Source organism: Balaenoptera ricei, chromosome 5, assembly GCF_028023285.1.
Source record: "Balaenoptera ricei isolate mBalRic1 chromosome 5, mBalRic1.hap2, whole genome shotgun sequence".
Taxonomy (NCBI): domain Eukaryota; kingdom Metazoa; phylum Chordata; class Mammalia; order Artiodactyla; family Balaenopteridae; genus Balaenoptera; species Balaenoptera ricei.
In genome coordinates, this window is record NC_082643.1 from 55,783,821 (window position 1) to 55,927,999 (window position 144,179).

At 36.0% G+C, this 144,179-nt stretch overlaps 3 protein-coding genes across 6 annotated transcripts; 2 read left to right on the plus strand and 1 right to left on the minus strand.

Moving 5' to 3' along the window:
- The first annotated feature begins 33,986 nt into the window (after nucleotides 1-33,986).
- On the plus strand, nucleotides 33,987-43,217 carry LOC132366474 (UDP-glucuronosyltransferase 2B17-like). The gene is given in 3 exon segments (XM_059924069.1): nucleotides 33,987-34,701; nucleotides 39,330-39,478; nucleotides 43,080-43,217. Coding segments are annotated over 3 exon segments (1,002 nt in total).
- A 10,093-nt stretch (nucleotides 43,218-53,310) lies between these two features.
- Nucleotides 53,311-81,083, plus strand: LOC132366230 (UDP-glucuronosyltransferase 2B4-like). The gene is given in 3 exon segments (XM_059923829.1): nucleotides 53,311-54,040; nucleotides 54,656-54,803; nucleotides 80,948-81,083. Coding segments are annotated over 3 exon segments (1,014 nt in total).
- Nucleotides 81,084-83,460: 2,377 nt separating this feature from the next.
- Nucleotides 83,461-118,098, minus strand: YTHDC1 (YTH N6-methyladenosine RNA binding protein C1). Of its 4 annotated transcripts, none has more exons than XM_059922899.1 (17): nucleotides 117,710-118,098; nucleotides 107,840-107,941; nucleotides 107,142-107,470; nucleotides 106,590-107,022; nucleotides 102,122-102,211; nucleotides 101,603-101,656; nucleotides 100,936-101,030; nucleotides 99,314-99,422; nucleotides 99,115-99,232; nucleotides 93,091-93,175; nucleotides 91,931-92,097; nucleotides 89,330-89,412; nucleotides 88,045-88,081; nucleotides 87,909-87,948; nucleotides 87,740-87,802; nucleotides 86,092-86,226; nucleotides 83,461-84,462 (listed from the first exon to the last, which is right to left on the minus strand). In XM_059922899.1, the coding sequence occupies exons 1-17, from the start codon at nucleotides 117,735-117,737 to the stop codon at nucleotides 84,238-84,240; spliced, it is 2,193 nt and encodes a 730-aa protein (XP_059778882.1). In that variant the 5' UTR covers nucleotides 117,738-118,098; the 3' UTR covers nucleotides 83,461-84,237. The 4 variants fall into 4 exon arrangements, with proteins under 4 accessions (XP_059778882.1, XP_059778881.1, XP_059778884.1 ...); XM_059922898.1 differs by having other exon boundaries at nucleotides 87,909-87,972; XM_059922901.1 differs by lacking the exon at nucleotides 101,603-101,656.
- Nucleotides 118,099-144,179: the final 26,081 nt, after the last annotated feature.

The window sequence follows — 144,179 nt, forward strand, 5'->3', positions numbered from 1 at the left end:
TCTGTGTCATGACTTATTTGAAAATGATAATAGGTATATGCAGGTATTTTGTACATGTGCACATGTATATATGTGTGAACACAAAGTCAAGCTCTATCTGTTATAAATAAAAAGTGATTCATATGGTTGTATGTTTTGATTGTCAAACTTGCTTCCCTTTTCTGATGAGGGAAGTGTTTGTTACTGTAATGTTCTACATATTTTACCAAAAATAATGATTAACCTACAGCCTCAGATCTACCATACTCCCCAAATTTATGGGAATATCAACGGTGATATTTTAAAAGGCAATACAGTTGGGACTTAGAAGAGTTTGCTGCTTATGGAACAAGGAACCATCAGTCCCACAATGCACATTGAATCATTACCTACACTTGGCTTCTCAATTTCATTTCCTCTGCAGGTTCTTTGCTTCTGAATCCCACTCCAATTCTACCATGGTTCTAGATTCTGCCACTAATGTCTCACTCTCAATTCCTCCATTAATTTCCCACAGAGATGACCTTTTTATATCTTCAGATGTAAACCACTCCTATATTATATCAGAAGTCAACATGATACCATGAACTGCAGGCACCTATTTTTCACCCTTAAAGCATTTGTCAGGTGGTAAAATCATGATTCTTCTACAGAGGGAAACCTCCCCACATCTTAGATCATTTGCCCTGGTTAACATGCTTCATTTTAGATCCTGTCTCCTTTCCAGGACTCCTAGACATAAAATCTCATCATGCAGGTAGCGATAGTGATGATCCTAAAACTCATGGAGAGTTTGGAACAAATTAGACCTTTCTTCCTTTATTGATATAAAACTGCTATTTCATCATGCTCACTGAGAATGAAGAAATGCCCCAAGGTCCATATAAATGGTTAAATGAGAAACTGATTTCTAAAGATGACAAATTCTTCCATACTAAGTATGGAAGTGCAGCATAAAGAATTTGCATCACTCACATGTGTCTCAATTTGGTCTCCAATTGCACTAGTCAGCCACCAGAGAATAAACAGGTTACACATGAGAAGGTGAATTTCCTTTTGGAGTGTAAAGAAAGGCAAGCAGAGAAGCCCCAGTGGCTTAAGAGCCCACCCTAATGATGCAGATCTCACCAGGAATCAACAAGTCTTCCCTACCATAGTGAAAAGACTCATCCTTCTATGTATATTTTATAGAATAAAGGTTATTGCAGGACTAAATTCCTGGTTAATCCATGATCAGTAAGGTGAGTGATGAATGAGATGCACTAAATGAAATGATGTCTTTCACCTCCATCTCCATGTCATTTATATTCTTCTTCCTAGGTAAGTTGGAACTTCCTGAAATGTATTGATTATTGCAATTTAATATAAGTAAAAGGTTGCTTGATAACTGCCTGGAAAGAACAAGTCCATGAAGAAGTATAGCATGATTTAATCTATCAAATGTTTTCCCATATCTAAATTTGTGTCTCTGGTTTCAAGAAAAAATATAAGTATTAAACAAACTGAAAAATATTACTAAGCAAGCAGGAATGGGTAAAAGGGAGATTCAACAGCAAAAAGCTAAAAATTAGCACTTGTATATATTATAGCTTGGTCAAAATATCTCCTTTGTCAGTTTCTATCCATAGACTAAATCAACAATGCTGTGATGGGTGCCTGTTCAAGGAATGACATAAAAAATCTGGAAAGTTAGGCTGGAGAACTGACTTGGTTGTAAAAGCCTATTGGCAGTAACCGTACAATCAGAAAATAGATACTTGATAATAATAATCCTAATGTTAATCCCCAAAGTTTTAGTTTTCCTTAACAAATGAATTTTAATCCATTGAGAAGGAAGGAGTAATAACAGACAATGCCCAGAGACAACTCATCCATAACTAAGCAATCTTCCTTCCTAATAGAGAAATAGCACAGATACAATAATAGAAAAACTTGAATTTGGAGAAGAGATATCATTCTGAAAGCTGCAGGAACATCAGGTGTGAGCCCATAGAAATGTTTGATTTGTAAGGCAAACAAACATAAAGTTTACATAAAGTAGTCATACTTTCTTATGTTTAAAGTAGATTTTTTACTAAAACCATGTTTGAAAGATGTACTTCCTCATGACTTTATTTATATTTTAATGAAGTTTCTTACTGCACTATAATATAAATGGTTACATTTGCTTTGTAACTCCTCCCGTCAAGAGGTGAAGCTACTTCTCCAGCCTTGAATTTGGTACTGCCTCATGACCCGTTTTAAAACCCAATAGAAGGTAGCAGTGTTTGTGATATATCATGTATTTGATAAATATGGAAAAAGCAGAAATTATGAGGAAAATGAAGGTACATGTTTGTTTCTGCAGAATTAGTGCTTTGAAAAATATGATAGAATGAGAACTTTAGACCATCGTATTAAGACTAAGTGAGAAAGCCAGAGGAGCCTCCTTGTCAGAATATAAAGCGATTCTCATCTCTTGTAAAAGGCAAAAAAAAGAAAGAAAAATCAGTTTTATTTTAAAATAAAACATTTCCAGTTCTACTTAAATTCCCAACCTAGTTTGAACTTTTTTGAAGAGCAGGACCATGGTTGAGAAAGAAAAGAATGCCAAGACATCAGAGAAATAGTTAATGTATGTGAAAATCTTGCATTCCTAGATTCCCCTGAGCCCACTCCTCTCTGTGAAGGGGTAGCACTTCTCCATTGTTTGAGGATGATATAGGGTCCTCTACCCTACAGAACATCTTACGTCCCTCTCAGTATCTGCTCTTATCTCCCCTCTTGGCCACAGGCCAATGACTAGGGTTAAGTCACACTGTATAAAGCCAGGTATAAGAAGGATCAACCAAGGGAGGAAACATAGTATAACCCAAAAGAACTGGAGGACCTATCCAATATTTACCAGCAGGAACTGAGAGATTATATATGGAACTGTATGCTGAAGAATAGGATTAAGGAAAGTAAAACATAAAGTTGTATAAGGAAGCATCATTTAAAATTTTGGAGCACTCTCTCAGGACATAGGATTTAATACCTGGGTTCAGACTCCAGGAGATGGTGGTAACAGAGTACTAAGATGCCTGTAGAAACTTGGAAAAAGTGATGGCCCTTAGGAAGTAAAACTGATATGCTGGAAGTGCCATGATAAACAGTGAAAGAAGGAATCCAAAGGCTTAGAAGAGTGGATATATTAAGATCTATATGCTTGTAAGTCTGGAAAATCTACCACATGATTGTTTACTGAAGTTATAAATTGTTCAGTGTGGCCATATTCTGAGGGCCAGGTGTTTGGCAGTAACAAAACTGAGCTCAATGATGTTAATTGTAATCAAATCCAAAAATAAGAGAGACTAGTGATGGTACTCAATCATCAGAAGTCAGACAGTCACAGTGGTCACAGTGAACAGTGAGGTTAGAGTGGCAGCTGGGCAGTCTTAACCCATGAAAAGCTATCAATATGGCGATAGAGATAAACAGGCCACCAAAAAGGGCATTGTCCTGTCTATATTACCAGAAGAGCTCGAGGATGAGTATCCGAAGGATGAGGACCATCGCTTCCCTCAAATCATAATCACTTGCCAAGACTTTAGACCTGAGAGTGTTTAGATAGACCTGATCCATTGACTAATGAAGAGACTGGGTCCTTTAGAGGAAGAACGCTGTAGCATCACAGTAAGTGTACGTGCTAATAACTTCCTCAATTCTTTCCCAAGAGGACGACAGCATCCTGGGACAGCTGATGATTTTTTCAGTCCTTCAAATATATAATTGGGTAGAAATACATTGTCAGTGACACAAATCCAAACTGTATCCTTGACATGTGGGATAAAAGGTGTGATAGTGGGAAAGGTCGGGTAGAAGCACTCTGTATTAGATTCCTAGGGCTGCTATAACAAATTACCACAAACTTAGTAGTTTATAACAACTGAAATTTATTCTTTCACAGTTATGGAAGCCAGAAGTCCGAAATCAAGGGGGTGTTATGGTCCATTACTTTTTGAGATTTCTTGAAAAATCCATTCGATGGCTCGCTACAAGATTCTGTTGGCTTCTGACAATGCATGCTGTTCCTTGGCTGTGGTTTCTCTCAAATTGCTCTCTCTCTCTTCACGTCACCTTTTCCTTTGTGTGTCTATAAACCCCTTCCATCCTTCTTGTCATAAGAATATCTGTCATTGGATTTAGAGCCCATCCTAAATCCAGTATGAACTTACCTCGATATCTTTAACTTAATTACAGGCATACATCAGAGGTATAGCAGGTTGGATTCCAGACCACCACAACAAAGCAAAAAACACAGTGAAGTGAGTCACAAATTTATTTGTTTCTCAGTGGATGTAAAAGTTATATTTGCACTATAATGTAATCTATTAAGTGTGTAAAAAAAGTACCTTCCTTAATTAAAAAATATTTTATTGCTAATCAATGTTAATCATCATCTGAACCTTCAGTGGGTCATAATCTTTTTGCTGGTGGAGGTCTTGCCTTTTTGATGACTGTTAATGAATCAGGGTGGTGGTTGCTTAAGACAAGGGTGGCTGTGGCAATTTCTTAAAATAAGACAACAATGAAGTCTGCACATCAATTGACTCTTTCTTTCGTTTCTCTGTAACATACAATGCTATTTGAAAACATTTTGTGCTCAGTAGAACTTCATTTGAAATTGGAGTCAATCCTCTCAAACCTTGCTGCCCCTTTATCAACTAAGTATATGCAATATTCTAAATCATTTGTTTTCATTTCAACAATCTTCGTAGCATCTGCACCAGCACTACTTTCCATCTCAAGAAGTCACTTTCTTTACTAATCCATAAGAAGCAACTCCTCACCCATTAGTTCTATCATGAGATTGCAGCAATTCAGTCACATCTTTAGGCTCCACTTCTTTTTTTTTTTTGGCTGCTTCGGGTCTTAGTTGTAGCACGTGGGCTTCTCTTTAGTTATGAAGGGCGGGTTTTCTTTTCTCTAGTTGTGGTGTGGGCTCCAGAGTGCATGGGCTCTGTAGTTTGCGGCACACAGGCTCTCTCACTGAGGTGCGCAAGCTCAGTAGTTGTGGCGCGCAGACTTAATTGCCCCGCGGCATGTGGGATCTTAGTTCCCCGACCAGGAATTGAACCCATGTCCCCTGCATTGGAAGGCGGATTCTTTATCACTGGACCACCAGGGAAGTCCCTAGGCTCCACTTCTTTTTTTTTTTTTTTAACATTAAAATAGGAACTATAATTATGGATAGCAAAGGAGATAATAACTTTTAAATGTTTATTAAAAGATTTCAGTTCCTGATAGGATATAGTTAGTTGTGGCGGCACACTCCCAAACACCAGAAGAAAAAAAAAAAAGATGGATCAATTACAAAAGCTGATTTTTAAAGATATCAAATTCTTTTGGAGCAATGAGGATGAGATAAATTGGAATTTCAGAAGAGGAGGAGACTCTACCATAGTAGGCTGGGATCACTGGCTGAGTTTCTTGTTTATTGCTCGGAGCACGTGCTGATTCTGAGCTTGGAGTGGGGCTCAGGCTTAGCTCAAGCAGAAAGAGTCTGTTGGCAGAGAGAAAGCAGCAGGCTTTTGACTTTGTTCCATACTTTTTTTTTTTTTTTTTTTTAATGTGGAGAAAACTTTTTTTTTTTTAAACATCTTTATTGAAGTATAATTGCCTTACAATGGTGTGTTAGCTTCTGCTTTATAACAAAGTGAATCAGTTATACATATACAATATGTTCCCATTTCTCTTCCCTCTTGCATCTCCCTCCCTCCCACCCTCCCCATCCCACCCCTCTAGGTGGTCACAAAGCACCGAGCTGATCTTCCTGTGCTATGCGGCTGCTTCCCACTAGCTATCTATTTTACATTTGGTAGTGTATATATGTCCATGACACTCTCTCACCCTGTCACATCTCACCCCTTCCCCTCCCCATATCCTCAAGTCCATTCTCTAGTAGGTCTGTGTCTTTATTCCCCTCTTGCCACTAGGTTCTTCATGGCCTTTTTTTTTTTTTCCTTAGATTCCGTATATATGTGTTAGCATACTGTATTTGTTTTTCTCTTTCTGACTTACTTCACTCTGTATGACAGACTCTAACTCCATCCACCTCATTACAAATACCTCCATTTCGTTTCTTTGTATGGCTGAGTAATATTCCATTGTATATATGTGCCACATCTTCTTTATCCATTCATCTGTCGATGGACATTTATGTTGCTTCCATGTCCTGGCTATTGTAAATAGAGCTGCAATGAACATTGTGGTACATGACACTTTTTGACCTATGGTTTTCTCAGGGTATATGCCCAGTAGTGGGATTGCTGGGTCGTATGGTAGTTCTATTTTTAGTTTTTTAAGGAACCTCCATACTGTTCTCCATAGTGGCTGTATCAATTTACATTCCCACCAACAGTGCAAGAGGGTTCCCTTTCCTCCACACCCTCTCCAGCATTTATTGTTTCTAGATTTTTTGATGATGGCCATTCTGACCGGTGTGAGATGATATCTCATTGTAGTTTTGATTTGCATTTCTCTAATGATTAATGATGTTGAGCATTCTTTCATGTGTCTGTAGGCCATCTGTATATCTTCTTTGGAGAAATGTCTATTTAGGTCTTCTGCCCATTTTTGGATTGGGTTGTTCGTTTTTTTGTTATTGAGCTGCATGAGCTGCTTGTAAATCTTGGAGATTAATCCTTTGTCAGTTGCTTCATTTGCAAATATTTTCTCCCATTCTGATGGTTGTCTTTTGGTCTTGTTTATGGTTTCCTTTGCTGTGCAAAAGCTTTTAAGTTTCATTAGGTCCCATTTGTTTATTTGTGTTCTTATTTCCATTTCTCTGGGAGCTGGGTCAAAAAGAATCTTGCTGTGATGTATGTCATAGAGTGGTCTGCCTATGTTTTCCTCTAAGAGTTTGATAGTGTCTGCCCTTACACTTAGGTCTTTAATCCATTTTGAGTTTATTTTTGTGCATGGTGTCAGGGAGTGTTCTAATTTCATACTTTTACATGTACCTGTCCAATTTTCCCAGCACCACTTATTGAAGAGGCTGTCTTTTCTCCACTGTATATGCTTGCTCCTTTATCAAAGATAAGGTGACCATATGTGTGTGGGTTTATCTCTGGGCTTTCTATCCTGTTCCATTGATCTATATTTCTGTTTTTGTGCCAGTACCAAACTGTCTTGATTACTGAAGCTTTGTAATATAGTCTGAAGTCAGGGAGCCTGATTCCCCCAGCTCCATTTTTCGTTCTCAAGATTGCTTTGGCTATTCGGTGTCTTTTGTGTTTCCATACAAATTGTGAAATTTTTTGTTCTAGTTCTGTGAAAAATGCCAGTGGTAGTTTGATAGGGATTGCATTGAATCTGTAGATTGCTTTGGGTAGTAGAGTCATTTTCACAATGTTGATTCTTCCAATCCAGGAACATGGTATATCTCTCCATCTATTTGTATCATACTTAAATCTGTGTTTGATTCTTCATAATCTCACTATTGTGTACTCTTGTGAGGAAAAGGCAAGAGTTACATGGGACCAATACTGGTTCTTTAAAGATTTTTCTTAGAAAATTTGATGGTAAAACATTTCCCATCTCATATATCAGTTTGTTTTCCCTCTATCATTCTGTATTTTTATTCAGGAAAACCTACCACATTATGTGAGATTATGGGGAAAGCTGAAATGTGGTTGATTCGAACTTACCGAGATTTTGAATTTCTTCGCCCTTATTACCTAATCTTGAATTCGTTGGAGGACTGCACTGCAAGCCTGCAAAGCCCCTGCTAAAGGTAATTAAATGTACTTATTATTGCCTCTTTGAGTGTTTACCTCTTGGAATGATTTCTAGTTTATTATTTTTAGTATTTGATCTTCAATCTGAAAACTTGGACATAGGAATTAATGGGAATTATCCACTTGGAGTATTATAATACCATAGGATTAATAACATTATCATGGTAATCATTAATGATGTTCATCAACTATGCCAGATATTTGACAACAATAAAAATCCCTAGCCCCTGAGTTTAGCGCAATTGTTCAATACTCTCCAGGCAATGAGTATGAGCTGAAGTGTCATGTATCACTTCCAGGTCCAACACTTAACTGTCAGGAGCACTTACTCCAGAGTTCTCTTTTCTGTGATGTCAATGGGCTGTGTTCCAGAGTGGCTACTCTGTCAACCTGAGTCCTGGTTAAAGAATATATGTAACAGTTGCAACTCACTAGATGGACATATGGCATGGGAAAGAAATAAGCTGTTGTTTGAAGCCACTGAGATTTTGGAATTGCATGTTATTTAGCATAATCTTGTCTAAGACATGGACAATAGTGGGGAAATTATAATACTTTGAGAAAAGATCTAATAGAAATGAGATGGCCCAGTAAAATTCTGGCAGAAATTCAGTAATGATGACCTGTTTGATTTGAATAGAGGAGAGAAATTAGACTGGAGACATGATTGGAGGATAGGTTGTGAAAAAACAAAGGGGCAATGCTAAGTATTCTTCACTTCAAATTTGAGGTCAATGAGGATCAACATATAATTTTTAAGCAGTAATGTGATATAGCATTCCCTTTCGTAAATTTTGACTATTGAATTGTTTGGAATGGAGCAAGATTTAAAGCAGGGAAATGGGCTGAGATACAGTTGCAATAGTTCCTGAAAGTCATTATAAAGATCCAAACTTCAATATGATAGCAATTTGAATATAAATGGAGAGATTTAGGAAGTATTTACAAAGAAAGTCAATAGGGTTTTCTGATAGGCTGAAGGTGGAGATTAAAAGAGATAGTGCCAGAATTAATCCTTGGCTTTTGTTTCTTTGTATATGTCAGCCCTTTACTTATTTTCTTTTTTGGTATGGGCAATTTAGTAGTGAATATTGTCATTTACTAAGGTGAAGTAAATGGGAGCAGTTGTGAGGGAAAATGATCGTTTCATATATGGGTATGTTGAATAAGATACAATGCAGTGTCTAGCAAGCAGCTATAAAATACATTGTTTCAATCTCAGAGGGCAGGACTATGCAGTATTTGTGGGGTTTTTTAAAATTAATTGACTATTTTTAGAGGCATTTATATTCACAGCAAAGCTGAGCACAAAATACAGAAGGTCCCCACCTATTTCTAGCCCCCTCCCATACACAGCTTCCCTCACCATCAATATCCCACACTCCTGCAGCACATTTGTTACACTTTATGAACCAACATCCACGTGAATATCAACAAATGTCCATGGTTTACAGTAAGGTTTACTCTGTGTGTTGTACATTCCATCTTTTGATAAATGTATAATGACATGTTATCTACCCTTATACTCTCATACAGAATCTCCACTCTCCTAAAAATCCTCTGTGCTCCACTTCTTCATCCTTCCCTGCCCTTAAATCTTTAGAAATCACTATTTTTACTTCCTCCACAGTTTTGCCTTTTCCATAAGAAGTGGTTTTAAATTAGGGATGTCAATGAATAAGAAGACATGACTTTGTATTGGCTGTTTATTGTAAACATTAAAAAAGAAATTGGGGTGGAACAGGAGACTATAATCCAAATGTCTAAGGCTTTTGTGAACAGGTGTTGCTCCTGACAGCCTGACAGTTGGCATTAGAGAACATGAGTAGTTGACGGTACAGAGTAAAGACATAAAGATAAGGATATTTTTTAAAAGCAGAGAAAATGAAACGGTTGGAAATGGCAGTCAGAAGAAAGCAGGACACACATTAAGACTCTGTCTGGACCCTGTTTGATGTAGGTAGGGTAGAATGATTGGGTATACTTAAAGGATTATAGGGCAAGACCTGAGTTTCAGGTAAGGTCAGGAAATATATGGAATACTCATTGAAGAGGTTGAGAATTTGGAGGAATTTTTAAATCATGAAACAGAAATTTTTACTTTATCCTGTTATATGAATATGTACATTAATATTTTGACAAGTTAAATGATATTGGATATCCATTCTACATTGTTCTAAGCCATTGTTTCTGCTCAGAAAGCAATCACTTAAATATTCTGAGCCTTTTTTATTTTATTTCATAATTTTTGATAAAAGGTCTATGCCCTGTGGGGATAGTGTGAGACTTACTTATAAGTATATTTGTTATATTTAATAATTCAAAAATATTCAGAATTCTCCTATTGCCTTATTATTGACCCAGTAACACACATACATGTATATATAATGTGTGTTTGTGTGAATTTGTGCATTTATTTATTTTACCAACTATATGTCACCAAGGATCTAACTGATTTTTTTTGTATGAACTTTAAGGATGTCCAGAAAGTGTAAGAACTTTGAAGTATTTCCAGTGGATCTTATTTCCCCTGTCTCCACCCATCAGCGAACACTAGGACCCTGGGGACACTACAAAAGCACAATCACATCTCTGCAGTCCAATAATGACATGCTCTCACACTCATGGAAAGAAAAAAACGATTCCTAAGTTTATGACAGCTGTAAGGGGGTTCTTTAATATAGCAAGCATTTTCACAACATTAATTGTTTGAATAATTCACATGATTAATTGTGGTATTAGAATATTTCCAGAAGATTTTCAATAATATCCCTAACTATAAAAAGCAGATACTAGGGACCTCCCTCGTGGTCCAGTGGTAAAGAATCCGCCTTAACGGTGCAGGGGACACGGGTTTGATCCTGGTCAGGGAACTAAGATCCCACATGCCGCAGGGCAACTAAACCTGCGCACCACAACTACTGAGCTCGCGCGCCTCAACTAGAGAGCCTGCCGTGCCGCAAACTACAGAGCCCACGCACTCTGGAGCCCACGTGCCATAACTAGAGAGAGAAAACCCGCACACCATAACTAGAGAGAAGCCCACATGCCCCAATGAAGAACCCGCACACCGCAAGGAAAGATCCTGCATGCCTCAATGAAGATCCCATGTGCTGCCACTAAGACCTAATGCAACCAAAAATAAAATAAAATAAATAAATCTTTTTCAAAAAAGCAGATACTAAAGTACACTGTATCTACATTTACATACAAATACGAGTCGATGTGAATGTGCAAAGTAACACATAAAGAGAGTGACAAGTAAAGTAATCGTGAGGTTTGAGGCTCTAATAGAAAGGAATATGATGGGAGAAAGTGTAAAACTTGAACCTTTCCACAAACAGTAACCACATTTGTGTTCTGTTTCTGAGTTAGAGTATGTACAATGACAGATGATATATAAGTGCGAGCCCTTTGTTAACTACATTTGTGCCTTAATCCCTCTGCAGAGCTCTCTGGTAAATTAGCCTGGATCATTTTGTTAAACTCAAAATGTACACAGCTGCTTCTTCCCTTGAGCCAAAATCTTATCAATGTCAGGCAGCTATGTCAAATTAATGAGATCAATGTAAACATTAAAAGGAAAAAGCAGCATTGAAGACCCATCTTTGGAACAGGGTCTTTTCTTCTTAAACTTTTAGCCCCATCTACTGAAGAAGTAGAGGGAGAATCACAGTTAATCATGTATGTGTGTTCTTATAACACTCAGCACAGCAGTCCTCTAAGGAATGTGACCCAACTAGGAACCTGCAGTAAGACTCAGACTTTCATCTTTTCCCTGCAAGGAAGATGTAGGAAAAGGTTGGAGAGAGGAGTGAAAAATTTCCCTCCAAATAAAAGTAATAAACTTATTTACCTCCTTCACACTAGTCACACTATTCATATTAACAATTCCAATTATAATAACATTTACACTTATAAACTCCAGCATTTACAAAATATATATCCATCCTACGTAAAACAACAATCTTATATGCTTTTATCGCCAGCCTAATTCCAGCAATAATATTTATTCACACAGGACAAGAAATACTTATCTCAAACTGACATTGAATCACAATCTAAACCTTAAAATTATCACTTCAAAATAGATTATTGGGCTTCCCTGGCGCAGTGGTTGAGAGTCTGCCTGCTAATGCAGGGGACACGGGTTCGAGCCCTGGTCTGGGAAGATCCCACATGCCGCGGAGCAACTGGGCCCGTGAGCCACAACTACTGAGCCTGCGCGTCTGGAGCGTGTGCTCCGCAACAGGAGAGGCCGCGATAGTGAGAGGCCCGCGCACCGCGATGAAGAGTGGCCCCCGCTTGTCGCAACTAGAGAAACCCCTCGCACAGAAACGAAGACCCAACACAGCCAAAAATAAATAAATAAATAAGTAAATAAATGTATGTTAAAAAAAAAAAAACACTTTGAAATATTCTAAAAAAAAAAAAAATAGATTATTACTCAGTAATGTTTGTGCCAGTACCACTATTTGTCACATGATCTATTATAGAATTTTCAATATGATACATGTATTCAGATTCCACTACAACATGAAAAAGATGTCAATTTGATTTTGAACGCCAAAACGTAGGTTTGTGGAATTATGGAATTTGGGTTTTCTTTTTTTAATTTCAGAGCCTCAGAATGTATTAATCATTCTCTCAATTCATGCCATACAATAATCAGCCCATAGCTGACATCTCTTTTGATTTATTTTCTTACATTTTTTTCTTTATCTTCTTTTTTTTAATTACCCCATAACCAGTAGGCACCCAGTCAAATGCATTTAATATTTATCATCTCACTTCAATTTACACAGATACTGTGGATCTTCAAACTATATGTAGTATTGATTTGAGTTTTATAATTATGTAAATTGTTTTATACTATAATTCACATTTTCTTTTTATTATTACTCTATGATTTTTTTCAAATATATCCAAGTTTCTATTTGTAAATCCATTTCATTCATTGTGAGAGTTGCAGAGTTTTGGTTTATGTATTTATCACATTTTATTTATTCCTCACAAAGGGTAATTAGGTGTCCCCATCTCCATCCTACAACAGAGAATATTAGGAGGAAAAATTGCAAAGCTAGGCATATATTTGAGATTTATATACAATAGTGTGATTAAATTATAGTATCATGGGTTATTGGCATATTTAATTGTGTTGTACATTTAATTTCACTGAATATCTGTACAAATGTGTTGTTTCATCAGGAGTGCATAGGTGGTCACATCTTCCACATTTTATCTACACCTTGATACTATTCTATTTGTCAGTTTCAAAGAGGTAAAGTGATATTACATTGCTGAATTTTATTTGTATTCTCTGTAATAGCAAAGCTGACCATCTTTTCAGAAACTTATTAGTTATTCTTATTTTCCCTCTTTGAAATTCATATACTTAGTACATTATTTTGGATATTCTAACTTTTTTTGCAAGAAATACAAATTCTTTCCATAGCATAGAATATCTAAGTATTAATCCTTGATCTAGCCATTGCAAATATCTTCTCCTATGACTTCATATATTTGTTAATATTACCTCTAATTTCCTTTTTAAACATAAACTGCCAAATTTGATGTAATCAAATCCATCCTTTAATACCTTATGATTTGTACTTTTCAAAGTCTCATTTAAAATATTTGTATCTTTTCTGAGGTTAAAGAGACATTCTCTTATATTTTATTTTTAAATGTATAGCATTATAGTTTAACATGGTATATTTAATGCATTCAGATTTTTTTATTAATACATGCTAGGAGGTAAATATTCACCTCCCTGCTTTGTCTGAATAATGAATATATTGTTATACCACTACCTGATAAAGAATCCACTCAGTATGGATTTTTCTCACTGATTGTCCCAGTGAATTGTGATACCATTTTTAGCATAAATGGGGCTTTCACATACTCATGGCTCTCTTTCTATCCTAAGTACATTATTCTATGGTTCACTTAGTCTGTTAGTAACTCAGTAGCCTTCATTTTGTATTCTGCATTATTATCTGATGAAGTAGTCTCCAGTATTTCCTTTTCTTTTTCAAAATTCATTCATTATTCATGAAAATGTAATTTTTATATAAATTTTAAAATATTTGCCAATTTGTCAAGAAAAGTGCCATAAATGAAAAGAAATTTAAAGAGATTGATAGCTTTACATATTAAGTCAATCCATATAAAATATAATGTGATGTTTAATTTCATGTGTCAACTTGCCTGGGCCAGGCACCCAGCTATTTAGCCAAACATCATTCTGGAAGTTTCTGTGAGGGTATTTTTGGATGACATTAACATTTAAATATGTGGACTTTGAGTAAACAAATTGCTCTCCATTATGTGGGTGAGCCTCACCCAATTAGTTGAAGACCTGAATAGAACAAAAGACTGAATGCTCCCAAGCAAAAAAGAATTCTGCCAGTAGACAGCCTTCAGACTTGAACTAGAGCAATGGTTCTTCTCTGAGTCTTCAGCCTCATGGCCTATTCTGCAGATTAAACTTTCCAAACTCCATAATCGTGTGAGTCAATTTCTTAATATAAATCTCTTCCCTGTCTTTCCCTTTCAAGACTCACACATGTTTTTCCTTCTCTTATTTAGTTGACTTAGTTTTAGTTTTGTTAGTAGTTAAACATAGGATGAAAGGATCATTTTTTACTTCAGCAATGATTAAATACAATATTTTTATTTTTAATGGAAAGCCATATATTTCTATTATATTACTGTCAGCCTCAGAGTATTCATTATAGTTCTTTCTGCATGTCTTATCTGGTCAGGAATTTATATGACTACCTTATTTCTAAATGTGTTTATGGAAGCTTATACAAAGAGAAAATGTAACCAAAATAAAAGAAAACTGAAATTTAGAAAACATAATAAAGTAAATATACCAAAATTATGTCATTATACTGACTGTGATTCAGCAGAAAAATGAATGATAATCTTATTAGCATCCAAAACTAAATATAAAGTGAAGCACCAGAACTATTTAACTTAAAGCAGGAATCAAATGTTCTTCATTTGGAACATTGTGGAGAGGGTTTTGGAAGGCAATAGAGAGTACTGAATATAGTCATTGGCTTTACAATCAACAAGCTTAACTTAGAAATTTGGCTCTGCCAGATACTGCTGTGTAGACTTGGACAAATTACTTAACCTTACTGAGATAGCTTTCTCATTTGCAAATGTATAAATATCTCTTAGGATTCCCATATATCTAAGTTAAATGATACATGCAAAGAGCTCTGCACATGGCAGAAGATAACATGTAGTCAATAATTTGTAAACACACACACACACACCGCTCTATCATGCTGAAGGGAACATCCAATTTAAGTCATTTTCAATTTGTCTAATAACCAGTGATTTCAGGTCATATTTTGTACACTGAAATGGTTAACATATGAAAAAACAGAAGTGTTCTAATAATTCAGACACCTTGAGAAACGTGTATGACTTATTGTTGGAACTATCAACTTTCATATAACAAAGACTGTTTCCCTCACAGGAGTTAGAAGAGTTTGTGCAAAGCTCTGAAAAACTGGAGTTGTGCATAGTTTCGGAAGTTTTAGCCACAGCAATCAGAGAAGAAAAAGAAATAAAAGGAATCCAAATCAGAAAAGAAGAAGTAAAGATGTCACTGTTGCAGATGACATGATACTTTCACATAGAGAGTCCAAAAGATGCTACAGAAAACTACTAGAGCCAATCAATGAATTTGGTAAAGTAGCAGGATACAAAATTAATGCACAGAAATCTCTTGCATTGCTATACACTGATGAAAAATCTGAAAGTGAAATTAAGAAAACACTCCCATTTACCATTGCAACAAAAAGGATAAAATATCTAGGAATAAACCTACCTAAGGAGACAAAAGACCTGTATGCAGAAAACTATAAGACACTGATGAAAGAAATTAAAGATGATACAAACAGATGGAAAAATATACCATGTTCTTGGATTGGAAGAATCAACATTGTGAAAATGACTATACTACCCAAAGCAATCTACAGAGTCAATGCAATCCCTATCAAACTACCACTGGCATTTTTCAGAGAACTAGAACAAAAAATTTCACAATTTGTATGGAGACACAAAAGACCCTGAATAGCCAAAGCAATCTTGAGAAAGAAAAACGGAACTGGAGGAATCAGGCTCCCTGACTTCAGATTATACTACAAAGCTACAGTAATCAAGACAGTATGGTACTGGCACAAAAACAGAAATATAGATCAATGGAACAGGATAGAAAGCCCAGAGATAAACCCACGCACCTATGGTCAACTAATCTATGACAAAAGAGGCAAGTATATACAATATATATAAGACAGTCTCTTCAATAAGCAGTGCTGGGAAAACCAGACAGCTACTTGTAAAAGAATGAAATTAGAACACTCCCTAACACCATACACAAAAATAAACTCAAAATGGATTAAAGACCTAAATGTAAGACTGGACACTATAAAACTCTTAAAGGAAAACATAGGAAGAATGTTCCTTGACATAAATCACAGCAAGATCTTTTTTGACACACCTCCTAGAGTAATGGAAATAAAAACAAAAATAAATAAATGAAACAATTCATTTGGACCTAATGAAACTTAAAAGCTTTTGCACAACAAAGGAAACTATGAACAAGATGAAAAGACAACACTCAGAATGGGAGAAAATATTTGCAAATGAATCAACAGACAAAGGATTAATCTCCAAAATATATAAACAGCTCATTCAGCTCAATATTAAAAAAACAAACAACCCAGTCCAAAAATGGGCAGAAGACCTAAATAGACATTTCTCCAAAGAAGACATACAGATGGCCAAGAGGCACATGAAAATCTGCTCAACATCACTAATTATTAGAGAAATGCAAATCAAAACTACAATGAGGTGTCACCTCACACCAGTTAGAATGGGCATCATTAGAAAATCTACAAACAGCAAATGCTGGAGAGGGTGTGGAGAAAAGGGAACCCTCTTGCACTGTTGGTGGGAATGTAAATTGATTCAGCCACTATGGAGAACAGTATGGAGGTTCCTTAAAAAACTAAAAATAGAAGTACCATACTACCCAGCAATCCCACTACTGGGCATATACCCAGAGAAAACCATAATTCAAAAAGACACATGCACTCCAAAGTTCATTGCAGCACTATTTACAATAGCCAGGTCATGGAAGCAACCTAAATGCCCACTTACAGATGAATGGATAAAGAAGATGTGGTACATATATACAGTGGAATATTACTCAGCCATAAAAAAGAATGAAATTGGGTCATATGTAGGTACGTGGATGGACCTCGAGACTGTCATACAAAGTGAAGTAAGTCAGAAAGAGAAAAACAAATATCATATATTAACGCATATATGTGGAATCTAGAAAAATGGTACAGATGATCTGGTTTGCAGGGCATAAATGGAGACACAGATGTAGAGAACAAACATATGGACATGGGGGCGAGGGGTGGTGGGATGAATTGGGAGATTAGGATTGACATATATACACTAATATGTATAAAATAGATAACTAATAAGAACCTGCTGTATAAAAAAAATAAATTAAATAAAATTCAAGAATAAATAAGAACCTTAAAAAAAAAAAAACAAGTGTACCATACTAATGTTAGATGCTAGTAATAGCAGAAATTGGGTGTGGGTGTGGGGTTTATGGAAATTCTGCAATTTTTCTGTAAATGTAAATGTATTCTAAAACATAAACTTAAAAAAAATCTGGAAAAAAATTGTAATTGGAAAATATTTTTTTTAATGAATGAAAACACAACAGTCCAAATCAATAGATGTGGAGAAGCAGGACTCAGAGAGGAATTTATAGGTGCAAGTGCCTACATTAAATAAGAAAAAAGATCTAAAAATCAATAAACTAATATTATACTTTAAAGAACTATAAAAAGAAGGCAAACTAAACCAAAAGATAGCAGAAGGAAAAAAATAATGGAGTTAGAGCAGAGATAAACAAAATGAACAACAACAAAAAAAAAAAACAGAGAAAATCAATAATACCTACACCTGGTTCTTTGGAAAGGTCAGCAAAATTATCAAACTTTTAGCTAAACTGCCAGAGAGAAAAAAAAAGTAGATGCAAATAATTTTAAATTGAGAAATGAATCTAGGGAGATTACTAATGGCTTTTCAAAGATAAAAATTTTATAAGAGAATATGAAGGAGGTGTAGCCAAGATGGGAGAGTAAGAATACCCCAGCTTACCTCTTCCCACAGTGAGACAGATAAGGGGGATGAAGAAGTGGTATAGTCAAGACTCATACCACCAAGTGAGCAAATTAGCAAAGGTTGTCCCCAAGGAGTGCATAGTTCAAGCCCAACAAACATTAGGCTCCCCAGACCAGGGCTCTGGCACCAGGAAGCCATGCCCCCAAAACAATGGCCTTAAAGGCCAGTGGAGAGTACTTTCAGAAGAGCTAAGGGCTCATAGTAATCAATCTGCCACAACAAGAGGACACAGGTAGCCCAAATACAGGAACCCCTAGAGCATCTAAGTCTGGTGACCGGATGAGGGTGCACTGCTTGGATGGATAGGATGTCTAATACAAAAGGCCACTTTTCCAAGGTCAGGAAATGTAACCAACCTTCAGATACATAAAAATAAAAACAGCAAGTTGGGTGAAATAAGGCAACAGAGGAATATGTTGCAAATGAAGCAACAACATAAAACCCCAGAAAAAGAACTAAGTGAAGTGGACATAGGCAATCTACCCCATAGAGAGTTCAAGGTAATGATTGTAAAGATGTTCAGAAAAACTGGGGAGAAGATTAAATAAACAGAGTGAGACGGTAGAAGTTTTTAGCAAAAAATTAGAAAATATAAATAAGAACAAAACAAAGATGAACAATACAATAACTGAAATGATAAATACACCAGAAAGAATCAACAGTAGATTAGATGATACAGAGACATCGGTCAGCGAGATGAAAGACAAAGTAGTGGAAATCATTGAAGTTGAACAGAAAAAAGAATAAAAAGAAAGGAAGACAGTTTAAGAGACTTCTGTGACAACATCAAGCACATTAACATTTGCATTATAGGTCTCCCAGAAGGAGAAGAGAGGCAGAAAGGGGCAGAGAACATATTTGAAGACGTAATAGCTATAATTCCCTAATTTGGGAAAGGAAACAGTCATCTAGTCGTAGGAAGCAGAGACAATCCCAAACAGGATCAACCCAAAGAAGACCACACCAAGACACATTGCAATTAAAATGGCAAAAATTAAGAGAAAATTTTAAAAGCAGCAAGGGAAAAGGAACAAGTTACTTACAAGGAAACTCCCATAAGCCTATTGGCTAAATTTTCAGCAGAAACACTGCAGACCTGAAGGGAGTGGCACAATATATAATATTTAAAATGATGAAAGGGGAAAACCTACTACCAGGAATACTCTCACCAGCAAGGCTCTCATTCATGTTTGATGGAGAGATCAAAAGTTTTACAAGCAAGCAAAAGTTAGAGTTCAGCACCACTAAACCAGGTGTACAAGAAATGTTAAGGGGACTTTTCTAAGTGAGAGAGAAAAGGTCACAACTAGAAACATGAAAATCACAAAAGGAAAAATTGGTAAAGGCAAATATATAGTAAAGTTAGTAAATCAGCCAGGTATAAAGCTAGAAGGAAGGTTAAAACACAAAAGTAATACAATCATGTATACTCATAATAAGTAGTTAAGAGATACATGAAACTAAAAGGTTTAAAATATGATGTCAAAAATAGCAAGTGTGGTGAGGGAAGTAAAAACGCAAGGTTGTTAAAATGCACTTGAACTTAAGAGATCAGCAACTTAAAATAATCATGTATTTTCACATATATATGTTTGTATTTTGCTAAATACAGTGTGGGGAATAAGACAATAACTATGCAATAGCTTTACATGTTGTAACTAGACTTATCGTGATAATCATTTTGAGAGGTATAGAAATACCAAATAGCTGTATTGTGTAACAGGAACTAACATAGTGTTGTAGGTTAGTTATACTTCAAAACAGAAAAGAAAAAACAACCTCATGGAAAAACAGATCAGATTTGTGGTTACCAGAGGCAGGGGATTGGGGAAGGGACAATTGGAGGAAGGTGGTTAAAAGTTTCAAACTTCCAGTTATACGATAAATGAGTACTAGGAATGCAATATACATCATAAATAAACACTGCTGTATGATATATATGAAAATTGTTGAGAGTAAATCTTGAGTTCTCATGTCAAGAAATTTTTTTTTCTATTTCTTTAATTTTGTACCTACATAAGATGATGGATATTCACTTATTCACTTATCACTTATTGTGATAATCATTTCATAATGTATGTAAGTAAAATTATAATGCTATACCACTTAAACTTAGTGCTGTATGTCAATTATATATCAACAAAACTGGAAGAAAATAGGATATTATCAAAAATTGCACAACAAAGTTAGACAACCTGGAAGACGTGGATAAATACCTTGAAAAACTCAATTTACTTACACTGACTAAGCAAGAAATAGAGTATTTCAACAGACCTATATCAAATTAAGAGACTGAGATAGTAATCAAAACCTACCAAAAAGGAAAAGTCTTGGAGAGATAGCATCACTGGCAAGTTCTATCAAACATTTATATAATTAAATAATTAAGTAATCCATTTCAAATATTCCAAAAAAAGTGAAAAGAAGGAAACATTAAATAATGCTGTGAGGCTAGATTTACCTGATATGAAAGCGTGTGTATTGCCGAAACCTGCTTTCAGTTTCAAGGTTCGTTGGACTCACCGGCAAAATAACCACTCGTCTCACACAACTGAACAGATTTAATTAATTTCTTTAAAAGAAGATGATTTAACTTAATTTCAATATACAGTCATTAGAAGGGGATGAATAAAATTATTAGAAAGACATAACAAAGTATACATCACCAGATTGGGCCGACACCTTCATCCAGATTCAAACAGCAGCTGGGAAAGCCCGAGTAACAGTAATCTGGAGTCCCAGCTGGGAAGGGTCCCAGGCGGTGCGTCCACCTCAGGGGTGAAACTTCAGATTGTAGTTCTGGGGGCTTCCGTTTATAATTCCAGGCCACAAACTGATGTCATCAGTTTGCATGCAAAAATGCAGCTCTGCTTCAACTGTAACAATGCTGTTGATTTCACCATAAGAGTCACAAGATTTTCTAGACCCCAGGGGACTAGCCAGGTCCCCAGGGCTCAAGAAATTCCAAGACCCACTCCCTTTCTTATTGTACTTGCTGCTTGACTTGTTAGTAACAATTGTTAGGTGTGCAAGCAGGCACGCAGTCCAGGCAGGGTCACAAGTCGGTCAGAGGCCTTCTTTTGCCTCTGAAGCCTAAACAAGACTACTTTACTAGTTTTCCCAACAGCCAGATAAAGACACCACAAAAGAATAAAATTACGGACCATGATCATTTCTAAATATGGATATTAAAATACTCAAGAAAATATTTGCAGATCAAATCCACTAGAATATTGAAAGGAGTATTCACCATAGTAAAATGATACTTACTCTATTTGTGCAAAGGTGGTTCAGCAAATGTAAATCAATCCATATAATACAGCCCATGAATATAATGAAGGGAAAAACAAACAAACAAACAAATGATCATTTTAACTTACACAGCAAAGGAAGTTGAGAAAATCCAACATTCTTTTGATGAAAACTCTCAAGAAACTTAGGAATAGAGGGAGAAGTCCTCAATATGATACAGGATACTTTTGAAAAACCCACAGCTTATATCATACTCAGTGGTGTAAACTGAAAGCTTTCTTCCTAAGATCAGGAAAAATACAAGGTTGTATTGTTTCACTGCTGCTATTTAACCTTATACCAGAAGTTCTAGCATAGGAATGACACAGGAAAAAGAAATAAAAATGCATCCACATTGGAATGAGAGAGGTAAAGCAATGTGTATTTGCAGATGACATGATACTATACATAGAAAATCTCAAAGAATTCACAGAAAGCTACTAGGGATAATAATCAAACTTAACTAAGGTGCATAATACAAGATTAACAGCAAAAATCAGTTTTGTTGACACACAGGGTCAGTGAACACTCTGAACATGAAATTTTTAAAATTCAATTTACTAGAGCAACAAAACAAATTAAATACTTAAGAATAAATCTAACCAAGGAGGTAAAACATTTGCATGATGACAACCACAAAACATTATTATTATTATTATTATTATTATTATTGTTATTATTATTATTATTACTGTGCTGCGTGGCATGCAGGATCTTATTTCCCCAACCAGGGATCGAACCTGTGCCCCCTGCAGTGGAAGCTCAGGGCCCTAACCACTGGACCGCCAGAGAATTCCCCACAAAACATTATTGCTGCAAGAAATTAAAGAATACCTAAATACATGGAAACTCATCCTACGTATGTTCATGATAGGAATACTTAACATGGTTAAGATGTCAACACTATCTAAAACAATCTACAGATTTAATGCAATGCCTATCAAAACTCTAACAGCCTTTTTGTAGAAATAAAAAAATCCAATCCTCAACCTCATATGGAACTACAAGAACCACAAATAGACGAAACAATCCTGAAAAACAACAAAGTTAAAGGACTCACACTTTCAAACACTGAAGTTAGAAATTTACTATAAACCTACAGTAAATTAACAGTGTGGTAATGGGAAAAGGTCAGACATATAAACCAATAGAATAGAAGACAAAGTAGAAATTAACCCTCACACGTATGGGCAATTGATTTTCAACAAGGATGCAAGACCATTCAGTGGGGAAAGACAGTCTTCTCAACAAATAGTGCTTGTAAAATCTTGATATCCACATGCAAAGGAATAAAGTTGGACACTTACCTTAAAAAGATTAACTCAAAATGGATCAGAGACAAACTTTAGAAGTAAAAATATAATACTTTTACAAGAAAATCCTAAGGGAAAACTTCATCACATTGTATTTTGCTATGATTTCATAGGTATGGCACCAAAAGCACAAACAATAAAAGAAAAAGTAAATAAATTGGACTTCATCAAATACAGAACTTTTGTGCATCAAAAGATACTATTATAAAAAATAAATAAAAGGAAAACAGCAAGGGTTGGTGAGAATGTGGAGAAATAGGACCTTGTGCGTTACACTTCTGTTACCAAATGCAAGTTTGTATACCTGATGCACAGTGAGTCCAGACAAACCAAAACATAGGAGTTTGGAGCAGAGAAAGGTTTACTGCAAGTCCACGAAGGAGGTGGGTGGCTTGTGCCCAGAAAACCCTGAACTCTCATAAGGGTTTCAACAAAGCACTTTTAAAGGCAAGGTAAGAGAGGTGTGTGGTTAGTCGTTGCAAACTTCTTCATGTAGGACTGTACTTTGTTCTTGCCACTCTCCAAGTAGGTCAGGTCACGATGTTCCTGTAAACCTCCAACAAGACAAATATTGTTTTCTGTTCTGCAGCTTTTATCTCTATATTAATGGACTCTTAAAGGTCAGAGCCTTGAGAATAGGCTATCCTGTACATTTCAGTCTGTAAGCAACATTATTTCACAAAAGGTGGAGAGCCAGCATGACCAACACAGGAAACAGAACAGAAAGATTAAAGTAAAATTTGTTCTTCTCTATTATACTCATAAGAGTGCAAAATGATGCATCTGCTCTGAAAAACATTTTTGTTGTTCCTCACTAAGTTAAACATAGAGCTGTTATATGACCCGGTAATTCTAATCCTGACTATTTATGAAGAGGAATTGAAATCAGGGACTCAAACAGATATTTGTACAACAATGGTCACAGCAACATTATTCACAATACCAAAATGAATGGATAAAGAAAATGTGATATACACACAAAATGGAATATTATTCAGCCTTAAAAAGAAAGGAAATTCTGATATGCTACAATATACATGAACCTTGAAGACATAATGCTAAGTGAAATAATGTTGTCAGAAGACAAATACTGTATGATTCCACTTATATCAGATACCTAGATTAGACAAATTCATGGAGACAGAAAGTAGAATAGAGGTACCAGGGGCTAGAGAGTAGGGGGATTAGGGAGTTATTGCTTAATGATACAGAGTTTATGTAGGGAAGATGAAAACATTTGGGGTATAGATAGTGCTTATGGTTACACATCATTGTGGATATATTTAGTGCCACCAAATTCTATACTTACAATACTTTAAAATGATAGACATCATTATGTATATTTTACTATAATAAAAAAGGCAATACTTGATTCTAAGTTACTACCAAGTATATAACAAAGATCAAAGCCCTAACAATTTCTTAGTGAGGTAAATGACATTCCTTCCCTTTGCCTCTGAAAACTTTGTTTCAAAAATCCACTTTACCAGAATGGCCTAGTAATACCAATATACACTTGTTTCCGATACAGATTGTCTTTTATCTTCATCTACAAGTTAGAATTAAACTGATGATGATAGCCTATCGACTAGGATTATTGCAAGCATTTGAGGGCTTCCCTGGTGGTGCAGTGGTTGAGAATCTGCCTGCCAATGCAGGGGACACGGGTTCGAGCCCTGGTCTGGGAAGATCCCACATGCCGCGGAGCAAATGGGCCCGTGAGCCACAACTACTGAGCCTGTGCGTCTGGAGCCTGTGCTCCGCAACAAGAGAGGCCACGATAGTGAGAGGCCCGCGCACCGTGATGAAGAGTGGCCCCCACTTGCCGCAACTAGAGGAAGCCCTCGCGCAGAAACGAAGACCCAACACAGCCATAAATAAATAAAAACAAAAACAAAAACAAACTCATATAACTCACTTAAAGAAAAATTTAAAAATTAGTAGAGTTACTGAATAGACATTTTTCCAAAGAAGATGTACAAATGGCCAACAGATACTTGCAAGGGGACTTGACATCAGTAAGCATCAGGAAATGCAAATCAAAACCACAATGAGATATCACCTCACATTTATTAGAATGGCCATGATCGAAAGAAAAGGTATAACAAATGTTGGTGAGGAAGTGAAGAAGCGTGTTGGTAGAAATGTAAATTGCTGTAACCACTATGGAAAATAGGAAGGAGGTTCCTCCAAATATTTAAAATAGAACTACTACATCATTCAGCAATGCCACTTTGGGGTATACATCTAAAGGAAATTACAACAGAATATGGAAGAGATACCTGCATTTCTATGTTCATTGTAGCATTATTCATAACAACTAAGATGTAAAAACAACCTAAGTATCCATCAATGGATAAATGGATAAAGAAGATGTGGTATATGTATGTAAAGGAATATTATTCAGCAAAAAGAAAGAAGGAAATCCTGCCATTTGTGCAACATGGCATTTTGCTAAGTGAAATGTCAGGCAGAGAAAGTCAAATACTGTATGATATCACTTATATGTGTAATCTAAAAAGTCAAATTCATAGAAACTGAAAGCAGATTGGTGGTAACTAGAGTCTAGGGGTTTGGGAAGTGAAGAGATGTTGGTTAAAAGGTACAAACTTTTAGTTTGAAGTGAATAAGTTATAGGGATATTTGTCGTGCATGGTGATTAGCTGTGATTATAAATAAATAAAAATATTCTCAACAGCAAGTGATTATATTTATCATTTTAGTGTATTTCAAGTAAATCAAATATATTCTTGGGAAAAAATAAGCTATATTAAAATTAAAAGAATTGCCACGGTTGGATAGATGTTTTTTAATATTAGATAAATTCTTACTAAAATTTTCCTATAATTCTATGTACAAATATTTACATTAGAGTTTAGAATAATTACTTTTTAAATATTTCCAATTTTGGTCAATATAGAATGACTTTTCACTATGAAGTCACTTTTAAACTTCCCATTCATGTCACTTAAACATCACATCTTAATTTTTGTTTGCTGTATTATCATTATAACATGTTCAAAACTTACAACGTACACATTTTGTCCATGACCAAAATTTCGAATAACATTTAGCCTTAGTTTTGTATTTATATGGATTTAATGATGCACTTTCTGTTTATTGCAGTCTCTCTATTCCTGGAGGATTTTCTTTTTCATTAATTTTTTATCTGACAGATATTTTGTTTTTGTGTCTTGGAGGGTTTCTTGTTGCTATTTCCTTGTTTCCTTGAGATACATTCAGAAGTACTTATTCTTTAAATTCTTGGTATTAAGAAAGGCCTATTTTATTTTTTTTAAACCAAAGAGCAACAAGGATTTGATTTTTTTCTGACTTACCGTTCCCTTCCTCAGAACCTTCTACATGCTCTTCCACTGTCTTCTACAATTTAATGTTCTATATTCTCCATCAAAGATGACTGCACTTCAGTGTGGGAGAATAACCTTCCTCCTTCAACTCCTTCACAGATACAAGGAAATCCTTTTTCTAAGTCAGACATTCAAAACCTTAAACCACACCTTGGTCTGGTCTTTGTTCCTTGACAGAAGTTAGAAGGGTTAGTGTTCTAGCTATTGCCATTGTTCTATCTCAACACTGGCACTTGCATCCCTCTGTATCTTGAAGCAAAGATTCCAGCATCTACTCACTTTCAGGCCCACTTCTTGCCCAGAGGGTCACATGAAGCTTACTGGTTTCATCTGGAATGTCAGGGCCATGAAGATCACAGACAGAAACCATTTCCCGTTACTATTGAAGACTAGCTCCTTGTTAACACTGACACTCCAGACAGAACCTGGGGAAGGGCGGAGTGGTGGGGGGAAGAGTTCCTTTTTCATAAACTTACCCCTCATTGCTGCTTCTTGTCACTATCATGTTCCCAATACCATACTCAGCAAAAGAGATCAAATTCTTTATTCTCAACCTACATATTCTACATTCCTATTTCTGAACTTTCAAAATGCCATTTCCAGTTAGAAATTCTTTTCTCCCCTGCCTCCAATCATTACTGAGACTATGAAACATCCAACAAATTCCAGCAGATAGGCCACCATATCTAGAAATATCTCAAGAGGAAACAAACTTTCATATGCATTCTGACTCTTGGTGATATCAGTTATGACACAACTTATTATATAATTATGTATATACTTTTAATAATATATGTTTTAGATATATCATGTCCTTAACAAATTTTTCAAGTTGCTATCTGTATATTCAATTTTAGCTATAAAGAGAATGCTATGAAGTTATCAAGAATTCACCATGATCAGCCTATGAAACCTCTGGAATTAGCAGTCTTCTGGATTGAGTTTATCATGCGCCATAAAGGAGCCAAACACCTTCGGCCAGCCATCCACAACCTCACCTGGTACCAGTACAATTCTTTGGATGTAATTGGGTTCCTGCTAGCATGCGTGGCAACTTTTATATCCCTGATCACTAAATGTTGCCTGTTTTGTTGCTGGAAGTTTGGTAAAACTGCAAAGAAGAAAAAGAGAAAGTAGTTTTTTTTTTAACAGTTTGGCTGGAAACTTTGGTAGGATCCATCTGAATTAACCCAGCCACTGATTAGAATAGATTCCTCTCCTGCTTCCCCAGGCTCTTGTCCATTCCTCAGCTTATCAAGTCACAGATCAAAGACTCACCCCAAAGATATGCCACATGATTCAGAATTAAGGTTTAAAATAATCTGTTCTTTAAAAGAGAATATAAACAAAACACATGGAAGTTACTACCATTAAAGTCTCAGTGCTTTATTTATTTCTTTCAGTTCAACCAATTGAGATGCTGTTTGAGACCTTAGGAACATAATGATTAATTCTGTTTTCAGTACTGTTCATGCTGAATATTTCCTAAATAACATCGTTTTGGGTCCAGTGTATAAGAATTATTGCATGTTATCTAAAGGAACTAGACAAGAAGTGATGCAAAGCATTACTCTAGCCAGAGCTTCCCTTCTGGTCAGGAAGATCAGGAAACTGTCAGGGTTTCTACTCTGCTGTAAAGCAGATTTTACACCATCCATTTCCTTTCATATGACACATCAAACTTTGTCCCTCTTGGAATACAAAACACTATTTTTGGTCTTTGATTTGAAGATTTCCCTTCATTTGGATATTAATAATGATAGTACTTCATTTGTATTGTAACACTTCGTGGCTTAGGAGAACTAGCTGATTATCATATGTTAGCATGGTTGATGATATGATGGAGCAAAAGTAAATGACTGGAATTTAATTCCTACCCCTTTAAATTAATTAAAAAATTTATTTAATTCTTTCCTACATTAATTTTACTTACAATGTACATATTTGAAAAGAAGTAGCAAACTACTTAAGAGCTACTCTGCAAATACTTTGGGAAGAAAATGTATTTCTCAGAAATGCTATTTTCTATGGGTATGATTTCTCCATCAGAAACTCAAGAGTTTGCCCATTTCTTCCTTTTCCTTTGTCCCATCACTTCCCCTCGTCCTCTCATGAACTGTACTGTGACCACTATCATAAGCACAAGTACCCATAACGGTAATTTACCCTTTAAATTACATAATCTCATCTGCCAAACTTGGAAACATATAATGTTTGCAGTCTTTGTGGAGGAAATGTTTAGTTGAATATTAAATTGTCTATAAAAGTGGATTCTAAGTGAGAAATAAGGGTGCAAGTTTTCTTTAGCCTTGTTTCATAAACTCATATTGGTCCAGAGATAATGTTGACTAGATGTTTTACCCAGTAGTTCATACCAGAGGAGTAAAAGCCACCATCCTGATGATCTATGGACAAAATCTGCCAATCATTAACAAGCATAGTGTTCTGGTCCCATGAAATAATAAGGCCAATCATCAGATATATGGTCAAATTTTTATCTCATTAGTGACCTTATGAAACAGACTGCAGAGCTGTTGAAAATGTTTGCCTGATGTGAGGCAGTTATTAATTGGCATGTCCAATTTTAACTTTTCCACCTATATAAAAATCATTTTCCAAATCTTATGCCTCTCTAAGGAATTAATGTACTGTTAGAAAAAAGTTAGTGAATTGAACTATTAGACAAATTCAGGGTGCTTAATGTACTAGTAATGTGGGAACTTGAAACACCAGGAAGAACATTGTGAACAAAGTTCTTATGAGCATCAGAGTGACTTAACAAAAATGCTTCTCTTCTTAAAACAAAGCAAAGAGACGTAAACTCTCTGGCCTTCATTACTTGGAGAGATGTAAAAGAACTAATTCACTAAAAGGAAATCCTGAGAGCCTACCCAGAAGAAAAGTAAATCAATCTAACAATTTTATCAGACATAGAATGGCACACAAATAATCCTAAGGACCAAGTTATGGACCGACCATCTCTTGTTTCCTCTTTGAAGAACAAGAACTCATCTCTATCATAAATTCGTGGTCATTTCCATTGCTTATCTTGTTTATCTATAATTTACGGGTTATAGATTTTATATCAATTATCTCAAGTGAAGATATTTAATTATTTGGCATATTAGAAAGTAGCATTATAGTAACAATTTATTTCTATTTACAAGTGTATGCATCTATTTCTTTTTGAAAAATCCTTCTGATGCCTTTCTTTAATGGATGAGCAAATTCTTTCTTTACAGAAAATGGAAAAATTTGTCCAGAGCTTTGGAGAAGATGATGTTGTGTTATTTCTATTGGAATCAATGATGAAAAATTTCACCAAAGAAAACACAAACATGATCACAGTGATCTTTGCCCAGATCCCATAGAAGTTCAAATAAACTTTACACTCTTGATCATATCTGTAAAATGTTTTCTACAAAAAGAGGTAAAATTTCAAAATGCATGTATAGTCAAATATCCTCCTATTTCCAAATTTTTTAATAAAATTTCTTAAATTTTGCAAACTTTGCTTTGCTTTCAGAAAATTATATGAATATAAATTAAGAAGGAGATTTTGGTATTATGACCAGGAACAAAAGAATGCCTAGATTCATCCATCAATTAGACTTCATCCCAAGGGATTTCGAAATAAAATGTGACACCTGCAAGCAGCAACAGAGGGAGTCATGCTATCATTCCAACCACGTGTTACCCAGTGTAGAGTTTGGTAAAAGGCTGAGTTGACAAGCTCTGATTCCAGGTACAAAATGGCCTCCAACTTTCCCCCTGCTCATATTCCCTTTTTCCAACTGAGTACTGTGTAAAATTGGGGAATAGCATACTTGGTGTGTAGCCTAAGATAGATGACATGGGCCACTCTGAGTCCACTTACACTGTGGAATAGAGGTAAGAGACCAAAAGTCAGTCTAAAAATGGCTAGTTCTTTATCTGGTTTCAAGTGGGAAATGACAACATAAAGATTGATCCATAGGTTCCTGAATTTAATGTCTCCTCAATTGCCCATGCAGAATGTGACTTCATCAATCTAATTGCTTCTGAATAATTAGATGAACAAGTCCAACTTTCTCAGCTAGGGTAGGAGTGTACAGGTATAAACTTGGGGAAAAAAAGTGGCAGAGTCAGGTCTACCCTAGAAAAAAGTAAATAAGTCCCCTTTGTTTAAAATCTTACTGTTTTTTTCTAAAATTGTAAGATCAGAGTTCTCTCATTGCTTTTGAGCTACAGGCTAGGTTCATGATTGATCTGAACTACTTCCAAGCAACCTACACACAGTGTTATTTTAGAGCTGACCTGGAATGCAGTACATAGCAATTCGTCCTTAAAATATATACATTCCAGTAATTTCAGATTCCCTGGGATTTTATTCCATGGATTTGGTTGCATAATCAGGCTCTAGTTAGATACATGGTATATTCGATCTTTTATAGATAATAAAGTGTGATTAGATTGCCTAAGAGAACACCCTGATAATTTTCACATTTTCAATAATGATGGTAAATTGACTATAATGTGGGATGATCATTCTTGTGGATATACCAATAATAACATTATTATTATTTCTGTCATTCCTATGGGCTTTTTTATTTCTACATCAAAACTAATGACTAGGCCCTCAGTGACAAAACACATTAGATGCAAGTCAAAGATTTCTGTCCACAATATTCTAGGAAACAAGGTTTCCCACTACTATATAATAAAAACTTAGTTATATTGCCTCTCAAAGAAGAATAAATTATATTCTTACTCCCAAGTCAGTGACAATAGTATTATTGAATACATAACATAGAAAGATATAAATCTTCTGTGAAGTATCTTATGGGTAAGAAATATAAGCAAATCACTCCATATTTCCTAAAAAAAAAAAAAAAAAGAGTAACAAGGATCATAGTAAAGGAACTAAACTGGCTTAGAGAATACCTAAAACATAAAAAAATAAACTGTCAGTGTAAATATTGGCATTAAATTTGCTGCCAGTGAGTGCTCAAAAGAAAATGAAAAGTGTATGATTGGAAACTGGAGGAAAGAAAATCCTTGTTATATCGTATCAGAAAGCTTAAAGAAATTGTCCTATGACTACATGGAATGAAGGATTTCTATGTGACAAACTTGTATGTCTAGCTGAGGAAATTTTCAAGCAAAGTTTCAAGATACTGACTGGTGTCTTCTGCTGCTTATAATAAAATGTGAGAGAAGAGACAGTAAAGTGATGGAAGAACTGTTAAACAAAAAGTAACCTGGACTTGATGACTTGTGAAATTCACAGTCTGTCCAGATTGCAAAAGAAGCTAATGTTAAGAGAGTCACTGTAAAACAAAACAAAACAAAATAAAACTGCTCTGGAGAAAAAGCCAAGATGGCTATAGAATCTTTTGCTAATACCTCAGAAAAATCAAAAGATCAGAGTACTCAGTCACACAAAAGACTCTTTGGAGACATTGAGGGTATGAATCAATCAAACCAGAGAGCATAGTGGAAGTTATCCTTTCTTCCCCATTTCCTCCTCTTTTGAACTACAGTGTCTATAATTGTTATGCTAGATCTGTCACCATTATATTTGGAGAGCGGAAAACATCTTCCTTAGTTTCACAGGAGAGGAATCATTCTCCATAATGAATCATATCCAGAGCTTCTCCCATACCTGACTGAGATGATATGAAGGATGAAATTTGGGACTTTGAGATCATGCTGTAATGTGTTGAGACCTTTAGAAACCTTAGGAGGAAGTGAATATATTTTGCACGTGTGATGAACATGAATCTTTGGGGCCCAGAGGATAGACTGTGGTGATCAGAATAATGGCTGACAAAGATATCTAAGCCCTAATCCTCAGAATCTGTGAGTATATGTGAGCACCCTTGGTGAAAGTAACTTTGCAGATGTTATTATAATTAAAAACTTTTGAGGGGAGGGAAATATCTTGGATTATCCAGGGAGAGCCCATCTAATCACATCTAAGATTTCTCAAAAGTAGAGAACTTTACCTGGCTTCAGAGGACCAGAGAGATGACAAGATGAGAAGAAATCAACTTGCTGATGCTGAATTTGGAGATGGAGGAAGGGGTTGGAATGCAGGTACTCAGGGGAGAAATGCACCAGGGAATGCAGGCAGCCGCCTGAACCTGAAAAAGAAAAGAAAATTGATTACCCCCTAAGCCTTCAGAAGGAAATGCAGCTCTGTCAACACCTTGAGTTTATTCCACTGAGACCTATATCAGACTTCTGATCTAAGAAGTAAATTTACAAGGTTTAAAGTTCTGAGTTTGTAGTAATTTGTTACACCAGCAATAAAAAAAAAAAAAAAATTAAAAAAAACTAACACAGAATTAAATTCTATGATTCTGTACTTCTAATCATGGAATAAAAACATTTCTTTATATAAACAGGTTCTATAGAGATACAATGACAAGAAACCTAACACCTTAACCTAACATCCATTCTAAAGATTGATCACTGGAATGATCTTGGTATAATTCACAGACACAAACACTGAAAGTTAGAGTAAGAGTAAAACCAATCTGAGAAATAATATTTCAACAAGAAACCATTTAACATTTGCTACTCTGAAACATTGACTCCTAAGTGCTAATTACTTCTCCTCTGGAAATTTTAAGAGTTTCTACATTGGTCCCCTTACTGAGTGGTTCTTTCATCTCATATCTACATTCTTACAATCTGCCATAAGAAATTTTCAAAAATGAAATAAGGAAATATCTCTCCATGACTCAAAACTTTCAAAGACTCCTCACTGTCTACAGAGCAAAGTCTAAATATTTATATTACCACTGCGAATTGCTCCTCATACTCTGAGGAAACTGTGTTCCTTCAGGCTTCCATGCTTTTTCACGTTGCTTTCTAAATCTAGATTCCCCCCCACACCTATTATACTTGACAAAACACTAGTCATTACTCACTCTCTGCACCAACATCACTTTGTGAACATCACTCTTTTACTATTCCAGGCAGACTTATACTGTATCCTACAGGGATTTATAAGGAGCTTTATGAACAGAACAGTCATAACTAAAATAATGCCTCCTTCATGGGTGTACACTAGCCATTTCCATTTCCATTTCTAGATTTCCAAATTTATATTTCTCCTTTATCTCTTTCCTCAGTCTCCTGGAAACCAAAGCTTATATCACTCACAGAATGAATGTTTACTTAGAATCTGTATCCAAATCCTTTTTAAGGAAGATTCTCCTCTCATTTCAGGTCAATAGATTATTGATAGCATGAAAACAAATCTATCCCATGACATGCATCTTTCCCTTCCTACTTCTAATTTGATGGGAATTCCTGGTAAGATATTTTTTAAAATATAACTTACCTGGACTACAAAGGCAGGATACAAAACAAAGTTCAGAAGAAGGTACTTAGAGGATAAATACTTTCTAAGAGTAAGTATTGAGGAAGTATTGAAGAAGTGAGAGAAATATAAGGAATGTTGCAAATGTTCAGGAAAGGAAATGATCATAATTCAGAGGTAATATTCTTAAATAAAGGAAAGTAACCAAAGTTGATACTCAGAGGATACCCATGTTTGGATAAAAAGGAAAAAAGGGAAGGAATAACTATAGCCAAAAGAACAACAGCAAGCTAAATGAAATGGAGCTAATAAAACAGGTGTGAAAATATGGAGAAAAATGCTTAGAAATGCTCAAATAAATCAGAATATCCTTGTGTTGACACATGCTGCTTTCGTATCTGGAAACTCCCTACATACAAGGTAATTTCTTCTTAGCCTAGAGCCAGTCACATTTACAATGATACTGGTATTTATTTTTCACACATAGAGGCACAAGATCATCTACGCTTTTCTTTATCTATTTGCTTTCCAAAGCCTCTGAACTGGAGATTAGCTTGCAGAGAAATTACGAAGGTGTGCTCTTGGAAAGAGTCTTTATCTCATAGTCATTGTGACCTTGCTATGTGCCAGTTATATTTTAACTACTTAATTGACTCCATCCTGGATATAAGTGAGAGCTACCTCTGCAGTAAAGAAAGTTTATGAAGAAGGTTTGGATTTTATCAAGATGTCTAAGACACGGGCTTCTCCTCTTGTGCTTTCTTTTTATTTCGGCTGTGCATCTTGTGGAAAGGTGCTGCTGTGGCCAATGGAATATAATCATTGGATCAATTTAAAGACAATATTGGATGAACTTGCTCAGAAGGACCATGAAGTGACTGTGCTAGTATCTTCAGCTTCCATCCTTGTGGGTCCCAATAAGCCATCTACCCTTAAATTTGAGGTTCACCCTACATCCTTCACTAAGAATGAGCTTGATTTACTTTTTATAAAATGGATCAAGATATGGACATATGAGTTACCAAAGAGTACATTATGGGCACATGATCCAAAGATGCAAAAAACATATTATGAATATTCTGATACTGTTCAAAAGCTCTGTGAGGATGCAGTTTTGAACAAAAAACTTGTGAAAAAACTGCAGGAATACAGATTTGATGTTGTTCTTGGACATGCCATTTCTCCTTGTGCCGAGCTGCTGTCTGAACTACTTAACCTACATTTGGTCTACAGTCTTTGACTTACCACTGGCAATACATATGAAAAATTCTGCGGAGGGCTTATATTACCTCTTTCCTATGTACCTGTTATCATATCAGAACTTAGTGACAAAAGGACATTTATGGAGAGGGTAACAAATATGTTGTATTACCTATATTTTGACTTTGCATTTGAGACTTTTAACAAGAAGTAGTGGGATACATTTTACAGTGAAGTATTAGGTAAGTCTGGTTTATTTATTACATTTTCCCTCTAGTAGATGGAAAGAAACCTTACTTCCTTTGTGTGGGTTACAGTGTATATGTGTGTATATATATATATAATTTAAAATAAAAAATAACTTGTATTTTCTTAGTTTTAGTGTCAAAATGGAAATAGAACAGCTTCTCAGTCAAAATTTATCAACTATTCAAGAAAGTATGCAAAGTAATCTAGAACTGTGTGACACTGGATATATCCCTCCATTTGACAATAATATTCCAATATGTGAATATTCTTGGGACTTGTTTATTTAGAAAGCTACATACTCACTGTGTTTTCGATAAATCATACTGTCTGTTATTTATTGCTGTAAAACCAACCACCCTAAAACTTAGCATTTAAAAGAGCAAACGTATTATTTGCTCATGATCCTATGAATCAGCAACTTGGGCTGAGCTCAGGGAAATGTTTCTTCTTTGAGGCTTGTCTGGACTTCTTCATTAGCCTACGGTTAGTTATCAGTTTGGCTGCGGTGGAACAGTCCAAGAAAGTGTCACTCTCATGGCTGGGATTTGGCAGATTGGCAGGATACTGTGATTGTCTCTTCCATGTGACCTCTCCAACAGAAAAGCTTGGAATTTTTCACGTGACAGCAGAATTCTAGAACAGCTTGTATGAAAGTTTTAGGCCTAGATTTGGAAGTCACACAATGTCACTTCTACCACCTTCTATTGGTAAAACAAGTCACAAGGCAAGCCCGAATTCAAAGGGTGAAGAAGTAGCCTTCACCTCTCAATAGGAGGAGTTTCAAAGACTACATAGCCATTTTTAATATACTATAGTAAGAAACTTCATTAAATATATTTAAAAATCAAGTGAAAGTCAGTCATGAGCAAATGTAATTTTAAACCTGGGTCTAGTAAAAAAATCTACTTCATGTACAAGAAAGTATGACACTTTGTGTAAGCTTTATGTTTACTTGTTTTTAAAATTAAACATTTCTATGAACTCATACCTGAGGTTCCTTTCAGCTTTCAGCATCAAAGTCTCTGATATCTCTCTTCTAGATTCAGTTCTTCTATTATTTTAATATCTCTAACATCTCCATCAGCTAATATCTCTATTAAGAAGGAAAATTTCTTAGTGTGGATGAGTTGTCTCTGGGAATTATACAGTATTATTCCTTCCCTCTCAATGTATTAAAAGTCATTTGCTAAGTAAACCTAAAACACTGGGGATTAATATTAGAATTATCAATGTCTGCTTTCTGATTCTACAACACTGCAGTTTGAAAAATGAAGCAAAAGGCGAAGGTCCAGTATATTTTTCATATCTGGATGATTTCTAATCTTGATTCTGTGAGTACATTCATTCAACTACAAATATTTATTGAGCTTCTTCTTGTTCATGGTGGGGTGGAGCACAGAAGGAAATTAGTAAATATTTATTGAGAATTTACTCTTCTCCAGGAAATCTTCTACATCCTTTACATTTATTAACTCATGAGAGACACACATAGAAATCCTGTTCATAGGCACTATTATTCTCGTCATTTTATAAATATGGAAACTTAAGTAAGATAACCTACTCAGGTTCTCTTGGGGAAGAAGTGATGGAGATGGGGTTAAAACACAGCAGTCTGGCCCCTGGACCTAAGCACTTGTATATTGCATTAACTGAAAGAAAAGCATGAGACTGTAATTTCAAAATTCCATGTACGATTTGGAGAAGCATTGTGCTAAGCACCAAGTGTGCTGCAATATAGAAGACCAAGAAGATTAGTTTTTCTTGATGTTGGTGGTCTTTATAACAAACACTCTCCATAGTCAGCATATACCGCTCAACTAACCAAACTTATCTTTGCCAGGAGAGATGTTCCCTCATCACCATTTACTCATAGGTACATATAAAGCATCTTTTTGTTTGGGAAGTATTGTAAAAATTTTAGAAACTTAAGAAAATTATCCCTTCCAAACTTATCTTAACCATCCTTGACAGAAATTCATAATTACTCTCAATGCCTAAGAATATTTACAAGGTAATTTACAATTACAAAGGAAATAAATATCCAAGTTATATAAATATTAATCTTCAAATACATATATAGTGTATGAGGTTATAGGAGGTAGTGGATTGGAGAATAGAACCAAGGTCAAAGTCTCAGGAACAAATTCTGCTAAAAATTAATCAAGAATCACAGATCATAGAAAATAAGCTCTTAGATGAGATTCCATTGCCAGGGCATGCAAGGTAATGTGAAGGAAAACAGAGCATCAAATGCCAAACAATCAAAGTAGAAAGCTGGTTGGTGAATGAAATGGGAGGATGAGTAGGCCTATCTGGAATAAAAGACTAAACAAATAACCCAAAGACCAAAGTTTCTAAGATAAAAATTAATCAGGAATCATAGGTCATAGAAAATAAGCTCTTAAATGAGATACCATAATAAGCACATGCGCAGCAATGGGAAGGAAAACAGGGCACCAAATAACAATCAAAGTAGAATGCTGGGCTGTGAATGGGGTGGGTGCATTGGTCTGTGAGAATATGACTAAGCAAATAATCCAAAGTCACGAAAAAGCTTAGAGAAATTGTAGGTAAATAAGGGGACAGAGGTGAAAGTGATTGACACAAATAGACTTTTACAACCAAGGCAGTTTTCCAGTCTGACTTTCCAGAAGTTTTATGTCATTCCTTGAACAAGAAGCCATCACAGCATTGCTGATTTATTCTAGGAATAGAAACTAACAAAGGAGATCCTTTGACCAAGCTATAAACACTAAAAAGGAAGATATTTCAGCTTTTTTCAGGTGAGTCTCCTTTATCACTCATTCCCACTTGCTTCATAATATTTATTTTTAGCCTTTCCAGTACTTATAATTTTTCTGGAGACCAAAGAGACAAGTTTAGATATGGGAAAACACTTCACAGTCTGAATCATGAGATACTTCCTTAGCCTCCTATCCTTTCTAGGCAGTTATCAAGCAGCCTTCTCTTTATATTAGATTGTAGTAATTGATACAGTCAGAATGTTTCAAATTTCCTAGGACAGAAAAAATAAATGACATAGAGATCAAGGTGAAAGACATCATTTCATTTAGTGCACCTCATTCATCATGCCCTATCTTGATCACAGATGGTCCAAGAATCTAGTCCCACAGTAAGCTTTCTTCTTTAAAACATACAAGAAAGGGTGAGACTCTAAGCTATGGAAGGGAAGGCTATTGATTCTTAGTGATATATGCATCATTAGTGAAGCATCTCAAACCACTGGGGTTTCTCTTCTCGCCTTTCTCTATACCCCTAAAGGAAATTCAATCTCCTATGAGTAACCTGTTTATTCTCTGGTGGTTAGCTTAGTGACACTGGAGACCAGATGGAAACAAGTGTGAATAGTGCAAATTCTTCATGCTGCAGGTCCATGTTTAATGTGGAAAGTCATTAATAATCTTTAGAAAACAATCTCTATGGGGGTGAGATCAAGTTGAGGAAGTAGGAAGGCCCTGAACTTACCTCCTCCCATGGACACACCAAAATAAAACTACTCACAAAGCAACTATCTTTGAGAACAACTTGAGGACTAGCATAAAAGATTGCCCACAACTAAAGATATAAAGAAGGAGCCACAACTAGACAAGTAGGAGGAGCAGAGATGCAGTCTAACCAGGACCCACACCCTGGGGTTGGCCACCCACAAACAGGAGGAATGTCACAACCACAGAGGTCCTCCTCCAGGAGAAAGAGGTCTGAGCCCCCACTTCAGGCTCCCCATTTTGGTAAGATAGGCCCCCAGAATGTCTGGCTTTGAAAACCAGACGGGCTTACATTCGAGAGAACAGGAGAGTCTGTAAACAGAGATTCTGTTCTCAAAGTGTGCCCACAAAATCTCACACAGTCTGAGTCCCAGTGAAGAGGCAGTAGTTTGAAAGGCACCTGGGTGAGACCCACTTGCTGATCTTGGCGAGTCTCCTGGAGAGACATTGTGCAGCTGGGACTCCTCCTAGGGATGGAGACTCCGGTGGAAGTCATTTTGGGGATCTTGTTCTACCATGCTGACACTGGCACTGGCAAGCACAATTTTGGAAGCCTCCCTCTAACCTATTAGCACCAGGGGCTTGCCTGCCAGTGGGTCCCTGGCGGTCACACAATGCTGGGTCATCCCTGGAAGATGGGGATGCTCAGTTAAAAAAAAAAAAAAAGTTTAAAATGTTAGAGCATTAAGTAAAAATGCACAAATATCATGAACGTGATACAAGCCCAATGCTATGCAGGAAAATGACCATTTAGAATGTAATATTCATCACATACTTAAATAATTACAGAGAGATATTGACTTAGAATTAAAATCTGTTAGTTAACTTGAACTTGTAATACATAAAACAAGAAGTAATCTTTAACAATTATTTGAACCTGGCTTCAAAGGTGCAGAGGGGAGAGGTTACTGTAAGCTATGTAAGTCTCTCACTTAACATGTATTTTTTTTTCTTCTCTTTTTTCTGTATATATGTTTGTTTAAATTATAAAACACTGGCATTATTTGTTCATCTTGACCAACACAGACTTGAAGCTTTATTGCTATATCTTGTAAGAAAAAATGGATACAAATTCACAAATTTACATATATTCCTTTTCCTATTTTCTTTTTCAGGAAGACCCACTACATTGTGTGAATTGATGGGGAAAATTGATATTTGGCTGATAAGAAGCTATTGAGAGTTTGAATTTCCCCACCCACTCTTACCAAATTTTGAATTTGTTGGAGGACTCCACAGCAAACCTGCCAAACCACTGCCTAAGGTAAACTGGTCTCTTGAATAGTTTTCCATTCCCAGTCCAAATACTGTCTTATGGAAAAGACATGGACAATATATAAAATTTCTTCACACCATGCCCTCACTTATTATGTGTTTCATGTTTTATTATCACTGAAGATTCTGAGCTACATAATAGTCATGAAAAGTAAGAGAGAAATGCAAGATTGTGTGGATATAGCCACTATAAAAAAGTCTTCCAACACATAAGAAATGATAATTTTTTTCAACAAATGTGTATTCTTTGTCTGCTAGATACCAGATTCTCCACTCTGAACTGAAGAAGGAGGGGTGAATGAAATAGACACTGTTGTAGTCCTTAGGGATATTATAGACTGGTCAGCCAGAAAAACTATAAATGTTAAACAGTTATTTACAATAAAGTACAAATCACAAAATGCATAAGACTGAGGTAATGTGGGAGCTTATCTCTTGTATTTTATTAAAGTAAATTGCAATGAGGTATTTAAAAGAATCAAATTCTGATAATGCAATATTAAAAGTGGAAATATGTGAGAGTATTCAAAGGTTATGGAATCTGGTGCTTTAATATATGGTACTATGGTAGCTAGGAAATATACAAAAGCCAAATCCTACCGGTAGTGACTTTCCTATAAAATATGGATGCACCAGAAAAAAAGAAGAAAAATGAGGGAGGGGGTTTACTTACCTATCTCATTGGAGTGGTGTGAGAATAAAATGGTCTAATACAGTCATTCCTCATTATATACAGATTCTGTATTTTCAAATTTGCCTACTCCCTAAAACTTATTTGTAACCCCAGAATCAATATTTGTAGTGCTTCATGGTCATTCATAGATATATACAGAGCAGCAAAAAAATTACTCACTGGACGTGCATGTTCCCAGTTGAGCATTGAACAAGGCAATTCTCTGCCTTTTTGTTGCAGCTCTCACACTATAAATAAGTGTCCCTTTCAGGTCTAATTAATGCCACATTTTTGCATTTGAGTGCTTTCTGTTGGTGATGTCGCTGTTTAGAATGGCCCCCAAGGAGAGTGCTGACATGTTTTCTGTTGTTCCAGAAAAGAAGTAAGAAGGCTGTGATGTGCCTTAGGAAGAAAACATGTTTGCCAGATAATCTGCATTCCGTTCCATGAGTTATAGCACTGTTGGCTATGAGTTCAGTGTTAATGAATCAACAATGTATGTTAAACAAGGTGTTTTAAAACAGAAACACACATAAAACCAGCTTATGTGTTGAGCAGTTGACAAAAATGTTGCGACAAGAAGCTTGGGTGAAACCAGGAGCAATGATTCATTACTCACTAATGACATGTTTGTGGCAACTTTATAGAACATAATTACTGAGAATAAAAAGAATCGACTGGATACATAAAGCCTTTACACAGTGCCAAGGACATAGTGCTTGATAAATATTAGCTATTGTGACAAATTGCTTAGTGCCCCTTTTGACAAAAGGAATTTGTCTCAGAAACCAAAGTAAGAAGAAGAAAATGTTAAAATTGTATTTGAAGCTTTAAGCAGTCTCACTAGTATCTAGAGTGGAGGGATTCCTTCTGATATATGCACTTGTGTATGTGTCATACTGGCAAACTCATGATAGTTTTCCCAAAAAATTTGTTCTCATCATATTTGAGATCAAAGAACTTCACAGCACAAAATAGAACAGAAATTATTGTATCCTGATAATACAATTCATGGAAATAAGCCTCTCTCAGGAACTGGTTGTAGTGGTGCATTAAAAATCATCCAGTAATGCATAAATTAGATAAGATATAGTTCTATTTCAATCATGTAAACTGCCTGATCTCACTAGCTAGGCTTGGAAACAAATATAGTAAAGTAGATATCAGAGAGAAAGTGCCTAGTTTAGTATTAACCTGCACAATAGGCTACAAATTTTAAAATGTAAATGAAAGTTTTCCATAACTTTATGTCATGAACCCCAATTAGTTCATAGATAGCCTGATCAGATGTTTTACCCAATAAATCACACTCTCATGGAGTAAAATCCACCCAAAATAAACAGTTTACAGGCAAAATCTGTCACATTCATTATGTCATAGCATTAATTCCCTTAAAATATCTGGGCCATGATCAGAAATAAAATTAAATTTATACTCAAAATTTAAACATCCCATATAAAAATAATGATAATATATGATATTGTAATTTCATTAGGTTTTGAATGAAAATAGAGAGAAATAAACTGCAGGAAGTTTTGAAAAGCTATTTCCTTAAGAGAGATGAAATTAATATAGCATGCCCAGTGTTATCAGAGCATGAGGTAGAAAGAAAAAGGAAATAATATTTTAAGATAAGGAAAATTTCTTTCATCAGTCTTTTTCTCTTTCAGTCAATTAATGTAATATCACCAGAAGTTTAATAGATCAGAATCTTAGCTGAGGATTAAATTTAGGGAACCTGTCAGTATTGGGAATTTGAAACACCAATAAATAAAGAATAAATTGTGATTAATAAATTCAGAGTCATTTATTTATACATAGATGATTTAACAAGAGCACTTTCCTTCTTTTACCAAAGCAATTATATGTAACCTCATAATCAGGTTATATTATCATATGTAGCCTTTATAATCAGGAAAGCCTGTACACCAAAAGAGACATCCTGAAAACTGCCAAGAAGAAAAGTAGACCAATTCAGTAACAAATACACTGGACATAGAATGACATAAAAATTCAAGAAGCCGAGCTACAGACAGACTCTCTGTTAGGAATTCAGGTCCTTTTAAATATTTGTCTTTTGTCAACTCCTCCAAACAAAACCAAAAAATAGCCAAACAAACAAAAAAAACCTTGTTGATCAAGCAAGGCTGGGTTTATTTGACTTATTATAGGAAACAAGAACAGCACTTTGACAGAGTTTTATTACTTTTCAGCAGAGGAAAGTCAGGGGAAGATAATTCTAAGGTGTTGGGGCCTGGTTGGTGATATCGAGGAAGAATTTGTAAAGTAAGGAACAGTTTGGGACTGGGCAAAGTTCAAGGCATAACTTTGGATTGCTGGACACAGTGAGGTCAGGTCTTGAATTTTGTCCTGCTGAGCAAGTCACGTGTTTTAATAAGCACACTATTTTACTTGGTCACAATCCTGTCATCCTGGGACAAATTACTAAGTCATTGTTGCTGGAACTTAGCATTATTTAACACAGAACTAGAAAAAAATTCCTGGTCCTGCTATTGTTTGAGACATGGAATAAAAATTACACTGTTTTCAAAACTCACTTAAGAAAATTAAACCTGTGCTGTCACAACGTAAAATGTTCTTCACTGGAAACTTTCACTTTACTGTTGTCTCTTGTTGATAAGTAATAAATAAATCACCATACTTGCCTAGTAGTCAATGATTATACATTGATTAAAGAAAATAGATTTCATATTACACATCTCTTTCCAAGGGGGGTTTAATGGTTTGGCATGTTAGAAGATGAGGCATTCTAACCATACTTCTCTCTTTAGAAATGTATGTATTCCTTTCCTTCAAACAAACTAAAAAAGGAATGAATGAAACAAACAAACAAACAAAACTCTCTCTCTCTCTTTGCTGATGCCCCTTTGTTGTACAACAAATTATTTCTTTTCAGGAAATCGAAAAGTTTGTCCAAAGCTCTGGAGAAGATGGCATTGTATTATTTCGTTTGGGCTCAATGGTCCAAAACCTTCCAGAAGAAAAGGCTAACATGATTGCATTGGCCCTTGCCCAGATTCCACAGAAGGTATGATACATTGCCTTTGTGCTGAACAACTACTTGAATGACTCTCTTTAATGTCTATGGAGTGGATCCATTAAAATAGTTTTTGCAAGGGGGAGAGAATTTCATAACACAATTAGATCAAAATGAACAGGTATATCTGTTTTTCTTTTGAAGTCAAATTTTAAAATGGCGCAAGGGGACTCATGTGCTTAAATATTCCAACTCAAGTTTCACTTTGTTCTCAGAGACACTTCTATATTGGAGGTTATGTGTGAGGTTTCAGTGTTATTAAGTTAATAGTAAGAACATAAGAATGTCCAAACCTTACCCCACGAATGATCATTTTTTCCCAGAGGAGTTCCTGGGGGACTGTGGAAGTTCTGAGCAGCAAAGAGGCATGTGTTAGAGTTCAGTTAGTAGCTGCACTCGATATTCAATATTCAAAATAGAATTTTGAAAAAGGCTGAGTTGGAGCATAAAGATTCAGATCCTTCCTCCTGCTCCTGCTCTCCCTTTTCCCAAGATGAAAAGAGCATATATCTTTTTTTTTTCTCTTTTTTTTTTTAAACATCTTTATTGGAGTATAATTGCTTTACAATGGTGTGTTAGTTTCTGCCTTATAACAAAGTGAATCAGTTATACACATACATATGTCCCCATATCTCTTCCCTCTTGCGTCTGCCTCCATCCCACTCTCCCTATCCCACCCCTCTAGGTGGTCACAAAACACCGAGCTGATCTCCCTGTGCTATGCGGCTGCTTCCCACTAGCTATCTATTTTACATTTGGTAGTGTATATATGTCCATGCCACTCTCTCACTTTGTCCCAGCTTACCCTTCCCCCTCCCCGTATCCTCAAGTCCATTCTCTAGTAGGTCTGTGTCTTAAAACCAGTCGTTGAGTAAAAGACCAAGAGAGACCCCTGGGAGCCATGCTTTGTTTCCCGTTAAAGCAGAAAAGGGTGACAGGAAGAGGCATAGGCTCTGAATTTAAGGTCTCTTAGTCCTGCCCATTAACAACTTGGCCTAATCAACATACAGTTCTGATCAATTGGATTAACAGCTACTTTCTCAGAGGTGGGGAGGAAGAGGAGAGGCAAAAACTGGAAAGCATGGGGGTAGTCAGGGTTAGCACAGAGAAAATTACAGAAGCGCTCCCTGGTAAAATCCTATAGTTACTTATATGACAGTATAAATCCATCTGGGCTCTCTCACTAGCTGTGAACTACTTGCCACCTTCAGGCATGATTTAAACTGCCACAAAACAACCCACACAACTTTTATCTTCTACAGCCTGGAATCAGGCTGACTGCCTTGACAAGTAATAGACAACCACCTGCTTTAAAAAAAAAAAAAATTGCCCCACTAACCTAGGATTCCTTGGGATTTCATCCCATTGAGAAGTGAGAATTTCAGCATCCATGAATTCTTTCGGCTGGATATAGCATGTTTGATACCTTCTAAATTCGTGTTTTCCATTGTATAAAATGCAGTTATATCTCCTGAAAGCATAAACTGCTAATTTGCCTATTTTAGCATATAATGGTCAGTGAAAATTAATGTGACATTGTCTTTTTTAAAATTTTATCACTTGTATTATTCTTCAGTTCCTAGCTTTGTATAAAAATAGGTAAAACTGTGCATGGATAACTCCACTCTTAGTAACTTTGAGGGAAGAAGACTAAGATAACGTCTTGAAAAATTTATACTTAAAAGATTATAGGAGATTGATTCAAGATGGCAGAGTAGAAGGACGTGCTCTCATTTCCTCTTACGAGAGCACCAGAATCACAACTAACTGCTGAACAATCATTGACAGGAAGACACTGGAACTCACCAAAAAAGATACCCCACATCCAAAGACAAAGGAGAAGCCACATTGAGATGGTAAGAGGGGCGCAGTCACAATAAAATCAAATCCCATAACTGCTGGGTAGGTGACTCACACTGGAGAACACTTATACCACAGAAGTCCACCCACTGGAGTGAAGGTTCTGAGCCCCACGTCAGGCTTCCCAACCTGGGGGTCCGGCCACAGGAGGAGGAATTCCTAGATAATCAGACTTTGAAGGCTAGCAGTATTTGCTTGCAGGACTTTGACAGGACTGGGGGAAACAGAGACTCCACTCTTGGAGGGCACACACAAAGTAGTGTGAACATCGGGACCCAGGGGAAGGAGCAGTGACTCAATGGGAGACTGAACCAGACCTAACTGCTAGTGTTGGGGGGTGTCCTGCAGAGGCAGCAGGTGGCAGTGTCTCACTGTGAGGACAAGGACACTGGCAGCAGAAGTTCTGGGAAGTACTGCTTGGTGTGAGCTCTCCCAGAGCCCGCCATTAGCCCCACCAAAGAGCCCGGGTAAGCTCCATTGTTGGGTTGCCTCACTGCAAACAACCAACAAGGAGGGAACCCAGCCCCACCCATCAGCAGACAAGTGGATTAAAGTTTTATTGAGCTCTGCCCACCAGAGCAACAGCCAGCTCTGCCCACCACCAGTCACTCCCATCAGAAAACTTGCACAAGCCTTTTAGATAGCCTCATCCACCAGAGGGCAGACAGCAGAAGCAAGAAGAACCACAGTCCTGCAGCCTGTGGAACAAAAACCACATTCACAGAAAGATAGACAAGATGAAAAGGCAGAGGGCTATGTACCAGATGAAGGAACAAGATAAAACTCTAGAAAAACAATTAAATGAAGTGGAGATAGGCAACCTTCTAAAGAAAGAATTCAGAATAATGATAGTGAAGATGATCCAGGACCTCAGAAAAAGAGTGGAGGCAAAGATAGAGAAGATGCAAGAAGTGTTTAACAAAGACCTAGAAGAATTAAAGAACAAACAGAGATGAACAATACAATAACTGAAATGAAAACTACATTAGAAGGAATCCATAGCAGAATAACTGAGGCAGAAGAACGTATAAGTGACCTGGAAGACAGAATGGTGGAATTCACTGCTGCAGGACAGAATTAAGAAAAAAGAATGAAAAGAAATGAAGACACACTAAGAGACCTCTGGGACAACATTAAATGCAACAACATTCGCATTATAGGGGTCCCAGAAGGAGAAGAGAGAGAGGAAGATACAGAGAAAATATTTGAATAGATTATAGTCAAAAACTTCCATAACATGGGAAAGGAAATAGCCACTCAAGTCCAGGAAGCACAGCGAGTCCCATACAGGGTAAACCCAAGGAGAAACATGCTGAGACACATAGTAATCAAATTGGCAAAAATTAAAGACAAGGAAAATTATTGAAAGCAGCAAGGGAAAAACGACAAATAACATACAAGGGAACTCCCATAAGGTTAACAGCTGATTTCTCAGCAGAAACTCTACAAGCCAGAAGGGAGTGGCATGATATACTTAAAGTGATGAAAGGGAAGACTCTACAACCAAGATTACTCTACCCGGCAAGTCTCTCATTCAGATTTGATGGAGAAATCAAAAGCTTTACAGACAAGCAAAAGCTAAGAGAATTCAGCACCACCAAACCAGCTCTACAACAAAGGCTAAAGGAACTTCTCTAAGTGGGAAACACAAGAGAAGAAAAGGACTTACGAAAACAAACCCAAAACAATTAAGAAAATGGTAATAGGAACATACATATCGATAATTACCTTAAAAGTGAATGGATTAAATGCTCCAACCAAAAGACACAGGCTTGCTGAATGGATACAAAAACAAGACCCATATATATGCTGTCTACAAGAGACCCTCTTCAGACCTAGGGACACATACAGACTGAAAGTGAGGGGACGGAAAAAGATATTCCATGCAAATGGAAATCAAAAGAAAGCTTGAGTAGCAATACTCATATCAGATAAAATAGACTTTAAAATAAAGAATGTTATAAGAGACAAGGAAGGACACTACATAATGAACAAGGAATCAATCAAAGAAGAAGATATAACAATTATAAATATATATGCACCCAACATAGGAGCAACTCAATACATGAGGCAACTGCTAACAGCTATAAAAGAGGAAATCGACAGTAACACAATAATAGTGGGGGATTTTAACACCTCATTTACACCAATGGACAGATCATCCAAAATGAAAATAAATAAGGAAACAGAAGCTTTAAATGACACAATAGACCAGGTAGATTTAATTGATATTTATATGACATTCCATCCAAAAACAGCAGATTACACTTTCTTCTCAAGTGCACACGGAACATTCTCCAGGATAGATCACATCTTGGGTCACAAATCAAGCCTCAGTAAATCTAAGAAAATTGAAATCATATCAAGCATCCTTTCTGACCGCAACACTATGAGATTAGAAATGAATTACAGGGAAAAAAACGTAAAAAACACAAACACATAGAGGTTAAACAATACGTTACTAAATAACCAAGAAATCACTGAAGAAATCAAAGAGGAAATCAAAAAATACCTAGAGACAAATGACAATGAAAACACGATGATCCAAAACCTATGGGATGCAGCAAAAGCAGTTCTAAGAGGGAAGTTTATAGCTGTACAAGCCTACCTCCAGAAACAAGAAAAATCTCAAAGAAACAATCTAACCTTACACCTAAAGGAACTAGAGAAAGAAAAACAAACAAAACCCAGAGGTAGCAGAAGGAAAGAAATCATCAAGATCAGAGCAGAAATAAGTGAAATAGAAACAAAGAAAACAATAGCAAAGGTCAATGAAACTAATAGCTGGTTCTTTGAGAAGATAAACAAAATTGATAAATCATTAGCCAGGCTCATCAAGAAAAAGAGGGAGAGGACTCAAATCAATAAAATTAGAAATGAAAAGGGAGAAGTTACAACAGACACTGCAGAAATACAAAGTATCCTAAGAGACTACTACAAGCAACTCTATGCCAATAAAATGGACAACCTAGAAGAAATGGACAAATTCTTAGAAAGGTATAAACTTCCAAGACTGAACCAGGAAGAAACAGAAAATATGAACAGACCAATCACAAGTAATGAAATTGAAACTGTGATTAAAAATCTTCCAACAAACAAAAGTCCAGGACCAGATGGCTTCACAGGTGAATTCTAGCAAACATTTAGAGAAGAGCTAACACCCATCCTTCTCAAACTCTTCCAAAAAATTGCAGAGGAAGGAACACTCCCAAACTCATTCTATAAGCCACCATCACCCTGATACCAAAACCAGACAAAGATACTACAAAAAAAGTAAATTACAGACCAATTTCACTGATGAATCTAGATGCAAAAATCCTCAACAAAATACTAGCAAACAGAATCCAACAACACATTAAAAGGATCATACACCATGATCAAGTGCGATTTATCCCAGGGATGCAAGGGTTCTTCAATATACACAAATCAATCAATGTGATACACCATATTAACAAATTGAACAATAAAAACCATATGATCATCTCAATAGATGCAGAAAAAGCTTTTGACAAAATTCAACACCCATTTCTGATAAAAACTCTCCAGAAAGTGGGCATAGAGGGAACCTACCTCAACATAATAAAGGCCATATACGACAAGCCCACAGAATACATCATTCTCAATGGTGAAAAACTGAAAGCATTTCCTCTAATATCAGGAACAAGACAAAGTTGTCCACGCTCACCACTACAAACGTATGGACACCAAGGGGGGAAAGCCGCAGGGGGGTGGGGATGGTGGTGTGATGAATTGGGCGATTGGGATTGACATGTATACACTGATGTGTATAAAATTGATGACTAATAAGAACCTGCTGTATAAAAAATAAATAAAATAAAATTCAAAAGTTAAAACAAAGAAACAAAAAAACAACTAACACTAAACTTTCTTTGGGTTATTTGTATGGAAATATGTTAATATAAATGTTTCAGACATTGCATGAAATTTCTAAAAGTCTTATATATTCTGGTATAATGTTATAAGTCATAATTCTAGTTATTATTTTAAAATGTATATCTCAGAAATAACTAAATTTCCTTGTCAACTACATTATTATGAACTTTCATCAAATCTTTAACCATGGTCATTTTTAAGTCTTTTGTCATTTACAGACAGTTCTGGGTGTACTCTGATGCTTTTGCAAAAATGTTCCTATAAAAGGGTTTCATCTTCAAGGAATTCATGGAAAAGACTCTGGCAAGCACAGGTTTCTGGTAACTGACTATACTGCTGAACTGAATGAATAAGCATTTTCAGAACTCTAATGGAAAACTGATGAATTCATAAAAGTGCTAACAAAAGATCAAGATGAAAAAAAAAAATTAATTACGTGGGACTAAGTGAACTGATGAGGATGATTATAATTTTTGTGACTTGCTGTTTGAATAAAAAAAAAAAAAAAAGCACTGTTAACAATGAAAACTTGCTATGCCATGGCTTAGTATGGCCTGACTTGGAAATTTAGTTTCAGATGCTTTTGTGAATATACCAAGGAAAGAGGACCTAGGTGTATCTTATTCCCACTGGCCGCCAATAAATATTTGCTTAACGGAGAAAAAATTAATATATAGTATAGGAGAGAACCTGAGAGATGCTTAACATTATTGAGTGATAGCAATGCCCAAACTCATCTGTGATCAAACACTATGAAGTATCCTCCTAAGGATAAACTTATTACAAATAAGAAGTGAAAATTCAATTATGGAGATGCTTTCAGTTTCAGCTCTGATATGCAGAAAGCTTGGAAGTTGTCACTGTATCTTGTCCTTACAAGATAATGCTGTACAAAATGAAAATCAGTGACTTTTCTCAGATGTGATTAATAAAACATGTAACTACGAAATAAAAAAAAAATAGGTGTATAGTGGTACCTCATGGTTTTAATTTGCATTTCCCTAATGACTAATAATGTTAAGCATCTTTTCTTGTACCTTATTTACCACCATATATCTTCCTTACTGATGTATTTGTTCAACTCCTCTGCCTGTTTTACAAATGATATTTTTGTTTTCTAATTGCGTTCTAAGAGAGTTCTTTACGTATTCTTGATACAAGTCCTTTATCAGACATATGATTTGCAAATATTTTCTCTCAGTCTGTGGCTTGTCTTTCATTCTTTTAAAAGTGTCTTTCAAAGAGAAGTTTTAACTTTGATAAAGTCCAGTTGATCAGTTTTGCCTTTTCTGAACCATGCTTTTGGTGTCATATTTAAGAAATTTTTGCCCAATTCAAGGTCATGAAAGTTTTCTCCTAAGTTTTTCTCCTAGGAGTTTTATAGTTGTAGATTTTGCATTTGATTTTATGATCCATTTTAAGTTAATTTTTGTATATGATACAAGGTATGGTTTGAAGTTCTTTTTTTGGTTTATTTTTTTGTTTTTTTTGGCACATGCCTGTCCTGTTATGCCAGCACCACTTGTTGAAAAGGCTACCCTTTCTCCACTAAATTGTCTTACACCTTTGTCAAAAATCAACTGTCCACATATGTGTGCCATATGTGTGTGGGTTAGTTAATGGACTTGCTATTCTATTCCGCTGATCTATTTGTCTGTCTTTGCACCAATACCATACTCTCTTGATTACTTAGCTTTACAATAACTCCTGAAATCAGGTAATGTTAGTCCTTCAACTTTGTTTTCCTTTTTAAAGTTTGATATACAACTTTGGCTATTCTAGGTCCTTTTCCTTTCCATATGAATTTAAAAATCAGATCATCAAGGTCTATCCAAAAAAAATAACAAAATCTTGCTGAAGTTTAAAAAAAAAAACAAAAAAAAGCCTGCAAGGGACTTCCCTGGTGGCGCAGTAGTTAAGAATCCACCTGCCAATACAGGGGACATGGGTTTGAGCCCTGGTCCAGGAAGTTCCCACATGCCATGGAACAACAAGCCCATGCATGACAACTACTGAGCCTGCACACCACAACTCCTGAAGCCACGCACTTAGAGCCTGTGCTCTGCAACAGTAGAAGCCACCACAGTGAAAAGCCCGTGCACCACAATGAAGAATAGCCCCCACTGACTGCAACTAGAGAGAGCCCATGCACAGCAACAAAGATCCAACACAGACAAAAATAAATTAAAAAAAAAAAACCTGCAAACTTGAAGATAGATCAACAAAATAATACAACTCAAAGAACAGAGAGAAAAAAGAATGAAGAAAAATGAACTGAGGGGTTGAGAATTGTGGGACATAATTAAGCACAGTAACATACACAAAATGGGAGTGTGTCAGAAGAAAAAGGAGCAGAGCAAAATATTTTTAAAAATAATGACTGAAAACATCCCAAATATGATGAAAAGCATTAACCTACGTATCCCAATTGTTCAACCAAGTCCAAGTGCGATAAACATAGGACAGCCATACACAGACCTAATGAAATGTTGAAAGCTAAAGACAGAAAATCTTGAAGCACTAAAAGAAAAGTAATTTATCCATACAAGGGAACTCCAATAAGGCATCACTTATATCTCATCAGAAACAATGGAAGCCCTATGGCAGTGGGATGACATATTCGAAGCACTGAAAGACAAAACTGTCAACCAAAAGTTCTATATCAAACAAAACTATCTTTCAAAAATGAGGGCAAAATACAGATATTCCTCTCCCTCCACTCCCCCCCAAAAAATTCAGTGCTAGGAAATCTGCCTTATAGGAAAAATTAAAAGAAAGTCTTCAAACTGAAGGAAGTAAACCCAGATTGCAATTCTAATCACCATGATAAAACAGAGAGAACTGGTGAGATAAGTAATTATATGACAGTATAAATGCATATATCGTCTTTTTTCTCTTAATAAATATAAAAAGTAAGCATGTCGAACATGTATATAGTTGTAGTCCTAGGCATTTGACATATAGTTAATATATTTGGGGGGGGGGTGAGTGGGATGCAGCAGTGTTACAGGCCCTGAGATGACAGGGTTCTACAATGGCTTAGGTCCAGGCGTCCAGGGTCCTGTAGCTGCACAGCCTGGAAATGGTGGGCCAAGATTCCAATTCTGGCCATAGTGGAAGTCACAGAGCAGCAGCAGCGTGTGCCCAGCAATGGCCTGTTAAAGTCGCAAGTCAGGAGCCATGGGGTGGGGTGCAGAGCCCCAGTAGTGTGGCCATGGTAATTGTGGATCAGAACCCTGACCCAGGGTGAGGTACAAAGTAGCAGCATTTTAGCCCCAGCAATGATAGGTTAAAGCCATGACTTAGGCTCCAGGAATGGTGTGTAGCTCAGCAGCTCAGCCTAGGTAATGACCAGTCAAAGCCACAACTAGGAATACACAGTGAAGTCCAAGCAATAGCAGCCTTGCTCCAGTTATGGCAAGACAAAGTACTGACTTAATACCTGTGGGCAGGGCACAGAGCAGGAGCTCCAGTCTCATAGATAGTCAGGCATTGTGGCAACTCAGCCAGGGAAAGCCAGGTACCGGAGTGACGGGGCCCCAAGTGTCAGATCTCACCACAGAAACATTTCCAGCCTCAGGAAAGACACAGAAGCAGGGACTCTGGGCAGCCCTGTGTCTGCTGTAATCAGTGTTGGTGAAGACTGTGGAAGTCCTCAGTAGCAAATGCTGCAAACCTCTATGATGGTGACACTTGCTGGGATTCTCCTGCTCTTCTTCTCCCCATGGGGTGAAATCCATTTGAAGGAATTTCTGTGGGTGCCAAGCTGCTCTGAACTGGAGGATGAGGTGATGGAGGTAAAATCTTTCCCAAGCTTTTTTCCAGGGCCATCCTCAGTTTTTGCAATCTGCAGGGTTTCTGCTGCTGCTTCATTGTAGTCCAGAGCTTTCCCAAAGTAATTTACATTGGTTTGTAGTTGCTCATTTATTGTTTTTGTTGCTTTTGTGGGGGATACAAGCGTTGGGACCTCCTAACCCTCCATCCTATTGATGTCACATTATCTCTAATTCTGTGTCAAGGGGACTGCAGACACAAGAGCCTCTCACTTGCCACTGTTGTTACACTATTTTTCTCTCTTACATAATAACTGATTTGCGTGTGCAAGGTCATCGACTTTTAGATGGGTGATAGCACTGATGAAACAATATTAAACACCAGTATAAACATGAAGTGTTCTACACTTTGCCCTTTCACTTGATTTCCACAGCTGTGACTATTCATATAATGTAGTTATTTGAGGCATAGGAGTTATAATTTAACATCCTGATTGATTTCTCCTTGGATATAAGCATGAGCAATGGCAAAAGGATAATGTAATTTTTGAAAAGTATTGCATATGAACAAGATGTCTGTGAAATGGCTCTCACTTCTGCTGCTACTACAGCTGACTTGCTACTTTAGTCCTGGAAGTTGTGGAAAGGTGCTGGCACGGCCAATGAAATACAGTCATTGAATGAATATGAAGACAATCCTGGATGAACTTGTCATGAGGGGTCATAAGGTGACTGTTCTGACATCTTCAGCTTCCATTCTTATTGATCCCAACAAACCATCTGCTATTAAGTTTGAGACTTTCCCTATGTCTTTAACTAAAGATAATTTGAAGAATGCCATCAAGCATTTGGTAGAGAAATGGACATATCTGGCAAAAAATTCGTTGTGGACATATTTTTCATCATTAAGAAGTTTATTTTGGGAACTTTCTGACATGCTTATGAATATCTGTAAAGATGTTGTTTCGAACAAGAAGCTTATGACAAAACTACATGAATCAAGGTTTGATGTTGTTCTTGCAGATGTTGTTGGACCCTGTGGTGAGCTGCTGGCTGAGGTACTTAAAGTACCTTCAGTGTACAGTCTCCGCTTCTCTCCTGGCTATTCAGTTGAAAAGTATAGTGGAAGACTTCCATTCCCACCATCCTATGTACCTGCTATGTTTTCAGAATCAAGTGATCACATGACATTCATGGAGAGGGTCAAAAATATGATATATGCACTTTATTTTGACTTTTGGTTCCAGACATTTAATGAGAAGAAATGGAATCAGTTTTACAGCGAAGTACTAGGTAAGTCATATTTTTAGTTGGTAGCATGAAGTCCTAACTTTCCTAGTGCCTTGGAAGGTGAGTTTGTATAAAGTAACAGAATTTTGTCTCTTATAAGTGAAACAATGAAATGAAAATATAAAATGATTTCATATATATTATCAAAATATTAAATTATAGGGTAAGGTATAACCCTGTTTCCCATTACTCATACAGATTCTCCAGGAAGCCATAAAACACAAACTGAAGCACTTAGGACTTCTCCAAGCAATTATATATCCATATTACTAAACTTCCTTTTTTAACTTAAAAATAGTCACTAGAAACCTCATAAAATGCCTTGATAAATGAAGACAGGTAGATTGAAGAGTTACATATTTGTAGCACAAGTATCTAGGTAGCATTTAGAAATTGTTTCTACTTGTGTAGCTCGGTTTCTGTATTATATGATATGATATAATATGATACAATATGATATACACTATACACATACGATATATATTTGCTTTATTAGAGAACACTTTCAAACATCTTTGGTTACATCATTCCAAACTCCTTTCCAAAAATTACCTAATATATTCACATGGCAATATTCTCATTTGATCTAACTCTTGTTGTTTTGGTTTTTCCTTCCAGGAAGACCGACTACATTATTAAAGGCAATGGGGAAAGCTGAAATGTGGCTCATTCGAACATACTGGGATTTTGCATTTCCTCTCCCACTGCTACCAAATTTTGAATTTGTTGGAGGCCTCCACTGCAAACCAGCCAAACCCCTGCCTAAGTTTACCTATTCCTATTTATTTTGTTTTGTTTACATTGCATTTTCAATAGGAAGACTCCTGTGTTCTTTATTTAGAATAGTTAATTACAGTGAGAGAGATGTGGGATGCTAGATAAAGTGACTTGCCAATTAGAAACTCATATATTTATTTCTATACCAATGCAAGTATCAGAATTTCATTATCAAACAGAATAAAGTGGAAGACTTTGAGAATATGTCAGTAAAATTATTACTTTCATTATTCAATACATAATAAAGCATCAGACTTCATTAAAAGAATTATTATAAAAAATTTAAAAAATAATTATAAAATGACTAGCATATTCCAGAAGTAAGTGCTAATATGCAGAGAAATGGTGTAGACACAGTTTCTGCCGTCTGACACTCTACCTGGAAAGACAGAATACCAGCAAGTAGTAAAAACTGTGTGAGGGCTTCCCTGGTGGCGCAGTGGTTGAGAGTCCGCCTGCCAGTGCAGGGGACACGGGTTCGAGCCCTGGTCTGGGAGGATCCGACATGCCGCGGAGCGACTGGGCCCGTGAGCCACAACTGCTGAGCCTGCGCGTCTGGAGCCTGTGCTCCGCAACAAGAGAGGCCGCGATAGTGAGAGTACCGCGCACCGCGATGAGGAGTGGCCCCCGCTCGCCGCAGCTAGAGAAAGCCCTCGCACAGAAACGAAGACCCAACACAGCCAAAAATAAATAAATAAATAAATTTAAACGAAGACCCAACACAGCCAAAAATAAATAAATAAATAAATTTAAAATTACCTTTCTCTTAAAAAAAAAAAAAAAAAAACTGTGTGAAATTTTTATAATAAGGAAAGACCACAACACTAAGGAAACATCCAGCAGGAATCACAGATATTATCCCTGAGGCATTGATAATTAAGACAAGATCTGAAAGATGTTCGGGATAGGGCAGGGGTAGAGGAAGGCACAAAAGAAAAGCAGGTAGAGTAGTAATGACAGTTTCCAAGAAGTCTAAGTTTAGCCTAAAAAGGAAGAGGCTGAGTAAAGAGGCAGATGATGCTGGAGAGGTAAGTTGGAGACAGATAATTATAAGGAGTTTGAAACATCTAGTAGGAGCATTAGGTAGAAAATTAAAAGGGTAAAGAAAGGGAGAGAGATGTTCACATTAAAGAAAACTCACACAGGATGTAGTCACTGGGTTGGATTGTAAAGGGGCAAGAGTGAAAAGGGACACCATTTAGCTGGTTGTTGCAAGATACAGGCAACAATGATGGAAAACTAGAATACAATGTTCATAGAGTTATGTCCGCACTAACTCTTATAATAATAGTACCAACCTCATATTGTTGTGGGGAAAAAAATCTATTAGTACGTATGAAACACCCAAAATGTCTCTGGAACATACTTAGTGATCCAGAAAAAATATTACCTATTGTCTTTATTGTTATTTTGTTGCTATTCCATACTGTCAATAACCCAATGTGTACCAGTCACATGGATCTAATTTCTAAATTACTAGAAACTGGTTTTCCAATATATCAAGATTATATAATCTAGCAAAGCCCTAAAGAGTAGATATCCCAAGGAGTTGTTTAAAAGTAAATTTTAGAAGTTTTTAAATGAAAAATAAAGGTAATTAAAATTTTAATACGTTTAATAAAACTTAAGTTAAATAAAATATAATTTAATACATTTAATTTAAAGTTTTTTTAATTTTAAGAATTTTTCAAGGTTTGGCTATCTGATCAGCAAGATGAAATGATAAAATTCTTTTCTAAGGATTGAGAATCTTCACTGGTGCACTAGCCAAAAAGAAGACCATTCTTGAACAATATAAATGTATGACCTAACAATTTTTGGAGCCAAATTCAGCATTTCCTAGCTTTCAAATCAGCATTTAAACCATTCCTCATTTGAAATCCCAAGGTTTTACAACTTGCAGAATAAAAGAGATAACTTCTTAGTTTATTAGGATAGGTGTTTTCTGCCTATACCAACCCTATAGAAAACCTCAGTAAAGCTCCCTTAGGAATGTACATCTCAACATCATAGCTGCCTAACAGAATGAGCACAGGGAAAATATACACTGCATATATAAGAACCATAAACTCTGCACATACACTAAACAGCAAATAATTTGTACCACTTGAATCTGAAAACTTCCCGTAGTTTAAAAATACAAAGAATTCTCAACAGTTTATAGGATGCTATTCCTCATGAAGGAAAGCAAGAATCTAATCTGTTTTAAATTGATATGATCTCTTTTAAATTGACCTAAGGTCTTCCTTGGTGGCACAGTGGTTAAGAATCTGCCTGCCAATGCAGGGGACATGGGTTCAAGCCCTGGTCCGGGAAGATCCCACATACCACAGAGCAACTAAGCCCGTGCACCACAACTACTGAGCCTGTGCTCTAGAGCCTGTGAGCCACAAGTACTGAAGCCAGCATGCCCAGAGCCCACGCTCCACAACAAGAGAAGCCACCGCAATGAGAAGCCCGTGCACTGCAAAGAGCAGCCCCACTCACCGCAACTAGAGAAAGCCCATGCACAGCAAGGAAGAACCAATGCAGCCAAAAATAAATAAAAGAAGATGGTACATATATACAATGGACTATTACTCAGCCATAAAAAAGAACAAAATAATGCCATTTGCACCAAAAAAGCTGAGATAAGATTAGTGAAAGGTCTATGTTATCTAACCCTAGTTTATGAAAGATTTCCCTGTTCTTATTGCAGGAAAGTGATAGTGTTAGTAAGAAGGGAGGTTAAGAGGAGAGGAATAAGGACAAAGAAAAGATGAATAGTAGGATAATGATAATAATTAGTAATAGTAGCTGTTGCTATTAAGTTGCAAAACAAGATTTAAATCCATCAATGATTGTGAAGATTTCATTATATAAAGAAACTATTCCTTCAAACTACTAACTTTTCCATTCATTATTAGGTTCTCAGAAAATTTCTGTAATTTTTAAAGAATTAAGACATTTGGCAAAATGCTTCAAGAATCTTAAAAATGCTATAGCCTTTGACTTCATAGTATACACCTAAGAAACCATACAGAGAAAATTAATCAAGATGTGCAAAAACAATATTTTGGGCAGTAATTCATAAAAGCCAACACTGGATGTAATGTAAATATTCAAAATTAAGCAATAATTAAATAAATTATCATGTGCATATCACACCATTACAATCGTTTTCTCAAAGAATTTCTTATTACACTAAATCAACTATAGTATGAGGTTTAGTTGGAAAATAACAGCTATAATAAGATCACAGTTTTCTTGTAGGATAAAAAATATAAATTAGAATTACAATTTTCAAAATATATGTCACAATGTATATTTAGTTATAGGAGTAAATAAGATTAGAATGAAAGCACAAATTTTAGCATAATGCCATCAAAGTCCATCCATGTTGTCAAAAAATGGCAGGATGTCCTTCTTTCTCATGGATGAATAACATTCAGTTCTCTGTGTGTGTGTGCATGTGTGTGTGTGTATTATATATATCACATCTTTATCATGTTGAAGTATGTTCCTTCTACACCCAATATGTTGAGGGTTTTTATCAGGAAAGGATGTTGTATCTTGCCAAATGTTATTCTACATCTATTGAGATGATCAAGTTATTTTAAATTTCATTCTATTAATGCAATGTATTACACTTATTGAGTTGGGTACTTTGAACCATCCTTACATCCCAGGGATAAATCCCATTTGGTCATGGTATATAATCCTTTTAATGTGTTCTTAAATTTGACTTGCTGATATTTGAATGAGAATTTTTGCATCTATATTCATCCTGGATAATGGCTTATATTCAAGGTAATACTGGCCTTGTAGAATGAGTTTGGAAGTGTTCTCTCTCTCCTTTTTAATTTTTTTGGAAGAGTTTTTGAAGAACTGGCGTTAATTATTCTTTAAATATTTCATAGAATTTGTCAGTGAAGCCATCTGGTCCTGGGGTTTTCTGTTGAGAGGTTTTTGAAACTGATTCAATACCTTTACTTATTATGACTGTCCAGATTTTCTAATTCTTCCTGATTCAGTCTTGATAGATTGCGTGTTTCTAGGAATTTATTCATTCTTCTTGGTAATGTAATTTTTTGGCATATAATTCTACACAGTAGTCTCTTACGAGCCTATGTATTTCTGTAGCATCAGTTGTAATGTCTCCACTTTCATTTCTAATTTTATTTATGTCTTCTTCCTTCCTTAGTTAATCTAGCTAAAGATTGTCATTTTGTTTGTTTTTTTTAAAGACAGAGAAAGACAAATACTATATGATATCCATTTTATATGGAATATAAAAAAGTCAAACTTGTAAAAGCAGAGAGTAATATGGTGGTTACCGGGAGCTGAGGGGTAGGAGAATAGGAGAGATGTCTTTTAAGGGTACAGATTTGCATCTCATAGAAAAATAAGTCCTAGAGATCTAAGGTAGAGTACAGTGAATATGGACAACCATATTATATTATAATCATCAAACTTGCTAAGAGACTACATCTTAACTATTCCAACCACAAAAAGAAATAATAATTATGTGACATGATAGAGGTGCAAACTATCATGAAAAATGACAATTCTATTACAGTATATTGAATATAAATGTATCAAATCAATACATTATACACCTTAAATTACATAACGTTTTATGTCAAATATATTTCATCTTTAAAATGTACTAAAAACACCTTATTGGTAATAAATACTAATCATATTGAGCCTTCAGTGAGTCATAATCTTTTTGCAATAGTAACGTCAAAGATCTCTGATCAGAGGAGGATCAAATGGTGGTTGAGCAAGATGATGTGGAGCTCACCTCCCCCCACAAACACATCAAAAATACATCTACAGGTGGAACAATTCTCATGGAAAACTAACTGGAAAGTGGCAGAACTCCTACAAACCAAAGCTGTAAGTAAGATACACACATAATTGAGTAGGACAGGATAAAAAGCACTGGTCTGGGACCAATGTCCCTGGGAGGGTACTAAGAGGAAAAGAGAGATTGCACAGGTGGACACTCACTCTGGGAAGTGAGTGAGTCAAGTCACAGACTGGGCATCCCAGTCCTGGGGTCCTACAGGAAGGAGACAAGTTCCCTTGGCTGCTTGGAGAACTGCTGGGACAGATAGAAAGTCTGGAGAAGCCTAGACTCCACTCATGTGGAATGCAAGGGTGCTGGCTTGCCAACAGACAGGGCAGAGAGAGGTCAGCCCTAGTGGCTGCTGCCTCACTGGGCTCCCCAGTCCAAGCCAAGCAAACACTCCTACCCCACCCACTCCACACCACAGCTTGGCCCTGGATCTAGGGAGATTTCCCACAAACTGGGAAAAGATTCAATCTTGGGACGCAGAGGTGAACCAGGGCCCGGGGTGTTTGCAGGTGGGATGGTGGAGGCCGTTGTTGGTGCTTACTAAGACAGCACCCCATAAGCAGCCCAGACTTCTGATGGCAGCACAGCTGCTTGAACTCCTGTGACCACAAGTACGCAATCCCAGATGAGCAAATGCTCCAGCCCTGCCCACTTGATGCCACAATCTAGCACTAGATCTGGAGTGACCACAACAGGGGAAGAGATGTGAATGTGAGCTGTGTCTGAGCTAGCCACAGATGCCTACACAAGCAGTGCATCAGACCACTGTAAGCACAGAAGCCCCACTTGCTTCAGCACTCCCCTGCTTTGGGGAAAAGACCCCAGTGCAGGGAGGAGGAAAAACACACACTTAAATGGAACACACAACCAGCTCGAGCCAGATTCTCAACCTTCTGCTCCAGCATCTTGGGAGCAGACTCCACCTGTGAAAGGGTGAAGATGGCCACTGAGCAGAGCGGAAGTCCCACCTCACACCCTGCACAGGCTCAGGCTTCTCCATCACCAGCCACAACCACTACACCAAGGTGATAGCTCCCAGCACACCCTAAGGAAATGTGTGACTGGCATCCACATTAAACACAGCCCTCCCACCAAAGGCACACAAGGTCTACATAAGGATGCTTCCACATAAGAACACCACTTCAGGACCACAAGAGATAACTGTTTCACCTATATTCACAGAGACAGAGCAAGTAAAATGAAAAGGCAGAGAACTACTCTCAATTGAAAGAGCAAGACAAAACCCCTGAAAAAAAAAAATGAAACAGAGATAATCAGTCTACCAGACAATGAATTCAAACTGTTGATAATAAAAATGCTAACTGAATTAGGAAAGAGAATTCATCTAAGCACAGATCATTTTAACAGGGAACTAGAAAATATAAAGAAGACACACACAAAAATAGATAATTCAATATCTGAGATAAAAAGCACTCTAGAAGCAATGAATAGAATACTAAATGACACAGAAGAATGCATAAGTAATCTAGAAAATAGAATGAAAATCACCCAATCAGAACAAATAACAAATAAATAAAAATAAAGTAACATATGAGATCTATGGGATAACATAAAACATGCCAACATTTGCATTTTAGGGGTTCCAGAAGGTGAAAGAGAGAGAAAAGGGTATCGAGATGTATTTGAAGAAATTATGGCTAAAAAATTCCCAAATCTAAAGAAGGAAACAGACATCCAGGTATAGAAAGCACAGAGGATCTGAAACAACATGAACCCAGACAGACCCAGAATAAGACATATCATAATTAATGACAAGAGTTAAAAATAAAGAGAGAATTCTAAAAGCAGAAAGAGAAGACAAAGAGTCATTTACAAAAGAATCACTATAAGGCTATTATCTGATTTCTCTGCAGAAACTTTCAGGCCAGAAGGGGGGCAGCATGATCTATTCAAATTCCTGAAAGGGAAAAATTTGCAACCTAGGATACTCTACCCAGCAAGATTGTCATTTAAAATAGGAGAGATAAAGAACTTCTCAGACAAGCAATAACTAAAAAAATTTGGCAATAATAAACCTACCCAAAAAGAAATGTTGATGGGTCTTCTCTAAATGAAAAAGAAGTAAGAATCTATAGGAAAGGGATAATCACAGTAGAAACAGCAAATATAAAGTAAGGATTGAAGATCACTTTTTTTCCTGAAGAGCACTTAAATAAGCCAGTATATACATTAAAAGACAAAAAAATATTGCAAAAGCAATTATAACTACAATAAACAGTAAAGGGATAAGCATGAAGATGTAAAGTATATCAAAAACACAAAATATGAGGGAGAGGAATAAAAAATTAATATTTCTTAGAATGTGTTTAAACTTAAATGACTATTAGTTTAAAGAAAGTAGATATAATTATGGGTTAACATATATGAACCCCACAATAACCACAAATCAAAAATGTATAATAGATACACAAAAATCAAAAAGATGGATCCCAAGCATACTATGAAATAAAATCATCAAACCACAACAGAGAAACAAAAAGAAGAAATGAACAGAAAAAAACTACAAAAACAACTGGAAAACAGTTTTAGAATGGCAATAAGTCATTAATAACTATCAAAAATTCCTTTACATGTCAATGGACTAAATGCTCCAACCAAAAGACATAGGGAAGCTGATTGGATAAAAAAGAACAAGAGCCTTCAGTATGCTGCCTTACAAGAGACTCACTTCAGGGCAAAAGACATACACAGATTGAAAGTGAGGAGGTAGAAAAAGATATTTCATGTAAATGAAAACAACAAGAAAGCAGAGGTAGCAATACTCATATCAGACAAAATAAACTTTGAAAGGCCATAATGAAAGACAAAGAAGGTCATTATAGAATAATAAAGGGAAAACTAGAAAAGGATATTACACTTGTTAACATATACACACCCAATACAGGAGCACCTAAATATATATAGCAAATACTAACAGACACAAAGGGAACACTTCACAATAGTACTATAATAGCAGGAGACTTTAAAACCCCTCTGACATCAATGGGCCGATCATCCAGACAAATATCAATAAAGCAACAGTGGTCTTAAATGGCACAATAGACCAGTCGAACTTACTTGGTATCTACAGGACATTACTTCCAAAAAAAATAAGAAATACACATTCTTTTCCAGTGCACATGGAATGCTCGCCAATATAGATCACATACTAGGTCACAAAACAAGTATCAACAAACTTATGAGGATAGAAACTATACTAAGCATTTTTCTGACCACAGTAGCATGAAACTAGAAATCAGCTAAAGAAAGAAAATCGGGAAAAGAACAAACATATGGAGACTAAACCGCATGTTACTACCAAAAATGTGGGTCAACAATGAAATCAAAGAGGAAAAAGGAAAACACCTCAAGACAAATAAGAATGGAAACACAGCTTTCCAAAATCTAGGGGTTGCAACAAAAAGCAGTTCTAAGAGGGAAGTTCATAGTGATGCAGGCCTTCCTCAAGAAATAAGAAAAATCTCAAACAACCTAATCTATCAACTAAAGGAATTAGAAGAAGAAGAGAGAAAGCTGAAAGTTGGCAGAAGGAAGGAAATAATAATGATCAGAGAGGAAACAAATGAAATAGACATCAAAAAACAATAGAAAAATCAATGAAACCAAGAACTGGTTTTTTGAAAAGATAAACAAAATTGATTAATCTTTAGCCAAGCCCACCAAGAAGAAAGAGAGGACCCGAAAAAACAAAAGAAGAAATAAAAGAGGAGAAATAACAACCAATTCCACAGAAATTCAAAAAATCATAAGAGAATACTATGAACAATTACATGCCAACAAATTGGACAACATAGAAGAAATGGACAAGTTTCTAGGAGCATATAGCCTGCCAAGACTGAGTCAAAAAGAAACAGACAATTTGAACAGACTGATCACTAGAAGTGAAATTGAATTTGAAATTTAAAAAGACTCCCAGGAAACAAAAGTCCAGGACCAGATGGCTTCACTGGGGAATTCTACCAAACATATAAAAAAGAATTTATACCTATCCTTCTCAAACTATTTCAAAAAAGTGAAGAGAAGGGAACACTCCCAAATTCACTCTACAAGACCACAATTACCCTGCTAACAAAACCAGTCAAAGACAAAAAAAAAAGAAAATTATAGGTGGATATCATTAATGAATATAGATGCAAAAATCCTTAAAAAAAATTAGCTAATGAAAAATACTAGCAAACTGAATCCAACAATACATAAAAAGAATCACACACCATGATCAAGTTGGATTCATTCCAGGGTCACAAGGATGATTCAAATCAATCAATGTAATATACCACATTAACAAAGGGAAAGATAAAAATCACATGAATATCTCAATAGATACACAAAAAGCAATTTATAAAATTCATCATCCATTCATGACAAAACTTTCATCAAAGTGGGTATAGAGGAAACATATTTCAACATAATAAAGGCCATTTATGACAAACCCACAACAAACATATTACTCAACAGTGATAAGCTGAAAACCTTATCTCTAAATTCAGGAACAAGACAAGGATGCCACTCTCACGGCCTCTATTTAACATAGCATGTGAAGTCCTAACCACAACAATCAGATACAAAAAGGAAATAAAAAGTATCCAGATTGGAAGGAAAGAGGTAAAACTGTCACTATTTGCAGATGACATGATACTCTATATAGAGAACACTAAAGTCTCCACACAAAAACTATTAGAACTAATAAATAATTTCAGCAAGGATGCAGGATACAAGATCAATACAAAGAAATCTGTTGCATTTCTATAAACTAATAATGAAATGTCAGAACAAGAAAGTAAAATAAAAATCCTGTTTAAAATCACATAAAAAATAATAAAATACCTAGGAATAGACTTAATCAAGGAGGTGAAAGACCTACAGGCTGAAAACTATAAAACACTGATGAAAGAAATTGAAGATGATTCAAAGAAATGGAAAGATATCCTGTGCTCTTAGGTTGGAAGAATTAGTATTATTAAAACTGCCTTAGTACCCAAAGCTATCTACAGATTTAGTGCAGTCCTGATCAAAATACCCAGAACATTTTTCACAGAACTAGAACAAATAATACTAAAATTTATATGGAACCCCAAAAGACTCCAAATTGCCATAGCAGTCCTGAGGATAAAGAACAAAGCTGGAGGTATAATTCTTCCAGACTTCAGACTACATATACGACAAAGCTACAGTAATGAAAACAGTGTGGTACTGGCACAAAAACAGACACATAGATCAATGGAACAGAATAGAGAGCCCAGAAATAATCCCACACACCTATGGTCAATCAATCTCTGAGAAAGTCAACAAGAATATGCAACAGAGAAAAGAGTCTCTTCAACAGGTGGTGTTGGGAAAACTGGACAGCCACATTAAAAACAATGAGATTAGACCATTCCTTTACAACATTATACAAAAATAAACTCAAAATGGTTTAAAGATTTAAATATAAGACCTGAAACTATAAAACTCCTAGAAGGGAACATAGGCAGAACACTTTTTGACATAAATCACAGCAATATTTTCTTGGATCAGTCTCCTAAGGCAAAAGAAATAAAAGCAGCAATAAACAAATGAGACCTAATTAACATAAAACCTTTTGCACAGGAAAGGAAACCATTGGCAGAACAAAAATACAATCTACAGAATGGGAGAAAATATTTATAAATGATCTGACTGACAAGGGGTTAATATCCAAAATACACAAACAGCTCATACAATTCATTATCAAAGAAAACAAATAACACAATCAAAGAATGGGCACAAGTCTCAAATAGACATTTTTTCCAAAGAAGATATACAGATGGCTAACAGACATTCAAAAATATACTCAACATTGCTAACTATTAGAGAAATGCAAATCAAAACTACAATGAGGTATCACCTCACACCTGCCAGAATGGCTAGCATCAAAAAGTCTACGAATAACAAATGTTGGAGAGGATGTGGAGAAAAGGGAACACTTGTAAATTGTTGGTGGGAATGTAAATTGGTGCAGCTACTATGGAAAACAGTATGGAGGTTCCTCAAAAAACTAAAAATATGATCCAGCAATTCCTCTCCTGGGTATATACCTGAAAAAAATAAAAACACTAATTCGAAAAGATACATGCACCCCAATGTTCATAACAGCACTATTTACAATAGCCAATACATGGAAGCAACCTTAGTGCCCATTAACAGATGATTGGATTAAGAAGATGTGGTGTATATATATAAATATATATATATTGTACAATGGAATATAACTCAACCATAAAAAAATATGAAATACTGCCATTTGCAGCAACATGGATGGACTTTGAGAATATTATGTTTAGTGAAATAAGTCAGACAAAGATAAACATCATATGATATCATATATGTGTAATATAAAAAATAATACAAATGAAGGTATATGCAAAACAGAAATAGACTCATAGATACAGGAAACAATTTTGTGGTTACCAAAGGGGAGAGGGATGGGAGAATGGACAAATTCGGGATATGGGATTAACAGATATATAAACTACTATGTAGATACACAACAAGGATATACTATATAGCATAGGGAAGTATACACATTATCTTGTAATAACCTATAATGGAGTATAATCTGCAAATATACTGAATCACTATGCTGTACACCTGAAACTAACACAATGTTGTAAATCAACTATACTTCAATTAAAAGATAAATAAAATTTCAAAATTAAAAAACAATTTTTAAAAGTTCATTGATCCCATATCACCATAACAAACACAATAATAATGAAAAAGTTGGAAATAGTGCAAGAATTACCAAAATGTGACAGACATAGAGACACAAAGCGAGCCAATGCTGTTAGGAAAATGGCGTTGATAGACCTGCTTGACACAGGGTTGCCACAAACTTTCATTTTGTAAAAAAATAAAAAGCAATACCTGTGAAGCATAATAAATCAAAGCACAATAAAATGAGATATGTCTGTATCACAAAGCTGTATTTGGAGTTGAGACACAATAAATTGAAAACTGGTATAGCAGACAATAACAGTATTTAAAATTTCTCATTTGTTAGTGTCCCAAATGTTTTTGCATCCTTGGGCACTGCATCATAGTAAAATTCAGGTGAATCAGAGGCATGGCTTTCCTTTAAAATGAAGTTTGTACAAGTGGCAATATATAGAGCTCCTGCCAAAGGTGAACTTAAGAGTAGGCCCCTTTGGGTCTGCAGCCCCACTGGTGGTTACTTCCCTGATGTGCAAATATAATAGTAGAATAGACATACTAGCAGACTAGATTCTTGACTTAAGTAATAGCTAGCTCAGTCTTGGTTACAGGGAATCCATTATGTTGGGCCTGAAGGGGAACAGAATATGCCACCCCAAAATATGTCACTTTGGCATATTATTTTGAATTAAAGTTACTTAGGAAACAGCTGGTGCAAGGATACTCTGACCCTCCTTATCCCCCCTGAAAGCAGGAAATAAATCTCCCATGTGAAGCTACCCTCTCTATGACCAGGAGAGTAGAAGGCATCCTTATCAACAGAGATAAGGAATTTAGGGCTGAGAAGGCTATTTAAACAAACCTTGTGACTCCTTCACGAATTTGCTACCCCAAGCCCAAACCCCTTTATCTTGTCTATTCTTCACAAATGTATTCTTTTTTTTTTTTTAATAAGTCATTTCTCCGCCCTGAGCCTCAGCTTCCTTATCTGTACCACAGGTCTGGCTACCAATTTCACAGAGATGTGGATTACTCTTCATTGTCTTAAAAAATTTATTCAATTTATTTATTTTTGGCTGTGTTGGGTCTTCATTGCTGCGTGTGGCTTTCTTTAGTTGCGGTAAGCGAGGGCTCCTCTTCGTTGCAGTACGCGGGCTTCTCATTGAGGTGGCTTCTCTTGTTGCAGAGCATGGGCTCTAGGTGCACGGGCTTCAGTAGTTGTGGCACGTGGGCTCAGTAGTTGTGGAACATGGGCTTAGTTGCTCTGCTGCATGTGGAATCTTCCCGAACCAGGGCTGGAACCCCTGTCCCCTGCATTGGCAGGCGGATTCTTAACCACTGCACCACAAGAGAAGCCCCAAAAATGTATTCTTTCTTTGTTTAAAAGGTATAAAATGTGCCTGTTTTGGTCATTTCTTTGAGTCTCATATTTTTATGGGATCACTTATGTACAAAATTAAATTTGTTTTTTTCCTGTTAATCTCTCATATGTCAATTCAATTATTAGATCAGTCAATGAACCAGGGAGAGAAGGAAAAAGTTTTCCTCCCCTACAGGCCCACATGTAGCATTCATCTCTGAACCCGATCTGTTCAAACAATCTGTTCAAACAGTCATCAAACCAGCACTAGAGTGACCAGATATTTGGTGCCTCCTCTATAATAAATATTAAGTCTAACAATCCAAAATATATGGAAATATAGTATTTCATTGATTTAACTGGCAAATCTCTAATTATTAATATGATTAGCCATCTTTGTGTGTGTGTATATGATTAGCCATCTTTGTGTGTGTGTGTGTGTGTGTGCGTATATTTGTGTGTGTGTGTGTGTGCGCGTCCATTCCAGGCTATTTTTTGCATATATTGCACACTTTTTCCATTGTGCTTTTTCTACTGACTCTTGTTTGGTTTAGAGAAGGTACAAAAGATCAATTTGTCATTTGCAAAAAATGGCTGAGAGTGACTGGCACAGAAACAAGATTCATGAAAGATAGATAAGCTGGTAAAAATTAATCAGAAATTCAAGGTCAGAGAAGATGAACTTTGGAGCTGGGTTGATCAATCATAATGACGACATGCAGGTTGTAAGAGTCAGGATGGAATGAAATAAAAAGGGAGGCAAACACTTTGAATCAGATCACAAATACTGCAATGCAGCGCAGGACGGGTAAGTAAGGCCAGGAAAGCAATTAGAAACAAGAGAGCTTTAAAAGCACAACAGATAATCAGGAGGGCTCTGATGCAATGTATTAGCAAATAACACATATTCTAATCAGTTTACTGAAAATTCATAGAGCCTTTAGGTCTAGGGGGCTCTATCAGTCAAGGTTTAGTCAGGAAAACAGAAAATTCAGTAACTCTCTCTACAGCTGATCGTGTTCATTCTTCTGTTCGTCCATTCAGTTCCATTTATTTCATATAATCAATGAATGTATTTCTGATTTCTAGAATTTCTAAATGGTTCTTTTTATATTCAACCTTCCCACCCCAACCCATTCTTAACTGCTTTCACCTCTGAACAGTCTAAACATCCTTTTTTTAAAATAAGTTTTTATTGAAAGTATAGTTGATTTACAATGTTTAGTTTCTGGTGTACAGCAAAGTGATTCAGTTATATGTATATATATATTCTTTTATGTGTTATTTTCCATTATAGTTTATTAGGAGATATTGAATATCATCCCCTGTGCTATACAGTAGGACCTTGTTGTTTATCTATTTTATATGTAATAGTTTGTATCTGCTAATCCCAAACTCCTGATTTATTCCTCACCCCCCCTCCCCCTTTGGTAACCATAAGTTTGTTTTCTATGTGAGTCTGTTTCTGTTTTGTAAATAAAATTGTATCACTTTTTAGATTCCACATATAAGTGATATCACATGACATTTGTTTTTGTCTGACTTACTTCACTTAGAATGATTATCTCTAGATCCATTCATGTTGCTGCAAATGGCATTATTTCATTCTTTTTATGGTTGAGTAATATTCCATTGTATAAATATACCACATCTTCCTTATCCATTTATCTGCCAATGGACATTTATGTTGCTTCCTTGCCTTTGCTAAACAGTGCCACTATGACCAACATTTTCTTCACACCCTCTCCAGCATCTATTATAGACTTTTTAATGATGGCCATTCTGACCAGTGTGAGGTGATACCTCATTATAGTTTTGATTCGCATTTCTCTAATAATTAGCAATGCTAAGGATCTTTTCATGTGCCTATTGGCCATCTGTATGTCTTCTTTGGAGATATGTCTATTTAGGTCTTCTGCCCATTTTTTGATTGGGATTTTTTTGTTATTAAGTTTTATGAGCTGTTTGTATATTTTGGAAATGAAGCCCTTGTCGATCATGTTAGTAAATATTTTCTCCCAGTTCATAGGTTGTCTTTTCGTTTTGTTTATGGTTTTCTCTCCTGTGCAAAATCTTGTAAGTTTGATTGGTCTCATTTATTTTTGCTTTTATTTCTATTGTCTTGGGAGACTGACCTAAGAAAATATTGCTAGGATTTATGTCATAGAATGTTTTGCCTATAAGCATTCTTACTTTAAAATCTCATCATGATTTTTTCCTCCATCTATAATCCTTGGGTGCAAATCATCCTATTTTGTATGGTTGGTTATTTCCTCATGTGGTTTTTCATGACTTTATCTTCAACAGGTGTTTATTTCTGCAAACATTCCACATGTCCTGTATTGTAAAAGCATCCCTTCAGAATGTTTTTTGATTGCCTCTGCTGCAGCCTAAGGGGATGACCAGTTCCATTACAATTTATTTATTTATTTTTAGCCTAAAGTCACTGCGTTCTATAGACAGAGTAAATTTTGATCCCTATTGTTAAGGTCCTTATCTTTTTAAAATTCCTCCCCAAAGCCACTGTTGTATAGCTCCTGTAAGCATGTATTCATGGGATTTCCTCTTATGCTAACAATTCGTGGATATCCTTTCTTGGTTTCATACTTCGCTGTGTATGTTGTTCTATGTTGTCTTTTCTTCAGTATGTATATGCAACTGAAGCAGAAGTACAAAAGGGTTGAGTCATTTATGATCAGCTCAGTCCACTACACTGAATGGAACTCTTAAATGTGTATGTTTGGGGATACAACATTCCCTTTTAATTATTTTTTAAATTTTATTGTAGTCAGAGACGTCTCACATAAATACTTTAGAATTTGTTGAGATTTCATTTGTGACCTTGCGTAAGGTCAATTTTGTAAAATGTTTCATGTGTGTGCTCTTGAAAAGAATGGATATACTCTATATGTAACCGTGGAATTCAATAGATGAATCTTGTTAATTTTTTTCCCAAAACAATCAAATTTCATACTAATTTTTGTTTGCTTGATCAATCAGTTTCCAACGGTACATTAAAATCTCACAAATTTTTCTTACTTGTTAATTCTTAGTCAATTACTTCTACCCATAGAAATGTTTATCACATTTTAGGGCTTCCCTGGTGGCGCAGTGGTTGAGAATCTGCCTGCTAATGCAGGGGACACGGGTTCGAGCCCTGGTCTGGGAAGATCCCACATGCCACGGAGCAGCTGGGCCCGTGAGCCACACCTACTGAGCCTGTGCATCTGGAGCCTGTGCCCCGCAACGGGAGGGGCCGCTATAGTGAAAGGCCCGCACACCGCGATGAAGAGCGGTCCCTGCACCGCGATGAAGAGTGGCCCCCACTTGCCGCAACTAGAGAAAGCCCTCGCACGAACCGAAGACCCAACACAGCCAAAAAATAAATAAATAAATAAATAATAAATTAATAAAAAAAAAAAAAAAAAAAAAAAAGGAAGAAACTTTACTGTTTGGGATGCTTCTGACAGGATTTGGCAATCTAGACTTTAAAAAAAAAAAAAAAAAAAAAAAAAAGAAATGTTTATCACATTTTATACTTTCCATCTTTCATCCTACTTGTTTGATATTATTACATCAGTTTTCATTTAGTTAGTATTAGAGTGTGTGTGTGTGTATATAAAAATTCTAGGTAATTTGTATTATTTATTTCATTTTAAATTTAAAAAATTGTAACTTTACAGTACAGAACCTGTAGACATCATCTTAACCAAGTGATCAAAAATAGTATCACCATTAATGAGACACATTAATATCATGTCTCCTGAAAATGATGTACTGAGAAGAGCACATCACTTCTGCAGTATTATTGCCAAAAATGCATAATTTGAATTGAATCATAAGTAAATATCAAGCAAACCTAAATTGAGGGTCATCCTATAAAATAACTGGCCAATAATTTATCAAAAGTGCCAAAATTAAGAAAGACCAAAAAAAAAAAAAAACCAAGGGACTATCCAAGATTAAAAGAGACTAAGGAGATATGACAACTATGTGCAACATATGAACCTGGATTGGATCCTGGTGCAGAAAAAGTTACTGAAAGAATAGAAAAACCTGAAGCTAGATCCGTACACTGTGGTTCCTACACCCTACCTACTCTCATTCCCCACGCCCACCCCCAGAAACTTAGGGTCCTTTTTTAAAGAAATTGTCCAGAGTGAAAAAAATTAACTAAAATCGATGTAACACATCAAAGTAAAGCCCTTCTCATTCTGACATGTATGGGTCCCTTATGTAATGTGTAGTAATACACACTCAGCATAAAAGTCAAAGCCAGGCAGTTAATAAATCCTTCACAAGTACAAAGAAATCCCAGTGATCCCTTTGATCAGTTGTCTCATTCTTTAATATGAACAAAGATCAGGAAACATTTAGGGATAGCTAATAAAATGGCAGATTAAGGCCAACATAAACACACACACACACACATACACACACACACAAACATAGTGAACAAATGAGAATTTTAAAAATAAAAAGTTTAACCTTATTTAGTAACCACAGAGGTAGTCAAAAATATTTCATTCAGGAAGAATAATATACTACAAAATGAAATGAGAAAAAAGGGAAAGCTCTTGTATATTTCACACCTCTTATGCCCTGTCTCATACCTTTTTAACCTATTTTGTTCATTAGTTTTTGCTGTACCAAGAAGCTTCTGCACAGTTATAATTTGATAGCACAGATCTCTCACTTTCTACATTAGGGCTTCTTTGACACCACTGCATGGAACTGCTGAAGGAACTCACCTAACACTCACACATGCATAATCTAGCAGTATATTGAATAGGAGCCCTCTCCCACCCTTCAGGTGGTCATTTGTGATTATGTTCTACATGGCTTTTTACTGGGTCCCAGTGGGCTTAAGTTCCAGTTGCTCACAGTGATGATTAGCTTGGTAATATACTTGTACAAACTTTCCTCCCTTCCTGTTTCACCCTTCCCTGTCCCCTACTCCTGCATCCTAGGAGTTCTCAAAATAAACTACTACTTTGTGATCCTTATCTCAGGCTCTGTTTTCTGAAAATAGACTGAGGCAGTTTGTACAAGAACTGGCTCTAAAAAGCAGACCTGCACGATGAAACTTGGAAATTGGCTAATTCACTAATAACTGGCAATAACAATCTCACTGCTGATGACATGTGCAACAGTGATAGCTCCTAGCATTCGATAAAATCACAATTTATAAGATTCACACAACGGGGGAGCAAGAATTGGGGTGAGGTTCATGGGGAAGATAAAGTATTGACTTATGGACAGTATGGGGACAATGGTAATTACACAGTTTACAGAGTGAAATGGATTTTTTAACAGTTTTAGAAACCTTGTAAAAAGTAAATGACAAGCTAAGTTTAAGTAAATATCAAATCAAAATACACTGCGAAAGTCAGAAGTTCTCCTTGGCAGTGTTTAGAGACTCTTTCTTCTGCAACAGCAGCAAAACAGACTTAGAATTTAATTGCAAAGAGAGCAGAGATACAACAGAGACTCAACTCACGTCAACAATTTTCCTATACCAAAGTCAGGGCCTAGATAGAAAAAGAATGGGACTCTTGAGAACTGGGATGGGGGAGCAAGCCCGAAAATCCTCAATCCCCAGATTCTTCTGGGTTCTGCTTCCGGGGGTAGGGTAGTGAAGACAGTTCTATCAGGGGTCACAGTAAAGTTACCACTGAACTTAAAGCTATGGCTATCACGTTTTGGACTCCTCATATCAGTGACACAGTGGGCAAAGAAAATAGTAACTATTAGTGGGGACAATTGACCCTGATTCTAGTCAGGAGATAGGATCACAGTTCCATGATAGGGAAGGAAGGGATTTATCAGAAACTCTGGATGCAGAGGGGTGCCTAAAGTTTAGAGGAATGGAACTCATTTGTTCACTGTGTTTATTCTGGTGTGTGTTTGTATGTGTGTGTGTGTTTAGTTAACTAATGTGTTTAGTTAACTAATTTAGTTAACTACTGATAACTCTAAGAGTGTACTTGCAGCAACCATGACCCAACAAGGGTAAGGTAGTTTGAGGATGAAGGCTCACGTCATCCCATCAGACTAGCAATTTAGAACACCCTAACTGCTGGCCCAGAGAGAGGGAAACATAGAATTTGTAGTAGAGGAGGAAGATGAAGAAACAAGTGAAGCTTTCTCTAAAGAAAAAGATAGTGGTAGCAGTGCCTCAGTGGAGGAATTGAAATTAAAAATGTGGCTGGTTTGAAAACAGGCAACAAATTTTATGAGGTTTGGATAAATGAATTAAATACACATTTTCTAAACTTGATAAACCTAGAAACAGCTACATATTATTTAGCGATATGATAACCATCAGAAGAAACCAAAACTTAGTTAAGTAGGATAATGGTCAGGAGATACTTCTTTTATAATATAAGCCCATGTACACTATTTGATCTACTTAACCACGTATATGAATTCTTAGGTTTTTGCTAAGCTTTTTTTTCCTTTCCCAAATGAAGTACTATCATGAAAATCAAGAACCAGACAAGAATGTTTAGTTGTTAATCTTTAACTATTCAGTACTGTACTGGAAGTCCTGGACAATTCAATAAGAAAAATATGTAAAAGTAATAAAATTTGGAACACAGGAGGAGAATTGGACATCATTTGTAGGTAATATGGTGTGTTGAGAAAAATCAAACAATTGAAAAATTATCATAGGTTACTATAAGTTCTGTAAGATGGCCAAAAATAAGACTAATATTAAAAATAAATAGACTTCCTAAGTTCAGGGGAAAAAAATCAAATATAAAATATTGTAGAATTTACCACAGTAGCAACAGAAAGCATAAATAAAAATAATCCTAACAAGAAATATGTAATACATATTGGAAGAAAAATATCAAGGTCTATTTAAGAATATGAAAAAAATGGAAAGAACTACCGTGTACCCAGATGGGTAACCTCAGCAGTTAAATTATTCTCTCCAAATTGTTGTATAACATCAATGCATTTATTTCAAAATCCTGAAAATATTTTTAAAAGGCCCAGAAATGTTACACTGTTATTATGGAATATTAAATGCACAAAAATAAGAAAAAAATTGAAAGTGAACAATACACACTAGAGTGGATGATAGTTATTAAAAAACTGTGGCCCTGCTGCAAGCAGACAGAGATAAGTAGATCAATGAACAGTCTAGAGTCCAAAGCAGACACACATGTATGTAGAAATTCAGTGTATAATAATGGGGGCTTTGAAAATCATTCAGACATGATTACTCAATTATAAATGGTGTTGGGACAACTGTACAATGAGACCCCCCCATGTCATATTCTCACACTCTGCAGATTGAATTAAAGATTTAAATATTAAAAAACTTCTAAATTTTAAAATACATAGAACCCTTTTCAGAAACTTGGAATGAAAACAGCATAAACTCAAGAATCCATAAGTAATTTACATGTTTAACTGTATGAAAGATTTAAACTTCTAAATGGAGGAAGATACCATCAACAAAATAAAAAGAAAACCTATCATTAGCTGATAACACTGATAATACATAATTAATATTTGTATGTATATTATTAATATGTATAAAATATAAATATAAAGGTAAACTCATATATAAGCAGAGAATAGGAAAAGGCAATTTCTAGGAAAAGAAATATAAATGTTCAACAAATTTATGAAAAGATGCTCAAATTTATAAATAATTAAGGAAATATCAGTCAGCATAAAAATGAAATAGTGTTTTTCTCCTGTCAGACTGCAGGAATTTAAGGGCTTTATAGTTTTCAGTGCTGATAAGAGTATATAGTAAATGGGCAAGTCTCATAAACTGTTTTAAGTAAACTGTACAACTACTTGGCGAATGATTTGACAATACCTATCAAAATGTAAAATGACTAAACCGTATCGTTTCAAGATCCCTCCTTATCTTACAAAAAAGAGTATAAGTGTTAAGGTATATGTACTAGAATACTCAATACAGCACAATTGTAATAGCAACATTTAGGAGTTCTCTAATTGTCTAAGAGTAGGTTAATGGATAAAGACATTTTGGTACATCCATACATTAGAAAAGATGGAGCCACTGAAAAGAAAAAAGGCAGTCAATATGCTCTAACTCAGAATTATGTTCATGATACATTGTTAAGTGAAAAAAAGCTATTTGCAGAAATATTTTCTAAAATAATTTTAAACAATGCACGCAAAGAATTACATAAACATAGAAAAAAGTGTGGAATAAACATCAAACTGATAACATGCTACCCGTGCTTCCTGAGATAATCTCCAGAGACAGAGGCTGGCAGGCACCATTTTCACCATCTTTTTTTCTTTCCTCTTTTCTTGACAGGAGCCATCTTCATGCTCTCCCTCTGCTGCTGCCCCGATTTTTGTGGTTGCCATGCAAGGGACACCCCTAATCGCTTGTCTCTGAAGGCCAGAGGGGCTTACAGGGCTTGCTCCCATGGCACTGTAACAATCACAGAAAAGTTCTTGGCAGACTACCACCCCCAGGGTGCTGCACAGACAGTAGACAGAAACACACCTCCAATCTTCCTGAGAAAGAGGCCTGTTTGTCCAGAAGCTTTGGCCTGAGGGGCAGGCTTCTGGTCTGGCACACTTCCAAAGGCATACAGAGATGCTCTCAGGGAGCTGTTAGAACTAATAAATTCAGTAAAAGTGTAGGATATAAAATTAATATACAAAACTCTGTTGCATTTCAATACTCTAACAACAAACTATCAGAAAGAGAAATTAAGAAAACAATCCATTTATAATTGCATCAAAAAGAAAATATCTAGCAATAAATTTAACCAAGGTGAAAGATCTGTACACTGAACACTGTGAGACATTGATGAAAGAAATTGAAGAAGACACAAATAAATGAGAAGATATCCCGTGATCACAGATTGGAAGAAATAATACTGTTAAAATGTCCATACTAACCATAGTGGTCTACAGATTTAATGCAGTTCTTATCAAAATTCCAATGGCATTTTCCACAAAAATGTAACAAACGATCCTAAAGTTTGTATGGAACCACAAAAGACCCCCAAATAGCCAAAGCAATCTTGAGAAAAAAGAACAAAGCTGGAGGCATCACACACCCTGATTTCAAACTATCCTACAAATCTATAGTAATCAAAACAGTATGGTACTGGCGTAAAAACAGACATAGATCAATGGAACAGAATAGAGTTGAGAAATAAACCACACATATATGGTCAACTAATTTACAACAAAAGAGACAAGAATATACAATGGGAGTAGGGCAGTCTCTTCAATAAATGATGTTGGGAAAACGAGACAGCCACATGCAAAAGAATGAAAGTGGATATCTTACACCATATGCAAAAGTTAACTCAAAATGGGTTAAAGACTTAAGAACTGAAACAATAAAACTCCTAGAGGAAAAAAACAGGCAGTAAGCTCCTTGACATTCATCTTGGCGATGGTTTTTTGACTCTGATTCTGAAAGCAAAGGCAATAAAAGTAAAATAAACAAGTGAGACTACAAGCAACCTTGTTTTATTGCACTACCCTTTAATATGCTTTACTGATACTGCATTTTTTTTTACAAACTGAAGGTTTATGGCAACCTTGCATTGCTAGATGATGGTTACCATTTTTTAGCAATAAAGTTCTTTTAACTAAGGTACATACATTGTTTTTTTAGACGTATTGCTATTGCACACTTAATAGACTATAATATAGTGTAAACATAACTTAAATGCACCAGGAAACCAAAAAATTCATGTGACTAGTTTTACTGAGATATTTGCTTTATTACAGTGGTCTAGAATTGAACCTGCAATTATCTCCATAGTATGCCTGTACATCAAACTAAAAAGCCTCTGCACAGCAAAGGAAATCATCAACAAAATGAAAAGGCAGCCTACAGAATGGGAGAAAATATTTGCAAATCATATATCTCATAAGGTGTTAATATCCAAAATATATTTTAAAAACTCATACAACTCAACAGCAAAAAAACAAAACCCCCAAAAAATCCAATTAAAAAATGGTAGAAGATCTGAATAGCTATTTTCCAAAGAAGAGAAACAGTGGCCAACAGGTTCATGAAAAAGTGCTCATGATCACTAATTATCAGGAAAATGCAAATCAAAATATCACCTCACACCTGTTAGAATGGCTATTATCAAAAAGACAAGAAATAACAAGTGTTGGTGAGGATATGAAGAAAAGGGAACCTCCTATACTGTTGGTGAGATTGTAAACTGGTGCAACCACTATGCAGAACAGTATGTAGTTTCTTCAAAAAACTAAACAATAGAACTACCATACTATCCAGCAATTTCACTTCTGGGTACTTACCCAAAGAAAACGAAAGCACTAATTCAAGAAGATATATGCACGTCCATGTTCATTGCAAATTTACAATAGCCAAGATACAGACATAACCTGAGTGTCCACTGATGTCTGAATGAATAAAGAAAGTGTGGCATACACACTATGGAATATTATTCAGCCATAAAAAAAGAATGAAATCTTGCTATTTCTGACAACACAGATGACCTTGAGGGCATTATGCCAAGTGAAACAAGTCAAAGACAAATATTGTACAATCTCACTTAAATGTGGATGGAATCTAAAAGAAAAAATTTTTAAGTAAAAATTTTATAAAGCTCAAAAATTTTATACAGAAAATAGGTTGGTGGTTACCAAAGGTGGCGGGTGGTGTAGGTGGGCAAAATGGCTGAAAGGGGTAAAAAGGTACAAACCTCCCGTTACAAAATAAGCAAGTCATGGAGATGTAATTTTAACAGCATGGTGACTATAGCTAACATCATATTGCATATGCGGAAACTGCTGAGAGTAAATCTTAAAAGTCCTCATCACAAGAAAAAAAATTACGTGGTGATGGGTGTTAACTAAACTTACTGTGGTGATAATTTCACAATACATAAATACCAAATCATGTTGTACACCTCAAACTAATATAATGTTACATTTCAATTATGCTTCAATTAAAGAACAAATTAAAATGAATTTAAAATTTTTAAATGTTTTAAAAAATATTTTGATATTTTTTTCCTTCATTCCTAATCAACATATCTCGACTCTTTTGCCAGATTGCACCAGGAAACACATTCCCAAACAGAAGAGAAATAACCTCTTCCTTCCTCCTCTCAGAAGATTGTGGGCTACTGAGTTAAAACAATGTGGCTCAAAGCCTGACTTTATTGCATACTAGCAATAAAGTCTGAAGCGCCTACCGGAGAGAGATGATGTAAAGATTAAATGTAACATCATTAAATTTCTCCCTTCCCTTTTCTCCCTTCACCAGATTTTTACTATAAACTCCAATGTGCTCTGAGCACCTTTTCCCCACACCAGCATTTGGGTCAGATGAGTTCAAGTGCAAAGCATAACCCTGTGTCACTTTTTCATGAGCTGAAATGTACTTTATCAAGATCTGTTTGCCCATATTGATCCTGCACCCTCACTCACCCTCTGCTTTACTCAGATCTATGACCTCTTCCCAATGATTTTTCCTTATTTCTGTAAATCCTTGACTGTACTTACAGCATCTTTGGTTCAAGGCCCAGTGAAGTAGAAAAGTTCCTCAAAGATTACAGAAATTTCTACCCTATTCTATGATGCAAGACAGAATGGGTTGTCCTATTGTTTGTTGGATTTATCCTTAAACCAGTTCCCTGAAGCTGGCAAAATAGTTAAAACATTTCCACACTTCACATTCACATAATTTAGTCCCGTGAGATGAAAAAGTATTTCAGTGACTCTCTCCGAAGAGCAGGCAAACGTTTCCCAGAAATTCTCAGAAAAACTCCCATGGCATTTCATTGGCCTAAGTATGGTAAACTGCCTAATTTTAAGCCAAGTCCTGGCAAAAGGAATGCCATGCGCTGATCCATGAGTTCCTAAAGGAATGGGATAACCCTGGCCAATCAAGTCCACTCTCTGAGGATGGGGCCAACTAATCCTGAATCACATGGGTTGTAGCAGGGTGGGATACTTGAGTGATAATTGAAGAACTTTAGGATGGATAAAACAATGAATGGAGGCTATAAAAGAAATCAGTACCATTCACTATAACAATTATTTAGAATTTATTAATGAGTCAGTGGATCTGTTCTCAAATTTTCTCTCAAGCTATATGACCTCACTGCAGTCATGAAAAACAGCTGCTATAGTACAGATAATGTACGTTTCTAAAGAGGTCTGCTTACAAAGTAAGCAGTTCTTGTACAAGTTTTTCTACTACAGAATATGGATGATTTTGAAACAAGAAATGACACAAATGGAGATTTAACCTTATCCAAAATCCCAAAAGGAAGTTTATATATAGTATATATTTTATGTGCACTTAGCTTTGAAAACAAAAATAAAAAACAAATTATTTTGAGCTTAAAATTAATCCCAATATTCTATCTCCATAGACTTCAGTTAAAAACTCTCAGAAGTTACAGAGGAAAAATACAATTACCCTCATAGTAAAAGAAATACTTTTAATCTAAATAGTATGTTCCCATAAAAACCACTTACATTTCCTAATTTTGTATCAAAATTCTCATCCACTTCTGAAAACCACTACAGATGAAGTGGGTAGTAGGAATTTCTGCATTCTTATAAGCCAGTTGTTTGCCAATTGATTGAATATTTCCAACCAAAAGTACTGAGCTCACATTCCAAAATCACTGAGTCCTTTGAAAACTATTTGAGGCTAACTGCAGCCTCCTGTCTTTTGCCACGTAATTTAAAAACAAAGCTCCTTTGAGTGAGTTCAGTGGACGCCAAGATCTGGAACAGTTTTCTGACCTGTTATACCCTGAATATCATTTGTAGGACTGAATAGTCTTTCAGATGTCATAGACAAGTTTAGGACATAGAGAAGAAACTGAAAGGGCAACACAAAGTATAAGACTTAAAAGCATGAAAAGGAGAAAAAACTTAGATGACCCATAATACAGAGGATAGAATACTATGAATTGTTTTAAGTTCTAAGATACCTATTCCTAGTACAAGGAATTTGAAGTCTAAAGGTTTGGATGAATAGTGTCACATGTGCCTCAATTTTTAATATGTACATCAAATTACATTTGGAATGTTTTCTATCCAAATCAAACAAAATTTTAAAAGTTGAGATAAAATGACCCATGTGTGAACAGTCACCCTTACCTTGGGGTCAGGGAACTCTAGCATAGTCAGTCAAATGCTGGCAACAACTCATATTTCCTTATTATTACATACATCGATGCCTTAAGATCATAATTTTAGTGATATGACAAAGCAGGATCTACGTCTTTCAGGTGAGCGACCAAGGAATTCTACAGCAGGATGAAAAGAGACATCCAGGAACAGAAGGAAGCTATGCCTACGACAACAAAACATTGAGTGAAAAGTCAGACATAGAGATGCTAGTTCTATGAGAGAACATGCATTTAACAGCTATCTACTTGTCCACGTCATTTGGCAACGATCCCTCCTGATGTAATTCCAGTGGCACTGACAATATCCCCAGCTTCTCTTGCCTCCAACGCTGGCTAGTCAAAGAACACCATTTCCCTGGACACACACATTGGATCAGAGCTAGCTCCATGAAACCAGCATGGCTATTCAGAGTTCTTTTGTGGAATTGATATGGAAACTTGTTGGAAAAAAATGGTCTCTCTCCTTCTGACACTGAGAATTATATGGATAATAGAAGCCTGGAGATGGTAATGGCCATTTTTGGAATACTTAAGACTATGCCTGAGAATAAAGTCATCATACAGGAAAGCAAAGCCAAAAGAGAAGTGACATACCTGAATTAAATTTCCCTCCCTTGAATTTTTACTCCACCTAATAAAAACCCTGAATTTCTAAACTCTGAATAGGGAATTCCCTGGTGTCCAGCGGTTAATTAAGATTTGGTGCTTTCACTGCAGTGGCCAGGTTCAATCCCTGGTCAGGGAACTAAGATCCCATGCTGCCAAAACAAACAAAAAAAGAAAACCAGTCTGAATAACTGAATTTTGACTTGAACATGTTGCTGATGTAGAGATTTTTACAGTCAATATTGTAGAATACATGGAAGAAACTATGCTTCTCACAATAAGGAAGGCTGTCATAAATGTCTTCAAATACCTAATCAAAATGTCCATTTTACACTTCTATTATTTTGATTTCTTTGCACAGGAAAACAAATTATCATTCAATCTTTCACACCACATTCCTCTGTCAGTTTTTTCATTCAAAAAAATCAGGAGGAGAAAAACCAGTTATTGTGAGGATTAAATCAGCTAACATTAAGTATACAGAATAATACGTGATAACATAGTAAGAAATCAATAAATGTTAGCTTTTTAGAATAGATTAACTAGATACTAAGCATCTTAACACCTAAAATACAAAGCACACGTTAACATGTGATTGGACACTTTTAATAAGGAAGCTTGAAATATGTTTAATATCCTTAGTAGAACGCAGCACCATCATTTAAAATATTTATTTTCTACTTTTTCCAAATGATGAGATGGCTTCTTCAAAACACCAAACTGGATGAAATATATGGATGGAATCTTGGCTCCATCAATTACCACCTTTATAATCTTGAACAAATTATTAACCTCTTTGGGCCTGTCTCTCCATGTATAAAAATAGAGTGAGATGCTATATGAAGATGAAGTCAGTACATGAAAGCACAAAGTGACTTTAAATACAAAGTGCTCAACATGATGTATATTTTATTATTACTGTGATTATTTCAGAAAGATGACTTTAATATTACCTACTTATCTCATAAAGTAACATTTTTGGTGATTCCTCTACATTTTAGAAATTCTTCAGAGTTTAAGAACTTGAAAAGAAAACCTTAGATATCAACTTGCAAAACATATTGATGGATACAAACAAAATGTCAGTGAAATGACTTACCATACATTACCAACTGGTTTAATCAAAGGCAATGCTGAAACTAGAACCCAGGTTTCCTAATACAGTTAAATGTTCTTTCTTCTCTACCACACTGCACAGATTTAAAATAAATCCTTATGCTTTATTTCTGAAATAGGTAAATATACCTACTAATTGTAAGTGAATGGAAAAATATTCTAAATATCAGTGAGAATATGAAAGCAGTAAACTGATAGTTTTAAATATCCTTCAACAGTGAAGTTCCTGTGTTCTTTTGACACTAATATAAATATAAAACTGTAATCATGATCTGGTACAGAACACAATTATGACAATGTATGAAAACAAAAAAATGTGGTCAAATATTCAAATATCCCAAATAAATATTCAACATAACAAAGGCCAAAACTATAGGTATAACTCAAAATAAAGTACAAAAAAAATCTCTCATAAACTGTATTTTATACAGCCTGTTACTACTGAGAGGGATTGATGATTAACTTGATTAACTTAAAATAAGTAACTATAAGAGGGTTAAATTTTAAAAGTGTATTCTAAAAGTAAAATAGAAAATACCTAAAGTAGCTAACTTATCAAAGTTACACACAAACCAACACAAAACCTGAAAAAAGAAAACAATCCTATAACCAGAGTAGATACAAAAATGTTATCAGATGAATACTTAACCAAAATACTAATGAAACTCCACTGTGTACCGTTAGTTCTTATATTAGAAATAGAAGTAATAAGCCTTTAATATAATTGACCTAGGTTAATCATTTCTGATAAAATATGCAAAAAAAGACAAATGGGGTTCCCACAATTCCTGAACACAAAGCATTCTTTTATGTCCACTAATATATAAGGAAACACACTTGCATCCAGACAAGAAAGAAATACAAGACGTAAGTGTCAATCTTTACCAATTTATTTTATACAAAACAGTAGCAATGTAGAATATGGGAATTATCTTCCGCTGCCACACACGCAAGTTGTGAACATTCCAAGCCAATGTATACAGTTTGGAGGGGAAGGCTAAACAATAGCATCAACCATGCTACTGAACATAGGAATTTTTTATCTAAAAAGATTAAAAATTAGATAGCAATGTCTTCTTAATATTGCTCTCATCATTGAAGACGGAAGAAACATAAAAAGTGACCTTTTTTAAGATTAAAAAAAAGAAGGAAAAGGAGAAACCAAGAGGCTGCTACAACACTGCCATACAGTCAAACCATCATATTTCAATATTTGCATACTTGATAGCAGCATTATTTTTACTGAACCGTGTGCACCTACATTTAGAAATACATCAAAGCAAAATATTGTGGCAGTCATCAATCAAGATCCAAAAGAAAGAAAACAAACAAAAAATAACTCTAGGATGAACATACTATATGTAGATGAACATTTATGGAGACTGAATCAATATCTACATTCTTGGACTGTTCCATTCTGCCCCAATAAAAGTCTCAACTCAAATTGTCAACTGTGCATTTTTTGGAGGATTTGAGTTTTTCCAGTTCTTATTATACTGCATGCTTGGAACAAAGAGGGTCATAATAAATCCTTCTACACAATGAACTTTAAGTAGACAGTTGAAAACAAATTTACTAGTTGTAAACACACACAAAAAGAAAAATACAAGATTCTTTTTATCTTTAAACAATCAGTGCTTCCAAAAGCACATTATCTTCTATATCGACCTCTCTCCCCTCGGTCTCTGTCCCGATCACATAATCGCTCTCTTTCTCTTTCTCTATCACGTCCTCTATCTCGTTCTCTGTCTCTTCTGTTATCTCTAGGGCGGTCTCGCTCTCGCTCCCGATCTCTTTCACGAGGTCTACTTCTCCGACCACTGACAACAGCTTGTGTTCGACGAAGGAAATCATCCACCCTCATATCATAATCATGCTAGAAAAGGTAAAAAATGGGTAAGGTATGTCAAAAATCAAATGGAATTTATGTGTCCCTTTATTGTAGAGAAAGAATATAAAGAAATGCCCTATTCATTAATTCACAGAATGTAATTCTGACATTGTTTAGAAAAAGGATTTTGATGTCTTACTAATTAGACACCTACAACAGAGGATTATTCAAATCTCATTAAAAAAATCACTTCATGCAGTTTTCTATTTAACTTTAATGATTTCTCCATCCAATCCCTTTATTAAGATTTATGCGAAAATAATCACCAAATGATGACCATCAACCACATGATCAATACATCAATACATGCTGTCAACTACGCTAAATGTCATCAATGTTTTTCTGCAACAGGTGAGCTATACTTATTTTTCCTCCTTTGAGTCTACAAACTAAACCAAACCAACTCTGCCCTCTAAAGGTGAAATTAAGAATTCTTCCATTCCTGATTTTTTTTCAAACTAAATCACTGTTAATGACAATTTATGGAATTTGACAGAATTTTAAGAAAATATGTACTGCAGTAAGATTGTACAGTCTATTCCACACAGAGCTAATAATACACAAAAGGTTGAGGAGGACAACAAAGGGTAAGGTAAGCAACTGAGGTGCAAGGCTGTTACCGTGGATATTTTTTTCTAAGCTTGACCCCTGCTCTAGATTTCTACTCTTAGTTCTCAATTCTTCTTTACTTATTGAACTTGGTCTCTTCAAAAGTCAGCTTAAATATATAGAATATAAGGTTCAAAAACAATTCCACACTACCTTTCACATATAATAAATATGTGAATACTACCTAAGTATGAAATATATACATATATACTAACAAAAAAGCTACAAGAGAAATAGAACTTGTTTAAAAGTACATTTTGATAAAAGAATCTAAGAACTTCCTTTTTTGAAAATGTGATCATTTACAAAAGGCATTTTTAAAAACACAACCCAGCTAGTCAACTAAGATTTCATCATACATAGACTGCATATTTCTTCTTCTGTGACTGAAAAAACAAACCAAAAAAACCACTACTAAATTAAAGTCTATTAGTCAATTAGGATTCTCAAATTGTTTAACTGAACATTAAAGATCCTAGTATGACTTTATTTTGAAGGATTAGTATCTTTATGAGGATAAGGAAATAAATGACAGATGAAAAGTATCTCAAAGATAGGCTAGGAAACTACTGCTCTGACTGGTCCTCTCAGATATGCATGCTCTTCATCATGTGGGAAGATAAAAGGATGTTTATGTGGCCCAGCACAGAGTCATTTTGTGTGTGTGTGTGTGTGTGTGTGTGTGTGTGTGTGTGTGTGTGTGTGTGTGTGTGTGTGTAACATTTAATAAACTCAGTCCATTGTGTGTGTGCGCGTAACATTTAATAAACTCGGCCCAACTACTATACTGAAGACCCAGAAATCTCAACCTCAACTATAGTCTGCTTAAATAATCAAAGGGACTAGCCATTTTTAATAAAAACAAGTTGTGAATTACTTCAAAAACAGCCTTCAATAAGAATATGAAACCGTCTACCACTCAACATAATCTGGTATCCCTCACATTCAAATTATCTACAGAATTCTAAGTAGTTCCCTCATACTTTTGCCTTCTCATTCACTTACTACTCGTTTATCTCTGTATCTTGCTTCATGTGGTACTGGGTGATGTCCTGAGTAGGGGGGATGAGCTTGAGGAGGTGGAGCGTGGTGCTGATAGTAAGGATGGTGTGGAGGTTGTTCCATTCCAGGATAAGGAGTCTAAAAAAAGAAAACCACTTCCATAAGCATCTACCAAACATCCTTGTAAACAAACCATTCTTAGAATTCCCCTACCCAAACCACCCATCCCAAACAAATAATTTACTCTATACAAGCCATTTACTTTGATGGCATTAGGATTCTTCAAAATACCCTATTTGCGTGTTGAAAATGTGTGTAATAAACTCTCTAATTACATATCTTCCAAAATTTAACATTTATACTTTTATACATACCATTTACATACTAATAAAAATAGCGAGCCCTCACTACACAGTGATTACTATGGACCAGGCACTGTCCTAAGCACTTTACACGGCTAATTCTCACAGCAACCCTACAGATAGGTACTATTACGTAATCCTAGTTTACAAAAGGGAAACTGAGGCACCAAATGGTTAAGTAACCTGCTTAAGATCACACTGCTAGTAAAGGGGTGGAAGTTAGACACAACATCAGGCATTCTGGCTCTAGAATCAGTCATCTTAACCACTATGCACAAATGTATTCTTAAAAAAAAAAAAAAAAAACTCAGGGGCTAATGAACTTTTAAATGCCATTATAAAATGAATAATGGAAAATCAAAGGTACTTCTCCCCCTAATTAGTGCCAAGATAATATTATTAAATATTTTCTTTAATTTCCTAGAATCTAAAGGAAAGAAATCTCATAATTCATCTATCTGTACAGAGTACCTAAGTGAAACAAAAGTCAGATGGAAATGCCACATTACAGGCAGCATTTAAGATAAAAAAGGTAAGAAACAATCAGAACTACTTAAACTTCCAAGTTTTTTATTTTTTAGGGATTAATGCTTCAGCTATCCTCAATACCTTAAGATATATTCTAAGAATATCCAGTTTTCTTAAAGAAAGGAAAAAAAATTAAAGTTTAGGAACAGGGTTTAATTAACCTTATTTAATATAGAGAATTTACTGAATATTAGGGTCAGGCACTATGCTAAACTTAACATGTATTTTGTATATTTAGCTTCTTGACAATCCTGAGGTTGACATTAAATGACATTAATGACTATTCCATTAAATTTTAAGCCATAAAAGGATAGACATAATGTCCAATTTATCCACCAACATATACCCAGAGCAAGCACAGTGCTTGCAAAGAGTAGGTACTAAATATTAGTTTGATGAGCCAAAGAATGAATGGATGCTTATCGAGTTTTACAGATAAGGAAAACTATAAGAAAAAAATACATTATGAAACTTGTCCCAAGGTCAGAGCTGAGAAGGGAAGGTATTTGAACCCCGAAGAGTTTGCACTACTAGCCACTACAATAATAAATCATAATACTCATCAATTAAGCCAGTACTGTTAATAAAAATCAAATCATTCATTAGCCTTTAGTTTTAAAAACAGCATGCAAGTATATATCACCAAAGATACGTATTTTAAGTCTCCTAATGGGTTACTGTAACATATTCCAAGTAGGCACTCAACATGTATGGAACTGCAAATGAAGTTAAATAACTTGCAAAAATAGAATAATACAAACCATTCCTTGCCAAGGTGGTGGTGGTCCCATGTTATGAAATTCCCTCACATAGTCATTGTAGGACTAAAATGAAAGATGATAATGTTAATAAATAAATAAAAAGCCCAGAAGTTAAAATAAATCAGATACAGATTTTATGTACATTAAATTTAAAAAGTTAGATGCTTACCCCATTTAAAAACACATCTCGGCGAACTCCTGAAAACCGTCTGTTGGGAATAAGATTTGTGAAACTAAATTCAGGTAATTCATAAACTAGTTCCAAGAATGTAATTCAAAACTTAGCAAGAGTGAACCCAACTTACCTATCTACTTCCTGGTATCGTGGATCCTTTAAATACCCTGTTTAAACATCAAGCATTTTAGTATATCAAATATATGTTTTTTATTATGGCATTATAATTAAACCTTACCACTCAATTCAATTCTTCCCATGAAATAATAGTGATGCTATTATTGTATTATTCCACTTTCAGATTTTCTTCTCAGATTACATGATAAAAGTAACTAAATAACTTACTGATATCACAGAATTATAAACTGCTAGAGAGATTTTCATATGGATCTTCTAAATTCACACCCCAATTCTTGCTAGACAGAAATTTCTTCATGCTGCACCATAAGGAAGGTAAGGGCAGAGGAATTATCTTGAGGACACCATAATAGGTCTTCCTTAAAACAAATGTTTACCTCTACCTTGAGTATACACAAGCCTTGCTAAGTCAACCATAGTTTTAAAAAATGCAAATGTACAGGGAGAAAAGCAAAATTAACAAAAGTTGCAGAAATGAAGATATATACATTTTATCAATAAGTGAAAGAACCATGGTAATAAGAGAAATATTCTCCCTCCTTCTTTTCCTAAGTACTCAGTAAATTAAAAATGTAAAAAAATCTGAGGGGCCAAGTTACTGGGGAAAAATTTAATTTTACTCTCTGGAATATTCCATTTTGGAGAAGAATGAGGCTTATCAAGCCACTTGTCACATACAGTGCTGTAATGCTAACACCAACTTCCAAACTGCCTAATTTTTATAAGTGTATCACTGACTGTTTTAAATAAATATCTTCTCTTAAATACACTTTGCCTTTTTCAATTCCAGTAAGGGAAAGACTTAACTGAAAAGCTGCTTTTAGATTAAACCAAGCATTCCCCATTCCTCTCTAAAAAAATGATGTCAAAGGTATTTTTATTTAGAAAAATATAGCATAATTTCAGCTTCCATTTAAAGCTGTATACACATGAAATACTAAGTATCAAAGGGAATAAAAAGCTTAATAGAGTGTAAGATCACTGCTTTCCCTAACTACATTTAATCTTAAAAGCACAAGTGCAGTTTCCATTTGTGCAATAATGATAAATTAGTAATTTCAGGTAATTAACAGATTATGATAATGAGTCACACTAGAATAAACAACCTTAACAAAGTAGAGGAATTACTACATGATTAATAATTTCCTAAGGTTTAAGTAGTCACATCCTAAAGTTTTCTCATTTTTAAAACTATAGGGTCATGATAGAAGTTTGTGTTGTTGTTGTTGTTTTTAATAATTTCAAGTCAAATATCCGCAGGATTATAAAATATTAACCTGGTCTCTGATGAAACTCAGGGGCATAGTCAATCCTTGGTTTCTTTCTGCTGTTATGAATATCATAATCTTCTGGTCGACGCCTACACAAATTAGACACATTAGAAATTAAACCAAAAACTGCTGGGAGAACAAACAGCAAAGCAAGTGTTTCTGACAGAAATAAGCACACAAAAAAGCTCATTATTTCCTTTAAAATAACACCCTAATTTTTGGTGCGCAAATATCTTAAAATTTCTAAATTTTAACTCCTCAAAGTAATTACTATACACCAATCCTTAGATGTATCGCTGGAATAGATATTCTCTGTAATCCTCATACTATGATGAGACACTTGCAAAGAGTAATCTGCTCAAAATACGTAAATCACATTTTAGTAATCTAAACAAAAGTAAATGAGCTGCCCTCAAACTAATATAAATATCCAGTTTAACAATTAAAACACTTTCCCAAATAAAGTCTCCATTCAGGTAAAAGAAGGGGAAAAAGACTATCATCATTACACAACAGGTAACTCTAAAATCTATATATGTAAAGGTATCAATGTCATTTTAGGCTAAGTCTAAAGAAAATTAAGAATTTCTTAAATATTTTTCTCCTGCTTTGCACAAAATTACACTTTTCACATGATCATACAGAAAATTTGATACTTATTAAAAGTGACTTTACAGAAAAGTTTTGAAAATCTTAATACTTTGAAAAACCAATTTCTAAAGTTAATAACATTTAGGAATTATGGGAATTTTTTCTAGAGACAATGCCTTAAAATAAAACTGGCACGTAATGGGGCAGAGTTTTAACAGAGTTCATAAAACGAGTTCAAAGTGTATTCTTTAGAAGGTGACAACTTTACTATCTGCAGAGGGCTGCTCTTCACTATCTTCCATAAATCTCAATGGTTAATGTAAATACATCATTAAATACACTTCATTTTACTTAGCATTTAATAAAGAGCTACACAAAAGAAAAACAAAAATCCAAGCTTTTAAGGTAATAATAAATACACCTTTTTACCCTTAATGTAAAAAACTCCATAATAACCTGGTATCACCAGTTTTCCAGCTATTTCTCTGAATTATCAACTGCTTTCATTAACTTTTGCAACACAAGTTCTCTCAAACTACGAAGCTGCAATAAACCCAAACCCCCCAACAGAATAAAAACAGTTGCATCTACAATAAATAAGACTAAGAAAATTAAAAGCTGGTTTAAAAAAATAAACATACCGCTTTCTTGTAGTTTGGGGAGTGCATTTACGACCGGTATAAAACATGATAGTAACAGTTCATAAAGTAGTCCAACTACTGACTTTAAGCTGTAAGCCACATACAAATATGGAGGCCCTGGCAGGCTTGAGAGAAGGTGTAGTGTAAGTATAGTTTACAGTCCATTGCAAAACTGAGGTAAAAACTTCACTTGTATGTACTGTATTGCACTGGAAACCTCTTAGCTTAAAACTTCAAAAGACATCTTGGTGCTCAGTCCTTTTAGGCCAAAAATAAGGGGGCTCTGCCAGGTTTCCTCCTACCTACTTGACAGTGTCCTTCTTAAGCTCAAAGAAATGGGGACTCTTGTTGGATTATCTGTACCTACCACAGGATGTTTCCACCAAAAGGAAACTTAACCAAAGGTTTCATCCCATCAACCACACATCCAACAGTCTTTAGCAGAATATTTTAGATTTAGCTGTATGCAAATCTATACAGGGGAAGGTGTTGGGTAGAAGGGCATAAATCAGTCCTTTGCAAAGACTTCTCCAATTCTGCAACAAGTTAAACCCCCTTTTCCTGGAAAATGCTGTTTAGTTCGTAAGTAGTGATCAATAACCATGGCGATCCTCTAAAAAACACTTTAAGTCCACAGGTACTGCCAGCATCTGGAAAAGCTGTAAACAGACACAGCAACAGCCCTTCTTTTTGGTTTGTTGCCGGGTCTCCCAGGGCCACTTGATCCCCTTTGGAGAGAACCTATTGTTTTCAGAAGCTCAGCAAGATGTGTGAATTCACTGGGTACAAGTTAGACAATATTTGACAATGGGGTTAACACATCACGATGGCAAAATCTGAAATAGTCCCAATAATGCTCCTCTTGAATATCAAAATAACTTAAAATATTTTATCCTCTAAATGAGGCGTCATCTTCTGAAAAAATATTAGTGATCCTTTATAAAAGTCCCATATCTGATAAGGCTTATCCAGAGACACACCTGAAAGAAAAGGCTTTTTACAAAATATTAACAATTTTTGCAAATAAAGACTTCCTCCTCTTCCTCCTTTCTAGCCTGTTCTTAGCAACAAAGGCCTACCTCATTTCAATGGTATACATTGTATTATCAGATTATTATCTAATCTAAACTGGTTATCACTCTTTAGCAGATAATTTTTTCTGCATAAGGAAAGATCCCCATTTTCCTCTTGAAAAATGACTGAGACCAAGGTGAACATGTGAAATCCTCAATGAAGCCACAAACTAGTCCATGCAGCTTGATTTGAGGATTTTCTCTTTCTTCTTTACCGCAGGACAAACTTTTGACGAATCACATTCCTCCATCATGTTATTCTGATACATGTGCCTATTATCAGTCCAAAGAACGTTTCTAACCTTCCCACATCCCGGACTGGTTCTCGACGGGATGGACGTCCTCTTGACCGGGGCTGAGAATGCATTCTTCTCTTGTGACGCATTTTATGAATGACCTGATACAAGTCAATACTTTCATCAGGGGGAAATAGAAGACAAAGCTGGGTTCCACATTCAAGTTCAATTTCCTAGAATAGGAAAGTAGTAATTTACAAGATGAAAAAAAGGAGAAACTTTCAATAGACTTGTATTTTCCTGATGTACAAGAACAAAAACAGATTGACTTGGAGGCTTCCTTCCCAAGGCTGATGATCATATGCGATTCCGATAAATTTCCTTGAAAGGTTTTTAAAAAACCTTTTAAAAGTGTTTCACGTATTTGTATAAGGGGAAAAATTAAAAGTGTAGAATCTTCAAAGTTAACTACACAAAAAACTCTGTGACAATCACCCTCTGCAACAAAGGAATATTTCTTTGTGCAAAATACGGAAGTATCAGGACAAAGTCATCCATCTTAATACAGTGGAGGAAAAACATACATTAGTGTGGCAACAATTTTCGTAATCATAAATTGCTAAATGCACTTAAATACATTATATTAACTAGAAAAACAGACTAATCTACAGACTTTTTAAAATTAAGTTTTATTTTCAATTACCAATATTTTCACTTATGAGCAATGAAAACCTGGTTCAAAATTACATGTAGAAACTGTAAGGTTCACAGGTTTGGGTTTAAGTCACAGCACACTTTTGATTTCATTTGCAGACTTGAAAACCTGACTACACATACTTATCTCCTTTTCGTAAAGCTTCCTTCTACTCAGAAAACTTCAGCAAAGACATTAAATGGCATTTCTAAAATATATTATACAAAGTTCAGAATCTGTTAAACAGTAATAACATAATGAAAAAGCATGTAAAAATCATGCCAATTCTCTTTGAAAACTTTTCCTTCAACTGTATTAATGAAGTACCATATAAAGCTACCTATCTTTCAACATTAACGGAGGTCAGATTAATCAATCAAAATCACAGTAATCACAAACTCCAAATAAGACTATTTTCCCTTAATCTTTCCCACAAATTCAATCAAAAATGGTTTTAAAATATCCTTCAATAAAGATCTTTAAAAGGGTTGATTAAATATGTTTTTTAAAGAATCAATTAAAGTTAACAAACCTGTCCATCACGTCCGATCTTTACTGGCTTATGTTCATTCCAAGGATTGGTGAGATGAGCCGACTTAGTGAAGGGTAATTCACGCCTAAATACAAAGTAATATTAATTATATTACTTTGCAGAATCCTTATACTACTTTAGTAGTGAATTCCTATGTTAATCATGATTTAAATATGACTAAAATCTAAGACTGATAGAGCTTATTCCCCAGAAAGGGAGCCCCCTTCAGAGACACACTCTTTCCACATTCTCACGTGTTCTCAAAATTAAAAAAAGCTAAATAATACGCTTAAGATAATGAGCTTAAAACCAAGACAGTTTGGGGTTTAATCCCAGCTCTCTCTCAGCTTCTCTGAGCCTGAGTTTCTTCATCTTATAAACAAGGATAGCATCACCTTCTTCATACTTGTTTTAAGCAGTTTGCATATGAAATAACATATCAAATGTTTAGTATATTTCTTGTTTCTGTGTACTAAAAATCTTGTATTTTTTTTTTTTTTAAATAAATTTATTTATTTTTTGGGGGCTGCGTTGGGTCTTTGTTGCTGCGCGTGGGCTTTTCTCTAGTTATGGTGAGCAGGGGCTACTGTTCGTTGCCGTGCGCGGGCTCCTCATTGCGGTGGCCTCTCCTGTTGTGGAGCACAGGCTCTAGGCACGCAGGCTTCAGTAATTGTGGCGCACGGGCTTAGTTGCTCCGCGGCATGTGGGATCTTCTCGGTCCAGGGCTTGAACCCGTGTCCCCTGCATCGGCAGGCAGATTCTCAACCACTGCGTCACCAGGGAAGCCCCTAAAAATCTTGCATTTTTAAATAACTGACCAACAAAGAGATGAAGCTTAACTAGGCAGTTAATACCAAATGAAAATACATGCCCCCTATCCTTGGTTCAGGGCTGCTTTCCCAGATTCAAATATCCTCCCTCCTTTTGATAAGGCAATACTCCCCACTACACATGGAATGGCTCTTGACAATACAAATGTTTTTATTCATAAATTCCTACATTTGCATGTATTAATTATGCCCTCCACTTACACTACAGTGCTATACCTAAATAATTTAAACAAACTCTGGCTCTAAGCTCTCTGAGCCATAGGGCAAAATGGTCTCACCAAGTTAAAAAAAGATACCCTGTATTTTTATAGTTCTTTAACAACCCAGCACAACACTGAACACAAACATGACACATAAGTACTTGTCAAAAAAAAATAATCGAAAATTAACATCATTCAATAAGGTTTCATCTATTTGTGCATAAAGTAATGCCAAATTAAATAAATGCTTTAATTAAAGATCTATTATATATATATATACAATACAAATGAAACTGCTCAAAGGACACACAAAGATGAATAAAATAAAGAGCTTGCATTCCTAACCTTTCTTCCACAGCTTTTATCAGAGAGTAAACAAGCACACACAATTATTTTGTAAAAGAATGGGTACCCTAAAGTTTTGTTTTTAATGTGAATGGTCATATCTATTTTGGAAAGAAAGAAAAAACAATCAGAAAATGCTTCCTGGAAAAGGTGGCATATGGGAAAAGTCTGAAAGAAAAGTGACTCAGGAAAAGCCGTATGTAGAGAGGTAAGGCAGGGTTACATTTGAAGCAATGAAAAGGACCTGAGCAAAGACATAATGGAGAAGAAAAAATACAAGCAAATAACCTGGTCCAGTGGACAAGCTATATAACCATTTATTCTAACCTTACGTGAATTTTCTTAAAGATGAATATTAAACGCCCAAATTTTACACTTTTTACACCTCAGAAAATATTTCGACATTTACAGGAAAAGAGAAGTATATCTAAAATTAAAGTATCAAGGTGGCATGATCTGTGGTGGTGGTGATGTGAATGTATGGGAGAAGTGGGCACAGTGTGACAGAACTGCTTACTAGGTACTACTACTGGATTCCTCATCTAAAAGACATCTTACCTCACACATTGAGAGTAGTTCAAGAGTGTATATACATACATAAAAATATGTGTGTATGTATATATATCTACATACACACACACACACCCTTTACAGGGAGGGCAGCGGGAAAGAGACTATCATTAAGCTAGAATAAGTCCGTATCAAAAGTCTAGAATATCCAGATGCAGATCTATAGTTAAAACTGTACTTTAATAGCTTCTCAGATTTTTCCTCTCAATTGCCAGTTAAAAAAAGGTTTCGGAAAGGAATAAATAACCTACAACTACGAAAGTGCAGGACGGTTACAAATTATTATCGCACAGAGTTACCACTGTTATTTAAACATTAGCAATGGAATACCCTAGGTCCAAAAAAAAGGCATATGTTGGTTGAGCTGTTTGAGTCACTGAGGGTTAAAATTCTTTGGTGGCACTGGTTCTATCTAGATTCTAGAGACCTCTGCCCACTGTTTCGACACCGTAGTTAATCCCAGACTGAAAAGCACAGAGATCTATGAGGCCTTAGGAAAAACAGGGCTTAGATTAAGACTAAGAGAAATTGCACATCTGTGGTCATCACAATTATAGAGCAGGCATCCTAAAAATCAGCTTTTGAGCAGACATGTAATGAAAAAGCCTACAGATGATTATCTTTACTGTGAGTACCCTAGGTAACATGGCAGTGATTCTCTGAATTAAGGAGCTTAGAAAATGGGGCATATTTAACAAAAGAACATGAAACTGTACAGAGGCGCTTATGTGCTGGATAGCTGTTTTGGTCATTAAAACTAAAAGGAATAATACCGAGAAACCATGAAAGAAAAGAGAAATGGGTTACCTGGAATGGACATGAAAGGGGTGAGGTTAAAATACAATATAGTCAGTAGATTTAATTCTGGTTGAATGGCATTCTATAGATTTTAGCCTTATTTTGATCTAACTCCCAGCAGCAACTTAAGTCACTTTTTAATGCCTCCTTTCCTATCTGCTACCATGCACCATCTTGTTTTAAACTCCAGTGTGCCTATAGGTTTGAAGTGCATGTAAGGATTCTGCATTTTAATAATCAGGTACTACTGATGCAGGTGATCCAGGGACCACACCTCAAAAAACTTAAGGCTAGTTATTAAATCCAAAAGGTGCTTAAATAAAACTCTGATAACTATCATATCTGAAAAGAAAATATATTAATAGCAGTTACTATTACTGATAGCAAAGCCTTCAGGGTTTATATTTATTAAAGTTTAATCCTTTTAACACTGAAGGTCAAATGTAATTCTCATTTCACACAGAAAATTTAGAGTTCAAGTGACTTACTCAAAGAAATGTCAATGTAATAAGAACACGTGCCCCCTCAGAACTCTTAAGTATTTTAATATCACTCTTTAACGCACTTATGAGTATTTAAAAAAAAGTTAATTTTTTTTTTAAATTAAGAATATTCTTTCCAGTAAACCTAGAACTTACTTAAAAGTAATAAAAAACATTACTACCCAAAATTTTACACAAAATCTTAGCAGAATGGACTATTTGGGTTTGTACCTCTTCTGATGCTAGCTATAAATATTTCAAATGAGTTAGTAAAAGAGCCAGAAAGTCAATGAAGAAGAAAATGAAGACGATAATCTGTGAATAAATTAAACTCATCTTCTAAAATTAAGAAACAAATTTCCTTATCAATAATCTGAAAATGAAGGTTCATAAAACAAGTAACATTCAAAATAAAATTTGCTACCACCAATCTAAAACTGGGTAATTATTTTTCTCCTAAGAAAGCATCACCTCCAAATATTTTCCAGTGACACCAATGTTTCTAGTCATAAAACCATAGACTTAACAAACCTCTCCTTTGGCCTTTACAGTTATCCATCTAAAAAAATAAGTAAAAATGTCTATCTCTGCTAAGAAATAATTGACACCTTGTCTTCCCTATAAACTGCCACCAGATTTTTAAATTTTATAATTTTGATTATGATTTAACTTTAGAAATTAAGAACTATAAATCTATATTTAAAAACCCTGGGTACAATGGAGTATGGGAATATCATCTATAGTCTCACCACCCTAACAATGCATTCCAACATTATAATTATGTATCCTTTCATTTGTTGTATCTTTCCATGTTATTACACAGACAATTATTTTTGTGTATTAATTACATTTAAGTGACAAACCATAATCTACTTAACCAATTTCCTATGAGAGAATTTAGATTGCTTCTAATTTTTCCCTATAGAAAGTAATGACGGGGGGCTTCCCTAGTGGTGCAGCGGTTGAGAGTCCACCTGCTGATGCAGGGGACATGGGTTTGAGCCCTGGTCTGGGAAGATCCCACATGCCGCGGAGAAACTGAGCCCATGCGCCACAACTACTAAGCCTGTGCTCTAGAGCCTGCAAGCCACAACTACTGAGCCCGCGTGCCACAACTACTGAAGCCCACATGCCTAGAGCCCAAGCTCCGCAACAAGAGAAGCCACCACAATGAGGAGCCCGTGCACCGCAACGAAAAGTAGCCCCCGCTCACCGCAACTAAAGAGCCCGAGCGCAGCAACGAAGACCCAACACAGCCAAAAATAAAAATAAATAAATTTATAAAAAAAACAAAAAAGTAATGACGGGATGAATAATGGTGATACATTTATATGCGCATATAGCTTTTTGCTACTCTATTAAACATCAACCTAATACACTATCTCTGCTGTATCACTGCCCATTTTCATAGTTCCTCACTGTCCCACAGCAAAGGTTTATTAACTCCTTAGGCTGGCCCACATTACTACCCATCTTTGCCTTTTTTTCTTCTCTTTACTGACTGCTTTATTAAAAAGGTGGTTCCCTATCCCATCCACACACCCCACTCACATCCCCCACCCCATGGTTTCTGATTTCATGTCTCTTCTTTGTGCTAGTTTGCCTTCCTGAATATGAACAGCATTTTTCTTTCTTATCCAATTCCTCTATCCTCATCAAAAATCCACCTAAGCTGACTTAATGATACAAAAAAATCCATATGGTCCCTTTCAGGTAATTCTTATTTAGCTAAAATTAAGTTTACAGGTAGTAGATTTGTGCATGCCATATAAAGTTCACTTAAATAATTAGCTTTTCATATTGTTGAAATAGCTTTCTAAGCCCAAGATGGAGCCACTCCTGCCCAAGGTGCTAAGCCAGCAAACTGAAACTTAGATAACTTTCATGTCCCTGTAAATGCTCCACTTGACCAGAAATGCAATATATTGTCAGTCAGTCCCCAAACGCCAAGCCAACTCTGGGCTTCCTCATCCCAAACAAGGTTCTGTGTGGCCTCATCCAATCAGATATTTTCTTATTTGTCTCTTTCTTATTCTTTACTATTTATCCTATAAAAGCTTTCTGCCTTCTGCCCCATTTTGCAGTTCTCGACAAGAGACTATCCACTTGCTGAAGTGTTAAGTCTCTCTGTATCATCTAAATTGACTTCTTTAATCATTTTTTTAAAACAATGTACAATCGTTCAGTAAGGACAAAAAAAGTGGTAAATAACTCAGATTTCAAAGTAAGTCTACTTTTCTAACAAATATTTAAATCTTAACTACTGCAGTTTCAAAAGGTCACAATGCCAACTAACATGATTTGCTAACTTCCTTAAAAAACACTACTTGTTCACAACTAAATTAGTCACCTCCAAAATGTTATATTAGCCAAGTCAAAGGGTGACTATTTTCCCACTCCACAGTAATAAAATGGCATGTTAAATCACTAAACATAAATATGTGCTAAATAACATAAGCAACTGTCTGATTTATAAATTTACTGCCATAATACTAATGCAGAGAACAAATGAAATACATAAAACTCTGGACTAAATAAATCTTTGCCCTATGCATTCTATATTAGATTACAAAGGTGGTGAACAATACAATCTAAGCATATTAATGTTTTTACTTTTAACATTGTTAAATAAGCTCTATAGATCCCAATCAGCCTAGGAATGACACCAAAAAAAGGGGGACAATAATTAGAATAATAAATTAAAACTAAATAACTGTAGAGTTTTAACATTATTCTCAACTGGTAGCCCATTCAAAACAAGAGCAACTTTAATTATCTACACTGAAGTGTGTAATTTACCTGCAAATCCAGTCAATTTTAAAGACACCTCCCAGCATTTTAGCATTCATTCCTGCTGGAAGTACCCAATGTATAGGAGATCCTCCATGGTGTGATTCTGAAGAAAGTCTTGCAAATCCTAGGGGAATAAATCATAACATAATATATAGATGCAAATATAATTAATGTTTTTACATATCCAAATTATTTTTACTCTTACCTTGAAATTTTCCACTCTCTCTCACAGAAAATATTAAGATAACACTCCTTGCAGATCTGAATGCAGCATTTAATTTCTTCTCGTTTACTGGCAGTGTAGACCATACACCCTATATAAATGATGTAAAGATCAAAGACTGAAATTAATGTAAATCTTTTATGTTTCCAATTACATTTACAGAAGACCAAGGTTACCAGTAAGCTATAATGAATAAATGTCCTATGTATTCGTAGAACATTTATGAATAATGTCATATGTCAAAATAATGGAATAATCTATTAAAAACTTGGGAAAAATATGGAGAAAATTACCAACCTTAACAAAATCATTAAAACTAGTAAACACATGGGGACGGGGCAATCAAATCATATGGGCTAGAATTTTAGATAATAAAAACAATCACCTACAATTTAAAATCAGAACCATTTACTGTGGTAAAAACATTTTGCTTGAAGGTGAATCACAATGTGTACATTTTTTCTTTAAAAACTGTGCCTAACCAAATAATTAAAAATGATCATGTTAGTAAATCCGTAAGTGAAGAATTTCTGTCAAGTTTCTAGCATTTCTCTCTTATTTCTATTTAAGTTCAAATTTTCATGTATCAATAGTTTGACTGAAGAGACCTGTGTTTTATGTAGAGCTGGAACATAGTTATTATTTCCAAAGCATTTTAATCAATTCTTTGATCATGAAAGATTAAGAAGGCAGGAATGGTAATGTAAACCAGAACCTCTAATTCAGTTTAATCTGCTGATACATACTAGACCTCATTCTCACTAGGTGCTTAACTACTTCTACCTAAATCCACTCCAGCTAAAGAACAGAATAAACTTCCACTATTTAGTGTACTATTCCTTCCATCTGTAAAATTTAGTGGGTAACCCTCAACTTAAGTTAGAAATATAGGATTATTAATATTGACAGAAATACAGTTTACAAAATGCTTAACTTTAGTTTTAACTTTCTCACAGTAGAAACTGTCTTAAAACAAAAATACAAAAATATTAGAATAGTTGGTATAAAAAGTAGATGCATTTTTGTAACAAAAACATTTTTAAAAAAATTAACCTTACGACATCCTACAGCAACTGGGCATATCCCTTTTGTAAAGCCCAGGGTGGGGCTTTAAACTAAAACTAACTCTTCCCTTTTCTTCTAAATCCAAGTGATCTTACTTCTAAAAGTATAAGAAACTCTCTGTAAAAGAATGATTTCTTTTCAAGAAAATCTCAAGGTGTAAAACAAGCAGTAATAAAAAACAAAACTGGTTAACTAAAAAAACTTTATAAAATGTATTAGTATAATAAACTAGCAATTGAGTATAGAAACACAAAAATCCAAAGAAACACGTCTTTTGCAGTACAATGTGTAATTACATATTCTTCAGATATTGAATATTTTTACTTCTAAACTCATCTTCAAAAGATTCAAAAGAAAACTCAAATGACTACTAGGTTGCCTAACCAGTCAAAAAAGCAGACCCTACATGGCAACTGGACTATGGATCTTTAAAGCTTTAATGAAAATTACAGTATGTCATGTACTCAAGTGATACTCAAGTCCACCTTCACATTTAAATTTTCAAGATTAGGACATTTCAACAGAACTGATGCTAATACCTTAGCTTTGGCAAGGGACACATTCTCATGGTTGTTACTCTTTATGAGAAAAAATCTCGCATCCTGTAGGACATATTTGAGTTTACTGGTTTGATCTGAAAAAAAGAAATCCAAATTGATTAAACAGAGGCCATTATCACACAGAGGGATATAAGTTGTACTAACTGAAATTAGCCCTCCAAAACCCAGCTAAACTTTTAAAATTCATAATCACCCATTCAACCTAGAAAGCTAAGCCACAACACATAATAAAGCAAAGCTAAGAAAGACACCAGCATTTTGCAAGAAGGCAAACCTAATATAGTAATGTTCTAATATATCAGATCCATATTTTTTAAGTGTGAAAATGGCTATAAATTTTATAGATCTTTATCACATTAATCATTTAAAATTTGCTAATAGACCATTATGCTACTAAAATATATATATACCATCCACTCTGTCCAAAAACTGTTAAGATGTCCTAAAATGTTTGCTACTGTTCTAAAAGATACCCAGTAAGAAGTGAATACGGAGCTCTGTGTAAGACTAAATTATTTTTTTCCCCTTAATGTAATATATCAGAACATTACTACATTAAAACCAACTATTAATGGACAACCAATAAGGCAAAATAATGACGTTTAAGGAAGCATGCAATGAAAACAATTTCAAATTTAAATGATACCTTTTCGGACAGCACGAACGGAAGATGATAATTTCTCATGCTTCTTTTCTGAACCTGTATTTAGCCAAAGTACATTTGTTCAGATTGAGCTTTAATAGAGATAAGACAAAATTTCTACAGTCTTGTCACATAAAGTTCTCATTCAAGACAAATTATTCCTCCTGGCGCACCCACACACACAAAAAAAATACTTCTCAATGTGTACGAGTGTTTTGCTTTTTGGGTTGTTTGGATGTTTTTAAAAATATTTGAACAGTTTCTCACTCAGAAAACTAGTCACTGAATCATCATCTTCCAAGAAAAAAAAAAGTGAAATTCCACTTAAGCAGTAACAGAACAGGATTAAAATAATAAGAAAAAGCTTAGTTTCCTCTAGATTTATTACACTGAACATGCCAGAAATCAATACTAATGAATATTAACGAGTTCACGCTAAACTACAGCCTCCACACACTTTTTATAGCAGATTACATTAGAATCAGTCAGATATGATCACAAATAAAAGTAAAATGAGAATACCTGCATATGACTCTGATGCAGAGCTTCCACTTCTATCAAAAACAATAGGAGATATGCCTCTAGCTCTCTTCCTTTCCTTCTTTTTCTCATCTAAAAAAGAATTCAGACAAGATTTTTAAAAACATTACAATATAGGTACAGTTAATCAAATAAGAATGTATCATCATGCATCTGGATTTTGCATAATCCCTAAGTATTATTCATTATTAATCCTTCCTGACCCCCTCAATTTCTGAAGATGTTCCAATTCAGACACTGTTCAAAAACTAAGGACATTTTGTTATTTCTCCCACCAATTTTAATCAAATAAAAATACACAGCTATAATTAAGAACTACTTATCCTATATATAAAAGGTCTTAAAGTTTTAAAAGGGAAAAAAATTCTGCAAAGCAAACACAACTTTTCTTTCAATTAAATTTACAGTGCTCCCTTCTATGAACCAAGTACCACTGTCTGTTTTAAGTCCTCTTTTTAAAAAGTATACTATCATTCTTCATCACAATTCCAACTCTGATTCCTAGATGTCTGATGAACCCCAGAACCCAAAGCCTTTCAACTGTTTTTTTTTTTTTTTTTTTTAATTACACCATAGTAAATTAGTGACTCCCTTCTGGTTGCCATTGCTTGCTTTTGTATCTTCAATTCCATTCTTCCTGACCACGTCCTTCCTGAATAACTGCTTATTTTCAAATTCAATTTAAAATTTAACTCTAAAATCTCAGCAATAGTCTATGTATTTCTATTAGAAAGCTGGGACTCTTCAGTAGACAGAAGAGATTTGCATTACCTATAAGAACCATTTCAGGCTTAATCTGGAAGCATATAAATGAGGGCCTAAAATGGAATTAGACTCTCCTGTCTCTGTTGGTATTTTAATTACACCACTAAAAGCACCTTTACTTTTCAGCTAAAAGAAGGAATATGACGGGAGAAAACGCATATACTTATTTTTATAGAAGTTAACAGAATGTTGAAAAATAATAATCAATGATCTTTCATACAAACTCCTATTTTAAAAGCTTTAAATAAATTATTTCCCTTAATCCTCATAGCAAACTCATGAGATACATAATACCCATTATTCTCATTTACAGAAAAGGAAACCTCAACTTAGTGGTGTGGTTAGGCAACTTGGCTAGGGTCCCACAGTTCCTGAGTGGCAGAACCTAGTTTCTAACTTGAAAGTACAAGCCATGAGCAAGAGAATAGAAAAGATATTTTACTTCTATTCTTGAAAGGGGATTCTAGGTTTAAACTAGCTTAAAGATGGAAAACTCCAAGGACAAAAGTTCCTTTTCTTTTAGTTTAAGCACTTTTCCCTTTGTAATTTACTACTAATTCCTTCTCCAAATAGATGTTAACAAGAAGCTTGTAAACGATGCTGATTTTGCTAACTTAAAGCAAAAAGGAAAGGCAAAGCAGTACATATTGGCACAACTACAAAGTCAGGCCCATTTAAAGCTAGCAACTTGGGAACATAATGAAATTTATATAACTAGCTATAGAGAAAAGCATTTATTTACAGGTTTGTTGGCTTTGAATGATACCTGACCTTTAAGTTTTAAAATCCTCTCCCTCAAGGTAAACTATAAGACTTCAAGAGAAGAGACTGAAGCCTTTTAGTATAAAATGACTGAGAATCTCACCCAACAGATAAGAAACAGGAGTTTTTGTCATATCCCAAATCTCTTTCTCATCTATGTCTGTTTTGTTCACTGACTACACATTCTTATATAGTGTTTGGCACACAGAAGGAACTGAATTCATTGAATCAATGAGTATGACATGTACATGAAAGAGATTAGAAAAATAAAACTGTTAAAAAAATTTTTTTTTAATTTCTTTCAAAAATTCTAGCATGTTTCTTTTATTCTTTTCCTCCTTGAACAGTCAGGGATCTAAGCATTATAAATTGATCACAAAGGTAATACATCTCTTGCTGCTGTTTAAAAATAATACTTCATGGTTCTAAGTACTAAAAGAATGTCTAACCAAGATGATGCAGGGACTTCCCTGGTGGCGGAGTGGTTAATAATCCTCCTGCCAGTTCAGGGGACACGGGTTTGAGCCCTGGTCCGGGAAGATCTCACATGCCGCAGAGCAACTAAGCCCATTCGCCACAACCACTGAGCCTGCACTCTAGAGCCCGCGCGCCACAACTACTGAGCCCACTCGCCTAGAGCTCGTGCCCCACAAAAGGAGAAGCCACCACAACGGGAAGCCCGCGCACCGCACCGAAGAGTAGTCCCTGCTCGTAGCAACTAGAGAAAGCCCGCGCACAGCAATGAAGACCCAACACAGCCAAAAATAAATAAATTTATTTAAAAAAAAAAAAAAAAGATGCAGGAAATAGAAGCAGAAGTAAGATCTCGCCCAACAATTTTTATGTAATGTTAAATACAGCATTACCATGAAAAATCTCCAAGGATTTTTTATCGTTTTTGTATAAATAACTTTCATTGCTCTTAAGTTTATGACCTCCTCTCCCGACTATTATTCTCAGGTCAAAAAAAACAATTGAAAGTCATCTAACAAATAAACCTTTAACAACCACCAATTGTGTCACTTTTATAAGGAAATTACTGAAATTTTGAGAAATTCTGAAAAATAAGGTAAAATAAACTGGAATCTAGAAAATTCATGACACAAAAACTAAACTGTGATCCCTTGTGTTTAAAAATCTTTAAAAACATTTTTTACCTCTAGTGGAGTTCCAGATCCACCCCATTTTTCTCTCACACATTATTATAAAGAGAAACCACTCCAAAATAAAAATAATAATGTCCTGCATACTAAATACAGTCTTTAAAACATGTTCCACATAAGAGCTCTTCCAAAGAAAAGCCACAAATTTTCCTTTAATATGGAAAGAGTTCCAGGCAGGTATCTCTTTTATAACAGTAAGTCTCTTAACAGTTTTAATATCCAAGTTTTATAAAACTATTGGCTACCATTCAATCTGAAATGTCTAATCCACAAAAAACATAAAGTATGAATAAGTATCTTGCTAAGTATCAGCATCTAGGAACTTATTAAAAATACACATTATTTCAGGCCCTACGTATTTATGTAAGTCTCCCTCGTTTGACTTAAACAGGATAAACATTCAAGTCTAAGAAATATCATTCTTAACATGAACACCAAAAAGAAGATTCCTATAATAAAATGTTCCCTACTTTTACAGGTTTCACACATTCTCCACAATAAATGAACATTCATTCATATTGCCAATGCAATTTTTGTTCTCTATCCATTATCATAAATTATAAAACATATCCCATCAGTTTGCAAAAAGTATGGTGGGATAGTAGAATTAAAGATTCCACAAGTTTTTTTTTTTAATATCAAACCCAACTACTCATCTATTCAGTTTAACTCTTTAGCCCCCTTCAAAACCTGTCTGAACTCCCAAACCTAGAACTCTAGTGAGCAAAAGGCTAGAAGCACTTCAGCTGCCAATTAGAAAATACCTGGTCATTTGCTCTAATCATTTACACTATATCAAAAATATGATTTACTAACAATGTACTACACTAAAACGATAAAATTCTATAATAATAACATTTAACTATCATATATATCAAAAGAATAGAATTTTTCTTGTATTCCAATATTTAGTACATTTGGCCTATGTAGGAGATCTGGCTGCATCTTTACATAAGACAGCCATGAGACTATAATCATCAGAGTGACCAGGAGTCTCCAAGTACCCTGGCCTCTCGTTGCTCTACCCTCTGAATTTTCCCCCAAAAGAGGGCTCCCTCAGCCTAATGACTGCAACTATCTACCATTCTCATATTCAAGTCTCATGGGTCAGATAAAGTGGCAGGGCATGTAGTATTGAAGGAATGACCCAAGATGCCTCTTACCCAGTCTCTCCACAATAATTTTATACTCTTATTTTCCATCTGGTACCTTTACACCCAGCCCTCTGGAGACCCTGCCCCAGTCAGTCAACCCACAGATACAAAAATGAAAGAAAAATTTGTGCTCCCAAGAGAAAAAGAAAGCTATTTTGGTTTCTGTTGCCACATGATGGATATCTAGAGGCATTTAACGTGAAAATATTGTAATACCTAGCAGACAGGTTCCATATGAATATACTTCAAGTACATCAGTGTTTAAATAAGCTGTTATTGACTAGTATGGAAATCTAAGAATTTGTAACATTAAAACCTCAAATACATTTCCTTATACAGAAACAATCAGACCAGTGTATTTATAATACAATCAATTTGTAGCTGGGAAATACCTTTACTAAGATATGTAAATCTTACTCAAATGCATTTATAATACTCAAAAGCACACACTATAAAAAAAAAATAAAAATCACAGGACAGTCTTACTAACATCACCCCCATTGCCTCAAAAATTTTATAATTCAATTTAAACATGTTCAAGAAAAAAACCAATCAGGTCAATTAAAAAAAAAAAAATGACAAACCTTTACATATAAAAATTAGTACCTGATGCATCTGTTCCTGAACCAGATCTGACAGACCCATCCGTGAAGGAAACAGATTCAGAATCAGAGTCGCTAGCCTCACTTCGGGTGTCATAATCATTTCCCTCTTCCTTCTGGTCTCTCTCATCCTGTTCATATTCTTCTTCTTCTTCCTCCTCCTCTTCCTCCTCCTCCTCCTCTTCCTCTTCTTCTTCCTCCTCTTCCTCCTCTCCATCGTCATCCACCTCTTCATCTTCCTCTGCATCTTCTTCTACTTCTTCATCTTCCTCCACATCTTCCACCCCTTCCTCCTCATTCTCAGTGTTGTTGCCTTGCTCATCAGAAGAACCACTGCTGCCAGTCTCATGGTCAGAGCCATATTCTTCAGAGTTCACTTCCTCCTTAGAAGACTGGCTGGATCTGCTTGCACGTCTATCCACTTCAAGCCCAATTCTCTGATGTTTAAAGAAAAAGGGAATCAGCAGTCATATAACAGACAAGGTCAGAGTGAATAAATAGTTCTAGCCTCAAAAAGAATTGCTTTCTGTATTATATCTGCAATAATATTTACTACCTCAGAACCATCTGGTGTAGGGGATTTGACCCTCCTTTCAGGATCCCTTTTCCGCAGACATGTTTTTTCAGGTTGACTCTTATAAGGTTCTCTGGAGGCACTACTTGACAAGCGAATCTTCCGATCAGCTTCTAGACGTTTGTTTCTTTCAGATCTTTGATATTCCTCATTTTTATACTCTGTGACTGACTTTCCTTTTGTACTAACCATTCTTTTGTTATTGCTAACTGATGAGCTCAGTGGCTTAGAAATCAATTGTCTTGAATGAACAGAAGGCTTTTGTCGCTTTGTGTCTGTAGATTCCATTCGGTCACTTTTTCTTTTTGAACCTTAAAAACACGATGAAAAAAATATATATAAGAATTTGGGTATTAGACTTATTTCACCAAAGTTTAACAGGTAAATATATCAGAGAAAAAAAGCCTCATTTCTTTAAAATGTCTTCTGAAATACCTTTACTCCGAAGTTAATCATAAAGAAAACACAGCTTTCACATACTGGAATAAATTCATCTGAGACATTTCACACGTTTGGAAAAAATATATTACTCTCATTCATATGGAATTGGGTACCACTGCTTCTTATGATTGTGCTTTTGGTGGTTAAGTGCCTCAAGGAACAAGTACAAAAGCAAAGACTCTTTCTTAAGAAACTGATCTCTATTTTACTATTTTAACGAAAATAGAAATCTTACATACCTTTTTTCTCATTTTTATCTTGTTCACTCTCTGGATTATAAAGTTCATCATCCTGTTCTGGTACTTCAGTCAAAATATCATCTAGAACATTAAGTTCTCCATCTGGAAGCAAAAGATTAAAAAGTAACAGGGAAAAATCATTAACATTAAGCATTTATTTTTGAGTACTTACTGTACTGAGGCTAGAGAAGTATGAGAACATAACCTTCAAGGAGCTTTTATTTCAGGATCAAGACACAAGAATAATTCCTATAAAACGATATAAAGTAAAGAATATGATGCAGAGCTCTGGTCTACAAAACCAGGAGTATATATCCCATAGGATATGAAAGGATATACTGGGGTACAAAAAGAAAAACTGAGACCTTCTGTATTTGTAGCTCATCCTTTAATGTCTAATTTTTGTAACTGCTTTAAAATGTGCACAATAATAAAAATACATGTGTATAATTTTTTAAATAAACATACATTTATCAAAGATTGTGTACTCCGGGCAGAATATTTATTACCATTTTACAGTCGAGAAGTCTGGCAGACTCCAGCTTAACCAAGTAATCAAGGTTAACATCACCAGCAGTGAGTCAAATCAACAACATGGACCCCCTGGAATGATGCACTATGAATAGAAAAATTCTGTGATATTCCTATGCAAAACCTAAACCTACACATGAGTAAACATCAAACCAACCCAAATTTAGAGGCATCCAAAAATGTCACAGTTCATTCATGAAATACAAACACTAAGGAAATACTTCAGATTAAAGGAGACTAAAAGATACAATAACTGACACAGCACATGATCTGAGACAACTGAAAAACTAGTGAAATCTAAACAAGGTCTGTAGATTACAAGTATCAATGTCAATTTCCTGATCTTGCTAGTACTACAGTTAAGTAAAAGAGAATTCTACTTTTTAGGAAATACATACTTAACTATTTAGGGGCAAAGAAGCATCATGTCTGCAACTGACAAAAGAGGGAGAAAGAATGAATTAGAAAAAGACAAATGTGGTAAAAATGTTAACATTTGTGGAATGTGGCTGAAAAGCAAAAGAATTCTTTGTACTATCCTTACAGCTATCCTGTTTGTCTGAAATAATGTCCAAGTAAGTTAAAAGAAGAAAATTACTGACGGGGTACACAATCAAAAACATTTGAGGCTGCTGGCATGGACTATGAAAGTATAACTTGTTCAGACAAGGAAACTATTGACTGTAATTGATACAGTCAATGATCGTGAAAATTTAGAACTCGGTTGTATCACCCCATCACCTTCCCTACCCCCAACCCTGTCCAACTGGACAAAATAAGTCTTCGAAATACATGCAACTATGTATTTACTACTTTAAACTGATTTTTTTTTTTTTCAAGTAAGGCACTAAAGCTAATGGTAAATGTTTTGAACACTAAATATCCTGGCATCAAAATATATCTTTCCAACTTTAAGGTGCCGTAAAGAGAGGTATAAAATCATAAAAACTGATGAGATAGGACAATTGTATTATGGCTCCAGCCAAAAAGCAAAGCCCACTAAAAGTATAGCAAAGATTATTAACCTGAGGTCTATGAACAGGTTAGATGGAGTTCAAATATCCCCCAAGAGAGAAAGAAATCAGTGACTCAAGAAAACTAAAACAGATAATGTAGGCATAATAAGAAGGAAAGCAAGGTTACACAGGATATGGAAAAGGTGACAATGCATCTTCCTCTGTGCTTGGAGTCACTGCTGCTACTTAATAACACTGACACATACACACTACTATATATAAAATAGGTAACTAATAAGGACCTACTGTATAGCACAGGGAACTCTACTCAACACTCTGTAATGGCCTATATGGGAAAAGAATCTAAAAAAGAGTGGATACATGTATTTGTATAACAGATTCACTTTGCTGTACACCTGAAACTAACACAACATTGTAAATCAATTATACCTCAATAAAAATTAAAAAAAAAAACACTGAAAATCACCTATGCTTGGAATAGCATCGTAACTGATTTCTTTGAGTGGTAAGAATGCTTTTCTGTACTTTACCATTTTTCTAAAATGAATATATACTACACAGACTGTTATCATTTTTGTTTATTTTTTTAAATGGTACTGAAATTCAAGATATGCCAACCAAAAAGGCTTCTCTCATCCTCTGGGTTCATGTTTTCACTGAGGAAATTTCCTCAAGACCTGAATGGTGGCAAACACAATTTTTGGACGCTACATTGTAAATAAAAAATAAAAACATACAATTTGATTTTTAAAAACCCAAGTTTTTCAGATATTCAATGATTCTTAGGTCAAAGCTCTCTAGTCAGTAAAAAGTGGGTCCAACAGATCTTGAAAAATAAGATATCTGCAGAAGCAAAAGAAAAAAAAAATAGAACTATGACAGCAAAACAGGCAATTAAGTAAATACGGTGCTACACAAATCTTTTCATGAAATCACTAGTTCCTGATTAGAAATATCCACTTCAAAAGCCTGAACATTCACATGAACTTTTATACATGCTAAATCTAGACATGCTAAACACAGAATGAAGTAACTGTGCAGGTTAATTAAATCAATTTAAATTTCAGACATGCCTAAATCATGGTTTCCCTATAAAAAGGGTATTACTGTCTTAAAAAGCTTTAACAAATAATTTTATTAGTCAAATTCAAAGATTGGTTGCAGTTTCAGAAAGCATCCACAAAATTTTAAAATATTAATCAATACTTTTCTAACATTTTATCACTTTCACACATATCATACATGACACACACAAGGTATGTTTTAGATCCAATACTCTGCAGATAATGAAATAGAAGCTCAGAAATTCAAGTTGAGCAAATTCATTCGTCTAGAGTTCAGGCTTTCTAAATTTACGGTTAAATTAGATGGGGGACATTAAAAGCATCTTTTTTTTTTTTAACATCTTTATTGAGGTATAATTGCTTTACATTTTGTGTTAGTTGCTACTGTATAAGAAAGTGAATAAGCTATACATATACATATATCCCCATATCCCCTTCCTCTTGCGTCTCCCTCCCACCCTCCCTATCCCACCCTTCTAGGTGGTCACAAAGCACCTAGCTGATCTCCCAGTGCTATGCAGCTGCTTCCCACTAGCTATTTTACATTTGGTAGTGTATATATGTCAATGCCACTCTCTCACTTTGTCTCAGCTTACCCCTTTCCCCTCCCCGTATCCTCAAGTCCATTCTCTATGTCTGTGTCTTTATTCCTGTTTTGCCCCTAGGTTCATCAGAACCCTTTTTTTTCTTTAGATTCCATATATGTATGTGTTAGCACACAGTATTTGTTTTTCTCTTTCTGACTTACTTCACTCTGTATGACAGACTCTAGGTCCATCCACCTCACTACAAATAACTCAATTTCATTTCTTTTTATGGCTGTATATATGTGCCACATCTTCTTTATCCATTTATCTGTTGATGGACACTTAGGTTGCTTCCATGTCCTGGCTATTATAAAATAAGCATCTTTAAACAAAGTATAAGAAAACAAAACTACAAAGTATCACTGAAAGATCATGTGCACTAGTAGATTAATTCCAAATTTGCACACCAGAAAGCTCCATATTACCAACATTACAGCACCTTAAATTTACTTTAAGATCAACCATAACATCCTCACTTGACGATCTACAAATTTTTATCCATATTATAGTCTATGACATCAAAAACCTAACTGTGGTTTTATCACAATATTGGCCAACTAATAAGACCTGCAGGACAAATTCAGCCCATGGCCTATTTTTGACTGGCAAGATATGAATGGTTTCTGCATTTTTAAGGTTGTGTTTAAAAAAAAAGGAAAGAATATATGACAAAGACCTTGTGTGGCCCACAAAGCCGAAAATATTATTTTCTATCTGACCCCTGATATAAAAGATCACATTTTAATTTACTTCTCTCCACCACTGAAATCGCTTATATATTTGCTGAAATATGATACATAGGAGAAAGACATTTGTATTTGGAAGCAAGAAAATCCAGGTCATCATTTAAGAGCTAGGTATCTTTAGCAAAGTCCCAATCTGAGCTCCAGTTTCTTCACCTCTGAAAGGAGGCATTTAGAATAAAAAGATCAGTGTTTGGGGAAGGGAAGGGGGTGGATGGGGTAGTTATTTGATGCTCCTGAACCTTTTGTTAATGACTGGGGCACATGATACACAAAATCTGGTCCAGCACATAAAACAAAATCCTCTTTTCTCAATAAGACAAATACATAAATGTTCCTACTATCTACTGCTGTAAATTTAACATGCTACCCCAAAAACTTGGTGACTTAAAACAATACAATCATTTACTATAATTGCTTATGGTTCTAAGGCTCAACTAGGGTCTCTCACGTGGCTGCAGTTAAGGGTTAGCTAGAATCATCTGAAGGCTTGCTTATTCACATACCTTGGCTGGGAAGACTCAAAACAGCTGGGGTTCCTAGGGCACTCCTTTCTATGGTCACTCTCCCCCATGACAGCTTCAGCTTAGGCCGACCTCTTTCATGGTGGTTTAGAGCTTTCATGGTGGTTTAGGCAGAAGCTCAGCAACACTGCCACAGTATTTTATTCAGAGACAATCACAAAAGTCTACTCAGGTTCAAAGAGAGGAGCCATGGACTCCACCTATTGTTGGTTGAAATGTTAAATACTTGACAGATGTTTTCAAAACTACCACCACCTGCTTAGTTTTGCTTAAACTTAAGGATTTTAATTATAAATGTAAGGTGTACTCTTAAAAACCAAAATCTGGTTTAAAAAGGTGAGAGAATTCATAGTATTGGGTTATAAAGCTAACAAGCTGCTTCCTCTGACCACTTCATTCATTGGCTAGAGAAAGTAGTTTGTATATATTTTAATTCATTTTCAATTTAAAATGGATTAGTTATAAAGAAAGAAAGATTATTTTAGTAGTCTCAGAAGCTACTACTATTAAAGACTAATCTATCACTGGCATATCCTTTTTAGAAAGAAATAACTATGTCTTTAAGAGATAAAGTAACATCCACCGGTTCTCTAGGGTGACTTTCTTTAAACTACTTTAATGTTTTAAACCACTCACTTTATCCTGAAATTTAGCATTATTATTCTGTATAGTGATATGTACATATTCAATTTCTTCACAGTAGTTTGACAGCAGCACCTTAAGAATATTAGCAATAAAATGAACAAAGGTTAGCAAATGCCAGGTTAAGAATTCTATATAAAAAATAACTCAAATGCAGTATTTCTATCAGTTAAAGCACTTCATTTTTTTTTGAGAAGTCTATATAAAGAACTATACAGTCTTTTTTAAAAAATCCTTTTAAAACCCTGAAAATTGTGTTTTAGATGCCACAACAAAACGAATTTTTCCACAATATGTCAGTGCAACAAATTAACTCAAATGAAACACAAATAAACAGTATTTCCATTTACAGCTCAAGTTCAAATCCATTCAAAGTTATACACTAACAGCCTGTAGGATGAATCTAGCTCTTGGATGCTTTGTTTTTGAAAGCGCCAAGGATTTAATATAAAAATCCAGACCCTACATTTTTAAAAAAAGACTATTTGATCACTAGGGGCCCAGACTCCCATCTGAAAAAAACCAGATGGAGCAGTCCTGATAGTCTTCTGTTAAGACACAGAGAAGGTAACTTATGTCAAAGTTTTGCATGAGACAATCTGGGTTTATGCCCCATACATCAGTGTATTTACTAATATTGCCTGAACATATACCATGCTTACTCCTTTATTCTCTATAACCTAACACTCACTATTACCTACTGTACTAAGTACTTTATCTGCCTGACCCTAGAATGCATATAAACCCACAACTCCTGAACAACACTGATGTTAAATAACTGCAAAAAAGTTTAAGGTTCAAGACACTGAGGCACAGGGACACCAAACTTCGGTTTTAGTATATATGATACTTTGTGGAAGAGTAGGAATGCTAAAGGGGACAAGCCTACTCAACTCCAGTGGATTAACTGCCTTGACAGAATGCAAGTACCATGTCGGATCTTACAAATTTTTCAAGAGGATTCCCAAATTCAGATTTTTATTTGAAATTGTCTGACTTTTAAATGCTGACTCAATTAAAAACAAAACAAAGCAGGCTGCTGCTAGCTTGATTCCTCTATGGAAATGCAATAATCTGTGAACGTTTTGCGTTCACAATATATGATGTTTTTATACAGACTTCATTATCATCACTTGTTAAGCAAGCATAATCTTAGTTTTCATCACAAACTATCAATATTATTAACAAACTGAGTTTTGGGAAAGAGGTATATAGATCCATGGGTATAGGAAGCAAAACAAGGAAATAAAAAATATCCCAAATGAAGCCCAAAGAATTAAAGCACTGTGACTTAAATCTCACAGTTCTGAATCCAAATTTAATGCTCTTTCCACGCTACCAGAATTACACCTCAACCTTGAAATTCCTGGCCCAGGAAGGCCACAAACCTTAACTCCAGGGCTTTCAGTGTAGAAAATTAACCTTTATCTGAGACACAGTTCATTTTTTTGACCCTGGAAGCTTCTGGGTCAGGAGATACAAAGTACTATTTATTTCAGGATCCAGCATCAGACTAAGACCTGAAATATTTAAAGAAGAAAACAAAAACAAAAACTGGGTACTTAAATATACTACGTATTTTGTTTGCCAATACAGGGCACCAAAATACATTACAGTTTTTATTTTAACTCACTTAATATAGTTTTAGTCGGGTTTGGCAATGTAGCAAGATTTCCTGGAGCCTCCCCTTCTGTCGTGTTTTACATTAGACCAGTCTCTCTGTTACTTTTTTGTCATTCAAAACAGTTATTCTTCAAGAAGTGTAGAGACTTGGATTTCCTATCCCATCCAAATTTCCTGTCTTCCAAAATGCATACAATTGAAGTCTAAGGAGGGCATTTGTAATTTTTTGTCCTACTTCTATTATGGGTAAAACAAATATATGAGAATATCAAATACATACTCTATGCTTTACAAAGCCCTAACTAAAGTGGACCAAGTCAATCTAACCCTAAGGACTTACTATAGTGAGGGCTACAGTGTGTATATACATATATGTGTGTATATATAACCATGCGTACATATTCATATGTATTTGCCTGCATGAATGTGTGTACATATATAATTTAAACTGGGAAACTCTTAACTTTGGACATCAATAGCAAATATCACATAACTAGTCATAGTCAGTCATTAATGAAGTCCAACCTTGAGCTAAAGATTTACAATCTTCTAAATCATTTATTCGAGGCACTGAGACATAATTACTGTACACCAGGAACCTGGTAAACAAGACAGACATACTCCTGGCCTTCATGGAGCTTCCAGTCTGGTAATGCAGAAAACATGTTACTTTCAAAAGTGGTTCCTCATTATCCACATTTTAGATACATTAAACTTGTATAATTGTTCTTCAGAGAGAAATTTTTAAGAGCTTAAGAAATAAAATATAAACCAGGTGTTTATAATAGAAAACATAGAAAAATGGCAATTAACACTAGTTAATACCACCAATATTCCAACATCTTCCACATCCACTTTTTGGACAATCACCACAGGAATCAGGAAGCTGGCAAATTCTCCAGTTACAGGCTTCACTTTCTAGGCATGGGTATTACAAAAGCATTTATAGAACGTAATGTCTGCTTTATTACACAGCTAACGTGCAAAGCCCAATAATCCAAGGATTTTATGACTTAAAGTTTTGTAACTGCTCTGTGATTTACAGCAAATTTCTGCAAATTAAACTCATTTCTTATCAAGATTTTACACCACTTACGGAATCTTTCAAGAAAGGACCTAAGGTTTCTGACATGTCTAAGATCTGTGACATGTCTAAGATCTGTGACAGGGCTTATCTTTATAATTTCCTAGTGTTTCATATAACATAACTGATGGCAATAAGTACTTAGGTTCCCATTTTTCCTTGTTCAACATGAAAAGAAAGAGTCAAGCATTAATTCTAATTCTGGCTATTATTCTAGCTGTTTGACAAAGATCAAGAAAGTGAGGTACCCTAGGCCTCAGTTTCCATACATGCAAAGTGGGTTATTCTAGAAATCCTCTCATTCCAAAATTAAATAAACAATTCCAGTAGGTATGTATCTGCTAGCTTTCCCAGTAAACTAGAGACAATCTTAAACTATAAGTACTTACATCATAAATTTTAAAATGAAGCTGAATTATGAAAATTAATTTTTTAAAAACTACACAAATGTGAGGCCTTTCAGAAGCTGGACAATTTATCTTAAGTATTGCTAATAAGTGAAATTACTACTTCCCAATAATAGTTACAAAGTTTATGCATTTAGACGTTTTCATCACCAAATCCATTTCTAAAACAAAATTTTTAAAACATCACCTACTTTTTTTCCTCCGGGTACAATATTGTGTCTACTCCATAACTGACTTACAACTTAACAGACACTGAACTCTTGAGAAGTACTGAGCTTTTACTCATTTTTTATCTAGTTCATCTCACCCACCACAACCACCACCCACTCCCATACACACAGATCATAGATTACATTCTGAAACAATCAAATGTTGACTGAATTAATTCTTCCTGATTAAAATCATCTACTTAATACTACTTTACTACTAATTAAAAGCAGTTTCTTTTATTCACTAACACCATGCAATCCTATGATCACATTCCTTCTGGACTTCTCAAAAGGAAGGGAGAGCATTTTTAGGATTCGTTTAAGGAAGGAAAATTAAACTACTAAAACCTAATCACCGAGCTGCTTTGAGATAGGAGCCATATCAAACATATTCCCACCCACTCCATTTCCCAAGCTTGTCCCTATTATTGAGCAGTTCGCTGATTCATGAAGACTACTTTTTTAAGGAAAAAAATTAGAGGTCACAAGTCTAATGGAACTTGACTCTACAGCCCACTTAACAAACCCCCCCCTCCCCGAAATCAATTAGCCACACAAAAGAGTAGATCCGCAAAATACTGGACAGCAGCTGGCCAGATTTTTATCAACTATAACCTTTCCAAATCTATCATGGTAATCTTAGGGTTGTAAAAAACCTTAACGCACCATCCAATCTAGACCACTCTCCAGACTGGTACTGATTCAGGATCTACATCAACATTTCCAGGGCTTGGAAGGTCGGTATTTAAAAAGACATGACATTTCATTCTGGCAACATCAGTTCTTCCCATATTTCAAAGTAACCGTAGCCCTCCGACTCTCTACAAATTTGTTCCTGGTTGTACCCTCTAGGAACTACGCACAACGTGTGTCTATCACAATAGCGGCCAGGATTTTTCCTGCCTGGCCTAAATCACATAATCATCTTTTCAAACATCACGTTTTCCAAAATAAGTATCTGAGGAACCAAACAGGCCATTCTTGCCACTTTGCCTATTTAACAGAACAGCCAGAAGTTACTTGTAGACATTTCGCGAGATTATCTACCTATACCACTTCTTAAATATGCTTACTTAGTAGATTACCAGCTTTAAGGGCATTAAGGGTTTTCGAAATTCAGCCTAACAGAAAAGGCTGTTCTGAAGATACGCATTACATCCGCATACCACTACCAGGAAATAAACCTAAGGGCCTGCAACTCAGAACAGGCCTTCTCTCAGCCGCGCCCAGAACAGATAAACGTTAAATGAAGAAGGGAATTAAGACCAAAGAAAAATCCAAGGCTAGATGAAGTGTTGGGTCATATGGAGACTGAGGACGAAAGGGCAGGCCTGGTCTTTTCCAATGAGTCCAAGCGTCTCGACGGGGAGGCCGGCTCCGCGCGGAGCAAGCTAACCTCCCCTACCCACAACGACGACCACGGCTCCGTCGACCCACTCCAGAGCCCCGCCTCCGCCCATCACCTTTCTCCGCACTAACCTTTCTCCTCTCGGCTGTCGGCCGCCATTGCTCCCCTCTTGTTTCCGCTGCTGCCGCCGCCGCCGTCGCTTCGACGCGACTCGCGCGGGCGCCGCAGCCGCGGCAGCAGAAGCACAGGCGCGTCCGTCAGTCCGTCCGCTGGGCTTGCGCGCTTCGCACGTTAGCCTCTACCACTCACCCTTCCCGACTCACCCTTTCTCCCCACTTCTTCCCTTTCTCCCTTTTCCCCTTCCCTCTTTTCACTCCTGCCTCCCCCACCGTAGGCCCAGCCTTCCCGTTGGGGCTTAGGGACGGGAGGCGGTAACGGGGAGGGAAGGGAAACAGATGGCGACAGCGGGCGGCGCTAAAATGGAGCCTGCTTCCTGCGTGAAACAATCCCCCTCCCAAAATGCCCTGCGCTGTTTACGCTTCGTTCCTCCCTGGGAACGTCACAGTGCGGAGAGGGGCGGGGTGGCAGGTCAGGCAAGAACGTGACGTAACGTCAGCACGTCGCCCCGCCCCCCGCAGCCCGGAAGTCCCTGGAATGAGTTTTATTTCTAGTGATAAAAGTCTCCGAAGTTTATGGGGAGGCTGCCGCGCTGGGTATTCCCAGGTGGCTCAGGTTTCTCACCTGAAGCGCCTATTAACGGAGCTTCCAGCCTCCAGGCAAAGATGCTTTCTGTCGCTCCGCGGGACACCTGATTCAGTTCTGGAAATTGGAGACTTATTTAGGACAAGTCTGGGCCAGTCGCTTTGCAGCCACCACTTTCTACCCTAGGTACCGTATGTACTTTCTTATTTGGTGCTACAGGCTTACCCAAAGGCAGCACAGGACACAACCAGCTCACTTGTCACAAAAGCCTACTAGTTTCGTTTTTAACTGGGGAAGGGAATTACACTGTATTTTAAAATAGCTTTGTAATTCACATAAATTTGATTGAAACATTTATCGAGGTCCTGGGGTACACAATTGATTTAAACAGACTATTGAGAAATTAAAACTACAGGGCTTCCCTGGTGGCGCAGTGGTTGAGAATCTGCCTGCTAATGCAGGGGACACGGGTTCGAGCCCTGGTCTGGGAAGATCCCACATGCCGCGGAGCGACTGGGCCCGTGAGCCACAACCGCTGAGCCTGCGCGCCTGGAGCCTGTACTCCGCGACAAGAGAGGCGGCGATAGTGAGAGGCCCGCGCACCGCGATGAAGAGTGGCCCCCGCTCGCCGCAACTAGAGAAAGCCCTCGCACAGAAACGAAGACCCGACACAGCCAAAAATAAATAAATAAATAAATAAAATTTAAGCTGTTTAAAAAAAAGAAATTAAAACTGCGGAAGTGATGAAAAATTATTTTACATGATATGGTAAGATCTGCGAGGAAACTTGCTTAAAGTTCATTGTCCAACGAATGAAAATATAATTTTGCTTCACTGCTCCATAACTGAGTTTACAAGGGAAAGAAAATTTGAAGAACAAAAAAACAAAAAAAGTAACAGTGTTATAGACATAAAAACATAAAAACAAACTACAAACTTATGGCAAGTTTAGAGAAGGACAGATCTATGGTGTCTTGGTCTTTGATTGCCCTTTTAACTTAGAGACCAAACTGAAGGCAACAGGAAGATTTTAAGTAGTGGGAAAACATGAATAGAGATTCGTTTGGAGCCATCTGGAGGGCTTGAAGGGAGAAGAGGGAAGGAAATCAATTCAGTAAATATAAAACCCAGCTTTGTATCAGTTGCTTAGGAATCAAGAGTGAATAGGACAGTATTTCTGCCTTTCAGGAATTTTCAGTATGTATAAGGAAGAGACAAGTTAACAGGAAGTTACTGTGTAAAATTAATAGCTAAAAACTGTGTGTTCTTACTGTGTGGCAGGAACTGTTCTGAGCACTTGACCTACACAATCTGATTTCATCTTCCGAAAACACAATTAGATTAGTATATTACTAGCTCTATTTTACATGAAAAGAAAGTGAAGTAATATGAAATTAAAGTGCCCAAAGTTATGAGTAGTAGTAAGTAACATGGCTCAAATTCAGGCAATTTGGATCCAGCCACCACCTAACACTGCCTTATGTGGAGTAAGCTCAGAATGTTATTGGAACTTCTAGGGGCATGTCACTCAGACTGCTGGAGAGTACAGAATAGAGTAAAGGAAAGCTTTCTGGAGAAGGGAAAATAAAGCCTAGTTGAGATCTAAAAGCCTCCTAACCTAGGTAAAGAGGAGAAAAGACAAGGGTGGTGGGCAGAAAAATGGTGTTCATGTTAAAAAAAAAAAGGTCCTAGGTGGCAAAATTGCCCATGGTTCAATTCAGGTTGCTATTCAATGGTTATGTAAGAAGCTGAATCAAGAAAAGCATTATATATGTTCTACTCATTTATTATTTCAGTCAACTTGTATTTATTAAATTCTTATCCTGCCCCAAATGTTGTAATAGGCTCCAGAGTTTAAAAATATACATGGTATAGAATCTGGTTTCTCTCTTCAAAGAGTTCAAGTTTATGTTCTAGTGAGGGAGACAAAGCAAAAGTAAACAAATTAAAAGTCATGACGAATTCTATGAAAGAAACAAGAGGCTAATATGGCAAAGGGTGGGGGGGAATGGGTGGAGGCTTTTTATATAGAAAAACTAGTAAAGTCCTCTTTGAGGAGGTGAAGTTGAGACTGATACCCAGTAAAAGGTGGAGATAAGGGTCTTCCAGGCAGAGGACAGCACACCCAAAGGCTCTGAGGGAGAAAGAGGCCTTGGTGTGGTCAAGGGTCTAAGGAGAACACCAATGAGCTGCCACCCAGATAATGAGTGAGAGAGCAAGTGGCTGAGATAATGTTTGAGGGACAGGCCACATCTTACGAGTAAGGGCCTAATCAGGACCCAACCCTAAACAAAAGCAGTATAAGGTCTACAGAGAAACTGAATTTCAAAGGTGAGCCCACTGGAGCGTGAGGAAGGAAAACACCTTTGGCTTTCCACAGATCCACACCTGTAAAATGTGAAAATAAGCCAACACAAGTTCAAGATGACGAGCACTCCTCAGAGGAAGACAACAAAATCTAAAATCTCTGAAACATATGTTTCACAATATTTAATATCAAATCAGGCTAGGGCCAGGTTATATAGCACAGGTTGCAAACTGGTGCCTGCTGACCTAAGACTTTCCTTGAACCATCAGTGTTTGTGTGCTTTTATTGAAGCTTAATGCCTTTAATCAGGGCATGCACTTTCCAATAAGATTTCCTCCACCATCCCTCTCAATTGCCCTACCTTTGACCAATATTACTGATTGAAGTATGTATCAGTGAAGTGTGTGGATTCAGAAAAAAAAAAAAAAAATTGATAGTTGTATTCTGTTGCCCCGGGAAGGTTATGTAGAGTGAAGAGTAAAGGAGACTCAGTCCAGACTCTTAGAGAATGTCAATGAAGAGAATATGCAATATGAACCTAGAACATCTTCTCATATTAGAAAGTAGTAATCAGAGAATGCCAGAGACCTATCAAACTATGGGGCATTTTGAGCAGCTGTAAAGACAAAATCGCATTGGACTGAAACATATCAAATATGTTTAAATCCTTGAACTCATAATAGTTCAAAAAAATTCATCATTCCCCTTTGGGTGGTGCTAGGGAACCAGTTCATTATTTTGAAAACTGGTAAAGAGAAATCATCATTTATCCTGTCTTTCCAATTAGAACTGTATCTCAGGGTTACCAAACAAATAGTGGATGAAAGGAAGTTTCTCTTCAGGGAAGTATTCCAGCTACTATGTGGCCAGGGCAAAGCAATGATAGAAGTAGGACATCACCATTTTATAACCATTAATGAAATAAACAGATCAAGACAATGGTTATTAATGGCTGCTAATTTGTGTAACAGAAAGACAATCAGATGTTATGTGCCTCCTGATGGAAGTACCTAATTCTGTCTATGAAGCAATCTTGCCAAAAAACTAAACCTGGATCTCATCAAGACTTTTGTCAGTGGTTCTCTAGCAGGGGGGTGATTCTGCCCACAGGGGACATTTGGCAATATTTGGAGAACTATGTGGTTGCCAAAACAGAGAGTGTGCTGCTAGAATATAATGAATGGAGGCCAGGGATGGTTTTAAACATCCTGTAAGGCACAGGAAAGCCTCCCATTTTAACAGAGAACTATCTGACCCAAATGCCAACAGTGCTTGTGCTGAGAAATCGTGCTCTGGGACACAGACAAAGCACAGGTGACTGTGTTAAGCTATCCCCCACAAATACTATTAGCAAAATCCAGACAGTAGGAAACTCTACAGGACAAACAAGCAGATGTCTTCAAAAATAAGTTGCAATGAAGGAGGAAAGAAAGAGGAGTAAGTAATCTATACACTAAAATAAACTTACAGGAAATATAAAAAATGTAAACCAATTGTAGTACATGGATGTTATGGGTTGAATTGTGTTCCCCCAAATAATATGTTGAAGACATAACCTGCAGTACCTCAGATTGCAACCTTATTTGGATATAGGCTTGTTTCATATGTAACTAATTAAGATACGGGTATACTGGAGTAAGGTGGGCCCTTAATCCAATGACTGGTGTCCTTATAAGAGAGGAAAAGAGACACAGAGACAGAAATACACAAGGAAAATTTGGCCATGTGACAAATGGAGGCAGAGGTTGGAGTGACACAGCTAAGGAATCCCAAGGGTTACAGGCAAAAACCAGAAGCTACGAGAAGCAAATAAAGACTCTCCCCTGCATATTTCTGAGGGAGTATGGCCCTAGTGACATCTTGATTTCAGACTTCTAGCCTCCAGAACTGTGAGACAATAAATTTCTGTTGTTTTAAGCCACCCAGTTTCTGGTACTTTGTTACAGCAGCCCAGGAAACTAATGCCATGGATCTTATTTAGATATTGATTTGAATACGTGAATACACTTGCATAAACACACACACACACAGAGTCATACACATAGACATATCAGCAAACAATATTGAGTGAATGATGATTTTGAAAGAATTGCTATTAATATTTTTAGTTTAATAAGTTATGTTTAGGGGCTTCCCTGGTGGCGCAGTGGTTGAGAGTCTGCCTGCCAATGCAGGGCACACGGGTTCGAGCCCTGGTCTGGGAAGATCCCACATGCCGCGGAGCAACTGGGCCCGTGAGCCACAATTACTGAGCCTGCCCATCTGGAGCCTGTGCTCCGCAACAAGAGAGGCCGCGATAGTGAGAGGCCCGCGCACCGTGATGAAGAGTGGCCCCCGCTTGCCACAACTAGAGAAAGCCCTCGCACAGAAACGAAGACCCAACACAGCCATAAAATAAAAAATAAATTAATTAATTAATTAAAAAAAAAAATAAGTTATGTTTAAAAAATAGTTCCCATAATTTCATGATATATACTAAAATATCTGTAGATGAAATGACATGTTATCTGAGATTTATTTCAAAATAAACTTGTATAGGGCAAGGGGGTTTGGGTGGCATCATACCAATCAGCTCATGAGCTGCAGATATGTATACATTCGTAGAAAAACATACTCTCCTCTCTACCTTTTTTTTTAATATTTTAGATTTTCTTTAATAATTTTAAAGAAAGGCAGAGCAAGAGAAACCAGCCAAGAAAGTTAAGGTGATATCAAAATGCCATTTTCCCTAATCCATATTTATCCTATCAGAACTAAGAAGTAATTGAAAATAATCTTTAATGTAATTAGAATTCTATATTTAAATATTTGCTATTAAAATAAGGTTATGTGATCATTGACAACAAGGACCTACTGTGTGGCACAGGGAACTCTGCTCAATACTCTGTAATAACCTAAATGGGAAAAGAATTTTAAAAAGAATAGATACATGTATGTGTATAGCTGAGTCATTTTGCTTTACACCTGAAACTAACACAACATTGTTAATCAACTATACAATATAAAATAAAATTTTTTTAAATAAAAAAAAAAGTTTATGTGAGAACAAGGGTACAACTGTTTAAAAAATGCAGTTTTCATTTCAGTCATGTTAATAAAAAGGAAAAGCTATAGGGGTTATAAAGGACTGAACTCTAGATTTGTTGAACATTCAAGTAAACTATTGTGTACTTATTAAAAGCACAGATTTTGCAGTCATAATAAGCTGGTACAAATTCTGGCTCTGCCATTCACTAGCATGCGATCTAGGAGAAATTAACCTCTAATCTTTAGTGTCTTTATGAATGAAAACTTAGAAATCATTTTCAGAGTTGCTGTAATGTTTAAAATGGTTAGAAAAGGGCAGTTAAATGTTCAATAAGCTGGAACTACTGTTATTTTTATCATTTCTGTTGTTCAGGGATGATGGATTGTTTTATCAATTGTTGTTGGTGAACTTAATCAGAAAATGTAGCACCAAATGACTCTAAATAGATTTTTGGCTTAGCTATCTATGGATACATATGATTTCCTGAGTAAAGATCAGTAAACTAAAAACATACAGCCAAAACTTCTCTTTAGATCTCAGGGATCATCAAAATATTATTTAAAAAATACAATACAGCTTCTAAAGGGGGAAGTTCCTTTTAAACTGATGGTAATGAATTGTGAATTGAAATTAACAGAATTTAGATAGCAGTAAAGTGCCCAGAGCTATACATATGGAGAGAAGAACCATGATAGGATTGATTACCAGATTTCATTTACTATTGGGTTAATATCGGAACAGAGATACTAGGGGACAAGCAAAGCTAGAGGAGGAGCAGTGGGAGGGAACTTTGGAGATCTAGCCCTTCTGGGGTAGAAATCTCATTCATACCTCCTAATACCCCAGGTATCCACCTGAGACACCAGAAAGGCCACACCATAAGAATAAGGACTTTAGCCTAAAGTAAAGTCTAATCATGACCTACTCAGACAAAGACTAAAACCAAGGCCCAGGAAGACCCACAGGGGAAACAAAATGTGGAAGTTGCATCTTGCAGATTAGAAAGGATTTAAAAACTTGGGTTGTTCCTATAAAGCATAAACATACAATCTACACAAGTTCAAGGTGATAAGCCTTCATATGACTGCAGCCTTAATCTGACTTCAACTTCATGAGCCAGAACTGCCCAGCTGAGTGGTTCTGAAATACCTGACCCACCGAAATGGCAAAAGATAATAAAGGTTATTTTTAAGCCACTAAACTTGGGAGTGTGCTGTTCAATGGCACTAGATAAGTAATACACAATGTCATATGTAAAAATCAATTATATTTCTAAATATAGCAACAAACAATTGGAAAATGAAATTTAAAAACATTTACAATAGCATTAAAAACAAAATACTTAGCAATACTGAAAACTATAAAACAGTGTTGACAGAAATTAAAGAAGACCTAAAAAAATGAAAAAATACTCATCATGCATTGAAGGACTCAATACTGATGTCAATTCTCCCTGAAGTGATCTATAGATTCAAAGCAATCTCATTCAAAATCCCAATGGATTTTCTCAAAAGAAATTGACAAGGTGAATTTAAATTTGTAGGGAAATGAAAAGGACCTAGAATAGTCAAAACAATTTTGGAAAACAACAATTTTGGAGCATCAGCATTACCTGATTTCAAGACTTATCATAAAGCCATAGTAATCAAAGCAGTGTGGTACTTATTAAAGTAAGACAGATAGATCAATAAATCAATAAAGTATGATATAATCATACCTAGGCATGGAATACAGAATTAAATGTAGAGATAATTTGTTATATTCAAACACAGTTACATAATACAGCATTAAAAATGAACAAGAGCTACATGTACCAACATGGTTAGATTTCAAAAACATAATGTTAAGTGAAAAAGGAGCTTTCAGATTGCTATGGTAATATTGTTTAAATGTTAAAAACACACACAAAAAATACTATGTATTCTTTTATAGAAATAGATATATGCATGAAAAATACAAAATTATAGACCAGAAGTAATCTTCAAAACAGTGTTTATTTCTAGGAAGGGAGGAAGGAATAGAACTGAGAAGGGGTACAAGGAGGATTAAATGCTCATCAGATATGCTTTATTTATTTAAAGACAAGAAAGACCTGATATATATGGCAAAGCAATAACATTAGTGAGCACATGAGGATTACATTACTGTCGTCAGTGTCTGAAATATTTCATTTAAAAAAATTACACATGAGAATTTTAGGCAAATTTTTAAATGGAACTTGTTGCATTATGCAATTGTGTTTAAAATAGTTGCTCAAAGCTGTAGAGAAACTGAGCCTCCTTTGTCTCTTGGCCTTCTCCACCAGAGTCCTTGTTTCTGCTCATTCTAGCTTGGTGCAGACTTGACAGCATTTCCTATTCCTAACCAAGTGTGTGTAGGTGAGAGGAGAGCACAAGATAGGACTCGTATCCTTTACTGAAATGGTTATCTGGATCTCCAGATGCATAAAGCCTAGCTTGCCTTCACAGCCCAGCCTCTCTTCTATTTACTGCCTGCCTGAGTGCCTCTGTAAGCTGCTATGTGAGCTAATGTGCTAGGGCCTGATTTGCTGCTCCTGACACTATATTTTCCCATCTTCACCCACGCCTTGTAAGGATGAGGTGTTTTTATAAAATAGCACATCAAGAAGTTTAACATAATAACGGAATACATTATTAAGAGAGCTACAGACTTTCAGCTTTAAGATGACTAAATGCTAGGATCTAACATACAGCACGGTGACTATAGTAAACAGTACTGTATTGTAACCATGCTTGCCATTGCTTAGAGAGTAGATCTTAAATGTTCTCACCACACCAAAGGAAAAAAAAGAAAGGTAATTATAACTATGTGAAGTGACGGATGTGTATATTAACTTGATTGTGGGAATCATTTCACAAAGTACATGTACTTTGTACATGTACAAATACATGTACAAATACAAATACTTTGTATTTCTAAAGTACATTTTAGATCTTAAACATATACAATTTTTATTTGTCAATGATACCTCAATAGAGCTGGGAAAAAAATAAAGTAGAAAAAAAAAAGGAGAGGAGTTGTTTGTACTGTAGCTGCTCCACTCTGAAAAAACATTCGTGAAGGACCTAGGCCTTTTAAGGGCAAGTGGGTCTCTCTGGGCTGACAGGAGAAAAAAGAGGCCAAAGCACTCAAAATCCTGAGGAGGAGAGCAGAAGCCTAGAAAAGAGAGTCTGAAGGAAAGGCTTAGAGAAGGGAACTTCCTGAACCCACTTGAAATAGGTTTATAAAGACTTAAAGATACCCCGATAGGAATCATTTAAAATATTTAAATATGTATTTTGCACCACCTTCTGGAGTCTGACTGAATTCATGTTTGGTTCCTAGTAAGGACTTGGTGCTTTCTGGTACTGGACTTGCCTGAAGCTCTTCCAGAACTTCCCAAACATGAGGAAAGGTTACGTTAAATATACCACAGTTAACATTGCTGAACTATTGAGTATGATGCAGCAGAGTCCTTGATATAGCACTGAACTGCTGCCTGCACAATTTAGTATATTATGTAGTCTTAAAATAACTAACATTTGACTAGCACATTTACTGAGAACTTCTTTTTCACATATCTTATCCCATTTAAACTTCACAACCAGCTTCTGAGTTAGATTCAATAAACATTTATCCTAACAGCAATTATATTTTTAATTTAAAAAATCAATAAAAATAGGCCTGTTTAAATATTACAGGGTATTTTTAAATTTGGAAATGTATTAATCTTTTGATTTGAAACCAGGTACCTGAAACTGTTCTTCTACACTAAGATGTTAATGTCAAGTTTTCATTTAGTTTTTTTTTTTTTTTGGCCACACTGTGCAGCATGTGGGATCTTAGTTCCTTGACCAGGGATCAAACCCGTGCCCCCTGCATTGGAAGCACGGAGTCTTAACCACTGGACCACCAGGGAAGTCCCTCATTTAGTTTTTATGTGTACCACAGTAGGCAGCCTTGCATTCTTTAACAGAAATTCTATTGGTTTAAGCCTTTTAATAGGAAATAAATTTTCAAAATATAAGTACTTCCAAAAAAGAATAGAATTTTGCTCAGCTTTTTAAAAAAGTATCTAATCCTGGGATATTTAAAGAATTCTAGAATTTCAAAGTTGTTCTGCTTACTTTTTAACAACGTTGATAGCTGACATTTACTGAGTACTGACTATACGGAGTCTGCTCTGAACTCTGCCTGTGTTTTACTTCACTTAATCCATCTAACACCCCCATGAGACCTTATTGTTACATTTATTTTACTGAGGAGGTAAATTTCTTTTGAGTAAACACTTAAGCTTTCAGGGTTTTCCTTCTTTTCCCCTTCTCTTTTCTTGGTAGCATCTTGGCACAGGGGTGTGCTGGATCTCTCTGGCTGCCTGATCCATTTTTCATACACTCTCTCCTGCTCTGTACCTTAGAAAGCTGATCCATAGAGACTGGCCAGTTGGCTCCCTTCCTTGGTTTTGTTTGAGTGCAGTCGACGGAAGGCACAAACAGAAGACCTGAGAGTAGAGTAAGTGTTGAAACATTTATTTTTGTGACTACCTCCATGCAGGGTTACCAGAGGTTGGCTCTGTCCTTCTATCCATGGCCCCAGTTCCTAGCAGTCAACACTATCTGTACAGTTATCCTAACTGGGCTCTAGTAACTCCAACCTTCATTTGCTTATCCTGGCTTAGGGTAGTACTCTGGACTGAATTGTGTCTCCCCAGGACCCTTATGTTGAAGCCCAAACTCCCAATGTGACTGTATTTGGAGATAGATCCTGTAGAACCCAGGGACAGCCCCTGAATACCAAGACAGAGTTGTTCCAGTGTCACTCTTAGTCTTCTGCTCTTTTGGGGGGACTGTAATGGGAATCCAGGCTGACAGACCTGGAGCAAGTTGAGGAGGATTCTGGGAGCTCTACAAAATCAGTAGCAAGTGCTGTGAAAGGCATAAGCCAAAAAGGTAAAGGGAACATGAGGCACTGAGTACCTCTCTGACCTGCTTAGGGCTAGCCCAGTGAAGAAGAAAAACTTAGAAACTCATGTTTACAGAGTTAAATCTGTCAAGCAGGAGGAACCCAGGGTTTGAAACCAGCTCAGTCCTTCAGGTCTGAGAAGTCCAAGGAATGCGCCTGATGGTGCTCTACTTTCTGGTTCTTTAAAGAATGCTGCTTTTGTTCCCTTCTCCCTGTTTGAATGGGTACAAACTTAGTTCTCTTCAGCAGCTGGAAGACATTCCTCCTACGCTTTTCCCTTCTTGGCCCAAGAAAGTACCCACAAGACAGTAGCACCTGGTTTCTCAGGTGCTGAGGACAGTCAGATCACTGCTTGGACTCTGCTTTGAGTAGGGGTGGTAAATATCCTGCCTGAGTGGCTTTCCCTTTCCTTCTCCCCTCCTGTTCCCATGGTGAACTGCTCTGGTTATCACAGAGTTTTACTGAACCCAGCTGCAGCTGCCTGGCCATCTGGATGCTGTCTGCTGCATAGCCATATGATACACTGGAGGGTGGAGCCTGTTCGCCTCCCCTGCTCTACAGGATGTTGTGGAAATCAGGGAAGAGAAGGTGGTGAGCCGACCCTTATCTCTCTCTCCACTCCCTCTCTTCTATAATTCATTCCCCATCTGTGGCTCTTCTGTTCAAAAGGAGAGGAAGCAGCATTAACGGATGGAGGAGACTATGTGTTACTTATCCACTTCTGAATAAATATTTGTTACTCCTAAAATAAAGGGGGAAAAGGATATACGGTGTTGGGAAAACTGGATATCCACATACAAAAGAATGAAACTGGATCCCTATCTCACATAATACACAAAAATCAACTCAAAATAGATTGAAGTCTTGAACATAAGACCTGAACCATAAAGCTCCTAGCAGAAAACATAGGGGGTAAGCTTCTTGACATTGGTCTTGGCAATGATTTTTTGGATTTGGCAACTAAAGCAAAACTAAGCAAATGGGACTACATCAAACAGCAAAGGAAACCATCAACAAATGAAAAGGTAAACTATGGAATGAGAGAATCATCTATCTGATAAGGGGTTAATATTCAAAACATATTTTACAAACTCACAAAAGTCAATAGCAAAAAACTCAAACGATTCAATTAAAAATAGATAAAGGAAATGAATAGACATTTTTCCAAAAGAGGATTTACAAAGGGCCAATAGGTACATGAAAAATACTCAACATTGCTAATCATCAAGGGAAAGCAGGTCAAAACCACAATGAGATACCTCAAATCTGTTAGAGTAACTATTATCAAAAAGACAAGAAACAGCATGTGTTAGAGAGGATGCGGAGAAAAGGGAACCCTGGTGCACTGTTGGTGGAAATGTAAATTGGTGCAATCATTATGGAAAAGAGAAGAGTAGGGAGGGGCCTGAAAAAATTAAAAACAGAACTACCATATAATCCAGCAATTCCACTTCTGGGTATTTATCCAAAGGAAACAAAAACACTATCTTGAAAAGATATCTGCACCCCCATGTTCATTGCAGCATTATTTACAATAGCCAAAACATGGAAACAACTGCAGCATCCATCAATGGATGAATGGATAAAGAAAATGTGGTATAAAAAAAGAAGGAAATTTTGCCATTGGCAACAATATGTAGGGACCTTGAGAACATTATGCTAAGTGAAATAAGTCAGACAGAGAAAGACAAATACGATAAGATCTCACTTATATGTGGAATCTAAAAAAAAAAAAAAAGAAAAAAAAGAAACCCAAAACCCAGAACCAAAACCAAAACCAAAGAAACTGAGGTCATGGATATGAGGTAGGGAGGGGGGTGTGGAGTGGGCAAAATGGGTGAAGGGGGTCAAAAAGTACAAACTTCCAGTTATAAAAAGAGTAAGTCATGGGGATGTAATGTACAGCATAGTGACTATTGTTAATAATACTGTACTGTATATTTGAAAGTTGCTAAGAAAGCAAAGTTTAAAAGTTTGCATCACAAGAAAAAAAATTTGTAACTATATGTGGTGATAGATGTTAACTAAACTTAATGTGACAATTGTTTCACAATACATACATACATCAAATCATAATGTTGTACACCTAATACTAATACAATGTTATATGTCAATTATGTCTCAATTAAAAAACAACAACAACAATAGTAAGGTAGGCAGAAGTGGAGAGAAACAGGAAGAGAAGCCAGAGGCCATGAATTTTAAAAAACCATAGGGTCAAGAGCAGAAGACTACAGTATGCTGTTAGTGGCATAAAGGGCAAAAATGAATCAAAGCTAACTCACTGTAATCATGGACTGATTGCAGGAGAAGGAAATAAGAAATTCCCACTTCTGAGACGTATTTGTTAGCATTGTTATTAGATCAGTATAACTTGTGAAACAATTAGAGCTATTTTTGTATCCTAAATTATCTTCCAGTTGTTTATTTTTTGTGGCACTTACCTAAAAGGCTGTGAATTGGGAAAATGGCTACTCCTTACAAGGAGTCCAACATACTTCCCAAATGTAATGTTTTCTTTCTACTTTCCTTTAATAGAATTTAATTTTAATCAATGTTCTATAAGTGTGTACACCTTATATAAAGGAAAACTATGTATTTGTATATTTCTTTTTTTTTTTTTTTTTTGAGATATCATCCAGCCTGCCTCAGGTAACCACTCCCTGCTCTGTAGTCCCATGACACTTGCTGTTCTCACTGTGGTTACTTGTGAACATGGCTATCCAAACTGCTATGTAGCTATCCAAACTCACAGTCATCTCTTAGCAGTCACTTATCCTTAAAACTGCCATCCTATTTTTTGAACCAACTATACTTCAATTTTAAAAGTAAATAATTTAAAAAATTGTAGAAGAAGCAACTGTATTGTTATTAATTGTGTTATAGCTAGTTTAAAGGAACCTATCTTCTAGTACAGTAGAAGTAATAGATAGTAGAGAAAAGCCTATTTCGACTCCTTTAATTGATAGTGAGCTGATAGATATTTAACAACCAGCACTCCAGAAGGAAAAACCGTCTTTGTAGTGTTCGACAATTTCTATGGTATAAGTACTTCCATATTATCATGACCTATTTCAAGCTACCAATATGACACCATATCACTGAACAAAGTTGAGAAGTGTGCAGTAACACACAATTATATAGTATTTTCACCACACAGATGCAATAGATGTAAATGTAAGTAACCTCAAGAACATAGATAATATTGGATTGGCTCAGGATGGCAGAGTAGAAGAACGTGCACTCACTCCCTCTTGTGAGAGCACTGGAATCACTACTAACTGCTGAACAATCAATGACAGGAAGACACTGGAACTCACCAGAAAACATACCCCACATACAGAGACAAAGGAGAAGCCGCAATGAGACGGTACGAGGGGCACAATCACAATAAAATCAAATCCCATAATCGCTGGGTGGGTGACTCAAAAACTGGAGAAAAATTATACCACAGAAGTCCACCCACTGGACTGAAGGTTCTGAGTCCCATGTCAGGCTTCCCAACCCGGGGGTCCGGCAGCGGGTGGAGGAATTCCCAGAGAATCAGACTTTGAAGGCTAGAGGGATTTGATTGCAGGACTTTGACAGGACTGGGGGAAACAGAGACTCCACTCTTAGAGGGCACACACAAAGACGTGTGCTCATAAGGACCCAGGGGGAAGGAGCAGTGACCCCATAGGAGACTAAGCCAGACCTACCTGCTAGTGTTGGAGGGGCTCCTGGGAAGGTGATGGGTGGCTCTGGCTCACCACAGGGACAAGGACACTGGCAGCAGAAATTCTGGGAAGTACTCCTTCATGTGGGCCCTCCTGGAGTCTGCCATTAGCCCCACCAAAGGCCCTGTAGGCTCCAGGGCTGGGTCAACTCAGGCCAAACAACCAACAGGGAGGGAACTCAGCCACGCCCATCAGCAGACAAGCGGATTAAAGTTTTACTGAGCTCTGCCCACTAGACCAACACCCAGCTCTACCCACCACCAGTCCCTCCCATCAGGAAGCTTGCACAAGCCTTTTAGATAGCCTCATCCACCAGAGGGCAGACAGCAGAAGCAAGAAGAACTACAATCCTGTAGCCTGTGGAACAAAAACCACATTCACAGAAACAAAAACAAAATGAAGAGGCAGAGGACTATATACCAGATAAAGGAACAAGATAAAACACCAAAAAAACAACTAAATGAAGTGGAGATAGGCAACCTTCCAGTAAAAGAATTCAGAATAGTGGTGCGAAGATGATCCAGGACCTCTGAAAAAGAATGGAGGCAAAGATAGACAAGATGCAAGAAATGTTCAACAAAGACCTAGAAGAATTAAACAACAAACAGAGATGAACAATACAATAACTGAAATGAAAAATACACTACAAGGAGTCAACAGCAGAATAACTGAGGCAGAAGAATGGATAAGTGACCTGGAAGACAGAATGGGGGAATTCACTGCTGCAGAAGGGAATAAAGAAAAAAGATTGAAAAGAAATGAAGACAGCCTAAGAGACCTCTGGGACAACATTAAATGCAACAACATTCACATTATAGGGGTCCCAGAAGGAGAAGAGAGAGAGAAAGGACCTGAGAAAATATTTGAAGAGATTACAGTCGAAAATTTCCCTAACATGGGAAAGGAAATAGCCACCCAAGTCCAGGAAGCACAGAGAGTCCCATACAGGATAAACCCAAGGAGAAACACGCCGAGACACATAGTAATCAAATTGACAAAAATTAAAGACAAAGAAAAATTATTACAAGCAACAAGGGAAAAACAACAAATAATATACAAGGGAACTCCCATAAGGTTAACAGCTGATTTCTCAGCAGAAACTCTACAACCCAGAAGGGAGTGGCATGATATATTTAAAGTGATGACAGGGAAGAACCTACAACCAAGGATACTATACACGGCAAGGATCTCATTCAGTTTCAACAGAGAAATCAAAAGTTTTACAGACGAACAAAAGCTGAGAGATTCAGCACCACCAAAACCAGCTCTACAACAAATGCTAAAGGAACTTCTCTAAGTGAGAAACACAAGAGAAGAAAAGGACCTACAAAAACAAACCCAAAACAATTAAAAAAATGGTAATAGGAACTTACATATCAATAATTACCTTAAATGTGAATGGATTAAATGCTCCAACCAAAAGACACAGGCTGGTTGAATGGATACAAAACAAGACCCATATATACGCTATCCATAAGAGACCCACATCAGACCTAGAAACACATGCAGACTGAAAGTGAGGGGATGGAAAAAGATATTGCATGCAAATGGAAATCAAAAGAAAGTGGAGCAGCAATACTCAAATCAGATAAAATAGACTTCAAAATAAAGAATATTACAAGAGATAAGGAAGGACACTACATAATGATCAAGGGATTATTCCAAGAAGAAGATATAACAATTACAAATATATATGCACCCAACATAGGAACACCTCAATACATAAGGCAAATACTAAAAGCTATAAAAGAAGAAATCAACAGTGACACAATAATAGTGGGGGACTTTAACACCTCACTTACACCAATGGACATATCATCCAGACAGAAAATTAATAAGGAAACAGAAGCTTTAAATGACACAATAGACCAGAGAGATTTAATTGATATTTATAGGACATTCCATCCAAAAACAGCAGATTACAATTTTTTCTCAAGTGCGTATGGAACATTCTCCAGGATAGATCACATCTTGGGTCACAAATCAAGCCTCAGTAAATTTAAGAAAATTGAAATCATATCAAGCATCTTTTCTGACAATAACGCTATGAGATTAGAAATAAATTACAGGGAAAAGAAGTAAAAAACACAAACACATGGAGGCTAAACGATATGTTACTAAATAACTAAGAGATCACTGAAGAAATCAAAGTGGAAATCAAAAAATACCTAGAAACAAATGACAACAAAAACATGATGATCCAAAACCTATGGGATGCAGCAAAAGCAGTTTTAGGAGGGAAGTTTATAGCAATACAATCCTACCTCAAGAAACAAGAAAAATCTCAAATAAATTATCTAACCTTACACGTAAAGGAACTAGAGAAAGAAGAACAAACAAAACCCAAAGTTAGTAGAAAGAAAGAAATCTTAAAGATCGGAACAGAAGTAAATGAAATAGAAACAAAGAAAAAATACCAAAGATCAATAAGACTAAAAGCTGGTTCTTTGAGAAGATAAACAAAATTGATAAACCATTAGCCAGACTCATCAAGAAAAAGAGGGAGAGGACTCAAATCAATAAAATTAGAAATGAAAAAGGAGAAGTCTCAACGGACACCACAGAAATACAAAGCATCCTAAGAGACTACTACAAGCAACTCTATGCCAATAAAGGGGACAACTTGGAAGAAATGGACAAATTCATAGAAAGGTATAAACTTCCAAGGTTAAACCAGGAAGAAATAGAAAATATGAACAGAGAATCACAAGTAATGAAATTGAAACTGTGGTTAAAAATCTTCCAACAAACAGAAGTCCAGGACCAGATGGCTTCACAGGCGAATCCTACCAAACATTTAGAGAAGAGCCAACACCCATCCTTCTCAAACTCTTCCAAAAAATTGCAGAAGAAGGAACACTCCCAAACCCATTCTATGAGGCCACCATCACCCTGATACCAAAACCAGACAAAGACACTACAAAAAAAGAAAATTACAGACCAATATCACTGATGAACATGCATGCAAAAATCCTCAACAAAATACTTGCAGACAGAATCCAACAACACATTAAATGGATCATACACCATGATCAAGTGGGATTTATCCCAGGGATGCAAGGTTTCTTCAATATATACAAATCAATCAATGTGATACACCATAATAACAAATTGAAGAATAAAAACCATATGATCATCTCAATAGATGCAGAAAAAGCTTTTGACAAAATTCAACACCCATCTATGACAAAAATTCTCCAGAAAGTGGGCATAGAGGGAACCTACCTCAACATAATAAAGGCCATATATGACAAACCCACAGCAAACATCATTCTCAATGGTGAAAAAATGAAAACATTTCCTCTAAGATCAGGAAAAAGACAAAGATGTCCACTCTCACCACTATTATTCAACATAGTTTTGGAAGTCCTAGCCATGGCAAACAGAGAAGAAAAAGAAATAAAAGGAATACAAACTGGAAAAGGAGAAGTAAAACTGTCACTGTTTGCAGATGACATGATACTATACATAGAGAATCCTAAAGATGCCACCAGAAAACTACTAGAGCTAATCAATGAATTTGGTAAAGTTGCAGGATACAAAATTACTGCACAGGAATCTCTTGCATTCCTATACACTAACAATGAAATATCAGAGAGAGAAATTAAGGAAACAATCCCATTCACCATTGCAACAAAAAGAATAAAATACCTAGGAATAAACCTACGTAAGGAGGTAAAAAACCTGTATGCAGAAAACTATAAGACACTGATGAAAGAAATCAAAGATGACACAAACAGATGGAGAGACATAACATGTTCTTGGAATGGAAGAATCAGTGTTGTGAAAACGACTATTCTGCCCAAAGCAATCTACAGTTTCAATGCAATCCCTATCAAATTTCCAATGGCATTTTTTACAGAACTAGAACAAAAAAATCTTAAAATTTATATGGAGACACAAAAGATCCTGAATAGCCAAAGCAATCTTGAGGGAAAAAAATAGAGCCAGAGGAAGTAGACTCCCTGACCTCAGACTATACTACAAAGCTACAGTAATCAAGACAATATGGTACTGGCACAAAAACAGAAATATAGATCAATGGAACAGGATAGAAAGCCCAGAGATAAACCCACGCACCTACGGTCAGCTAATCTATGACAAAGGAGGCAAGGATATACAATGGACAAAAGACAGTCTCTTCAATAAGTGGTGCTGGGAAAACTGGAAAGCTACATGTAAAAGAATGAAATTAGAACGCTCCCTAACACCGTACACAAAAATAGACTCAAAACAGATTAAAGACCTAAATGTAAGACCAGACACTGTAAAACTCTTAGAGGAAAACATAGGAAGAACACTCTTTGACATAAATCACAGCAAGATCTTTTTGGATCCCCCTCCTAGAGCAATGGAAATAAAAACAAAAATAAACAAATGGGACCAAATGAAACTTAAAAGCTTTTGCACATCAAAGGAAACTATAAACAAGACAAAAAGACAACCATCTGAATAGGAGAGAATATTTGCAAATGAATTAACGGACAAAGGATTAATCTCTAAAATATATAAACAGCTCATGCAACTCAATATCAAAAAAACAAACAACCCAATCAAAAAATGGGCGGAAGATCTAAATAGACATTTCTCCAAAGAAGACATGCAGATGGCCAAGAGGCACATGAAAAGCTGCTCAACATCATTAATTATTAGAGAAATGCAAATCAAACCTACAATGAGGTATCACCTAACACCAATTTGAATAGGCATCATCAGAAAATATACAAACAACAAATGCTGGAGAGGGTGTGGAGAAAAGGGGACCCTCTTGCACTTTTGGTGGGAATGTAGATTGATACAGCCACTATGGAGAACAATATGGATGTCCCTTAAAAAACTAAAAATAGAATTACCATATGACCCAGCAATCCCACTACTGGGCATATACTCAGAGAAAACCATAATTCAAAAAGACACATGCACCCCAATGTTCATTGCAGCACTATTTATAATAGCCAGGTCATAGAAGCAACCTAAGTGCCCACTGAGAGACAAATGGATAAAGAAGATTTGGTACATATATAAATGGAATATTACTCAGCCATAAAAAGGAACAAAATTGGGTCATTTGTAGAGACGGGAATGGACTTATAGACTGTCATACAGAGTGAAGTAAGTCAGAAAAACAAATATATACTAATGCATATATGTGGAATCTAGAAAAATGGTACAGATGAACCGATTTGTAAGGCAAGAATAGAGACACAGAAGTAGAGAACAAACGTATTGGCATCAAAGGGGAAAAGCTGGGGGCAGAGGGTGGTGGTGGTGGTGGGATGAATTGGGAGATTGTCATTGACATATATTCACTAATATGTATAAAACAGATAACTAATAAGAACCTGCTGTTGGGACTTCCCTGGTGGTGCAGTGGTTAAGAATCCACCTGCCAAAATAGGGTTTGCAGGTTCAATCCCTGATCCGGGAAGATCCCACATGCCACAGAGCAACTAAGCCTGTGTGCCACAGGTACTGAAACCCGCACGCTTAGAGCCTGTGCTCAGCAATGAAGAGCAGCCCCAGCTCACTGCAGCTAGAGGAAGCCCGAGCACAGCAACAATGACCCAACTCAGTCAAAAATAAAGTAAATAAATAAATTTATTTAAAAAGGAACCTGCTGTATAAATAAATTAATTAAATTAAATTTTTAGAAAAGAACAAAGATAATATTAAATTTTAGTTGAAAGAATTAGAAAGTGGTGAGTTTTGAAATTTATTACTTTTGTTTTTAATATAATTCACTTAACTACAGTTTCATGTAATCTAATTTTTAATAATCCCTGTGTTTAACAACCAGTTTGCAAAATTTCTAAAAATCTCACAATTGACTCTCATAAGTCATTATAAGCCACTTCCAGCAAACCACTGCCCTCAGATACACTGCTCCCAGTGGCCAAATCTGTATAACATCATTGTCTTTCCTGGCCACAGCTAATGAGAGTAATGCAGAATTGAGATGTGAATTAAGACCGAGAATCATTTTCTATGTGTGACTGAAGCTATAACTAACACGTGAATATTTGAGCTAATCACTTTTCGACCATAATGTGGACTGAGTAGCAGATAAGATTGATCTTCCAGTAAAGAAGAAGAAATGCAAAGGGAAAGCAAAGGAAAACACCAGTCTTGGTTTTCTTACAGTATTCTATTGTCAATAGTTTTCAGCTGCAATTTTTTCTGAGACTTGGCTGCATTTTATCCCTGGATTTGGACAGATAACCTTACCTTCTGTGAAATTAATTAATCAAGGAGGCCATTATACTGAGATGGCTCTAATGCCATGGTGGCTGATGTAAGAAAACCAAAATCTAAGCCTGTAAATGCCTCAAGGCTATGAAATCAAACTACTAAGGACAGCCCATCACAAATAGCCAACTAGGCTTTAAGCTATAGCCAGTCAAATATATTCCTTTCTTTGCTTCTACACTTCCTTATATAATGTCTTTCCCCTGACTCTTGTCAGCAGAGTGCTCCTAACCACTTCCAGTTTGAATCCATTTTTGCTCAAATAAACTAAAAAATTTTAATATACCTCAGTTTATCTTTTGACACTGGTGACAATGCAAAATGGTACAGCCATTAGAAGGCAGTTTGGCTATTTCTTACAAATTAGACATACTCTTACTACAGGATCCACCAATCATCCTTCTTGGTTTTTACCCAAAGGAGTTGAGAATTTATGCCCACAGAAAAACCTGCACATGGATGTTTATAGTAGCTTTATTCATAATTGCCAAAGTTTGAAAGCAACCAAGATATTCCTCAGTAAGTAAATGAATAAATAAACTGTGGTGCATCCAGACAATGGACTATTAATCAGCATTACAAAGAGATGAGCTATTAAGCATGAAAAGATGCAGAGGAATCTTAAATGCATCTTAGTAAGTAAAAGAAGCTAATCCGAAAAGGCTACATACTGTGTGACCCCAAATATATTCAGGAAAAGAAAACTGTGGAGACAGTAAAAAGATCAGTGGTTGTCATGGGTTGAAAGTGGGGAAAGGATGAGTAGGTGGATCACAGAGGATTTTTAGGGCAGTGAAACTACTCTGTATGAAACTGTAATGATGGATACATGTCATTATACATTTGTCCAAACCCAAAGAATGTACAACACCAAAGGTTTATCTAAGATAAACTGTGGACTTTGGGTGATTATGACGCGTCAATATAGGTTCATCGATTATAACAAATGTACCACTTTAGTGGGGAATGCTGATAATGGGAAAGCCTATGCATATGTGTGGGCAAGGTTTATATGGGAAATCTCTATATCTTCCTCTCAATTTTGCTATGAACCTAATACTACTCTAAAAACATAAATAAAGTCTTAATATCATTAGGACACTCTTTACTTGGGTAAGTTTGGACTTAAATTGTTCCGGACTTTCTGAAACAGCTTTCAGGTCAAATTTCCAGGAACATTCTAGAAATTCTGTGGGCTAAGTGGACAGATGTGCAGCCACTACTTTTGTGAATGTGTGACTAGGACGTCAACACAAGCTGTGCTCCTATACATCTGTGCTTCCATCTAAACTGACTCATTTGACCAGAACAACAAGTTCACATGCCAGTGCAAGGAGAGAAAGGTATAATAAAAAGAGGAAAAGAATGAAAGGCATTTAAAAGTTGAATAGTTAAAATTACACTTAGTTAATCATTGCATTTGTTTTTCAAGGGCTACTATCTTTTGGTGAAAGAAAAACAAGGCAGAAAACAGACTGAGTGTTGGAATTAATATGTGCAGGATTTCTGTAAAGAATCTAGTCTATCTTCTTTATCTCCATCTTAAGCCTTAATTTTATCCAAAACTTAAGTAGCCGAACCTACTTCCTCACCTTCCTCCCCTTCTTGCCTCCTTGGGTTTTTTTCCCACAAGTATTTATTGTACATCTATTACACGGTAGATACTGCCCAAGACACTGTTTTTTGTGCCAAAATAAGGAGTCTGAACTTGACCCTCTTGATCTGGAGTTCTCAAAGTATACTGTGCATAAGATTCATAAGGAAAATTTACTGAAAATGTAGATTCCTGGTCTTGAACCCAGAAATCAGAATCAGTGGTTTGTTATAAGGCTGGGAACCTGCTAATTTTTTTTTTTTTAATAAATTTATTTATTTATTTATTTTTGGCTGCGTTGGGTTTTTTGTTGCTGCGCCCGGGCTTTCTCTAGTTACAGCGAGCGGTGCGATGCACAGGCTTCTCACTGCGGTGACTTCTCTTGTTGCACAGCAAGAGAACGGGCTCTAGGGACACCAGCTCAGTAGTTGTGGCACACAGCCTCAGTAGTTGTGGCACACGGGCTTAGTTGCTCCGCGGCATGTGGGATCTTCCCGGACCAGGGCTCAAACCCGTGTCCCTTGCACTGGCAGGTGGATTCTTAACCACTGCGCCACCCTGGAAGTCCCAAACCTGCTATTTTAATAGGCATCTTGAGTGACTGGAGGGAATAACATGACTGGATCATTTTCATACGATAACTCTGTCAAGTTCCCTATGCATCTAGTAATTTGATTTGTGACAAGCCTGACTCTGCAAGTTTTTGTCTCTCTTTAAGAACTCTGGAATCAGGCTCTCTGTTCTAATCCAGACTCTGCCACTTAGAAGCTATTGATCAAATTAACCTCTTTCTGCTCTGCATCCTAATCTGAGGGTATGAGGGAATCAGAATAGCTGCCTCAAAGAGTTATCTTGCAGATTTAGCAAGTAAAGCATGTATGCCACCTGGTATATAGCAGTAAGCACTTAAAAAATGGAAGTCATTATCGTTGTTGTTATTGATAGTAGTTTTACCACAGCTTTATTTTTTAAGAGGGAAGAATAGTAGGACATACAATTTTTGCCCCAATAATTAGTTGGGCTCCTGGGGCATGACTAGACAGATGATTGCTTCAAAAGAGAAAATGGTTCTGACTGATTCTATTATCTAGAAATAAGGCAGAGATTATTGTGTTAGCAAGAATTTTATCTTACACTTTCCACGTATTTACTTATTAAATCCCTGGATAGTATTTTCTACCATTACTGCTGCTCTGAAATTTTCTTCTCATTGTTTAATTTAAAAGAACTGAAATTATACCTAGCCCAGAGAAGGAAATATCATCTGCTCTTGACACACACCTAAAAGATGTCATTAACAGAGATAAGGAATATAAAAGAAGAATCAGGATTGTAAAGAAGATAAGTTCAGTTTGGGTCAATTTCTTCACCACTTACATATACCTAGGGTCTTATATTCTTAAATGCTAAATTTAATTGCATACATTATCTTATTGATTCTTCATAATCACCCTATGAGGACAGTACATATGGAGAACATATGGGTGTATCCTCAGGTTCACAAAAGTGTTTGCAAGTGAAAATATGGTGATTTAGAAGTCTTGCAGAATGGAAGTAGAAAAAATCATTTAAAATTAAAATTGACTCTTCTGCTTTTATGTTCTGTTAAAAGATAAACTGAGGCATAGTAAACATTTTAAGAGTTTATTTCAGCAAAAATCAAATCAGGCAGTACCAATCCAGAAGTAGTTAGGAGAGCTCCATCCACACGAGCTGGGGGGAAAGACAGTGAAAGCTGAGTGCAAAGTAAGGAAATAACTGATTGGCTATAGCTTAAGGCCTAATTGGCTATTTGTGACTGACTGTCCTTAGGTTTTGATTTGGTAACCTTGGCATTTACTGGCTTAGGTTTTGGTTTGCTTACATAGACTGACATGGCATTTAGAGCCACCTCAGTCTAATGGCCTCCTTGTTTAATTAATTTAACACAACTAAGGGAACAAGCAGAAAACCACTAGATTAATTGTTCAGAAAAAAGTCAAACCTACCCTCCCACCTTCCCCCTCTTTACCAAGAATTAGTTGAGGAATAGAAACGGAGGAGTGCAGGATTTCTACCATTTATGTGGGTTTGAGCCAAATTTAAACAATACAGAACAGACTACTTTAGTTGATAACTGTATTACACCTAAAAACAAATGCCTTTGAGGGAAACTGGGTAGTGTAGCAACAGAATCGTGGCTTATCTGAAGAGCAGAAGGAAAATCTTTTTTTTTTAATCTCAAAATCTGAAGCTAAATTTTTTAAATTTAATTTTATTTATTTTTTTATACAGTAGGTTCTTATTGGTTATCTATTTTATACATATTAGTGTATAAGGGAAATCTTTTTAAGTGCTGTGTGAAAACATCATTTTTAATTTTCCCTACAACCAGGTTGAACTACTCACGTGTTCAATTGTTAGCTCTTAAAGATATAGAGGCTCTTTAAGAAAACAGTTTTTGGCGTAAATGATTAAATTATAAATCAGTGAAAAAATGAGCCAGTAAAAATAAAGTTACAGAATTTATTCCTATATCATTATATATTAATTTTGACCATGTGATTTTTAAATTGATGTGTCGTATTCCATCGTATGAATGAGCTATTGGCTACGGTTCAGTTGCACACCATCGTATCTAGCTCCAGCAGGAAGGAATTTATTACCCGGTATTAGATGGCTTAAACTCCTTGTAATGGCAGGCGCTAAGGAGCTTCCGGGAACGACTTCCACTCGCCAAAATAACACCCCCAACCCTCACTCCCGAAGCAGCACTGCCACTAGGAAGTCATCAAACCAAGAGGTTTCGGCGGACAGAACAATACTGGTTCCGCCTGCTTTCACAGCATCAAAACCCGCCTCTGCTGCGGTCCCGTGTCCACGGATCTCTTGTCCCTGTGTGGTGGAACCCACTCTCAACCCTAACAGCTAGGGCATCTGGGAAATGTAGTTTTTACTTTCCAACCTCAAAGGCACAGAAAGAATACTAGAAGCCGACTGGAATGCAAGTAGAACATTGCTATAATTTACCTAACCATTTGTTAGATTTTAGATTTTTAGGTTGTTACATATTTTTCTCTATGATAAATAAATAAAATAAATTCCTAAAAGTGGAATCTCAGTCAAACAGTATGAATACTTTTCAAGTTTTTAATAATTATTGCAAAATTCCCCTCTTGAAAACTTATACCAGTTTATATTCTTTCTGGCCATCCTGTTCCATATCGTCAATCATGATTAATGCATTTGCTCATACTTTTAAAAAGGAAAAATGACACATCATTTAAAAACTTCTAATTTCTTTTGCTAGTAAATTTTAACAGTTTAATTCTCACTGTAGGTGAAGTACCATCAAGTCCTTAGACTACCCATTTCCCCAGTATTTCTCAGCAATGCATTCATACATTATCTCAAATGATGGTAATCATCCATATATAATTACTATTAGTTAAATAAATAACTTTAAGATCTAGTGACCCCATACTACAGCCCTGTGTTGGTAGGTAAACCATCCTCTTTAGGTCTTTCAAGTAAACACCAAGGAAACTTTCTTCTTTCACTGTCTCCAAAATTAAATTAATTAAAAAAATGAATTAAACTTAATTAAAGCCTGTAGACCATAACTTAGAAGTAAGATTATGTAACTTGATTATGATGCCATCACTTTAATTTAGGTGCAGATACTAGACTTGAATCGTAAGCATCTGAATATCTATGGGTATAATTTTATGAGATCTGTGGGTTACACGTGCACGGGTCCAGGCTCTGAATTTCTTGCCACTCACAGTAAGAGCCATGGAAGGAAAGCTGCTCTGTGAGGAAGAGCTCTATAGCTCAGGGAGGTCTGAAAGGTCCAAACATAGAGCTGTCATTACATCTGCTTGAATCCACTGACAGAATCACTAGGCCTCCCTGATTTAATGCGGCTCCATGAATTCCCAGGGAACCCCTGGGCTGTCAGGACAACAGTTCCCACATCATTTTCTTCTAGTAGGCAGCATGTGAAGCATCTACTCTGAAGTGGTGAGATTGATTGATTGATTGATTGATTTTTTACTATTCTTGA

Excerpts from the sequence above, each read along its gene's own strand:
- YTHDC1 (XM_059922898.1), bottom strand. The coding sequence starts at position 117,737 with ATGGCGGCCGACAGCCGAGAGGAGAAAG. Across the intron at positions 101,031-101,602 it reads CGTTCGTGCTGTCCGAAAAG|ATCAAACCAGTAAACTCAAA; the intron begins GTATCATTTAAA and ends TCTTTTTTTCAG. Across the intron at positions 88,082-89,329 it reads TGAGTTTCATCAGAGACCAG|GGTATTTAAAGGATCCACGA; the intron begins GTTAATATTTTA and ends ATGTTTAAACAG.